Source organism: Callithrix jacchus, chromosome 14 (genome assembly GCF_049354715.1).
Source record: "Callithrix jacchus isolate 240 chromosome 14, calJac240_pri, whole genome shotgun sequence".
Lineage (NCBI taxonomy): Eukaryota > Metazoa > Chordata > Mammalia > Primates > Cebidae > Callithrix > Callithrix jacchus.
The window spans coordinates 17,127,733-17,271,911 of NC_133515.1; the positions used below are offsets into that span (position 1 = coordinate 17,127,733).

The window sequence follows — 144,179 nt, forward strand, 5'->3', positions numbered from 1 at the left end:
CTCTATCAGGTTTTGGTATCTGGATGGTGTTGGCCTCATAAAATGAGATGGAGAGGATTCCCTCTTTTTGTATTATTTTGAATTGTTTCAGAAGGAATGATACCAGCTTCTCTTTGTAACTCTGGTAGAGTTCAGCTGTGAACCTGTCTGGACCTGAACTTTTTTTTGGTTGGTAGGCTATTAATTGATGCCTCAATTTCAGACCTTGTTATTGGTCTATTCAGGGATTTGACTTCTTCCTGGTTTAGTCTTGGGAGGATGTAAGTGTCCAGGAATTTATCAATTTCTTCTAGATTTTCTGTTTTATTTGGGTAGAGGTGTTTATAGTATTTCTTTCTTTTTTTTTTTTTTGAGACAGAGTTTTGCTCTTGTTACCCAGGCTGGAGTGCAATGGCGCAATCTCGGCTCACTGCAACCTCCGCCTCCTGGGTTTAGGCAATTCTCCTGCCTCAGCCTCCTGAGTAGCTGGGATTACAGGCACGCACCACCGTGCCCAGCTAATTTTTTGTATTTTTAGTCGAGACGGGGTTTCACCATGTTGACCAGGATGGTCTCGATCTCTTGACCTCGTGATTCACCCGCCTCGGCCTCCCAAAGTGCTGGGATTACAGGCGTGAGCCTCTGCGCCCGGCCTATAGTATTTCTTAATCATAATTTGTACTTCTATGGAATCAGTGGTGATATCACCTTTATCATTTTTTATTACATCTATTTTTTTCTTCTCTCATTTCTTCTTTATTATTCTGGCTAGCAGTCAAGCTGTTTTTTTGATCTTTTCAAAAAACCAGCTCTTGGATTATATTGATATTTTTGAAGAGATTTTTGTATCTCTATCTCCTTCAGTTCTGCTCTGATCTTAGGTTATTTCTTGTCTTCTGCTAGTTTTTGAATTTTTTTGTTCTTGCTTCTCTAGTTCTTTCAATTGTGTCATTAGGGTGTCAATTTTATATCTTCCCTGCTTTCTCTGTTGGGCATTTAGTGCTATAAAATTCTTCCTACACTCTGTTTTAAATGTGTCCCAGAGATTCTGGTACATTGTGCCTTCATTCTTATTGGTTTCAAAGAACATCTTTATTTCTGCCTTCATTTCATTACTTATCCAGTAGGCATTTAAAACCAGGTTGTTCAGTTTCAATGTAGTTGTGCAGTTTTGAGTGAGTTTCTTAATCCTGAGTTCTAATTTGATTTCACTATGGTCTGAGAGACTGCTTGTTATGATTTCCATTCTTTTGCATTTGCTGAGGAGTGTTTTACCTGCACTTATGTGATCAGTTTTAAAACTAAGTGTGATATGGTGCTGAGAAGACTATATATTCTGTTGATTTGGTGTGGAGGGTTCTGTAGATGTTTATTAGGTCCGCTTGATCCAGAACTGAGTTCGAGTCTTGTATATTCACGTTTATTTTCTGTCTCATTGATCTAATATTGACAGTGGGTGTTAACGTCTCCCATATTATCGTTTGGGAGTTTAAGTCTCTTTATAGGTCTCTAAGAACTTGCTTTATGAATCTGGGTGTTCCTGCATTGGTTGCATATATATTTAGGATAGTTAGCTCTTCTTGTTGCATTGATCCCTTTATCATTATGTAATGCCCTTCTTTGTCTCTTTTGATCTTAGATGATTTAAAATCTGTTTTATAAGAGATTAGAATTGCAACCCCTGCTTTTTTATTGCTTTCCATTTGCTTGGTAAGTCTTCCTCCATCCCTTTGTTTTGAGCCTATGTGTGTCTTTGCACATGAGATGGGTCTCCTGAATACAAAACACTGATGTGCCTTGACTCTTTATCCAATTTGCCAGTCTGTGTCTTTCAATTGGGGCATTTAGCCCATTTACATTTAAGGTTAATATTGATTAACCTTGTGATAATATTAACATTATGGTAATCTGAATTTGATTCTGCCATTATGATGCTAGCTGGTTATTTTGCTCATTAGTTGATGTAGTTTCTTCCTAGTCTTGATGCTTTACACTTTGGTATGTTTTTGCAGTGGTTGGTATTGGTTGTTCCTTTCCATGTTTAATGCTTCCTTCAGGAGCTCTTGTAGGGCAGGCCTGGTAAAATCTCTCAGCATTTGCTTGTCCCTAAAGGATTTTATTTCTCCTTCACTTATGAAGCTTAGTTTGGCTGGATATGAAATTCTGGGCTGAAAATTCCTTTCTTTAAGTATGTTGACTATTGGCCCCCACTCTCTTCTGGCTTGTTGGGTTTCTACCAAGAGATCCACTGTGAGTCTGATGGGCTTCCCTTTATGGGTAACCCGACGTTTCTTTCTGGCCGTCCTTAGCATTTTTTTTTCTTCATTTTAACCCTGGTGAATCTGACAATTTTGTGTCTTAGGGTTGCTCTTCTTGAGGAGTATCTTTGTAGTGTTTTCTGTATTTTCTGAATTTGAATGTTGTCCTGCTAGGTTGGGAAAGTGCTCCTGGATAATATCCTGAAGGGTGTTTTCCAACTTGGTTTCATTCTCCCTTTCACTTTCAGGTACACTGATGAAACATAGATTTGGACTTTTCACATAATCCCATATTTCTTGGAGGCTTTGTTCATTTCTTTTCATTCTTTTTTCTCTAATCTTGTCTTTTCACTTTATTTCATTGAGTTGGTCTTCAGTCTCTGATATCCTTTCTTCCAGTTGATTGATTTGGCTCTTGAAACTTGTATATGCTTCATGAAGTTCTCATGCTGTGTTTTTTCAGCTCCATCAGGTCATTTATGTTTTTCTCTACACTGATTATTCTAGTTAGCATTTTGTCTTATCTTTTTTCAAGGTTTTTAGCTTTCTTGCATTGGGTTAGAACATGCTCCTTTAGCTTGGAGAAGTTTATTATTAACCACTTTCTGAAACCGGCTTCTGTCAATTCATCAAACTCATTCTCCATTCAGTTTTGTTCCCTTGCTGGTGAGGAGCTGCGATCCTTAAAGAATCTGGTTTTTGGAGTTTTCAGGCTTTTTGCTTTGATTTCTTTGCATCTTCATGGATTTATTTTCCTTTGGTCTTTGAGGTCAGTGACCTTTGGATGGGGTCTCTGAATGGATGTCCTTTTTGTTGATGTTGAAACTATTTCTTTCTGTTTTTTTTTTTTAGTTTTCCTTCTGACAGTCAGGCCCCACTGCTGCAGGTCTACTGGAGTTTGCTGGAGGTCCACTCCAGACCCTCCTTCCCTGGGAATCACCAACAGAGACTGCAGAACAGCAAAGATTGCTGCCTGTTCCTTCCTCTGGTAGATTCATCCCAGAGGGGTACCCACCAGATGCCAGCCAGAGGTCTCCTTTATGAGGTGTCTGTTGGCCCCTACTGGGAGGTGTTTTATAGTCAGCATACATGAGGGTCAGGGAGCCACTTGAGAAGTTAGTTTGTCCTTTATCAGAGTTCAAACGCTGTGTTGGGAAATCAACTGCTTTCTTCAGAGCTGCCAGGCAGGGACATTTAGGTCTGCTGAAGCTGTACCCACTACCCCCCCTTTTCCCAGGTGTTCTGACCCAGGAAGGTGGGGGCTTTATTTATAAGTCCCTGATGGGCTACTGCCTTTTTTTAGAGATGCTCTGCCCCATGAAGACATCGAGTGAGACAGTGCTGCAGCTGCTGAGCTCAGTTAAGCTCCTCTCAGTTTGTATTTCCCAGCAGCTTTGCTTACACTGTCAGTTTAAAACTGCTTACTGGAGCCTCAGTAATGGAGAACACTCCTCCCGACACTGAGCTCAAATGACCCAGGTCAAGCTCAGACTGTTGTGCTGGCTGCAAGAATTTCAAGCCAGTGGATCTTAGCTTGATGGTCTCCATGGGGGTGGGACCCACTGAACCAGACCACTTGGCTCCCTGGCTTCATCCCCCTTTCCAGGGGGGTGAACAGTTCAGTCTCTTTGGCATTCCAGGCACCATGGGGGTATAAAAAAAGTGCTGCAGCTAGCTCAGTTTCTGCCCAAACTGCTGCCCAGTTTTGTGCTGGAAACCCAGGTCCTGGCTGTTGTGTAGGTATCAGAGGGAATCTCCTTGTCTGTGGGCTGTAAAGACCATGGAAAAAGCACAGTACCTGGACCAGAGTGCAGAAAACAGTCTCTAATGACTTCCATTGGCTAGGAGAGGGAGTTCCTTGGCCCTTTGCACTTCCTGGGTGAGGCAACATCCCACCCTGCTACAACTCACCCTCCTTGGGCTGCACCCACTGTCCAACCAGTCCCAGTGAGATGAACCAGGTACCTTAGTTGGAAATGTGGAAATCACCTGCCTTCTGTGTTGATGTTGCCTGGAACCAGGCACTGGAGCTCTTCCTATTTAGCTGTCTTGCCCAGTGACCCTATCCCACATTTTTTAATTTGGAGAGTTTTTCTCAAGAACAATAGGATGCAATCAAATTTAAGAAAATGCACTTTACAAAATGTATCAAAGACTTTATTAAATTTCAACTCTTTACTTGAAGGAATAATTACAAAAATCTTCTGAATTGGCTCCTGGGAAGTTGGTCAATGATTTCTTTGTTGTTGTTTTGTGTTCTTATATAAAGTAGCCAAGCTTGATTCCTATAAGCTGTAAATTTTAACAGAAAGTAGATTCATACATATTTATTAACATTCCTAAATTCTCAACATCACTTATTAATCCCTTAAAAACAATTCCTTCTTTATATGAAGATAATGGCAGCTGTAAAGACATACATTATAGTTTCATTAAGATGTTTGTATTTTGTCTCAAGTCTCTTCTGAAACGCCTTCATGAGTTAGGTGATAATGACAGCACTTAGACACACAGCACTGAGGCAGGAGACAAAGGAATCCCAAGAAAGAAGTAGTAAAAGGTATTTGGTTAGAATTTAAAATCAAGTGGAGGAATCAATGAGCCAGAAAACAGACAGGGAAGATTTCTTGTCCATCTTCAGCTAACAGCAGCAGCAGGAGTTGGAATTCACAAAGCAGATGACTGAGACGGGTCTGTCAGAGCACAGGAGTGACAGACCAAGGTAGGGTATAGCAGCCTCTCCTCCAGAAAGTGGATGCCAGCCACTATGGGGCACCATCTCCTTTGGAGGAGTGGACCCATCCAGCATTTAAGGAGGAGGCCCGATAGGTATAGTCAATTAACACGATAATGGGACTCCCTAAAATTTAAGTCCAAAGCATGGTGTGATTTTCTTTGCTGAGCTACCATATGTTGAAGTTCAGGAAAGAACTTCGCCCAGTTGATACAGCAATAGTATAGAAAACCTGCTGGATTATGAGACATTTTCAACGTTATTCAATAAGCAAGCACTTTTAATGCTTACCTGTGATGAGTTTGGAGCAATCTTTTTCCAAGTTGTTACACAGAAGGGAGGCAAGAAAGAAGCGTGAAGACCAATTAGAAAGATGCTTCAATATTTCTCAGAAAAGGGGATGATGGCTTAGACTAGTGGCAATGTTCAAAATCTCACAAACATAGAAGACTAGCAACATTTGTGATTGAATTATATGTGAGGGTATGTGTGAAAGAGAAGGGTCAAAGATGACTTTATTTTTCCTTTTCTGGGCAAATGGAGAAAAGATTATATTTATGAAGATAAGGGTCTATGGGAGGTTTTGGGGGGAAAGATTGGGAGCTCAGTTTTGGATATGTTAACTTTGAGATCTCTGTTAGATGTAGAGATCTACAAGCATTTGAATAAACAAGTCTAGAATCCAAAAGGTAAAGAATTTGTTCGGTAGTTGTAGGTATGTAGATATAATTTCAAGCTATGAGACTGGATTTGATCCTCTGAAAAAGTACTCAACTTAATATATGAAATGTCTATTAAGTAGATCTAGAAAAAAATGAAAGGACATATTAACTAAAATATCAGTATTCAAGGAACAACAAAGATAGAATTTATAACTGGGCTTCTGAGGGAGGTGGACAGATTTACAGGAGACTAGAGCTAGGGAACACCTAACCTGAAAGACACACAGTGATTGTCTAATTTATGCCTGTACCCTCAATGAGTGTCAGACTGCCTGAAACATAATTGCCCATTCAAAATCTGACAAATGATAAATGAATGGATGAATAAATAAAGGAAAGAAAGCTTGGCAGAAGGGAAGTCAGGCTTCTTGGAGCTAGGGCTGGGCTGCAGAAGGTACTATGTAGCAATTGGCTGTTCCTGGGTCTTCCTCACACTGGCTATTTGCTTGGTTATTTATGACTATTTTCTTGCCCGTGGAATGAAAATTAACCCTACTATCTACCTTTTATCTTACAATAGGAGTTCATGAATGCGTGCTCAGGAATCACTAGGCTGAGAAAGGGAAGGGTGAATAAACCAGACACCCCTTAGAGAAGCTCAGGGAAAGGCATTGTAGGGTCTACTTCCACAGTCACATTATTTTATCTTGCAGCAGAAGTTCTTGGCATAGAATATCAATGAGCTGAGGCACATTTCTAATTTGCTAGATCGACATAACCTCTAGGGAGAAAAGCAAAAAAGCATTCCTATTAACTTCAGTATTGGGATAATTCGAATCTCTCTTCTAAGACATCTTGTCCCTTTTTTAGTTAATTACTGTGGCAAACCTTATTTTCTCTTTAAATTAAACCCTGAGTTGCCTTTAATTCAACTAGGCTGCTATTAAAGTGTGGTTTTCATGGGAAGGAATTAGGAGTCTTTCTTTTGAGAAAAAACGTATCATGTTGACTGTTGTCTCTTTGCCACTGATCTTGAAGAGGATGGCCTGATGTCACTAACCCATGCCTGTGGAGTAACACACTCACAAACCTGGTCCTAACAGGAACATAAGGATGCCTTCCCTGCACAGTAATGAATGGCTGCTGTTGCTCTTGAAAACCACCACCTCTTCTCTTGTAGCATGAAGTGAGTGCTGTTTGGGAATCTCTTTTAATTTAGTTATCAGTCACAGTATTTGCCTGAGCAGTGTGGTTTCTGTGGTTGCTGCTCAGCAAAGAATAGGCAGACCTCACATTGTGGAGCATGCTCTGTGTGCTGCCTGCCTCCCAAGAACTTTATCCGGGTCCATTCATCAAATACCACAACCCAAAAAGTTGGGACCATGAGTATATCCTCATTGTAATAAAAAGGAGAGACCAAGGGAGCCTCAGCAATTCACCAGCTGACACACTGCTAATGGGGAGTGGCACTGGACAATAAACTTATCATCAATGCAGTTTGGTCCTCCCATGTGCTCTAATTGGACGGTTCATTTGTTCTGTCATCTCAACTGTACTGTAAGCTTCTAGAGGTCAGGGATATTTTTATGGTGCTCATTCCAGGGCTGTGGGAAACCCCAGTGCTAAGGCAAAGCCAGACAACTGACTGCTGACCCTGTCCTGTATACCAGGCTTTGGCCAGGCAACTCACCCTGTGTCCCATTCACAATGTAACATGTATGCACTCTTCTTTCTTAGGGAAATGCTGATGGTACTATAGTTCCTTTCTCTCTTCTAGAGAGAGCATTCCCTAAGAGTAGGAACCATTGCTTTCCATCTGCCAGCCCACCGTTTCTCCTGACTGACTGTGGGTGGTTAACAGAGCATGCCAGTCTTCAGGGTGCTGTATATATTGTGTTCTCTTCCTTCCCCTGCATCCATGCTATTAACTAGTGTGGGGTAAACAAGAGAGAGAGAGAGAGCAAGCAGTGGTGCCCATTGGTGTCTATTTGGGCATACTTACATCTCTCCTATGAGAGGCTCAAAGATCAGGGATCTTATGTTTCTCTTCCTTGAATGCCCCATCTGCTAGAATAGTACCTGGTACATAGTACATGCTATTTTTTTTCTGATGGTGGAGGGGTTTGAATGCATCACATGAAAATCCACATAAAATTTATTTTCCTTTTCTGGTATTTTCCTTTTCTGATATTTTCTTTGTCCATTGTGAGTGAGGAAAACTAGTATCCTATTGAAGAATTATTTTAGGAGTGTAGTTAGAGTGAAATGATAAAAAATGAATTCACAACTGATGTGGTCTTAATCAGGACACATTTCATAAACAACAGCAAAAAAAATCTTTATGGCAATTTTAATATGTTTTCTCCTATTGTTAAAAACTGTGGCGTGTCTTAATAGGCACGTGTAGATGCAGTAAGTGCTCATATGAATGCAAAGCTTGCTCTGGTAATTATATATTACTGAGCCACAGTGATTAGTGAAGTGCACAGAACACTAAGAACAATGCTGTTTCATAAGAGAGACTAAAGCTGCTGAACTTTCGCTATAGAACTTCTGATAAATGATGAATGATATGAATAGAATTGCACCAACAAACAAAGCTGAGATCTAGTTTGAGTCTTATTTTAAAACTCAATACACGACAATAAACACTCATTGTGTACCTTTTGTGTGCCAGGCACTGAAGATACAAAGTCAATGAAACATACAAAAGAGAATAAAACCCTCAGAATGCTTAGATCTTTGACTTCATGATCACTTTACAGGTTGGAGTTATGTAAAATAAAAGAGATAACTGTTTGAACACAGTTTCTTTGGAAAAGCCAGGGAAGTGGTATTGTCTTAGTCTGTTTTGGGCTGCTATTACAAAATATCACAACTGGGTAACTTACAAACAACAGAAATTTATTTCTCATGGTTTTGGAGGCTGGAAAGTCTAAAATCAAGGTGCCAGTAGAGTTGGTATCTGGCGAGGGCCCATTTCCTGGCTCATAGAAGGCATTTTCTGGCTGTGTCCTCACATTGTGGAGCGGGCAGGGGTCTTTCTTAGGCCTCTTTTATAAGGTTCTTAATCCTGTTCATCAGGGAAGAGCCCTCGTGATTTCACCACCTCCTAAAAGGTCATACTTCCTACCACCACACTGATAATTGGGAATTTGTGGGAGGGCACAAACATTCAGACCACAGCAGGTATTTATATGCAAGCAAAGAAATCAATTTCAATTTCTTTCTGATACTCGGCTTTGCAGAAGCTGGGAGATAATTCTGTAGGGGCAAGGATCTTTTCAAATGTTCTTTAGAAATATGGAGGAAAAATAAATGAACATTTATTGAGCATCTAGTATTGCACAGACAAATAGCTCACAAATGCTAGTGATAAAAAAATCACTAAAAGACTTGTAAACAGTACAGATTTCTGGGCTCCACAGCCAGAGGTTCTGACTCAGGGGGTCTAGGACTGTGGCCTAAGAACACGTATTAGAATATGAGTGGCCCAGGGGCTACATTATGAAAAAATAGATCTCGGTGGAGATGAGAAAGCTGAATCTGAAGCAAATGTCTGTAATTTCCTGAGTCTATGAAGCTTGGCTGAGAACAACAAAATGTGGCTTTTCATTATAAACTAGATAGATGTCTGGTCTCAGACTTCTGTTTCTGGCCATATGGGGAACTAGGTACCCTGGGGAATCTCACACTACAAACTACCTCTAAATTCTAGGTAAAATAGAACAAACCCCACCTACTAGTCTTTTATGTGAATGTTTAGGTCTTCTTAGTATTGTGTAATACTAATGCAGCTTCCAACCTGATTACTGCTCCCAAGGCATTCTTATTTTAAAATTTTAGAGATTCTGGAGCTAACTATATTAGGCCTTTTTGCCTCACTTGACTGATTTACTGACTGGCTTGGTTCTATCTCAGATGTCACCTCTCACTGTCTCCCACACTCTTTCGCGGACCTTACTTGAATCTTGTTCTGGTTTCAGGCAAAGAACAAACATAGATTGAGAGACTGGCTCCCAAGTATCTAGGTTCCCATGGCTTAGTTTTTTACTTTTTAAACTGTTTTCTCCCACATCCCTGCTACTCTTTTATGACTCTGTTTATTCCAAAACCCTAGTTTCCTCATCCCCTCAGCTACCAGATATCTGCTTTAGATGAAGATCAACTGTGAGAAATGACTACTGCCTTACCCCTGCCTGGCTCTACCATTGGATCTTACCACAGGAGCCTTTGCTGTAATGTTCCCACACCTCCTCATGAGTCACAGGTTCAATTCTATGTCTGCTCATTTACCTAAAATTCTCCCCACCTGGGTCCCCAGCAAGTCTTAAGTCATCCACTCAGGCATGATGAAATCATACCCATTTTACCATTTGAAGGTGTTTACCCTCTTAGAATTCAGACCAGTGGAATTTTCAAATGAATATGGGTCTCTTTAAGATAACAGTCACAAGCACATTTACTGAACATACAGAGAATTTACTGAATGCACATGGAGAGGTCCAGAATATGCCCCTTCAAAATATGCTACTTTGGCATGAGGGTTATTTTGAGCTAAAGGCAACTGAGAATAAATACACATAAGAAAGGTTATCTGCCCTCCTCCTTTCTGCCTAAAAGCAGAGTCCCCAGGGTACCTTAAATTTCCCTTTGTGCAGGTGGCCTAAAATACCCCACACTCCAGTCTCCATACCAGGATGAGAGCAACTCTTATCACCAGAGACAGAGAACTGGTGCTGAGATAAGTTTACATAAATGAACCTTACTAAAACAACTCTTATCTTCCATTAGTTTGCCCCATGTATTTCTTAGTTCTCTTCCCATAATTTATTATTGAAGCCCAAACCCTCCTTCTTTTTCTTAGTCACTTCTCCACAATTTCTTACCCTTTGTTAAAATGGCATCTTAGCCCCCAAGTTTAACATTCTTTGGGTTTTTACTTATTTTCTGTGAAGTCTCTCTGCACATAAAATATATTATAAATATCGTATGCTGTTTCTCTTATTAATCTTTTGTCAGTTAAATTACAGTCTAAAGGTTTGAACCTAAGAATGCAGAGAAAAAGCCTTTCCCTATTATATGTATTGTGTATCAGGCACTGTGCTCAATATGGGCTAGATTTTATTTTAGTAATTCCTCGCATAGCCATGTAAGGCATTTCTGCTATTATCCCCCATGGTTTTGAGACTCGAGAGTTTAACTGCTTTGCCTGAGCTCAACAATAAAGTAAACTGAAGAAAATATTTCCAACAGAGGAGCTTTGGGTAATGGAGCCCAAAGGGGCTATGTGGAGGAGACAGAGGCCATCCAACTATTGGTATAATTGTAATTAACTACATATCTATAAGTTCAATCTTGATTAGTGGCCTAGGGAATTGGGAAAACAGAAGGGGACAATCAGTGCATTATTTAGAGTAATGTTAGTTGGAATAATACATCAACCCCAAAATATACATGGGGTTAAAATTTAAGCCAAAACATACTTGGCTCAAAACAAGTATAAACTTGTTTCCTGCTCATATTGCAGTTCTTAAGTAGTTCAGGACATCTGGGGAGCTTGGCTCCATGCAGCTACTAAGGAAAAAACCTGGAGCCTCATCACACATGAGAAGTTTTTATAGACCAGCCCAGTAATTGTGCCTATCACTTTTTCAGTCATATTGCATTGGCTAGAACTCAGTCATGCTGCCCCATCTAATTGTAAAGAAGACTGGGAGACACTGTCTGAGTATACAAAAGGCAGAACAAAACATGAAGTCTGGTGTGATGCCAGCAATCTCTGTCCTAGTCCATCACTCTGCTCCCCAAATATCCATTCAATCCTTATGTCTGTAGAGAACACACCTTCTTCTCTCCCTAGAGGAGAAGACTTAAGACCTATCCAGATACCACATCAAGTTGAAAGTCCATGTTCTCCCAGTTATGTGCAGTTTACTCTATCAGGTCTGAAAGTAGCTTCGTATGGTTTGACAAACTAAAGGACAAGTATTCCTCTTCCTACCCTGCCAGGCATCCCCTCATTACACTCACTCCTAATGCTGAAGCAGGAATAAGATAATCACAACAAAAATATACCGGTTGAAAAGGAAACAGTTTTGCACATGCAGCAGTCATTGGCACATAGCAATGATAACATCCTTATAGGCAGGAATTGCAAGCCTCTGCTCTGGCATGGGGCAAAGTTCTTGATTCAATCTTGTTTCTCCTGTGTAGCCTAGAAGGAACTGCCCTGTCCATCGATTTTTGTGCTTCTGTCCTCTGGGAGGGCTTTCTTGTTCATTATTTTATGTGTTTATTGTAGAAGGGACTTTCAGAATATTAGAGAGGATATCCTCTTAGAGACCATGAACTTTCGCCACCCACTTTCTGCTTATGTGAGTTTGAGGAGCCAAGGTTGTAGTAAGACTCAAATCATCAAAGGTGTTTGTTTTTGTTTGTCCAACCTTCTTGGCAAGGCAATTCTTTGAAATCTCTGAAAGCTGCCTTCTTGTGATTCCATGCTGTTCTGTGTCAGGAACACAAGACTTTTCCTAGATGTAATTATCAAGTCTGAATTAATTTTCTTCCTGGACTCCATATGGCCTCAGTGTAATGGCAGCTGCTCTGAGGCCATTTGAACCACTGGTAAGGGTAGGGTAGGAAAAAGTCCCACCCTTGATCTGATACTTGCTACAGGACAAGTCACTTAACTGAGAAAACTTAATGGGTCATTATTGCTGGAAGCCTTTTTAGTCTTTTTCCTAAAAATGTGTGGTCTAGATATTTTCAGCTAGTTTTAACTCTGCCAGACCCTAAATTTGTGCACACTCTCTATTCTCTCTCTCCCTTCTCCTTTCTTTGGCTTGTAAACTGACCAGAAATTTCCAAATTCATCTCTTTCTTGCATCATGTTAAATGCAACAGCAAGCAGCATTTCAACTGGTTTCATTCTTTCCAAGTTGTGTTGAGTAACCATTTTACCAAAGTTTTTGTCTTGACCGAACAGGGAACTGTATTGCTGTAGAGCTCAGGCTGATGGAAGGTCTGCCATTTTCAAAGAGTGGCTTCCCAAGGTCACACAGCCTTTGTCACTTGGTTGCAGAGGGGGAAAAACTTGGACACGCAATGTGGCAAGTTTGTAGAGGCCAAAGGTGGTTATGGTATGCACCATCTCTACTCACATTCCATTGGCTAACTTCAGTCATGTGACTACTGACAGTTGCAAAGAAGGTTGGGAAATGAAGTATTTGTGTGTATCTTGGGTCAAGTCTCCTGGGAAACTACTCATGCCCAGTAACTTCCCACTCAGTCTTGTAAAACCTGAGGCTGACTGCTTTTTAGCCCCAGGAACACATCCTTCTATCACAAGATTCCCTCCATCCTTGCCCATTCCCCAATCTGAATATCTCATACTGACGTACTTGCTGGCCTTATACATGTGAAACTGTATGACAGCTCTGAGCTTTCACAACCCAGAGTACCCAAAGTTCCCATATAATCCCCTCCACCTAGCATGTTTCTTCCTCTAGGACGCAACACCTTGCAAATGAAGACGGAAACATGTGTAAAACATGTGTTTTAGCCTCAGAATAGAATTATTTTGTACTCCCAAAGGAAAGAACCTGGATTTTGGAGAGCGCTAACAATGCTGACCACAATTAGAAAAGAGAAGCTTGTTCTCCGCGCTTTTGGATAGGGCATAGAATATCAAAGAAGAGATTTTTGGTTTCCTATAGCCTTGGAGTTTCGTTTTTGTTATTTTTCTTTGTGAGGTGGGGAGTGGGAAGAGGAGGCTTTTCTCCATCAAGGCTGTTCACATATATCCAGGTATTCCTGTCTGCCATTGAAGTACTGCCTGCAATTAAAGGTTGGGGAATATAATACACTATCAGCTCACTCCTTTGGGAAAGTAATTACAAACTTGACATTTTGGCTCATGAAGTTTTTAATCTCAAATGCTGTCTTTTAGAAACTCCGGGGTCAGCTGTCTGTGTTACTATTCTGCTCAGTCCCCCTGGAGCAGTGGCAACATATTAACTCTTAACCTTCCCAGAGCTCCTTTCCACTGCCACTAGCCAGCAAAAAGATAAATCAAAATGTCAAGGCTTGATCCTGCATACACATCCCATTAGCACCTGCATCATTCTTGATAAGCATTTAATTGAGCACAATAAATGGTTTAGCACTGAATCATGGCAGATTGTACACTTGGGGTCTCCTGTAAGATATCTGGGGAGGGAAGGAACGTAGGCAAGGCATGGGTTGTGGTAACAAGCCTGAAAGATCTTCAGTCACTTCTCAGTAATGGGCTAGAATCCACTGCCAGACTCTCTCCTAAGGTGAAAACATCAAATCCAAATGGAGATTTGGGTGAATCATCTAGGCTTCTTTTGGTTGTAAGAATAAAGCTGCAGTAACAAAAAATTAAATTGTGGCCTTTCCTTTAAATGCAAAATGTCTTTAATCAACAAAAAAAAAGAGGTTAGAAAAATGCATGACTCATTTACCTAGGCACATTTACTCATGCTCCACTGGCATCAGTGAGTCCCATAACTAATGCCCAAGGTCAATGAGGTAGAAAGGGGGAGCCAATATTTTGCTAGCAGTTTATGAGAAGTTCCTCGATTCGTGTGTTCTAGCTACAGGCAAAATGACAATATATATTGGTCCCTGGTCACATTGCTATTAGCTTGTTGATGCTACAATTTGTAGTGATGATGTACATGGTAAAACCAGTGAATTTCTTGGGTATAAGCTCATCACCACACACATTCCTTGTAAAATGAGTTAACTGGTCAGAAGACTTGCCCTGTGGAATGGTATGACAGTGGGTGAGGCCTTCTAAAAGTCCAGTAGAGGCACCAGCAGAGGTATTGCAAGTAGGGAATGTGAATCCATATTCAGAGAAAGTAATAATTTCAGGGAAGATGCATCCTTTGCTCTGCCTTCACCTCCTGTGATGTGGGAGCAGGTGCAATATACCCAATAGGCTAGCCAGCTAACTGCTAAATGAGAGTGCTTGGTGTTACCTCCAGTCAGGGTCAGCACTCAGTAGTTGCTGTGGCCAGGTCAGCTGTGGTAAGGGAAGGCCCATATTGTTGAGCTCATACTTGACCGCAAAATCTCTCAGTATGATCACTTCACATACTGGTCTAGTGGGCCCGCTTTGGGGAGGTGGCAGAAAGAGTGACTGACATTCACTCATCAGGCTACCTTATTTTGCTGTTTGAAAAGAGCCACCTCTACTGTAGTTTTTTTTTAAATTGCATTTTAGGTTTTGGGGTACATGTGCAGAACATGCAAGATAGGTGCATAGGTACACACGTGGCAGTGTGATTTGCTGCCTTCCTCCCCTTCACCCACATCTGGCATTTCTCCCCATGCTATCCCTCCCCAGCTCCCCCACTGCTGTCCCTCCCCTATTCCCCCCAATCGACCCCAGTGTGTAGTGCTCCCCTCCCTGTGTCCGTATGTTCTCATTGTTCGTCATCCACCTATGAGTGAGAACATGTGGCATTTCATTTTCTGTTCTTGTGTCAGTTTGCTGAGAATGATGTTCTCCAGATTCATCCATGTCCCATTCCTCTACTGTAGTTGGGAAGAATTTCCAGGGGACCCATGTCCTCATGCTCTGTAACTTCAGAAAGATCCATCTAAGTACTCTTTCCCAGAGCAACTTGTTATTAATTTTTCACTCTTGTTCTTTTCAAGTCCCTAAACATCCTGTGATGCCATTAGCCATAGCCTCTCACTCAGTGTGGTTCCATACCTCTGGCCCCTCTCCTTGCAGCACAGTGAAGAAGCCTGGGAGGACCCCCTTCCTACTGCCCTTGAGGTCACTCCCCAGTGGTGCCATAGAGCTGCAGCTGTTAGCTTTCAAAAATGCCAGCAGAACCATATGAAAATGAAGTCAGGAGTTCTTTTTGTTTTTGTTGTTTTTCCTCAGTCCACTGGTCACTGGGAGCTTCCTATTGGGTCACCGGTGTGAGATGAAGAAAAGCTGTTGGTGCAAGAGGAGGAGGTGCACAGAAGGTGGAGCCACTTGTTCAAGCAACTTACTTGTGCCTTTAAGCCCAATTTCCCACATAGCAGTTCAAGTTGATGATGGACAGCACCTACCATGCTCAGCTTTGTGGTTCAGTGACTTAGAGCAGGTTTCCCCAATCCTTGGGCTGTGGGCTTGTACTGGTCCATGGCCTGTTAGGAACCAGACCTCACAGCAAGAGGCAAGTGGCAGGTGAGTGAACATTATTACCTGAGCTCTGCCTCCTGTCAGATCAGCAGCATCACACTGTGAACCATGCAAGCAAGGGATCTAGGTTGTGCACTCCATATGAGAATCCAATGCCTGATGATCTGAAGTGGAACAGTTTCATTCTGAAATCATCCTAACTCCCAACCTCTCTCTGTGGGAAAATTGTATTCAATAAAACCAGTCCCTGGTGCCAAAAATGTTGGGGACCACTGACTGAGAGAACAACCAACTCTTATTGTGCATCTTGAGTTACATAGATGCTACCATGGCCCAGAAGCATGTCAGGAGTTATTTCTTAAAAGGAGAGAAGGGAGGATGATCTTATTCCAAAATTTTAAGGGATTTTCCAATGTAATCTTCTATCAGGGCCTGCTAATACCCGCACCAGACCTGGTAGACATATGGCCCCTATGTAAGGCATCTTGCCTTGAAGGCTGGATTAACTACAGAGCCTTCTATAACCATGGCACCCATTCAGATCTGGCAGCCTGATGGATAACTTTGGAAGCAGTTTGAAACAGTACGGCCAAATAGAGATTTGACCAGCAATCTTATTTCAGAATCTATTTCTATACATATTCCCCAGGTTACACTCAATGTAAACCAATAAAATTTTACAATTATTTTGATGCGTATTGCATTAGTCTATTCTCACACTGTTATAAAGAACTGTATGAGACTGAGCAGTTTATAAAACAGAGAGGTTTAATTGACTCACGTTTCCATACGATACATAGGAAGCATGGCTGGGGAAGCCTCAGTAAACTTACAATCATGACAGCAGGTCAAAGGGGAAGCAAGCACGTTTTCACATGGCAGCAGGAGAGAGAGAGAGAGAGTGAAGCAAGGAGTGCTACACACTTTTAAACAACCAGTTCTAATGAGAATTCACTCACTATCATGAGAGCAGCAAGGGGGAAATCCACCCCCATGACCCAATCACCTCCCACCTGGTTCCTCCCCCAACATTTGGAATTGCAATTGGACATGAGATTTGGGTGGGGACACAGAGCCAAACCATATCACATATAGAATCTCTTGAGATCACTTTTTTATATCTCTCCCTCTATGGTCTACAGTAAATCCATAGCTGTTATTAGATTCTAAATACAGATGTGAAAGTGTTGAGAGTTGGTGAGGTGGGTCTGAGGGAGAACTGTCAACTTCTGCAAGGTAACTACTTCAGATGAGGTTATTATACAGTCTTCAAGTAAGAGGAGGCTCACCTACTCTGCTCGGGGAGAAAGGGCTATTCTGGCAGGTGAGGCTTGCTGGGATATGGGGGGATTCAAGGTCCTCAGAATCATAGGAATAGGATCATACTGATTGCATTCTAATCTCAGGGACATTCTTTCCAGATCAACACTTTAACTTTACGTAAGACACCGGGCAACACTGCAATTTCAATTTGTATTATAATTCAACCACTCTCAGGATTCAGTTTTACCTTGCTTAGTTTCCCTGAGTCCTGGTTGTTTGGCTTTGAGAAATAAAGGGTTTCTTGAGGACAGCCATAGAACCTCTCTATGCATGCCTTAAGATGAGAATTTAAAGCGACAAGCATGTCACTGCCTTTTCCCCAAATCTTCAGTCCAGTGAGAAATGAACATTAAGCCCCATATTAAACCTTGGACTCTTCATTTGCATCAGAACATTCCCTGTAGCAGCTGCTCACTTTCCCATAGTTGGCCTTCTATAGGTACTTGGTTCCAGGCAACTAACTGCGTTTGAGAATTTCAATGGCTTTGCCACCACATGTTGTGTGTGGTAAACATCTTATTTTCTACTGGCAATAAGATAGTTCTCCTCTACCTTCATATCTGGTCAGATCAGAGGAATCCTCTGGTAAGAAAACTGTATCCTTCAACATTCAGTTAGGGAACAGAAGCCACACTATGCACTCAAGGTTGAGAGGTTTTAATCTAAGTAAATAGTGGCTTGCACAAACAGCTGGAAGAACTATGTGAGTGACGGTTGGGGAAGCTGCTACCAGCGATCTCAAGCCGGCACACCTGAGGGAAGTTCTTAAGTGCACCCCAGGAAGGCCCCATAATTCTCCAGAACTTCTGGCAAGCTCCTGCCATTATTCTTGTCGAAGTAATGAAGTGGGCTGGGGTGGGGGGTGGTCTCCCGAGCTTGCTAGAAAGCCACTGTGAATCACGCATCTGCTCACAACCTGCCCCCATTTGCCTCTAGAAACTTATGGCCCTTCACACTCTTTTATCTTTGAAATCTCCTCTGAGTGCCTCTGATTTACAGTCTTACCATATGGAGCAAGGATTCTGGGGAGATGGGTTGCACAGCTTCTTTTCTGCCATGTAAAGGAAACCCCAGTGTGCTGCATTGGCAACAATGAGTCAACTGCTGGCTGTCCTGTGGGAGAACATCTCTCTTCTTTCCTATGGGTGGGGAATCTTGCTCCCAATTTGGATAAAGTTATGGGAAAATGGAGGTACAATGACTTGGGCAAGGAGCAATTGACTTGCTGCTGAAGAAGTGAGGGCTCACACTCAAGTGTGGTGAACAGGTCCACAGCCACAAATCATCCCTTCTGAATGCATGCCCCTTTTCCAGGGTCATTTTGCCACCTTCTCCCTTTTACCCTCTTAGGACTCTGCCTCAAGGTCTGCTGGAAGTGGAGCCTGGGTGGCTCCATGGAGCAGAAAGGAAGGAACCCAGGTGATGGCCAATACTACTTACTGAATATATGCATGTGACCATCTTGAACCATCCAGCCAGCTGCCTTTCCAGCTGAACGAAGCCCTTGGAGCATTCCAGGAGAAGTGAGCAGAGGAGCTGCCCAGCAAAACCTCAGAAGCATGAGGAATTACACATCACTTTTGTTTTGAGCCACTACGGTCTGTTGTGCAGCAAAATAACCAACACACCAAAGAAAAGCTCCAATACAGGGCGAAGCTGGAAAGAAGAGAACACAGACAGTAGCTATGCTGTTTACAACACTCCATTTGCTAGCTTCATTTTGTTTAGTGAGAGTACAGATTCTGACAAGAATGACCCCATCCTTGAGGCCATGAATCAGAGAGCAGGCACAGATCCTCTATATGGAGAAAAAAAAAAAAAACCCATGGGAGCAAGAAAAAATGTTGAAAAACATATTTACCTATATTTCTCATTTCATGAAAAAGGAGTCCTGCAGAGTTTTGTTTAGAGAGCCTTGAAAATAAATCATCACCACAAAGACTTGGTTTTATATCACTTTTAAAATTTAAGCAGATGAAATTTCCCTGAAAAAGCAACCATCTGCAATGTCTAGCATTCATCAGTGTTCTCCTCTATTAATTATTGAGATATACTGGACTGGGGAGATCAAAATATAATAATACCACCAACAATTCATATTCACTAGGTGTCAGACTGTGTTAAATAATTTACATGCAGTGTCTAAATTAATAATTGCAACAATTCAGTGAGTAGGTACTGTCATTATCTCTATTTTACACATGAGGTAACTAAACTCAGAGAAAATAGGTAATATCCACAAGGTCACATAGCTAGTCTGGGATGCAGGGACTGACCCATGCCTTTCTAATCAATAATGTGATCCCAGGTGCTTGCCACAAGGCCTTAGATCTAGATGCAATTCTTGTCACTGGGTGCTGTGCAGCCTAGGTTTCTGTGGACATTTGGGGCTCTGACCGTCGTCACACTTGGATTAAAACAATGAATAAACAAAAATCAGGATATGGATTTTCTTCTCTGATCACTCATCCCATTTATCAAAGCCCAGGCTCTTTTCACTAGACCCCAAGTCATCCCTAATATTTTCTAAACTTGCTTTTTAAAAGTTGTGATTATATTCACTGTCCTTTAAAGAATGCATGTGATAGAAGGTATTAGGACAAGATGGAAACCACCATTTTAACCACTGCCCAGAGGTAATAACTATTGTTATAATTATTTTGGCATCTTTAAAGATTTTTATTTTTTGTTTGTTTTGAGATGAAGTCTAGCTCTGTTGGTCAGGCTGGAGTGTAGTGGTGTGACCTCAGCTCACTGCAACCTCTGCCTCCTGGGCTCAAGCAGTTCTCCTGCCTCGGCATCCTGAGTAGCTGGGACTACAGGTGCCTGCCACCACACCCGGCTAATGTTTGTTTTATTAGTAGAGACGGGTTTCACCATGTTGACCAGGCTGGTCTCAAACTCCGGACCTCAGGTGATTTGCCTGCCTCAGCCTCCCAAAGTGCTGGAGTTACAGACATAAGCTACTACACCCAGCCATCTTTAAAGATTTTTTAAGTCATAGAAGTAAGTATATAGGTATGACTCATATACATACATCTGTGTATAAATTTATAAGAAATATGTATGTGTGTCTATATGAATGAGATTACAACATAGATACAGTTTTCTGTCTTACTTGTTTCCCTTAACACTACATCATATTAGTTCCTGCATCATGCACTTTTGTTTGTAGACATGGCTTTCATGGCCACATGGAACTCTCAAGGCTTTGTTGCAGTCATTCTATGATGTTTTCACTGAGTTAGGACATAAAAGAGCTAGCGTCTAAGATACTCTTCTTGGAAATCCCAATCACGGTGGATGTCCCCATGTTTTTGACACAGGGAAGCCCTCATCTTTATACCTGCATTGACTTTGTTCCTTACACAGAAAAGTGGGATGACCGTATTACAGACTTTGAGCAAAAGGACCTGGGCTCATATTCTGCCCTGCCACGGTGATCTTGATGAAGTAAGAGAGCCTCCTAGAGCCTCTGTTTCCTTGTATATCAAATGGGGGTGATGATATCTATCCTCCAAGAATGTTGTGAGAATTAATGAGGTAATGTTGGTACAGCATCTGCTACATAGTGGGTGTTCAGTATCAACCATGGGTGTTATTTTCTACTTTCCAGGCTTATTTTCCTTGAGAAAGGGAGACAGAGGCTAATTTTTAAATATCCTTTATTTGTCTCATACTGTCCATTAAATATGGCTGTTTAGTATGTCTGGTGGCTAATAGGGCTTTGGGGCAGGCTCCTTTTAACAATCAATAACACAGTAGCAGCATAAAAAAGGGAGTAAGGGCTATGGAGCCAGCTACCCAGATTGGCTCTGCCACTTACCAGCTCTGCAACCTAGGTTATTTCTCTTTGTCTCAGTTTTCTCATTTGTCAAATGCAAAATCAATGCTCTTTATCAAAAATATTAAATACCTTCTTTTATGTGGTGTGATATGGCAGGACATTGGACAGAATAAAGTGCTAAATAAATGTTAGCTCTTACTATTCAACATCATCTTCCAAAGAACATAATACACACAAGGTCACATAGGTAGCATGTGTTTGATTTCAGGCCAGAGCACAGTGGGCAGAAGTCCTGTGTACCATCCCAGGCTAAGCCTGAAAGTGTCCATGAGGTCCTGTAGCTATCTCTCCATCCAGTAGCCCATGTGGAGGCTTCCATGGGGGGGCTCTGCAGCTATCAGGCAGGGGGAAGAAGCTAAAGGTGTAGAAACCTGTATCCGCTTTCCCCATGTGGAAGGATGTTGGCCAAACACCCTATTGAACTATCATGGATGCAAAACCCAAATCTTATATTTGGGAGACATTAAAGCAACAACTTGCTTTATTAATATAGCAATAATTTCCTAATTTGCAAGGGTAAGCTATAATTGCTTATTTTTTTCTCAATGTAAAGTATACCATCCATATTTTTCTATTAAGCCATTGGCCTCTAGTGTTGTCTGCTAATAATGCCAGCAAATGACAAAACTATTAAGTCACAAATGAAGATTAATTATAAACTCGAGGCATAAATTATCATTCTTAGCTCAGAAATTTGCTTTGTTGATCTTCAGGCATACTTACAGTTATAATTACAGAATGTATCAGTAGCTTAGAAGAAAGTCCTGGAAACAGTCATGGAGTGCTCTTTAAAAGTAATGGATTGCCATTGCTTCGGGTGGTACAGAGGACAATTTGAGATAGAAAAATCATAGAAACTGGCTGAGCGTGGTGGCTCATGCCTCTAATCCCAGTACCTTGGGAGGCTGAGGCAGGTTGGTCACTTGAGGTCAGGAGTTCGAGACCAACCTGACCAACATGATGAAACCCTGTTTCTACTAAAAATACAAAATTAGCTGTGCATGTTGGCCCACACCTGTAATCCCAGCTACTTGGCAGGCTGAGGCAGGAGAATTGCTTGAACCTAGGAGGCAGAGGTTGTAATGAGCCAAGACCGCACCACTGCACTCCAGCCTGGGTGACAGAGTGAGACTCCATCTAAAAAAAAAAATGCCCTGCTTTGTCTCTTTTGATCTTTGTTAGTTTAACATCTGTTTTGTCAGAGACTAGGATTGCAACCCCCTGCTTTTTTTTGTTCTCCATTTTCTTGGTAACTCTTCCTTTATCCCTTTATTTTGAGTCTATGTGTGTCTTTGCATGTGAGATGGATCTCTTGAATACAGCACACCAATGGGTCTTGACCTTTTATCTGATTTGCCAGTCTGTGTGTTTTGATTGGAGCATTTAGCCCATTTACATTTAAGATTAATATTGTTATGTGTGAATTTGATGCTGCCATTTTGATACTAGCTGGTTGTTTTGCCTGTTAGTTGATGCAACAGAGATATAGACCAATGAAATAGAACAGAGGCCTCAGAAGAAATGCCACAAATCTTTGACAAATCTGACAAAAACAAGCAATTGGGAAAGGATTCCCCATTTAATAAATTCTCAGTGTTAGGAAAACTGGCTAGCTATGTGCAGAAAGCAGAAACTGGACTCCTTCCTTAAATCTTATACAAAAATTAACACCAGATGGATTAAAGATTTAAACATAAGACCTAACACCATAAAAACCCTAGAAGAAAACCTAGGCAATACCGTTCAGGACATGGGCATAGGCAAGGACTTCATGACAAAAGCACCCAAAGCATTGGCAACAAAAGCCAAAATAGACAAGTGGGACCTAATCAAACTCCACAGCTTCTGCACGGCAAAAGAAACAGTCATTATAGTGAATCAGCAACCAACAGAATGGGAAAAAATTTTTGCACTGACAAAGGGCTAACATCCAGAATCTACAAAGAACTAAAACAAATTTACAAGCAAAACACAAAGAACCCCATCAAAAAGTGGACAAAAGATATGAAGAGACACTTTTCAAAAGAAGACACTTGCGGTGGCTCACGCCCGTAATCCCAGCACTTTGGGAGGCTGAGGCGGGTGGATCACAAGGTCAGGAGATCGAGACCATCCTGGTCAACTTGGTGAAACCCCATCTCTACTAAAAATACAAAAAATTAGCTGGGCATGGTGGTGCTTGCCTGTAATCCCAGCTACTCAGGAGGTTGAGGCAGGAGAATTGCCTGAACCCAGGAGGTGGAGTTTGCAGTGAGCTGAGATTACACCATTGCACTCCAGCCTGGGTAACAAGAATGGAACTCCATTTCAAAAAAAAAAAAAGAAGACATTTATGTGGCCAACAAATATATGAAAAAATGCTCATCATCACTGATTAGTAGAGATATGCAAGTCAAAACCACATTCAGATACCATCTCATGCCAGTGAGAATGGTGATCATTAAAAAATCTGGAGACAACAGATGCTGGAGAGGATGTGGAGAAATAGGAAAACTTTTATACTGTTGGTGGGAGTGTAAATTAGTTCAACCATTGTGGAAGACGGTGTGGCAATTCCTTAAGGATCTAGAAAAAGAAATACCATTTGATGCAGCAATCCCATTACTGGGTATCTACCCAAAGGATCATAAATCATTCTATTATAAAGACACATGTGCACGTATGTTCACTGTTACACTGTTTACAGTAGCAAAGACCTGGAACCAACCCAAATGCTCATCAATGATAGACTGAATAAAGAAAATGTGGCATATATACATCATGGAATACTATGTAGACATAAAAAAGGATGAGCTCATGTCCTTAGTAGGGACATGGATGAATCTGGAAACCATCATTTTCAGCAAACTGACACCAAAACAGAACACCAAACACCGCATGCTCTCACTCATAGGTGGGTGCTGAACAATGAAAACACGTGGGGACCACTCCAGCTCTCCCACTCCTTCCAACTGCCGCCGGGCCTTCTCAGCTACCAAGTCGCTTTCTCACTCCTTCGATCGCTCATCCTCCCGGATGCATCGCCCGGACGACCCCGCGGCGCGCAGCCAGTCCTCGGGCCGCAGCGACTCCATGGACCCCTCAGGTGCCCACCCTTCGGTGCGCCAGACGCCGTCTCGGCAGCCGCTGCTGCCTCACCGGTCCCGCGGAGGCGGAGGGGGATCCGGCGGAGGTGCCCGCGCTTCGCCTGCCACGCAGCCGCCACTGCTGCTGCAGCCTTCGGCCACCGGTCCCGACGCGACAGTGGGCGGGCCAGCTCCGACCCCGCTGCTGCCCCGCTCAGCCACAGCCTCGGTCAAGATGGAGCCGGAGAACAAGTACCTGCCTGAACTCATGACGGAGGACTCACTCGACCCGTCCTTCACTCACGCCAGCAGCTGCTGACTGCAGAAATTGACAAGATTCAGAAAGGAGACTCAAGAAAGGATGATGAGGAGAATTACTTGGATTTATTTTCTCACAAGAACATGAAACTGAAAGAACGAGTGCTGATACCTGTCAAGCAGTATCCCAAGTTCAATTTTGTGGGGAAGATTCTTGGACCGCAAGGGAATACAATCAAAAGACTGCAGGAAGAGACTGGTGCAAAGATCTCTGTGCTGGGAAAGGGCTCAATGAGAGACAAAGTTAAGGAGGAAGAGCTGCGCAAAGGTGGAGACCTCAAATATGCCCACTTGAATATGGATCTGCATGTCTTCATTGAAGTCTTTGGACCCCCATGTGAGGCTTACGCTCTTATGGCCCATGCCATGGAGGAAGTCAAGAAATTTCTGGTACCAGATATGATGGATGATATCTGCCAGGAGCGATTTTTAGAGCCGTCCTACTTGAATGGAGTACCTGAACCCTCTCCTGGACGTGGGATGCCAGTGAGAGGCCGGGGAGCTGCACCTCCTCCACCACCTATTCCCAGGGGCCGTGGTGTTGGACCACCTTATGGGGCTTTGGTACGTGGTACACCAGTGAGGGGAGCCATTACCAGAGGTACCACTGTGACTCGAGGCGTGCCACCCCCACCTACTGTGAGGGGTGCTCCAGCACCAAGAGCATGGACAGCGGGCATCCAGAGGATACCTTTGCCTCCACCTCCTGCACCAGAAACATATGAAGAATATGCATATGATGATACATATGCAGAACAAAGTTACAAAGGCTATGAAGGCTCTTACAGCCAGAGTCAAGGGGACTCAGAATATTATGACTATGGACATGGGGAGGTTCAAGATTCTCATGAAGCTTATGGCCAGGACGACTGGAATGGGACCAGGCCATCACTGAAGGCCCTTCCAGGTAGGCCCATGAAGGGAGCATACAGAGAGCACCCATATGGACATTATTAAAAACAAACGTGAGGGTAAAATATCAATTATGAGCAAAGTTGTTACTGATTTCTTGTATTTCCCAGGATTCCTGTTGCTTTACCCACAACAGACAAGTAATTGTCTAAGTGTTTTTCTTTGTGATCCCCTTCTTCTCCCCACCTTATTCCATTCTTAACTCTGCATTCTGGCTACGGTATGTAGTATTTTTAAATGAGTTAAAATAGATTTAGGAATATTGAATTATTTTTCTATTTTCTTTGTTGTTTAAATATAAACAGAAGTGTACCTTTTATAATAAAAACAAGAAGTTGAGTAAAAAAGCACACACAAAATCTGTTAGTTTCAAAAGTGACATTGCTTGCTTAAAGGTTCTGAAGTAAAGGCTTGTTAACTTTCTCTTAGTTTTGATTTGAGGCATCCCGTAAAGTTGTAGTTGCAGAATCCCGAACTAGGCTACATTTCAAAATTCAGGGCTGTTTAAGATTTAAAATCACAAACGGTAATGGCAGTAGGCATTACCATGTAAAAGTGAACTCAGACGTCTCTAAAAAAATGTTTCCTTTATAAAAGCACATGGCGGTTGAATCTTAAGGTTAAATTTTAATATGAAAGATCCTCATGAATTAAATAGTTGATGCAATTTTTAATGTTAATTGATATAAAACAACAACAACAAAATTAGGCTTGTAAAACTGACTTTTTCATTATGTGGGTTTTGAAATCTAGCCCCAGACATACTGTGTTGAGAGATACTTAGGGGTGGGAGTAGGTTTTGAAGAGGTTGACGGTGGTGGGAAGGTAGGCCTCCTGAATTGAGTTCCATGCAGAGCTTTTTAGCCATGAAGAATCTTTCAGTCACAGTACTAATAATTAAAATTTCAGTATTTAAAAAGACTAAGTATTTTGTCCATTTGAGATTCTGCACTCCATGAAAAACTCACTTGGACGCTGGGGCCAAAAGCTGATGATTTTCTTAAGTTGACGGTTGTCAATATTGAACTGTTCCCAAGATAGTCAGTCAAGTATGTCTCAACACTAGCATGATATAAAAAGGGACACTGAAGCTGAATGAAAAAGGAATCAAAATCCACTTTGTACATAAGTTAAAGTCCATTTTTGTTCTCAGAAGATTAAATGCTACATGTGTAAGTCTGCCTAAATAGGTAGCTTAAACTTATGTCAAAATGTCTGCAGTAGTTTGTCAATAAAGTTTAGTCCTTTTTTAATACCAAAAAAAAAAAAAAGAAAACACGTGGACACAAGGAGGAGAACATAACACACTGGGGTCTGTAGGGGGGTGAGGACTAGGGAAGGGGTAGCGGGGATGGGGAGATTGGGGAGGGATAACAATGGGAGAAATACCTAAGGTAGGTGATGGGGGGCGGATGGAGGCAGTAAACCACCGTGGCATGTGTATATCTATGTAGCAACCCTGCAAGATCTGCACATTTACCCCAGAACTTAAAGTATAATTTAAAAAATAGGAAAAAATCATAGAAATTAATGACTCATTCAAAAAGTGATTCAGACTAGAACTACTGTAAGTATAAATATTTTAAGAATAATTTAACTGATCAGTTTCACACATGTTGTACTTTCCTTTATATCTCCTGGTGATATGTAATGAAAAACCTATACCTCAATAAGTCTAAAAAGCTTTTTCAACAAATATAGAAGTTTGAAGTTACTATTGTTTACTGGAAATATAATGTGAGCACAGACAATTTTAAATCTTCTGGTAAGCATGTTCAAATATATTAAAAGCAAGGTCAAATTATTCTTAGTAACATGCTTTTATTTGAGAACTATATTGAAAATATCAGTTCAACATGTAATCAGTATAACAAAGTTATTGAGGTATTTTACATTCACCTTTCATATTAAGTCTTGGAAGTCCAGCCTGTATTTTCTGCTTCACCCGTTAATTCAGGACTGGCCACATTTCAACTATGCCAAATTCACATGCGGCTCATGGCTACTGGCTTCACAGTGCACACCTAAGTGGGACAGGAGACTCATGTTCTGGTTTGATTACATTTTTCTTTGTACTGGGGCACAAAAGAATGGTGCATTTTATACTTAGTGATGTCTTAGATTAGATTAAATAGGGTAATTTTTACCTTGCATTGAAAACGGGATTCGAGGTAAGAAATAAATTTATTTAAGGAAAAATATTTCTCACCATACCTACTATGTAGTTTTTAGGAAAGAGTCTTCTGAGAATGCAATTGCTTGCACAATATTTCTAAAAATGAGTTCTGTGAGTCACCGTCACGGCTGGCTCTTCCTCAAGTAGAGGAAGTAGGGCTCATGTGGGTGGCCGAGGCCCCTGGCTGTGTTTTCTAGCACCCTCGTGGGCTCTCAAACCCTTTTTAGCCTATTCATGCCAACATTGTTTTAAAAAGTAAAGGATATGTTGCTGTTTCTATGCCCCCCACCCCCAACTTTTTTCCATCCTTGGGATAATAAGCCAGCAATGACAAGAGTCATTGATTTTCCAAAGCCATTGATTTTTTCTTTTGCTTTGACTTTTCTGATCAGTTTCTCAGGGGTGCCTCATTCTTAAGTACAGCTTGTTTCTCCAGCATGATACAATTGAGCTAGGAGGTGGCTGGGCACAGAGCTTGTGGAATGTCAATCTTTCCTGCCTCCTTTCTCTACGCCACATCAGCGGCACTCTTTATATTGATTGGACTGTGACAATCAGAGAGGCTGCCTTCTTATAACAAAATAAAAATTGTACTTGACTGACACATGCAGTTCAGAAAGATTCCAGGGCTCTAGGGATTTAGAGGACTGGAAAATCCTCTGGAAAAGTCCAGTGTTAGTCTCTGTAAATTTCAAAGCATAGTTTCTCACAATATTCAAAGTGCAATGATCCTCTGTAGAAATTTTGAGTATTAGGGCAGCATCCTAGGGTGAGACTGCTGTTAGAAGACTAGCACAATACTCCCGGCCAAAGGCTTTGAAGCCATTCAAAGATTAGATTGCATGCCTCGCTCTGTCATTTCTTGGCTGTGTGTCATAGGGTGAGACCTAACCTCTCTGACTTCAACTTTCCTGGGCTTGTGAAGATTACATGCACATTATCTACCACAAGACCAGCCTAAAGAGTTTTCCACAGATTGTATTCATGATCAGGGGTCAGCAAAATGTTTCTGTAAAGGGCAAGGTAGGCATGGTGGCTACAAGGTCTCTGTTGCAACTATTCAGCTCTGCCCTTGTAGAGTGAAAGCAACTATACAGACATGTGAATGAATAAGCATGGCTGTGTTCCAATAAAACTTTATTTAAAAAAGTAGGCTGTGGGCCAGTTCCTGCTCTAGTCAATGAGGAGCTTGCAGAGATCTAATGCAGGAGAGCCTTCTCCCTACCACATTGTGTGCACCAGGGGCTCTTGAACACAGCACATCAGTGCATTCAGTGGGGTTGACTGGGTATGCCTTTGGTTGCAAGGTAGTTCTGTTTCTGAGCTGATGATTTTGCAAATGGCATCTGGGACCCCTGGACTCACTTTTCACGTCCTCTCACTTTAGCCTTCTTTCCCTAACCTGCTGTTAACTTGACCTCCTTCCCCTAGCTCCAGCTCTCTCTCTTTGAGTGTAACTTGTCTTATACAATTCCTTTCTCTTCCTCTGAATCCTCCCAGCAGCATCTAGTGCTAACGGACACCAAGTCTCCTGTGTGTGCCCCTCAGAGTTACTGGGGTTTGCGCATGCCTGGCTGCTTCAGGAGCATGGAACAGTATCCTTCCAGTGATCTACCCCAGTCCTTCCCAATCAGGGCTGGCACAGGCATGTCTAAGTTTTAATTACCTGGAAGAAAGCAGTCATCCTGTGGGGAAAGAAATACGACAACAGCACAAAGGTGATGGGAGTCCTCTCTGATTCAGCACTGCTGTTTGAGGTGATAGACGACTCTGAATTTCTTACCTGCTCATGTTGTCCTCACATCAAAAACCCCAAAGACTTCCTTGATTTGAGGATTTCCTCACATTCTAAACAGAAAGCACAAATGACCGACAATTTCTTTCTAGGAGACTAATTAACTGATTTTCCCTTCGCGTCACAAGTATGAAAATACCAAGGCTAATTTGACATTGTGGTGGGTTGTAGGTGACTCAGCTGTCTTTAGGTTTTCCTCTAATAACTTATTTATGTTTTCCAAGACATAATGCCCTGCCAAGCTGAGGAAGAGTCTCCCAAAGCCACGCATTCATCAAAACGCTGGGTTATTAAATCAACATCAAGATTTGTTACCCTAAATATGCCTTTTCCACTTGATTTCACCACTTTCATTCTCCTGCCTGTGGAAGTTAATCCCAGGAAGAACCCCCCCGCCCCCCACCTCTGGTTTCAGGCCCAGGCTGCGTCCATATTCAAGGCTGAAGGCCTGCTGCTGTTCCTTCTGTTGCCACTCAGTCTTATAATTAGATTTCGGCTTTGCCATTTGTTTTCCTAGGGATGAATTGTTATTTTATCACTTGCTAATTTGTATGTGTAACTTCTATGAATTAAAACAAGAAACTTCTAGACAAATGAAAACATGTTTTATTTACAAGAAAAAAGTCTGTACATTGTGTATACATAAAAATATACAAAACCAAAATAGAAAATATCAAAGTGTTAAAATGTGTACAAACACTTTTAAAATGTGACTCCTGGAAAACTTCAAGCCTTAATTAGTTTGAAGAGTACACATTTCATTTTAAAAATTATCATACAAAAGAATTTCCATAAGTATTAAAAAAGTTTACTGGTTTCCACCGGAAGAATTGCCTAAGTATTTCCTCTAGAGTAAAACAGGATTTGTTATAAATGTTAGATTTTAACACCACCAATGCAATTTCTTTTTTTGAAATCTACCTAACAAGAAGATTATTTTCCATAGAACCAGTAAATGTTTCTTCCAATCTTTGAAAGCCATGAGCTATAGACAAGCTTCCATTCAAAGTTCAGTGTGAAATCAGGCTTCTGACTAGGATACAATATTAAGGTAGTGTTCTACCTTCATAGTGCCTTTTAAATAATTCTATCAGACCATTTTAACATAGCCAAGATGTGCAGAGTATGAGTGTGTGGGAAGGGGTTGGTGGAGGACTGAATTTTTTTTTTAACAGAAGGACATTTAACATTTGCTTCCTTCTCTTAAAAAGTGGATGTATAATTAAAATAAAATTTATTTTAAAGGTTTCAGTCAAAAATATTGATGAAAAGAGCAATATAAAACCAACCATGTGTGTAGATATGTATATACACAATTATATAACTATATCTACATGTATAATTTTTATACTAAGAACTGGATCAATGTCTTTAATTCTTCAAATTCAATTAGCTCAAGCTTGAACAGGTATATGTTGGATTTTTTTTTAACCAAAAGGTTTCATTCATCTAATAGAACAAGAACTTACATTTTATTTCCCTGAACTGACAGAGAAATAGCTTTCATTTATCAAGTGTGTAAATAATGCCCAAGTGACAGGAACATGTATAATAATCTCACAATGAGAATATCCAGAGTATAAAAGACAAGTTGAAACTCAGGCACATTTTTACCTAGCAATTAATTTCTAGATGGAGCTGCCTTGATCAGTCATCTGATCTTAACCACTGGGTAAGAGTTCTAAACTATCAGAAAGTCAGAAATCGAAACAGACAATACAATAGAACATACTTAAAGGCTACCTGGCCTACAGATTCACTCATGTCTTTCTGATAAGTCCCCTGGTCCCACCTCACTCCCTTTCTCTGTCTTTTACCACGGCTAAGCAGAAATTCAACCAGGTAACTGACCACATGTACTGCATGTTGATCTATTAAAAAAAAACTGGAGAGAGAACTTGAATTGTGGCATTCATACGTATGAAATTCTTATGTCAAACACTGGCGCTCATCTAAGGTTGATCCCAATTAATGCACCCAAAAGGGACCTACCTAATTAATTCAGGAGATGTGTTACTGCTCAGAAGAGTCAGTCAGCAGCATAAGTTCGGTCTGTCCCAGAAGAATGAACTGGCTCATACACGTGTAAGAGAATGACCCAGCTACTTTGATTTCCTGATTTTGAAAATGCTGACAATTATTTTAGCATTTCTTTCTGGTGCAGATGCTAAGGCTACAATGACTGAGGACTACTGGAGAGTCCAGGATGGATTAAGTGTCTGGCTGAAAGACCAAGAGGACCAGACACAGGAAGTACTGTTTCTCAAAGCTCTGCCTTCAGGCAGACAAGGAAAGACCTGGTAATTCAAAATGTAAAAGTCCCTCCCTAGCCCATTTTAATGCACAAGGCTGATGCGTGTACATGCAACTTTTAATTGACCATCTCTTGGTCCTGAGCACAAGTTCTCTGTAAGAGCAGCTCTATGAGGACATAGTGGGAAAGGTCAGCTCCCTGGACTAGCATTGGTATTCCATGAGAACACCAGGTATGTTAAAGGTTACCCTCTTCCCTGGTGTGACCAGCTGGAAAAATAAGTTAGGGAGAATCTAGATGTGGTTGAATTGCCATTGTTGGTCAAAATTAGTTTCTTTGTGATAACAACAACAACAACAACAACAACAACCAACAACAGGTGAAATTATCTTGAAATACAAAAGAATGTATGTTGGTCCTGAGAGTGAAAAAAGGAATCCTTAACAGCTTCAGCTTACACCAAGAGGATTTTTTATCAGCTTGCCTTCACAAAAGAGGATGGAGGATGTTGGAAGAGACAGAACCTGGGAGAAATTCATTGAGGTGCCACTTACTGTTAACTACTCCACAGAAGAACTGTGTGCTTATTGGAATTCAGTCAATGTGGCATGTATGGATTTAGTCAATGTCTGGCAAAATACTGCCACTTAGGACCCATTTGGCTTATATTAGAAGTAGTCATCACATTAACTATCACGGCCTAACTTTTTTTTAGGAGCTAAACAACTTAAACTTTTCTAGAAGAATGCCCAGTCAATAGTATATTAATATGTGTATTGCATTTTTGACTGTTGAACAGACCCTGATTCCTAAGAGTCTTTAAGGCCACAATAAATGCAAAAATTATAATTAAATTTCCTTTACTGTTCAGTCTTCTTGTAACCTCAATGAAACTGAAAGTACTATTTTAAAAGCACAATGATTATAACAAAATGCTATTTAAAAATCCTTAAAGTGTGGGGTTCTGAGGCTTTTGAACTGCAATATTTACACCAACCCCAATAAATTCTCCTCTAACCAAGTTCTCATGTCAGCCAAGGGGCATTATGCTGGATAATAAGGATGCTTACAAGCAAAACCACTTGCAAAACTGTACAAGGAACTTCAATGGCCAGGGGCATTTTAATGGCAGGGAAGACTTAGAAAGATCCAAGGATTGTAGGAGGAATAGTCATCCATCAGAGCCACCTCACTCATATTCCAGAGTCGCTGAACTTATTACACGCATGTAAACATAAGGACAAGACCAAGTTCTGTCAAGAAATTAGAAAGGAACATGGCTCAGCTATGTCTACTTAGACATAAGGTAATATATAAGACAAGATTATCTATCCCTTCTCATAGACTTAATAACAAAGCTCTAAAAGTGGGCTTTTATTGAATATTGTTGTGATTAAAACTTTCCAATTTCTCCTTCACTATTATAATAAGCTATAGGAGATGTCTTGTTATCCAGCTCCAGATGTGCTGAATAGGCTAACCAAGCATAAGCCGTCAGTCTCTGTAAGCCATTCTTGCTCAAGAAAGTAGTCCTGAGAACAGTCTAGAAGAAACCAATCCCGAAACAAAGAAAACTTTTCCACTAAACTCTCCTGACATTCATACACTTTGCAAGGGAGAACGCATTTAATTGAGCTGCTGTTGTCATTGCAACAAATCTTAATGCTATCACAGAGATATGTTTTGGTTATACATTGAAATAATAGCATGTTTAATTAAGGTATTACAAAATGACTCTGCTTCACTATATTCATAGCAAAAAAAATTTCAATGTATAAGTAAGTGACAGTTGAAATTAAAAAAAAATCAACCCTGAATATAGCTAATATATTGTGATGAAAATTTCCCTCTAGCTGCCTTTCCCTCTGAAGCATCTACATATTTTCCTTCTTAATGAGCAATGCTTTCACATAAATTATTTAATTATATGGCTTTGTCATGCTGCTATTTGTGAAAGCAAGGAGTGGATTCCTAAATATCTGTAGGAAGATTTAGTGAAGATTCAGCGATCATCACTGTTGAGTTCCTGCAGGCTGATAAAAGCCTGCACAAACCCATATAATAAAGACAGGTGTGCATCCCTAGAAGAACAGAGCAATGGCTCCGAAATCCTTCCTTCTAGTTTGGAAGGAGCAAGGTGTCCTCTGTCTTCCCCAGCAGGGCTATGCCAATTGTCAGGTATGTCACTTACTATGCAAAAGCTGTGGGGTAGATCTGCAGGTGAGAGGTGCAAGACAGAAAAGCCAGAGCTGGGGAGTGTCCAGGGGCACCTGCGGCCTGTGATTCTGTGTTACTTGCCAGTGATGTGCCTCCTGGAGGGTGTGATACTAATGCTCCTGGTTGAGTTATGAAATAATGCAGGGAAACAAAGGGTCTCCTCCGTGGTGCTATTTGGAATTTGGCTTTTCCTTGGTCCTTTCAAGATTGATTTTTTCTGGTTTTAGAATCTGTTTTGATGCACAGAAAGCAAAGCATTCAGTGGGCAATGAGAAGCAGAGATGAAGAATGCAATGGTTGGAAACACAAGCCTTTGCCAGGATGAGCTGGGAATTTTTGCCATTAAACACATCTGAGTGATCATTTCAACATTTGTCATAAAACCTAGGATATTTAATGATGGATGCATGTATGAGTGATGTACTTGATGCTGTAAATGCTGCACCTCAACTTGAATGTTTCTAAACATAAATCACTTTATATGGTCAGGAGCATCATCAAAACCTATCACTGAAACCAACCCTGATGAGTGGTACTCACTGCAGAAGAAAAAGTTGTTAACAGTTTTGGAGGTATCATACCCATGGCCATACATGTGTTTTCTTCCCAGCTATCCTTTGTTTTGCATCTTTTTTGAGCCTTATTTTTTTTTTAAATTCCATTTCTGTATTCAAAGCGGTAATAAATACTCAATGGCTTAGAAAGAGAAGAATTCTCATGAACAGCACTAAATTACAGTTTAAAGACTCAAAACTACATTGCCTAATATCTATCTTCAAGTATTCTTCTGTGACTTTGAGTACAACAGTAGTACCTTATTGCACATTGATTCCCAAGTAACCCTTTTTAAGAGTGTGGAATGACTGGACTGGGTGCAGGGCAGTGCACGGCCTGGAAGCCCGGCAGAACCACCTTGCCCTTGCGATGCAAATCCCCCTGCGTGCCTGTGTTCAGGCGCTGCACCAGGAGCTTCTCATAGAGCAGCGGGTGGTACGCCCCAAGGGTGCAGGCTGCGTCGTAGTACAACTCGTGGTAGTGGCACAGCTCCGTCTGCCGCACGGATGGGATGTATTCATACACATGCACCTCTCTGCACATGGACATCATGATGAGGATTCCTGACATGAAAACAAAAAGTTAGAATCTAATGAACAACTCCACATGAGAGAGATGATTTTTTGGGTGTGGTGGTGATGGGGTATGACTGTGGCAAGAGACACTTACTTTGCACTCACGTTTTTGTTATTGTTACATCTGCAATGTTATAACTCCTATTAAGAGGTGTGTATACAGTTCAGGGAGTATGGGGGAATATTAAAATGTAATACTATATATGTATATATATATTCATTCATTCAGTTTATCACTGTGGACCCAGTAAGGAGAGATGAAAAGAAGTCAATGAACTTAAGGAAATCACACTCTAGTGAAGGACAAATTTGCAACCCCCAAATCAGAGTCTCCTGTATCACATTCTATACACATGTCTCATCTAGTTTGCGATGGTGGGACTGCTATGTTCCAAAGAAGCCAATGCTATAAAAACTGGATTATAAAATAGTTGCTTGAATATCAGTTGAGTACAAAACAGTTGTTTGAAAAGTTGTAACATTAAACTGTACAATGGATCAGCTATTACAAAATATTGTAGTTGTCTAAATGGAAAAAAATGGAGTTAGACGGACACAGAGTTTAGATTCATATTAACAAAATTATTTTTCTCACTGCATTATCAGTGTTAAAGTTTTAATTTTTTAATGTTTCAAATAAACAGCTATAACAGCTAATCATGGTGTAAATTTTATTCTTGATCTAGGTTAATGGCTTTCTTTCTTTTCTTAACACCACCAGTGCCACTATTAACTTGAAAGTTAAAAAAGAATGCTTATCTCTTTTCTGAAAGGGATATCCCTTGTTATGAAAAATATAAAGGAACACAGTTATTCCTGTTATAGCCAACATTTATCTGAAGATGAGAGTAATATTCCCTAGTTAATTAACCATGTGTGCAACACAAAAATCCCATCCCAGTGGAGTCCTGCATAAGGAACACTGGGAGAGAAGAGAGAAGGGGCTTAATTTTGCCAAGGGGATCCAGAAAGGCTGCCCAGAGGAGAAGCCTGAAGCTCAAGGGGCTGCCTGGTGGACAAGAGGTAGAAGGAAACAGGAGAAGGGATACTGCTCCAGGGACAGCAAGGATAGCCTGTGTAGATGTCAGAGTCATAATACAGTGTCATAGTTGAGAGTAAAACACATTCCCAACAAAGAGAAGCCAATTATGCAGTTCAAATTCTATGAAGTAAAGTTGCTCTCAAGAGCAATGGTTAGAACCTCAAGTTACTGAGCCAATTCCTCTTGTTTTTCTCCCAGTTCCTTTCTATCAGTTTCCTTACTTCGTTTTAAGACAGAGTGGCTACCTGTCTGCTGCCCCTCCCTTAGGTCAGCCTACAGCATTGTGATGCTCACTTGGGGTGTGGGCAGCAGTGCAGAAACATACAATGCAGGTGATCAAAAATCTACCTTCTGATTAGTAATGACTGCTCTCAAACATTTTTTCTCCCCTGTATAAAATCGTATACAAGGAATTCACATGGTGAATGAGAAAGCTATCTGCCCATGGAGAATTAAATTCTTTTATTTCTAGTCACTTGCCTGCATGGTGAAATCATGTTTCTACTAAAAATACAAAAAATTAGCTGGGGTGGCATGTGCCTGTAATCCTAGCTACCTGGGAAGCTGAGGCAGGAGAATCACTTGAACCTGGAAGGCAGAGGTTGAAGTCAGCTGAGATTGCGCCACTGCACTCCAGCCTGGGCGACAGAGTAAGATTGTCTCAAAACAAAACAAAACAAAACAAAAACCCCACAAACCTAAACAAACAAGACATGCTCTGGTGTGAATGTTCTCTGAGGGCTGAAGTTTTCCCAGAGCCTGTGTCTGAGGACAGCTTCAAGTTTTGTAAGTAGGGGCTACAGACCAAGTTGCTGCACATTGCCCAGCCCTGGGGGCTCCCCTTCACCTGAGCATGACATCTGCTCTGCCAGCTCTGCACAAGGAGCCATGTTGAAGGGGGTGGACTTCATCATGGGCATTATTAATCAATATATTTATTACAACACTTTCCCTGCACATGACAGGGGCATGGCTTCAAGGGTGTCTTTTGTACAAAGTCATTGTATGACCTAGCAGTGGAAGTGTACCCAGAAACCACAGGTCTTTGCTACTGGACACTTCATATAAGCTAATAATACAATGGTATCCATAAGGACTGGAGTCAACTGTGTTGGAGCTGTGACTTTTGCAACTCTGGTTCTTAAACTGGATGGTTTTCAAAAGCCAATCTTATACTTAAGGGAGTATGTCAGCCAAGCAGTTGGTCCTCCCCATAAAGCAGTAGTCCTCAAAGTTCAGCATGAAAAATAATGACACAGGCAGCTTGGTCAAATGCAGGTTCCTGGGACTTGTATTCATTTCCAGAAATTCAGGATCCATTGGTTTGTGTTGGGGTCCAGGAATCTGAATTTTTAACAGGCATTCTGTTTAGGTGACAGGACATTTAGAAACAAATTCCCACCTACCACAGACCGAAACTTTCGTAAAATACCATAATGAGCAATTACGAGAAAAATGATCACCTGTTTGGATGCCATGCCTATGTGAAATTGCTATCAGGTGTCTAAATACTTCCAATTTCTACATTAATCTAGTTGTAGACCAGTAACACATGTTCCTGGACCAGTGCTGGTCTACTCTCCAGGCTTTAAGGACCAGATTGTTCTAACACACACATTCTTTGAGAACTGCTGAGGAATTCCTAAGTTGTCTCATAGGTAGCAAGACATTCTGTATGTTGACAGCTAATCTAGATTTAAACTGCTACCAAATCCAAGTAACCCTAGGGAGTTTCCCTACACATCCTTGCTATCCTCTTGCACTCAAAGAGATATCAAATGTGTGAATCTGATTGTTTCTCTAGAGAGAAATTTTACCCCTGCTGCTAGTTAACTGTTATATCTTAAATGATGTTATCTGCTAAAGATACAATATAGATTTTGTCATAAGACTATGCAAATAGTTATGCTTTCAATATATGTAAATAGGTACACTTTTAGTATTTTCTTATATAAGTACTCTATATTTAAACATAACTTTTCAGCTTCAGAAGCAGAGGAATTTGTCAGTTAGCTCATGGCAGTCCAAATTGAAAGCCAATAGATGCTAAGAGAGTGGGTGTTTGTCCTGAGTTTTCTGTACAGTTCTTCCTGATCTTTGCCTATCTGATAGAGATTCAGCGACAATGATTTCTCCATCTTGTTTTGCAGTCTCATGAAGTTGTAGCTTTCTGAAACTATGAACCATGGCTTGAAGCATCATAAAATTTAAGTAACAGTAGAATCTACCCTAGTGTTTAAGAGGCAGCCAGCTGCAGCCACTAATATTCGCATTGGTATGGAGGCATCTTCAAGAAAAAAGGAAAAATTAATTTAAAACTCACTGTGGAGCAGGGTGTGCAGTCGCTCATGCTTGTAATCCCAGTACTTTGGGAGGCCAAAGCAGGTGGATCACTTGAACCCAGGAGTTTGAGACCAGCCTGGATAACATGGTGAAACCCCATTTCTACAAAAAAAATGCAAAAATACCAGCCAGGCATGGTGGCCTGGTCCCAGCTACTCAAGGCAGTGGTGGAAGGATCACCTCAGCCCAGAGGTTGAGGCTACAGTGAGCCATGACTGTGCCACTGCACTGCAGTCTAGCCTGAGTGACAGAGTAATATTCTTTCTCAAAAAACAAACAAACAAAAAAACAAAACTAATTGTGTAATGTGAAAGGTAGAAAAGGAGATTTATGGTGCCAAAGATGTAGAATATTCTTTAATATTTTAACTTTTTTTTCAGACAGCGTGATCAATTCATTTAGCATATGCATACTTTGCCTTTTAACTTTCTTTAAGGCTGTTTCTATACATAAATTTGAGTTTAGATTCAGACTCTGCCGTATGATAAATAGTGATACTTATTATTAAATTTGATTCCATCTACACATCAATTTTCCTAAGAGTTAACAATAGTACTTAGCACTACACAAACACCTGAAGAATACATTTCTTCATACTTTGCGAAAAGTAGGATACATAAGTAGATGTCCATATTTGGACATATACAATAATAGCTCTTACATAGTTCAGAGTATGTGCGTTAGAGAATGGGGTATGTGGGGAGTAGATACTGCAGGCAGGCGGGACTGGAACAGGTTTAGGGAAGAATAGAGTCTTTAAGTGCTGTTGGAGGCCTCCTCAATTAAATTCAACATCTATTAAGCTGACCATGGTGCTAATCATCAGAGATTTAGAGCTTTTCTTTAAAATCATAACAAAATTGAACAAAACTAAAGATTTCACCTTTAAATTTAAAAACAGGTAGAAAGCCCATGACCATTCTTAGGATGACTTGAAGCGAGTATTCTAAACGTAATACTGAGAAAAATGTTTATGTGCTACCACCAGATCTCTTCTGCAATGCCCTGGTGCTGAGCCTTGTTATTCACAAATGACTATCAACAGCACACAGCTCTCAAATGAACTCTGAGTCCCTACCCATCCCTAGGTTCAATGATTCAATAGGAAGCCCCAGGATCTAGCCCCAGGATGTAGCACTCATGATGATGACTTATACAGAATGATACAAAACAAAATCAGCACAAGGAAAAGGCACACAGGGTAACAAGTCCAGGGGAAACCTGGTGTGAGCTTCAAGAATCCTCTCCTAGGGAGTGGCATAGAGATTAAATTTCCCCCAGCAACGAGTTGGGACAACTGCTATGAACCGAATGTGTCTCCATCCCCCACTCATAGGTTGAGATCCTTCCTAATGCTGAATGTGATGGTATTAGGAAGTGAGGCCTTGGGAAGGGATTAGGTCACGTGAGTAGAGTCCTCTTGAATAGGATTAGCGCCTTTGTAAGAAAGGCTGCTGTGGAGATAATCTGTCTCTCTGCAACAAACCACATGTGGAAGCAGCAAGAAGGCTCCGTCTCTGAACCAGGAAGAGAATCCACACCTGGAGCCAAACTAACTAGTGCCTGATCTCTAACTTCTTGCCTCCAGAACCATGGGAGAGAAATTTCTGTTTAAGACATCCAGTCTACAATATTTGTTACAGCAGTCAGAAATAATGGAGACAACAAGACAAATGAAATGATGCCAACAAGGGAAGCTTTTTAGAGACTCAGTACTCAGTGTTTTTATTTGAAACTGGTCATGTCAGCAGTCTCTGCCTGGCATGCACTAAAATTCCAGACTCTCAGAAGGAAAGCAAGTGTTTAGCATAAACCAAATTTCTTGCATAAACAGTACACACACAGTGAAACACTCTTATCAGTTAGAGGGGTGGGAACCTTCCCAAAAAATCCAAATTCCCAGACATCAGGCAAGGGCCAGTCTTATAAGCAGGCGTTCCTGGGGATAAGCAGTCAAGCTAGCCGTGTTGTCTTTTCTGCCCCGATACCATATACACACAAATTCAAAGTACTGCATTACTTTATAATCATTTCCCCATGCCAGACTGATGTGGGGAATTCACATCTGGTTATGCTAAAAATGTTATTAATTCTTTTTTTATTTCCTCTCTTATATCTGGTCAGGTCTACCTAAAATGCAAGAAGAATACAAATTATCGAATAACATGCAATTCAGTAAGGGACAGCTTTTAAAAAGCATTTAAGAAACTTTTATGTTAAGTAATTTTGTTTGAGGACTATAAAAAATTAACTACTTTAATCACTAATAAAAGTGTTACTGCTTTCAACATGAACTTTCAACATGGACTTTTTGATAGGCAGATCAAAATTTGGACACTTTTAAATGTATTTTTCCAAGCCAATCAAATGGGCATGAAGCCAGCTGTTGAAAATCTTTAAACAGAATTAACGTTAAGTTTCTTGCATTGCCAGTTTTTAAAAATGAGTCCATATGAGGGATTCATTTGAAGAAAATAAGTATTAGTATTTTCTAGGCAATTGTGACTCAAGAGGCACTCATGTGCCAAATTGTATGCTTTTAAATGTCATATAATGCAAGATAATTATCAAACCAATTTGAAAGCATTTTCCTGGTCTTGATAAAATATCATGTTATATGATTCAGCATAATAAGCAGAATGGGCACTTATTTATTTGCTCCAAAACCTGAATAAAAGGCAAACTTTAACACACGTTCAGTTTATCACAAATTCTAGATGACTGAGGTTTTTTTAAAGTAAATCTTTACCTAGCATATAGATATATTTGATGTGTTATCAGAGTCTATCATAAACATTTAGCATTTAGCTTGACTGTGGCTATGCCAAAACTATCCTGCTTTTCACTTGGCAGAATATTTAAAATAACATTCCAAATCATTGAGAATAATACAATTTTCTCCTTGATGAAAGTAGCCTTTCATTAAATACAAAATGAGCTATGTATATAAAATGGAACATAATACAAGTAACAGGAAAACTACCAGTTGAAATCAATTCTAATAAACACTTGAACAAAACATACACATGAAGTAAATTAGCAGTTTCTAAGAGTCACCAATAGAGCACTGCAGAACACTTTTCTGAATGAGGGGTGAGGGTGAAAGGCTAAGTGTATTAAATATGCCAGGCTAATGGAATTCTAACAGCTGTTTTGTGGTTTCTCCTTAAATTAAATCATAAAATGAAAAATAATGAGAGCTACACTTGAGATTCTTAAAGAGATAAAAGTGACTTTTTAAGTGGCAGTTCTAAAAAATATTTGTAACTAAAAGATGGTTTGGAAATTTGAACCTGATGTAATTTAAGAAGACTCTACCACCCTAAACAAAATAGCATAATACAAGAATAATACTGGAAGGTCAATTTTTAGCTCATTTACACTGCATTATTTGTTGTTGTAACACACTCAGGATTCATTACTTACAGGAAAATACAAAAAGTTAATCCTAACCAACAAAAGTGTGACACATTTTACGCAATCCTAAATATAGATGTTAAGTAGTTTTTTAATTTCTGTTAACGTTCTGTGTTTGGGTGATATATTGAAAAATGAGATTCCAAAAGGCAATATAAAATGGAAAAGAAATAAGTTATGACATGTTTTTAAGCCTATTATTCTTGTGCATATATAAATTAGCCTGAAATTACAATGTTTGCACCTGTAAACTTCAGAAATATTGCTATAATATTATGAGTAGTGATTGCTTTTAAAAAAAGGCAGGGTGGGGGTGTTGGTGGCTTCTGCAATAAAAATAATTGGCAATTGTACATTATAAAGGAGTTCCATATCTGTGTGTATGTTGGGCAGAGCCCCTGGCTACAAGGCCTGTCTGCCTGTCAGCACTCAGGCTGGGAGCTGGGGTGGGTGAGGCTGGTGACTGCTGGTGTGCCTGGATGCCTTACTGTATGCAGGTGGCAAACCCATCCAGCTATGCTTGAGGACCCCAGGTGAGATCACTCACATATAAAAATATGTCATTAGGTGGGCAAAATAGAAGCTGCAGGACTCCAGGTAAATTATTCCTTATCTTCAGTCAGGCTACAGCACAGTCAAAATGACTTCACTGCACTGAATAACAAGATAAAATCTCCATATCCAACTACGGATGAAAGAGAGAAATGCTTCTCATGTGTGAACAAGTAGCTCCCAATGGGCTGAGTGTAAGGAAGCTAATGAGATGGAGAAGTTGTTCCAAAGAAATGAGTCTTTATGGATCATCTAAATTACCCTGATTCATGCTACATCTTTTTAGTTTTAAAAATACATGTGCAGTCCAATAATAGGTGCATGAATTCCTTTATTGCTTCTCTAGAGAAGGAGATGGTACATGTAATACAATCCAATATATCTACTGGTATACTTCCTCCTGTGAACACAGAGGACAAATATGGAGTCTAATTAGAAACTCAACTATGTAATTCTTAGGAAAGGAACATATCAGCTCTTATCAGTAATCACCAGAATGTCATACCCTTTGCACTGGCACTAATACTCCTGAGAATTTATCTTAAGGAAATAGTTTAAGGAAAAGTCTATATAGTCACACACTGCACATACTGTAGTACATATAAATACATAAATATAGTCATGTTAACATAATTGTTTGATAATATCAAGCACTCTGACACAACCAGAATACTCAAAAACTAAACAAAGACATACATTATGACATGTCTGTTTGATGTAATTATATGATCTCTATAACAGCAAAGAAAACAAAAGTCTATTTTCACCTTGATTATAGATCTTAATGAAAGAACAGTCCTTTTCTGTTTGGGAAAGAGTCTTATTTGACCTAGCATAAAATTTTAGATGACAATAACAGTAATCAGTAAATACTAGTTATTGTGCTTAGGCACATGATAATTCAAAGTTAAAGGTACTATCTGTATCTTCATTTATAGATGAAGGAACTGGGGTTTAGAGATGCTAAGTAACTTGTTCAAGGTCATATAGCTATTCAGTGATAGGGCCAAGATTTGATTCTGGTCTCTGTAGAATCTAAGGTCTTAGCCACAGTGCACACGTAAAGTGGCCACCAGGAAGGTGGCCACCCTTCTGCATATGAGACCAGTTAAACCAAAGGTGAGAGTCTGTAAGATGCCATAAATCACAGCCTCCCATTCACTCATTTGTTCGTTCATTCAGGGTACACTGTGTGCTGTGCTGTGCTGTGGTGCTTCACAGTGAGGTAGCCTTGTTCATTACAACAATGTTAAGATTTAGATGTGGTCAAGATTTGAAAGGATATACACTACAATAAGGTCAGGATGGCAGTACCAGAAAGTAGGGTGGAGTTACTTGGTGTTTTAAAAAATATATAAACATTTACTTATGTTGCTATTTTCTTTCTTTTTATAAGGGCTGCAAAGTTCTAGGAGATTATTTTTAAAAGTTGCCAAGAAAAACTAATGAAGCAAGGCAGAGTCACTCTCTTCTTTAAGGTTTAGTGAAAACTTTGGACACATACTTATGTGAGGATAAATAGTAACTCTAAACCTCCCAGCCTTACATATGTTACTAAAATGGGATTTCTTAAAAAGCTAGTCAGGCTTTTACTGAATTCCAAGGTAATGACCTTGATACCAAAAGTCAAAATGATTTGCCAAGTTACGTTTTAAATGTTTTGAAAAATAATGATCAATAATCGATATGCAACTTCAAGTCAGGTTTCCACGTTTCATTGCAGTAAATATTCAACTCTAATAGTGATGTTTCAGAATATTTTGTCAGGTGAAGTTGCCAGTAATAACAAAAATCTGATGTTAAAAACATACAAAACATGATTTTAAAATATTAATGTAGAAATTTGAGAGGGCTAACTTTAGTTTACATTATAAGTTTTAAAACTTTAATAAGGATATAGGTAGGCAGAGCAAGATGGCTGAATAGAAGCCTCCACCAATTGTCCTCCCAGCAGGAACACCAAAGTCAACAACTATCCACATGAAAAAGCATCTTGTAAGAATGAAAAATCAGGTGAGTGATCACAGTACCTGGTTTTAATTTCTTACCACTGAAAGGAGCACTGAAGAGGGCAGGAAAGACAGTCTTACCTTGCCAACACCATGCCTCCTCCATCTGTCAGCAGGGAGGAGAATCTGTGTACTTGGTGGGAGGGTAAGTGCAGTGACTATGTGACTATGCAGTGAAACTCAGTGCTGCCCTGTCACAGTAGAAAGCAACACGGGGCAGAACTCAGCCAGCACCTATGGAGGGAGCACTTAGATTAGCCCTAGCCAAAGGCAAATCATCCATCCCAGTGGTCAGAACCTGAGTTCTGGCAAGCCTCGCCACCAGGGGCTAAATAAATTTAGGACCCTGCTCCTGGGTCCTAAATAAACTTCAAAGGCAGTCTAGGCCACAGGACTTCCATTCCTGGGCATGTCCTAGTGTTGTGCTGGGCCCAGAGCAAGTGGACTTGGAGGCATGCAACCTAGTGAGACACAAGCTAGGGCAGCCCAGAGAGTGCTTGCACCACTCTTCCCCCAACTCCAGGCAGCACAGATTGTAGATCTGGAAGAGGCTCCTTCCTTCTTTGTGAGGAGAAGAGAGAAACAATTAAAGAGAACTTTGTCTTGCAACTTGGATACCAGCTCAGCCACAGTAGGATAGGGCATCAGGTAGAGTCCTGTGGGCCCCATTCCAGGCCCTAGCCCCTGGATGACATTTCTAGATACACCTGAGCCAGAAGGGAACCTACTTCATGGAGTTAAGGACTCAGTCCTGACAGGATCCATCATCTTCTGGCTATGGAGCTGTTGGGTCCTGAATAACCAGCAGTGGGAGTTAGGCAGTACTCACTGTGGGCCTTGGGTGAGACTCAAAGCCATGTTGGCTTGAGTGACATTCAACATTTTCCCAGTGGTGGTGGCTATATGGAGGGAGTCCTTGAGAAAAGGAGAAGGAAGAGTAAAGGGGACTTTGTTGCAGCAAAGGTACCAGCTTGGGCAAAGTGGGGTAGAGCATCAAGCAGGCTCTTGGGGTGCCAGAGCAGGCCATGGCTCTCACACGGCACTTAACCTGCCCTGGGCCAGATAGGAGCCCTCCTGCCTTGAAAAAAGAATCCCAGGTCTGGTAGCATTTATCACAAGCTGACTGAGGAGTCCTTAGGCCTTAAAGGTACATTGGTGGTAGCCAGGCAATACTCACTGTGAGTCTGGGCTGGTAGTGGCCATGAGAAATACTCCTCTGCTTGTGAAAAGGAGAGAGAAGAGTGGGGAGGACTTTGTCTTGTGGCTTGGGTGCCAGGTCAGCTGCACTAAATATAACATCAGGTAGAATCCTAAAGTTGATGGCATCTTAAGACCCAACTAGGGTCAGAGGGAACTCACTACTCTGAAGGGAAGGACATAAGCTGTCTGGCTTCATCATTTGCTGATTGTAGACCCCTGGGACACTGACTGAACACAGGCAGTAGCCAGGCAATGGTTACCATGGGCCTTAGGTGAGATCAGGTGCTATGCTGGCTTTAAATCTCACCCAATACAATCCCAGTGATGGTGGCCACAGAGGAGCTTTTGTCCCCATTCTAGACAGCTCAGCACAGGCAGAAAGACTCTGTTTGAGAGAAGGTGAGGGAAGAGAACAACTCTCTGATTGACAATCCAGAGAATTCGTCTGGATCTTATCCAAGACCACCAAAGTAATACCTCTACAAGTCTGCAAGAGCCACAGTGTTACTGGGCTTGGGGTGCCCCTTAATGCAGATACAGTTGAAGTGACCAAAAACTTAGATCATAGCACCCAAGAGCCTTCAGAAACCTGGAAATTCTTCTCAAAGAGGTTGGGTACAAACAAGCCCAGACTGTGAAGACTATTACAATCAGTTCCTAACACTTGAATGCCCAGACAGCAGAAAACATCCACAAGCCTCAAAGCCATCTAGGAAAATGACCCCATCAAACAAATTAAACAGGGCATCAGTGACCAATCCCAGAGAAAAAGAGATACGTAACCTTTTGGACAGAAGATTAAAAATAGTTGTTCTGAAGAAACTCAATGAAATTCAAGATAACAGAGGGAAGGAATTCAGAATCCTATCTCATAAATTTAACAAAGAGATTGAAATAATTAAACATAATCAGGCAGAAATTCCAGAGTTGAAAAATGCAATTGACATACCAAGAAATGCATCAGAACCTCTTAATAGCAGAATTATTCAAGCAGAAGGAAGAATTAGTGAGCTTGCAGGCAGGCTATACATAGTCAGAGGGGACAAAAGAAAAAAGAATAAGAAAGAATAAAATGCACCTGTGGGATCTAGAAAATAGCCTCAAAAGGACAAATCTAAGAGTAGTCTTAAAGAGGAGGTAGAACAAGAGATAGGGGCAGAAAGTTTATTCAAAGGGATAATAACTGAAAACTTCCCAAACCTAGAGAAATATGCCAATATTCAAGTACAAGGTTATAGACCACGAAGAATATTTAACTAGAAAAAGACTACCTCAATAAATTTAATAACCAAACTACCAAAGGTCAAAGATAAAGAAAGGATCCTAAAGGCAGCAAGAGAAAAGAAACAAATATTAATAACATACAATGGAGCTCCAATATGGTTGGCAGTAGACTTCCCAGTGAAAATCTTACAGGCCAGAAGAGAATGGCATGATATATTTAAAGTGGTGAAGGAAAAAAAAATACACTTTCATCCTAGAATAGTATATCCAGCAAAAATGTCCTTCAAACGTAAAGGAGAAATACTTTCCAAGACACCCAGAAACTGAGGAATTTCATCAAAACTAGACATATCCAACAAGAAATGCTAAAGGGAATTCTTCAATCTGAAAGAAAACAATGTTAATGAGCAATAAGAAATCATCTGAAGGTATAAAACTGACTGTAATAGTAAGTGCACAGAAAAACACAGAATATTCTAACACTTTGTTGTAGCCTATAAACTACTCATATCTTGAGTAGACATACTAAAAAATGAACTGATCAAAAATAATAACTATAACAACTTTTCAAGACACAGACATTAAAAGAGACACAAAGACAAACAATAAAAAATTAAAAAGTGGGAGGACAACATTAAAGTGTAGAATTTCTATTAGTTTTCTCTTTGTTTATGCAATCATTGTTAAGTTGCAGCAGTTTAAAATAATAGATTGTAAGATATTATTTGCCAATCGCATGGTAACCTCAAATTGAAAAACATACAACAGGTACACGAAAGTAAAAAGCAATGAATTAAAACATACCACCTTCACTAAAAGGAAGACAAGAAGGAAAATCACATTCACTAAAAGGAAGAAGGAAGTAAAGAAGGAAGAAAGGACTGCCAAAAAATCAGAAAACAACAAAATGGCAGGAGTAAGTCTTTACTTATCAATAATAACACTGAATGTAAATGGACTAAACTCTCCAATCAAAAAACATAGGATGGCTGAATGGATAACAAAATAAGATCCAATGATCAATTGCCTACAAGAGACACACTTCACCAATAAAGACACGCATAGACTGAAAATTAAGAGATAGAAAAAGATATTCCATGCTAACGGCCCCCCCCCACATAAAAAAAAAGCAGGAGTAGCTTCATTAGTATCAGGTAGCTTAGATTTCCAGTAAAAAACCTATAAAAAAAGACAAAGTAGGTCATTATATAATGATAAAGGGGTCAATTCAGTAAGAGGATATAGCAATTGTAAACATATACTGGACCCAACATTGGAGAACCCAGATGCATAATGCAAATATTACTAGAGCTAAAGAGAGAGATAAACCCCTAAACAATAAAAGCTAGAGACTTTGACACCCCACTTTCAGTATTGGACAGATTATACAATCAATTTTCATGCAGAAAATCGACAAAGAAATATTGGACTTAATCTGTATCACAGACCAAATGGGCCTATAATTATTTACAGAAAGTTTTATCCAATGGCTGGAGAATACACATTCTTTTCCTCAGCACCTGGATCATTCTCAAGGATAGACTCTGTGTTAGGCCACAAAACAATTCTTAAAAATTTGAAAAAATTAAAATTGTATCAAGTATCTTCTCTTACCACCATGGAAGAAAACTGAATTAACAAGAGTAATTTTGGAATTAAAAAGATGAATTTTGAAAACTACATAAACACATGAGAATAAAATGGTGTGCTTCTGAATGACCAGTGCTCCTGAATTTCAGTGAAGAAATTTAGAAGGAAATTTAAGTTTCTTGAAACAAATGATAATGAAAACACAACCTATGAGATAAAGCAAAAGTAGTACCAAGAGGAAAGTTTAGAGCTATAAGAATCTAAATAAAAAATTAGAACAACTTCAAATAAACAACCAAATGGTGTATCTTTAAAACTAGAAAAGCAGGAGCAAACCAAAACCAAAACTAGTAGAAGAAATAATAAAGATCAAGCAAAATAAATGAAATTGAAACAAAGAAAATGACACAAAGCTCAATGGAACACAAAGTTGGCTTTTTGAAAAGATAAACAAAATTGAAAAATCTTTAGCCAGACAAAGATAGAAAAAGAAGACCGAGATAAATAAAGTCAGAAATGAAAAAGGAGGCATAATACAACTGATGTAACAAAAATCCAAAGGATCATTAGAGGCTACTATGAGCAAATATATGCCAATAAATTGGAAAACATAGAAAGATGAATAAATTCCTAGACACATATGACCTGGCAAGATTGAGTTATGAAGAAATCCAAAACCTAAATAGACCAATAACAAGTAATGAGAACAAAACTGTAATGAGGTTTCCCAGCAAAGAAAAGCCTGGGATACAATGGCCTTACTGCTGAATTGTACCAAACATGTAAAGAAGAACTAACACTAGTCATACTCAAATCATTCTGAAAAATTAAGGAGGAGGGAATAATTTCAACTGCATTCTACAAGCCCAGTATCATCCTGATACCAAAACCAGACAAAAACACATGAAAAAAAGAAAACAGCAGGCCAATATCTTTGATAAATATTGATTTAAAAAACCTCAACAAAATACTGGTAAATTGAATTCAACAACATATTTTAAAAAACCATTCATCACAACCACGTGGGATTTATCCCTGGGATGTGAGGGTGGTTCAACATATGCAAATCAAATCAATGTGATACATCAACAAAATGAAGGACAGAAAACAAACGACCATTTCAATTTCTGCTGAAAAAGCATTTGATGAAATTCAACATCCCTTCATGATAAAAACCTTTAAAATACTGGGAATAAAAGGAGCATAATTCAAGAAAATAAAAGGCAGATATGATACTAGACTCATAGCTAGTATCATACTTAATGGGAAAAAATTGAAAACTTTTCTTCTACAATCTGGAACATGGCAAGGATGCCCACTTTCATCACTTATTCAACATAGTACTGAAAGTCCTAGCTGGAGCAATCAGGCAAGAGAAAGAAGTAAAGGGCATCCAAGTTGTAATGGAAGCAGTCAAATGATCCTTATTTGCAGATGACATGATCTTATATTTAAAAAACTCTAAAGACTCCACCAAAAACTATTAGAACTGATAAACATTCAGTAAAGTTGCAGCATACAAAATCAACATGCAAAAATCAGTAGCATTTCTGTATGCCAACAATGAACAATCTGAAATAGAAATCAAGAAAGTAATTCCATTTATGATAACTACAAATAAAATGCATAGGAATTAACCAATGAAGTGAAAGATCTCTATAATGAAAACTATAAAACATCCATGAAACAAGTTGAAGAGGCAACAAAAATATGGAAATATATTCCATTTTCACATATTAGAAGAATCTATATTGTTCAAATGTCCATACTACCCAAAGCAATCTAGAAATTCAATGCAAACCCTATCAAAATACCAATGACAGTTTTCACAGAAACAGAAAAACAGTCTTAAAATTTATATGTAATAACAAAATACCCATTCAATAGAATGACCCAGAGTACCCAAAACTATCTTGAGTGAAAAGAACAAAACTGGAAGAATCACATGACCTGACTTCAAATTGTACTAGGTTAGTACAAAAGTAATTGTGGTTTTTGCCATTTTTGCCATGCGGTTTTTCCATTAGTGAGAATCGTATTAATATTGAAGTAAGCATGTATTAAAAACATTACTTAACTAATTTAATATTAAAATGTATTTATAGTATGTCAATAATATAATTGTCCACATGTTTTATAATTCACTTACTATAAGGAAAAAAGAATAGTTGTTATCTTTGATAAATTATCTATGTAGGTGAATTGCAAACTTTTTGAAATCAGGTGTTTTACCAACAATAAAATTACTTTTGGTGAAGAAGCTCTTAGAGTTTGCTTTCTTCAATGCTAGGTCAATGTGTTCTTCAAATTCTGAAACTTATTGTTCTTTCTCTGTAAGGAAGCCCTGTTATTTTCAGATAAAACAGGAATAATTTATTTAGTTACAAACTAAGTATTTCTGGCCAAATCTGATTTCACTAGGAAATCTGATTTTCTTCTCCATAGGAAATGATAAAGCACAGCTCCTAAAGCACCAAAGAAAAAGCTCAGCCTTGCCTATGGGGTGCTGGATCAATGACAATTCTGATGTCACAGTATCTCTAGGCCTACTAACCAGGAAACATTCAGACTGGTGTACTGAACAGAAGTGGCTTCTATACTCCTTTTCCCTTTAATATTTATTGCTTCCCTTTTCCCAGCAGAAAACACACATGCACATGTACACACACACACACACACACACACACACGCTCAGAATTCCTAATTCAAGAAGGCAAGACCATGAGCCATCAAGGAGACTACTGGTACTGGGCTAGGGCTTGCTAATGAAAGTGCAAAAGGTATATGATGCTTTTTGAGAGTAAGGTGTTAGCTGAATGTCTTATTTCATTTGGGATGCTGTACCAAAAAGCAATAAACTGGGTGGCTTATAAATTACAATAATTTATTTTTCATAGATTTAGGGGCCTGAAAGTCCAAGAATAATGTGCAGCAGATTCAATGTCTGGTGAGGGTCCACTTACTGGTTCATTGATGGGCATCTTTCTGCTGTATCTTCACACAGTGGAAGAGGCAAATGAGCTATCTGGGGTCTCCTTCATAAGGGCACTAATCCTATCCTGAGGGCAGCTCCACCTTCATGACCCATCACCTCCCAATGATTCCACCTCCTAATGTCAATAATCTTCAGGGTTATAATTTCAACATACAAATTTTGCAGGGAGAAACATTCAAGTCCACCACACCAAATTTCACCTGCCCAAATGTTAGGGAGAGGAGGACTTCCTGAAATCAATGAGAGTTGGAACTTTGCTTGCTTTTTACAAACTTATATCCCACTAATCAGTATATCCAAGAATCCAGGTCCCAACTTGATAGGAACAAATAAAAATCCACTTTTAAGCAAAACATTTACTTTCCACATTGTTATGTATCTCATTGCATCTCATTTCAATATAAGTTTTAAGAACAAAAACTGAGTTGATTAAAGTGAGTAAATTTTATAGTTATGTCTTCCAAAGAAAAAAAAGAATAATTATATTTGTAGGTAAAACATCCAGTAATGCTGGAATATAGGATTTAATGTTACAGAATTTCAAAAGACAAAAATATATCACAATGTTATATTTTTAGTAATACATTATATTGTTTTAACTAAACACAAATAAAAATAATTATACCACTTGGGACTAAAGATTGCAATAAGTACATGATTAGTAGCTATTAAAGATTGTTGTGTCCTTCTATTGAGCCAAACGCCTATCACCTTGCTGGTACACCTATCAGTACAAAGCCTGTGGACTAGATTTCTAAAGTTCTTAAGATTCCAAAAAGCTTAAAGAATGGTTCTCAAAGCTTGCCCCAGGACCAACAGTGTCACTATCACTTGAGAACTTGTTAGAAATGCAAATTCTCACAACCTCCATCTACTCAAAACTCTGGGGGTGGACCCAGTAATTTGGTTTACAAAACTGTGATAGCCACTCTCCAAACTGACTCAGTAATGACTGTGCCTGCTATTATTCATGTCTTTGTGTAATTTCCTCTCATAACAATGGTGCTGACTTGTGTAACAAAGAGAATGTAGCAGATGTATTAACTTATGACATCGTAAAAACATTGTGCCTTCCTCCTTGCTCTTTCTCAGATCCCCTGTTTGCTGGAAGCCAGCCGCCATGTTGTGAGGATGCCCAAGCAGTGCTATGGAGAGAGGTTCATGTGGTAAGGAACTGAAACCTCCTACCCTCAGCTATGCAAGTGAGCCATCTTGGAAACACATTATCCAGCCTTAATCCAGACAGTTTGACTGTAACCATCAGACACTGTGAGCCAGAATCGTCCAACCAATCGGATGCCAGATTATGGACTCATGGAAACTGGTGAGAGAATAAGTGCTTATTGTTCTTTTTAATATCTAACTTTTGCTGTGCAGCAATGGTTTATTAACACACAAACCTTCTGTGTGATTCTGATACATGCTAAATTTTGAAAAACATTGAGCTAAAACATTCATTCACCAACTAATTATTTTTTTGTATCTGCTATATACCAGGCCTAACAGCAGAAATACAAGATAGGCAAAACAGACACTGACCATCCATTGAATCCTTTTCTTGTCCTTCACTGGACTAATCAAACTTTATAACGATTTTATTTACTTCTGTCCTGCAAGTTTTGGGTAGGCAGGACCCTTGTCTGGTTTCTTCACCCCCAGGTTTCTGTGGCCCAGTCCTGTGTCTGGCACACAGGAAGTGTGCAATTAATATTCACTTGATGACACTTCCCTTCCTTGTTCCCCACTTTTTGCCTATATGAAAAATTCAGGCCCCAGTAACAAGGCCTTGAATAGCACCAATAGCACTACACTCAAAGGGCTCAGTAACATCTCCCTGGGAATCTAACTGCCACTGGCTAATCTCCATACAAAGAAATGTTTTTTGTGTTGAACACAGTCAACTTTTAGTCTCTCTATTTCAAAGATGCAGATTCCTAAGCATGTATAAAGAAAATGTATGCAGTGGATGTGTTAGTCTGTTCTTGCACTGCTATAATAAAATATCTGAGACTGGGAGAATAATAATGAAAAGAGGTTTAGTTGGCTTACAGTTCTGTAAGCTGTTCAAGAAGCCTAGTGCTTGCATCTGCTTCTGAGGAGGCATCAGGAAGCTTTTATTCATGGTGGAAGGCAGAGTCAGAGATGGCACTTCACATGTTGAAAGCAGGAGCAAGACACAGAGTGGGTGGGAAGTAGTGCCACTCACTCTCAAATAACCAGATCTCTATTCCCAGTTACTTGGGAAGCTGAGGCAGGAGAATTGCTCGAACCTGGGCGATGGGGGTTGCAGTGAGCCAAGATTGTGTCACTGTACTCCAGCCTGGGTAACAGAGCAAGACTCCATCTCAGAAAAAAAAAAAACCATGCAAAAATCAAAAAACAAATAAAAACAGAAAATAACCAAATCTTACAACAACTCACTATCATGAAGGTGTTACAGCCTGGGTGACAGAGCTATACTTCATCTCAATAAAACAAAAAGAAAAAGAAATCAGAAAATAACCAAATCTCACAAGAACTGACTATCATGCACATAGCACCAAGCCCTGAAGGATCTGCCCCCATGATTCAAACACCTCCTCCCCAGACCCAGGTGAACTGGGGATTACAATTCAACATGAGATCCAGGCGGGGACATATATCCAAACTACATCAGAGGGTTTCAAAATATAAGTAATTGCAAGGGAGACTGTAAAGATGAACACATCAGTAAAGGTTTCAGCCAAGAATACTAGAAAATTAAAGTATTATGAGATCAACCATGTGTTCAGTTTATATATATATATATATATATATATATATATATATATATACATACACACACATACACATATCTAATGAGCAAATCAGTAAAGGAAGTGGTGCACACTGTTTCACCTCCAGTGCAGGCCTTTGTGAATCAGAACAACAGGAGGCCAGCAACACTGCCAGGGTGATCTTTTGTGATGGTGCCCATCCTGCTGACCTGTGTACCCAGGGCTGAAGATGGGACTGTGCAAACTGAAATGTTCTAATCCCTTCTAACAGCTATTCGATGGGTTATTTTGTTCAGGAGCTGACGTTAGAGGTTAGAGCACTTGGAAACAAGAAAGTGCTGAGACAATAAGTCAATACCTTCTCGACATGACCTCAGAGCATGAAGGGGGCATTTGGAGAACACTTTCTGATAACAGAAAAAAAAAAACCAGTCATCATTGACTTTTAAAATTCTTATAGCAGACAGATTGAGATGTGGGTGACATCATTTGACTGCTATTTAAAGATGTCGGATAAATTATAAAACAGATTCTGGCTCTCAGCCTATTTATGATCAAGATCAAAGAAGAGGGGCAAAGACTACTGCAGCCTCATGGGTAATCAGAAGGTGCTGGAGTTTTGCTGAGCAGAACTCACCTAAGCTGTCTCCACTGCCCATCCTTAGTGAGGGTTCTCACATGCTTCACCGTGACAAGGCACAAGGGCCACAGATAAATTTAACACCAGATCATGTCTTCTGTTGCCTCTTCTATCTTTGGCCATCCCCAACCCTTACCCACAGAGCACAGCCTGCCCAGTTGGAACTGAGGGATTTCTTATCAACTTGCTATTTTTCATTCTTTTCTGACTAGCAAAACATGACAGTGCTGTCCTACAGAACTTTCTGGGACAATGGAAATGTTCTCCTTCTGCACTGTCCAGTATGGTAGCCAACAGGACTCAGAATTTGGGGGTTAGTGAGATTGAGATGCAAAAGGTTTCCTCTTATTTAGTTTTAAGTAATTGAAATGTAAGTGGCCATATTGGTCAGTACAGTGCTAGAAAATAATAATGATTGCAAACTGGCCTGCCACCTCATCCTTGGAAAGGTTGTATTAGTATTTCCATTTCTCTTCTGTGGATATTGAGGGTCAGAGGATTAAGTAACTTGCCCAAGTTCAGAAAGCCAGCAAGTGGCAGAGGGGAATTCAAACTCAACCCACCGTGTGCAACCTCAACCTCTTGCAATGACATCAAACTGCAGCCTATTGTTCTGCATGTCAAAGAAGCCTTAAAGATAATCTTCATTTTCTGAAACTTTAAATTTTCAGTAAATTGTTTTAAAAAGAAGCTGGCTTTATATGGCATAATTTATTTTAACAAAAACACATAGGAAAGTGCTTTTTTCAGTTATGACTATCTAACTTGAAGTTTTTAAACCACATGTTGATAATAAGTGTATCTGACAGGCCCCTCTAACTGTGCTTTAAAACTTTTGCTCTAATCAAATATTAGCCACATGAATTCATGAGAGGGTGACGATATGAAAAAGATGTTATTAAACTTCTGTCACATCCTATTATGCTGTCTAGGCATTATTCTATCCTGTTTACCCTTTGCTGACAAACTAGATTATACTTTCTTTCCTAATCAACAAGATCCTATGAAACCACATGAGAGATAAAGAACTTAGGATTTCAAATGAGTGATTTAAAAACAGAGTGTCAAAGGCATGAGTTTAAAAGGGAGGAAAAAGCTGAGCTTCAGGAAAATAACATGTAGTCATATTGTAAATTTTTTCTTAAGTTATATGTAAAATGTTTCACATTATTATCATACCAAAAACCCACTCTAAAATCTGCAAGCTTCAATCCAGGATAGCTGTGTGTCCTGAATCCATAACCAAACCAGTGTTACCTCCACAAATCATTCCTTTATTCATGGGGAAGAACTGCACTGTCCAAGAAAGGAAAAAGGGTTGTAAATACATTGAAATTGGGGTAGAGAACATTATAGTTCTTTAAAGACAAAACCAATACCCTGTGGTTCTTGTACAGATTTTCATATTGCCAAAAGGATCTAGGATATTCCTTAATATTACCCTACTCAGGCAATATCAAAGAAAAATGGGGTGATAAGCTAAAACATAAAGAAATGGGTAAAACTCAAAATCTCTGAGGATCAAAGCTTGACTGGAAAAAAATGTAAGCCCAGTATGATGCCCTCCCATTGTATAAAACCCAACTGTAGATGAAAGATGCTGTACTCTTTGTCTAAAAGAGCTAAATCAGATACTGGAACTGGTCTCATCAAAGCCCATACCCACTCATAATCTTACAACACAACACATTACCCTGTGGTCACAGATACAGCACCACAGCAAAGCATGACATAAGCTATGTGAACAGGCATGAGTAGTAGATTCAAAATGCTGCAGATTCCTGGACACGCCTACCTTACCTGCCTCAAAAGGCAGGTCTATGTTTTCTCCCCTAGAATCAAGTGAGCCCTGCAATGACCCTGGCCAATAGAATTGCACACATGATGCTGTACAGGTCTCTAGGTGTTGGCCTTAAGAAACCAGCAGTGGCAGAGAAAAATGCAAATTCTTGAAATTCAAATTCTTGATTTCCTGTGTTTTCAAACATTGTCCCTGGGATCCATCAGTTGCCATTTAACAAGTCCAATTACTTTGAGACCACCATGCTAGAGAGACTGTGTGCAGGCACATGGTCTAGAGAGGCTGTATGCAGGCATGAGCTGGGCCTCCTGCCATCCCTGCAAAGGGACTGAATGGATGTGGGAGTGAAGTCATCCCACAAAGCAGCTGAATATACCAGATGACCCATGGATGCCACATGGAACAGAAAGAACTATCCCGCCAGGCCTGTCCTGACCCATAATATCACGAGAAAAATAAAACAGTTCTTGCTTTTACACCTCAAAAATTTGGAGTAGTCTGTTCCACGAGTGTTTCTTTTTTCCTTAGTTAACCTACCCTCCCTCCAAAACCACCTGTTAATGGCTCTTACCATTCAGGTGGAGCATGCCTAATCTGAATAACCAAAAGCTGAAATGCTCCAAAATCCAAAACTTTCTGTGTGCCCACATGGCACTCAAAGGAAAGGCTCATTGAAGCATTTTGGATTTTTAGGTTAGAGATGCTCAACCGGTTAAATATCTGCAAATATTCTGAAATCTGAAAAAAGTCCAAAATCAGAAACACTTCTGGTTCTAAGCATTTCAGATAAGGTATTCTCAACCTGTATAACATGACTATATTTTTTCGATATCAGATCTCACCCTGCCTGCTCTCCCAATCATTCCAATTTTTAATATAACACCTACCAATGAAACCAGAAGATGGTGGATTTGGTTGAATCTTCTCTTTAGTGTTCTCCTGGATAATGTCCCAGAGCTGCCATATAAATTTAGGATGAAGAATGTAAAATGGCTGATTTGGGTTTCTCTGACGATGCTGAATATATGGAGTGAACAGGTTGTAATCTGGTTTCTTGTACCACTAAGGAAAAAAAAAATCATGCAGTCAAGTAGAAAGAACTACACTGTGAAAGGAGACAGGGCATGGCTGGTTGATTGGAGGCAGAGGGGCCAGGCTGGGGCTAGAGGATGGGAAAGATCACGGTTCATGACATCTACAGATACTTCTCCACTGGGATGAGGGGATGAGGACAAAGAAAGACCAGAGTGCTAGCTGCAGCAGAGATAATACTTTGTGCTTTAGTATATATTTATCAGGAAAATGGACTGGATCATGGATCAGCAGACTTTTTCTGCAAAGGGCCAGATATTCAACACCTTGGGCTTTCCAGGCCACAGAGTCAGTTACCTCTACTCAACTGCATCATCATAGCATGGAAGCAGCCATGGAAAATAAATACTGAATAGGTGTGCTGTGTTCTAATAAAACACTATTTATGCAGACAGGTGGTGGCTAGATTTGACTCATGGGTGTAGTTTGTTGACCCCTGGGGACTGGATCTGTGTATTTCAAAAATAAGTTTTCCAAATTTCATCTATAGTGACAGAAATTTTACCGTTACTGCCTGGGCCTGAGTTGGGGCTGGGAAGATTGACTAGGATGGATTGACAAAGGAACTCTCTAGGGTGAGGGAAATATTCCAGTTTTTCATTGTGATGGTAGATACATGAATATATAAATTTGTTATCATTCATCAAAATGTACGCTTGTATTTATTTACACAATGTATGCTATTGTATGAAAAGTCGATAAGGATGTTTTTTGAAAAAAGTTTTCAGAAGCGTCTCCGCTGTAACCATGACATAGATTTGGGGAGGGTGGGTGGGGAGAGGCTTAGCTTGTAGAACTCACTTTAAACAGACATCACGGTGTATAGTGGGTATATATTAAGATCCCAGGTAACATTCCACTAATGAAATGGCACTGTTGTTTCAAAAGCTTTGAGAATGACTGGACAGGATAATCTTACATAAACTAAGCCCCCAAGCCATGTGGCACTGGCAAGGGAGCAAGAGGAATGTGGGGCCAGAGGGGGAATCACTCCTTTACCTTCCCTCCTCTTGGGGCCTCACAAGGCAGCAAAGACCCCACAGAAAGGGGCAGCAAAGGCCCCAGAGAAAGGTGCCCTGGGCTGGGCTGCTTCCAACAGAGGAAGAAACAAGGTCCAATAGCTAGAAACTCTGTCTGTTCACAGACAGCAAGAAAGCTGCCAGAACTTAAAACCAGGGAACATTAGGCTGGGTAGTTGAAAAGTTCAAACACCCATCTGATGCTTGATTCTCAGTGGAGGGCACATATAAGAATCAACTGCAGACCCTCTCAAAAAATACACATTGAGGCTATATACAGCCTACATTTCTGGAGATGGGGCTCTGACAGACAGATTTTGAAAAATACTCTCCGGATGATTCTGACTTGCATGCTTGGCCAAGAATCATAAGTAATCATGTGAGGTAAATGTCCAGCCTCAGTCTCAAGGTCCACAGTGACCAAAATGCTCCTGCTCTAGGACCTGCTTCAATCTTGGGAAGTTACCTCTTGGAGGAGCAAAGATCTTTCTCCGACACTCGTCTTAAGAAGGTTACATCCTCTCTGGTCTTGACTAACCAAGTCAAAGACACTCATTTACAGACCTGACAGCATCTCTTACTAGGTTAAACACCATCCATCTTTTCTAGCCCTCACTGAAAACAAGCATGCTGGCTTTTCATGAAGGGTGTCGTCAAAAGCAGCTGGCTGCTTGTTTAGATAAGCAATGATTTACCAGAATGTCCCAAATATAACCTGTTTGTGTTTTTATGGCTAGTAATAAACTTGTTTCAGCCCTATTGCATAAAATTAAACAGATTAAGAAGTAGAAGTCAAAGAGGAACACACTTAAAAAAAGCCGAAATCAGGCCCCCTTTAAATAAAACTGAGCTGCGGATTCACAAAGTTGAGATTTTCTTGCCAATCTCTTTCAATTTATTTCAAAAGGTCCTCCTTTTACTTGAAAGGTAATGTAGCCTATCACAATGAAACAATTCTGAATTTAATCGGTCAACCCTTTAGTGTAACTAGGAATTTCTGAATATTTAGATATTCTGCATTCCTCCCTGCCGCCCAGCCCCTCTGCCCACCAATTCTGCACAAAAGCACTTTGGCATTAGATGATTAATGCTCACAAGTGTGCTCCTGTAACTGGATATCCACATGGTGTTCACAAACACGCATTAAATTGGTATTGATGGGTACTTTCATTGTCTGTCAAAGCTTAATCCTTGCCTTGCTCTTACCATTAATTAGTCAAAGCCATTGTCTGACCATTGGGGTGGGCACATTCAGGAAAACACTTACCAGGTTAAGATTTGCAGAATATGGGGCAGGGTCCCAGGCCACCAAAATGACGTCTTTATAGAGGGAACTGTCAATGAAGTGATGGCTGGGGTTGGTCAGAATCTGCAAACACACGGAAAAAAGACTATTTCAAAGCCGAGTTTGTTTTTTTTTTTTAATTGCTTTTTAAAAAGAGGTGAAACTTTACAAGAGCTAGGGTGAGAAAGAGGTGGCCCAGACTTTGTATTTTCTTCTTGGGGAGGGAGAGAGGTAGGCCTTGCATGCAGAAGCACTTAAAGAATATTTGGGGAAATTACTTTAAAAAAAAACAAGCCCATTCAAAAGTGGGGGAAGGATATAAACACTTTACAAAAGAAGACGTACGTTAGCCAACAAACATATGAAAAAATGCTCATCATCACTGGTCATTAGAGAAATGCAAATCAAAACTATATTGAGATACCATCTCACGCCAGTAAGAATGGCGATCATTAAAAAATCTGGAGACAGATGCTGGAGAGGATGTGGAGCAATAGGAACACTTTTACACTGTTGGTGGGAGTGTAAATTAGTTCAACCATTGTGGAAGACAGTGTGGCGATTCCTCAAGGACCTAGAAATAGAAATTCCGTTTGACCCAGCAATCCCATTACTGGGTATGTAACCAAAGGATTATAAATCCTTCTACTATAAGGACACATGCACACAAATGTTCATTGCAGCACTGTTTACAATAGCAAAGACCTGGAACCAACCCAAATGCCCATTGATGATAGACTGGACAGGGAAAATGTGGCACATATACACCATGGAATACTATGCAGCCATCAAAACGATAAGCTCGTGTCCTTTGTAGGGACATGTATGAACCTGGAAACCATCATTCTCAGCAAACTGACACAAGAACAGAAAATCAAACACTGCATGTTCTCACTCATAGGCTGGTGTTGAACAATGAGAACACATAAACACAGGGAGGGGAGCGTCACACACTGGGGTCTGTCGGGTGGAAAGACTGGAGGGACAGTGGGGGGTGGGGAGTTGGAGATAGATAGCATGGGGAGAAGTGCCAGATATAGCTGAAGGGGAGGAAGGCAGCAAATGATGCTGCCATGTGTGTACCTATGCAACAATCTTGCATGTTCTTTACATGTACCCCAAAACCTAAAATGCAATTAAACACACACACACACACACCCCCCCCCACACAGTTCTTACATTTTCACCAGCAATGTATTCATGTTTAGTGGTATCGAATCCACGTCCTGAAGGATGCAACTCCCTAGCTAATTCAAGCCCCACAACGTCTTCTACAATTGCCTTCAGATGTAATTTGGAGACAGAGTTACAGGTGTGGATGAAGTGAATTCTGAAGGAGCCTCCAGGGTGCCAGCCGCAGCCTTCCTTCTGTGGACCTACCTAGTTCTGAATGAGTTCTTCAATCTCAGCTGCCAATCATCTTTTTAAAATTATTGTTTTGGGAAAAAAATGTATTATTTTTCCTCAGTTTTCAGACACTTTTTTTTTTACCATTATTATGATATACTTCTTTTCCTTCACATGTTAAAGTTTCTGAAGTTAGAATGTATGTTACAGATGATATATATTCTAATTTGGTGGCATTTATCTCCTTCTTTGTGAAAAGTTGTTATTAAATGAATAGCAGATTTTACAGTCAAATGACATCTCTGAATTAAGGAAATATGGTAATTGCTTCTTACCTTGTGGCAGGCTGCCTGGTGCAGTGAACTGTGCAGAAAGCTAATCTTTTGTTCTGTAAGCAACTCAACATAAATTACTCATCATCTAACTTTTTCTACATATTTTGAAACTCTAGAAATCATTGTATTTGTTCTGAGAAGGTTTTGCTATAAATTTGCAAGGCATTCTTATTAAGAATGTGAAGAAACAATATTTTTTATTTCCAATTAAATAATTCCTTTTCATTTAAAAAAAATTTCCAAATAACAGAGTAAAGTTGCAAAGATGTCCTACGGATCCTCAGCTTTTATACTTTTGCTTTTCTCCCCTTTATCCTCTGCTTTCCTTATTGCTATTTCTTCTAAGTTTAACTTTTCTCAGTTCACAAAATGTAACACACTAAGTCTATGATTATAAATATATATATTTGTATTTCTACTCATTTTTCCTTTTAATCTTATTTACTCATTTCCCCCATTCATGTCATGTCTAAATTCCTATTTCTCTGCAGTTTTCCTCATTAATTCGTATTAATTGTAAGAGTGACAGAAACAAACAAGTACTATGATCATAATTAACCAGGTAACTTCTCTTCACTCATCCAGTTAAACTCATCCTCTTCACTCAGCAAGTTAAACATAAAAAACATCCATAAAACACTTCATCTGTCTTACCTGGGAATTAATGATACGCATGGTGGTTTTATTCCCAACATCTTTCTCATAACCACGTGTAGGAGCAGAGTTAAATCTCAATACTGCATCATGAGAATCTAAGGGCACATAAGCAAAAGCTTACTTTTGTTATCTGTAGAATCACATAATCTAGGAAAAAATGTTAAAGCAAATTTTTCAATACCTGAAGCTAATTACATACCATCAATAAAGTTAAGATATCCCTACATGATTTTCACAGAATTTACCCTTCATTGAGAATGAGATCTTGGCTAGAGGAAACATCAATATGGATATATATAGATATAAAATCTATTCCATTGTGGGCGATGCCGTATCATCTAAGTGATATTTAGATACTTGCTACCTTTTTCAACATTCTTTACAAGTGACATGCTTTCTGTGGCCATTCGCCCAAAGCTTCCAAGACTTTGGGAGATTCCTGAGGGATACTCTAGTGGAGCAGGTAAAGACACACTGCTTTTTGGTGCTGGTGTATGCTTAAAAAGAAAGCCAGCCCTTAAGCAGAGATTCTGCATTTAATGTCAATGAAAGAAAGAAAATCAGTCCTGACTTCCATGCAGCCTTATGTACTGCTGTCAATACCAGGAAGACCTGTGGGAGAGCAACCTTAGAGCATTCTGCATTAGCAGCAATAGCCTGGTAGACTGCTCTCGCCCCTGAGGATGGGTGAGATGGAGAGACTGCCAGCGCCACCAGCTGCCAGGGCTCTTATGTTCTGTAACCACACACTGTGCTTCACGAAACCTGAACTATTAATGCAACATAAATCTACATCTCACTTCATTCAACTTGACATCCATACTTGCCCAAGTTCTCTGAATGCTGGGCTGAGAGGTCTTGGATGGAAACAAGGACCCCTATCCTAGAGGCCCACAAGGAGGTGAAGAGTGGGAGGTATAGGAAAGTGGGTTCAGCTGATTCAGCATTGGGAATAAGAGATATGTTTCCTTTGCATAAGGCAGTCTATAAACATACATGTGTCTTGAAATTCCCAGAAACCAGCCTGAAGCCAGAGTCAGTGAGCCAGAAAGCAATTTTCTAAGGGCCATCTTTAGCTTCAAGTATCTCATGCAGATTCCAAGCTTGGCCTGGAGCAAGGACACTGCCTATCTGTGAGAGAGGTGAAAAGAGTTATTTCTGACATGCCCAACAGGAGCTGCATTTATGGTACCTGAGCCCCTCACAAGTGCCTGAGGCAGCTGCCTTCTTCCCTGAGTCCCTGTTACGTGCTCCTTTGGAGTCTTCTTCTTGCTCCCCAAGCAGAAGAAACTCACCATGCATGCCCCCATTAAAACACAGTTATATAAGGTGCCTTCACTGACAAGCCCTGAGCTTAAAAGAATTCAAAGTCCAGTTTTAGCACCAAAATCAATACACTTTTGGAACAGATGAATGCATAAAGTGTAGATGGCTATGTCATCAAAACCTCACCATGTTTTTTTAGGGGAAATTTTGTAGGAGTTGGCAAATTATGACCTTCTGGCCAAATCTGGCCTGCCAGTTGTTTTAGTAAATTAGGTTGCACCATAACATAGACACACTCTGTACACACTGTCTATAACTGCAGAGTTGAGCTGTTGAGACAGAGACATGGTTCACAAAGTCTAAAAGTCTACTACTAAGCTCTTTAAAAAAGTTTGCCAATCTCTACATTCCAGGGGATCTATTCTTTGTATAAATAATGCCAAAATACATGAATGCCTCTAAGCTAAAACCAGGTTTTTACTTCACAATTTAAGGATTTATTCAGACTTTATTGAGGTAATGGATTTATTATTTATATTTGTTGAAAAATGTTTTGTCATAAAAACTCAAATAATATTTGAGGTAGAAAAATTAGATTACCCCAAACAGTAGACTCTTGAAATTTATTGATAATGCAAAGACTTTTTGGACATATGAAATATATCTACTGATATTTATCATAATAGAAAGTAAAACAGGGAATTTTTAAATGACTATTAATTTATTTTAAAATAACTTTATTTCAATTTAAAAAAACCCTATATTTTCAAAAGCAAAAAGAGTTCTACAAAAACTGGCCCTGTTTTAAGTGTTTGCAAGTCTCTTAAAGGTCTGGTTTTTTAGAAAGTTGGTTTCTCATATTTGCTTTAGAATTCAACTTGTTGCAGTATGCTGTTTTATTTGAAGTAAATAAAAGCTCAGACACATTGTTGAGTAGAGAGAGCTATTTTAAGAATCTTTCCAAAGAGCTGTGAATATTCTTCTACAAGGGCAATTTCTTAGGGGTTGGTTATAATTTGGAATCTGAAAACTATCAATGAAATTGTTGTTCTCTGTTACATTAAAACTTGTCATCTATTTTTCTCTTAAAATAGATCTTTCACTCACGGGTAATTGTATAATATTGTACAATGATCGTCTGAAAACTATCAGCTCAGTAAGTTACGAAAATCTTCCAAATTGTGAAACATATTGTTATAAAGAATTGAAACACCACATTGGTTAGTATCATCATGGAGTTCACCATTTTGAAAGTCTGGATAACTTCCAAGTTCATCGTTCAAAGCTTAAATTTTATCATTGACAACAAATACTATCAGTTATTTTCCTAAAAGTGACAGGCTCCCTTGATTCCTTTTTGAGAGCATATCTGCCAAATATCCAAGTCTGAATAATTAACATTTCTTTTCAAGTTAAAATTATATTGCATGCAAAAGGTGGCTAGTTCAGCTCACAATGCAATTACACAAGGGCTTTTCCTTTGTGAACTGCTACACATATGTGTTTTATCCTATTTCTCCATGTGTCCCAACAAATTTGAAAACCATGTGTATTCAAAGATTGAGCTTTGGGTTCTGCTGCCCTGACTTGTGCTAAGAAGCCCCAGTTTAACGCATCATTTTGTGTGTGTGGGTTTTTTTTTTTTTTTTTTTTTTTTGCAGAAAGAAAATAAAAGGAGTGAAGGAGAGAAAGAAAGAGGAAGAAAAAGAGGGAGAGAGAATGGGAATTTAGCTTTATTCTAAATATGGGCATTAATAATGGCCAATCAATATTTTGTGCATTTAAGGTGAAGAATGTATATTTGTGTATTTAAATGGAGAGCTCTATAAATATTTATTGAGTTTACTTGTTCCGGATCTGAGTTCAAGTCCTGGATATCCTTATTAATTTTCTGTCTCGTTGAGTCTAAATCTCTTTATGAGTCTTATGTATCTGGGTGTTAGGATTGTTAGTTCTTATTGTTGCATTGATCCTTTTACCATTATATCTTTGTTGCTTGGAAATCTATTTTATCAGATGCGAGAATTGCAACTCCTGCTTTTTATTTATTTATTTATTTTTGCTCTCCATTTGGTTGGTAAATTTTTCTCCATCCCTTTGAGTCTTTGTGTATCGTTGGATATAAAATGGGTCTGGATGTAGCATACCATTAGGTTTTGGGGGTATGTTTTGATTGGGGGATTTAGTTGACTTAAATTTAGGGTTACTGCCATTTGATGTTAACTGGCTATTTTATCCATTCGTTGATGTAAATTCTTCTTTATGTTGATGCTCTTTACTTTTTGGTATATTTTTAGAAAGGCTAATACTGGTTGTTCCTTTCTATGTATAATGCTTCTTTCAGAAGCTCTTGTAAAGCCGGCCTGGTGGTAATAAAATCTCTGAGTGCTTGCTTGTTCATAAAAGATTTTATTTTTCCTTCAATTGTGAAGCTTAGTTTGGCAGGATATGAAATTCTGGGCTGAAAGTTCTGTTCTTTAAGGATGTTGAATATTGGCCCCCACTCTCTTCTGGCTTGTAGGGTTTCTGCTGAGAGATCTGCTGTGAGTCTAATAGGCTTCCCTTTGTGGGTAACCTGACCTTTCTCTCTGGCTGCCCTTAGTATTTTCTCCTTTGTTTCAGCCCTGGTGAATCTAACGATTATGTGCCTTGGGGTTGCTCTTCTTGAGGAATATCTTTGTGGTGTTCTCTGTATTACCTGGGGTTGAATATTGTCCTGCTTTGCTAGATTCAGAAAGTTTTCCTGAATAATATCCTGAAGAGTATTTTTCAGCTTGGATTCATTCTCTTCGTCATATTCAGGTACACCTATCAAACGTGTACATAGTCCCATATTTCTTGGAGACCTCGCTCATTCCTTTTTATCCTTTTTTCTCTATTCTTGTCTTCTCATTTTATTTCATTAAGTAGGTCTTCGACCTCTGATATCCTTTCTTCTGCTTGATCAATTTGGCTATTCAAACTTGTGCATATTTTGCTAAGTTTTTGTGTTGTGTTTTTCAACTCCATTAGTTCATTTATATTTCTCTCTATATTGTCTATTCTTGTTAGCATTTTATCAAACCTTTTTTCAAAGTTCTTAGTTTCTTTACATTGGGTTAGAACAAGTTCTTTTAACTCCCAGAAGTTTCTTATCATCTAGCTTCTGAAGCCTACTTCTGTTAAGTCCTTTTCCATCAGGGCTTGTTCCATTCCTGATGAGGAATTGTAATCCTCTGTAGAGGGAGAGGGGTTCTGATTTTGGGTATTCTCAGCCTTTTTAGGCTGGTTTCTTCCCTTTGTTATAAATTTATCCATCTGTCGTCTTTACAATTACAGCCTTTCTCATTGGGTTTCTGAGTGGACACCCAGCTTATTGATTCCCAGCACTGGAATCCGAGCAACACACTGCGCTGGCCAAAACAGCAGGGGTAAGACTGATGGTGCTCTTCTGCCCGGGAATCTCCTCCCGTTTACTCTGCACGAAGAGCTGCTGCGACGAGGCGCCAGCAAAACCGCTGTGCCGGCCACAAGAGTCGCACTGGTGACCCGTGGGGCCCCTCCACTGGGAATCTTCTGGTCCGTGAATGATGAAAGTTCGTCTGAAAGTGTGGCATCCTCTCGTTTTCTGTGCTTTTACTGGGAGCTACAATCCCGAACTGTTAGTGATCAGCCATCTTGGATCTCTACCGCATCATTGTGTTTGTACCACCAGTGCAAATGTCAACAACCAAAAAAAAAGAACTCTGAATATACTTACAAAAAGAGTTTTTTCTCATGGTCCCCTGAAAGGGTCTTGGAAAGTCTAAGGGTAAGCTTAGATCTCACTATTCCAACTGCCAAACTAGGGCAATCCTCTGGTTGCAGACAGTGAGAGGAGACTCCAGACAGCAAGGTGACTGCAGGTGCTTGGAGGGAGTCAGCCCCAAGCCAGAGAGGAAGTGTGATGCCAGCACTCCTCAACCCCAGTTCTTTCCAAACCACACTGCCCACCCCTCAGACATAGCCTAGCCAAGGGCCCCAAGAGGTGGATGCATTTCTATTAGTTGACTAATAAATCCGAATTAATTGTATCACCCTTGAAAATATCCCAGCATTTAAATGCCCATTGTTTTATTGTGGATCTGTGTTCTAAGTCATCCAAGGACTTCAAGAGGCACAGGGCACAGAAAGGTACTGCAGTGTAATTCCTTTGGAGATAGTATTAGTCGACAAAATTAAAAGACCACCTGTGTGGAGAGGACAAGGAGGGAGAGTCATATAGGCTTGTCCTAGGCCCAGTGCAAGCTCCCTGTGAGCAGCCTCTATGAGCAGCATGGGGTTGGGATGAAGGGGAGGGTGCATGGAGACTGTCTGTCACACAGATATATTTTGTAAATGTACACCTGGCTGTGCATGCCTCAATAACACACTGTGAGAATAGAAGCTGTCCATTCATATTTAGAAAAAAAGGAATAGGTCAGACAGCAAACAAGGGGAAGAAAGTCAAGTTTTATTTCTGGAGGAGGCATTTCCAGGCCAGAACCATGCTGTGTTGACCTTGAGAATGGAGCCAGACAAGTGCATCCATTGGAGGAAAGTTAAAGCCCTTCAAGGAGCTGCTGGGCCAGCAAGCCCTCCAGCACCCAGTCACTGCCCTGCTCCAGGCCCCATTCCCCATATCCTCCTCCTCTCCTATGCTGATGAGAAAACTGAAACAGCAGGAGAGCAAGCGTCCAGTCACTAAACAATGGCCAGCCTGGGATTGGACAAAGCGGTACTTTCCCACCAACCTGGGAGCCCTGTTTTTCCCCAGGACCCGTAACCCTTACTTACCTCTTGACTTACTTCCCTCCTACTCTGAAGTCCAGGCCCTGGAGTGATCTCTTTCTTTCTTTCTTTCTTTCCTTCTTTCCTTCTTTCCTTCTTTCCTTCTTTCCTTCCTTCCTTCCTTCCTTCCTTCCTTCCTTCCTTCCTTCCTTTTTCTTTCTTTCTCTTTCTTTCTTTCTTTCTTTCTTTCTTTCTTTCTTTCTTTCTTTCTTTCTTTCTTTCTTTCCTTCCTTCCTTCCTTCCTTTCTCTCTCTCTCTCTTTCTTTCTTTCTTTCTTTCTTTCTTTCTTTCTTTCTTTCTTTCTTTCTTTCTTTCTTTCTTTCCCTCCCTCCCTCCCTCCCTCCCTTCCCTCCCTCCCTCCCTCCCTTCCCTCCCTCCTTTCTCCCTTCCTTCCCTCATCTCCTTCCTTCCTTCCTTCCTTCCTTCCTTCCTTCCTTCCTTCCTTCCTTCCTTCCTTCCTTCCCTCTTTCTCTGTCTTTTGCAGAGTTTTCCTCTTGTTGCCTAGGCTGGAGTGCAATGGCATGATCTTGGCTCACTGCAACCTGTGCCTCCTGGGTTCAAGTGATTCTCCTGCCTCAGCCTCCTGAGTAGCTGGAATTATAGGTGTGTGCCACCACACCCGGCTAATTTTTGTATTTTTAGCAAAGACGGGATTTCACCATGTTGGCTAGGCTGGTCTCGAATTTCTAAATTCAGGTGATCCACCTGCCTCGGCCTCCCAAAGTGCTGGAATTACAGGCATGAGCCACCACACCTGGCCAGAGTGATCTCTTTACAGTGAAAATGTACACCTGGCTGTGCATGCCTCAATAACACACTGTGAGAATAGAAGCTGTCCATTCATATTTAGAAATGCCTGTGCATCAGGGACACAAGGATGAGAGCTAGTGTTTCTGGAAACCCAGACTAGGATTTGAATCCAGACTCTGCCCATGTGACTGGAGGTACCTTCATTTCCTTATCTGTAAAATGGGAACAAATTTATCTATTGTGTAGGGTTGTAAGGTTTTCAACAATTAGCACATAAAGAGCATTTTGGGTTGAGCCTGGTGGCTCACACCTGCAATCCAGGACTTTGGGAGGGTGAGATAGGCATATCATGAGGTTAGGAGTTCGAGACCAGCCTGGTCAACATGGTGAAACCCCATCTCTACTAAAAATAAGAAAATTAGCCGGGCATGGCGGTGTGTGCCTGTAATCCCATTTACTTGGGAGGCTGAGGCAGGAGAATTGCTTGAACCTGGGAAGTGGCAGTTGCAGTGAGCCAAGATTGTGCCACTGCACTCCAGCCTGGGTAACAATGAGAGACTCCGTCTAAAAAAAAAAGGAAGAAAAAGAGCATTTTGAACAGGGCCTTGACTGGGCTATATGTGGTACCTATGATTACAATTATTAAGTGAAGCCTAATTTTCATAGAGTGGTTTGCAGGCCATCTACGAAGATGATTTGCCTTCCAAGTCAGCTTCTCTCTCTTCTCTCCCTGCGAGCCTGTGTACTCCTTATAGCTCTCACCACATGCACACCATGCTGTTTCTCACTTCCATATGATGCTGGGCCTTCAGTTTGGTTTCATCTCCCTGGAGCAGTTTTTACCAACCTATTCTCTCTGCCCAGCCACCAGCCCTCAGGGAGGTTAGGATTCCATGGCCATTTCTGTTCTGTCAGCCTACATAGCTCTCTGTCCTTCTCTGATCCACAACACTGGAGTTATCTGTTTACCACATGGTAAACAGATGGTTGGGTTCTTGGGGCTGTGACCTATCCATTTTTGTGTCTAACTTAGGATCTGGCAGAGAGTTGGTGATCAATAAAGAACTAATGCTTATTGAATGAGTATAGGGACTGCTTTCTTCTTTCCTGCTTTTTTTTTTAAAGGTAACAGAACATGTCAAGTCTCAAGCTCTTTCCACCAGTGTATGCATCCCACTCCCTACTCCCTCCCTCCATGTCCCATTTCCCGAGCCCACGTCAGAATTCTAGTTTCAAGTACACAGAACTTGGTTTCCCGCATGAAGTCTATTACTGGTGGTTCAGAGCAGACCTTTCTTCTCTGTAATGTGTTTTCACAGGAATGCTAGTAGCACTGCATTGAAGCTAATTAATATTGCTTATATGCATGCGTGAAAACAGATCATCTCATGATTCTAGGAAAGAATGATCCAGGTTTCCAAAACAAATAGTTTGTTTTTCAATAACATATTCATAGTGGAAGTGTTTACAACTGTTATACTTTTCTAACCCAAACAATTCCACTGCGTGACTCAGTTCCAACAGAAGATTAGGGGGATGGGGGCTGCACTGCCAGTGGAGCAAACACCAGGGGGAGCTAAAGGGCAGCCACTAAGCAAACGTGAGACTGACTGGGTCTCCCTTGGACATCAGTGTGGAGAGGGGTCCTCCTGGCAGAGCAGAGGTAGGGGTGATAAGCACTGAACATCTGAGATACTTTCTAGCTTTGCCATCAATTTTTCATAAGATTGTGATCTTTGGTAAGTCTTTTGATCTTCACTTAGCCAATTCACAAATAGATACTTAGGGGCCAACATGAATTTAGCTACAGCATACCCCAATATTTTAAGCTGCCTGAAGGAATGCGCTGCCAGAGATTGTTTTTATTCTGCAAGCCATTCATAACTATGTGGGTTTGTTTGCATGCATTCGGGTGAATAGGAAGGAGTGAGGTCAGCACCTGGCATGTACACTGCTGATGCTGAGATACCAACTGACACAAATGAAACTTTTTGTTTGTACAAATTGAGTCATGCTATGCTTACATGTTCTTAAGAGATATACAATCTGTTCCAAAGGACCCTAGACAAAACAATAAAGAGAATTTTAAAGAAATTTCCAGGCATGTTCTTCAGTTGTGATTCTACAGTTCTAATCATACTCATATAAGTGCATGCAAAATCAATTAGATTTGGATACTAGAAATTAATAAAGATATAACTGGCATTTCAAGTATTTCAGAAACATGGACTTCTCAGTGTCTTTCACATTCTCATCGAAATTCTAAATAGAGTGTACAAGATTCTGGTCAGGAATATTTATGCAGAAATAAAAAAGGACTGTTCACTGCCATGCAAGAGAAATTCAGATCTTCACCTCTGATGCAGAGGTGTTTAAAACAAAACCCAACTGGAAGCAAGTTACTGCCTGCTTCAAGCATAATACTTAAATTCCTTCTCCACATTATTAATATTGGCCCTCAGAAATGAGAAAGAACTGTGGTGTTATTTCACCCTGGGGACCTCTAAACCAGTGCCTCTTCTTAATAAATTGCAGGCTGCTCTGCTCTGGCTTTGGCTACAAGCTTATGTGACACATGGACTGTGTTATTATGAGCCTGCTGTAATGTCAGCACGGGGACACAGGGACCTCAGACCTTGAGTCCAGACTTACTATCTTGTTTTTTTTTTTTTTTTTTTTTTTTTTTTTAACGTAAAACAGTGTTCTCATTCAGCTTCATGACCAAGGACTTCTGCTGAGATGAGGTCTGGGCTTTTGAGCCTGCCTACAGTGGCTTCACCCTATTTCAAGGCAACTCTGGAACATGGGCCACTCTTCAAGGACACAGACTAACTAATGGATCCACTTAAAATAAAGACAACAAGATTACTCATTTGCAAAGAGGGAGCAACACTCCCTGAATGTCACTTTCAGACAGTTATGACTTAACACTGCCTATTGTGAGAGTGTCCAGGACATGATTCTTTTATATCTGAACTTGAGGCTGAGGCTGTATTTGATTCACATTTGTTTTACTGCTCCTAGTACAGAATCAAGCACATAATGGGGGGCTAAACACACATTTGTCAAATGAATGAACCCAAAGGGCCAAGCCACTTGCTGACTGGTGTAGCAATGGAATTAGCCTGAGTGTAGGGGGAGTCTCAGGAGTGCAGGGATCTGAAACTGCTGAGGGAGAGCCCAGCTACAGCAACACAAGAGCCAGGGTATCTCTGGCAAGACAGGGTGACAGGCTGGGTGAGGTGGGGAAATGGGGGAAATGAATGCTATCCAGTGAGGAAGGGGAATTCTGTGGAGAGCCAATGCTGGCCCATCTGGTGCAGAAACTACCCCGTTCTGCAAGAGAGAAATGTGTTTGAACCCTGCCACACCCCCATCAACCAAAAAAGATCAGAACTGGTATTTTACTTGATAACCAGGAAGAAATAGCGATGGCTAATGTTGTGTGCCATCTTGGCTAGGCTATGGTGCCCAGTTGCTTGGTCAAACATTAGATGTTGCCAGGAAGGTGTTTTTAAGATGTGACTAACATTTAAATCAGTAGACGTTGAGAAAAGCAGGCGACCCTCAAAATGCAGGTGTACTTCCTCCAGCTAGGTGAATGCCTTAAGAACAAAGACTGAAGTTTCCCAAGAAGAAAAAATTCTACCTCAAGACAGCAACATGGAAATCCTTCCTGAGTTTCCCATCTGCTGGCCTGCCTTACCTATTGCAGACTTGTCAGCCTCCACGATCCTGAGAGTCAAGTCCTTAAAATAAATCTTTGTGTCTTTGTATAGACACATATTCTCCTGGTGTGAGTCTCTGAAGAAACCTGACTGATACAGGAGCTGGGAAACAGATGTGCTCCAGGGCTCTTGACAGGGCTGTGAAGACAGAGCCTTGCAGGGAGGGAGGAAGCCCAGTTGTTGCACATTATTCACCACCTTGGAGAAAGTCCCCTCTAGGTGCACTGGCAGTGCCCCAAAGTTTGGATTTGCACCAGAAGGTGGGAGGCCAGAACTTATTCTCCCATTGGAAAGATGTTCCCAACAGCAGCTGGGCTCTTCTCAGAGTCCACGGTAACCAACATTATCTTCGTGCATCCTGCTCTTGGGAGCTGACGCCCTGATTGGGCAGCTCCTGCTTTCCTGCCTCCTCCTCTTGTTCCCCTCCCATATTCCCACTGCAAGATGGGTTCACCAGGCTGTCGGGGGCCAGCCTGGGTGCCTGTCTATTCAGACTGTGGCTTCCGTGGGATACAAAGTCTGAACAGTGAGAGGGACGCTGGGGGTCCAGGGCGGCGCTTTTCTTTCACTGCCTACTGGCATCAGCTATGAGGAGGACCCTTCCTGCTCCCCAGCATTCCCCAAATCCCTGTTCTAAGAGTCCCCCAAAGATTACCTCTGTTGTGACCCCAGACAGACTTATTCTGTGCCAGCAAGGGGAAGTCACCCGAAGAATCTCCAGCTAACATTAGAAAGACCCGGACCAGAGACCCCAACTTGCCCTGCCAATGAGATCCAGAGGGGCGCCAGAAAGAACCAGCCCCCAGGGACCCACTGGCTCAAGACAGGGAGACCTGGTCCCCCAGCTGAGACTTACCTATTTCCTCACCCAAGGAGGAGTTGAGGATTGCGCCTGCAGACATGACGACAGCGCAGCTGCGCAGGCCGCGTGGGTGCAGCTGGCTCAGGGGCACAGCGGGCACCAGGCGCCGCCAGCCCAGCGCGGAGAAGGGCGCCTCGGTGCCGTCCAGCGTTCGCACGCGCACGCGGCTCCGCAGCTGGCACAGCAGCTGTGCCCTGCTCAGCCCGGCCTCCCTCTTCCCACGGAAGCGCACCCCGTGCTTGTTGGCGGTCAAATAATCCTTCATCGCCTTCTGCAGGCGCGGGTTCAGCATTTTGGAGGAGACATTCCCCTTCCAAAGGCGGTACAGGAAGGCCCTGGACATGGAGGAGTACAGCCTGTCGCCGTCGTCGCCCTCCTCCAAGTGGCTCCTTCTCTGCCTCCGGTGCCTCTTCTTCACCCGCCTCCTCTGGACCCTTGCAGCTGGCAAAGCTCCCTCTCGCGGGCGAGGCTCCCCCGGGGAAGGGAATCCCAATGTCCCCTGAGTGTGGCTGTGCCACCCTGGCTGACCAGCAGCAAAAAAGTAGTCGTCGTCCTCCGGATAGAAAGCACTTTGAGATTTTCTTCCCACCTGGGATGAAAAAAACTCTTCATGTTCAAACACATCTTGGGACTGGGCCCATTTCTGCGGGTCTCCAGGCTCTGCATGAAAGGGGCCAGCTGGGTGGGCGCGGGGCAGCGGCGGGCGTGGGTCCAGGCCCCCAGGTGGGGAGGGCTCATGCGCAGCGCCCATGATGGCCCGCTGCTTCCCCTGCACTGGCAGGAGCCTTCTGGTCTCCAGGAAGGAGAGGGAGCTGGGCACAGGCTCAGCGGGGTTGCTGTCGGTGAAGTAGATGAAAATCAGCAAAAAGAGGAGCCCCCAAGCGAATATTCCAAAAAGCATTCGTTGTCTCCATTGCTTCAAGTGTGGTTTCATGGCAGGTTTCTAGGATCAGCACCTTGTGTCCTAAAGCAGATGGGTGGCAGAATGAACCTGAAAAACAGCCAGATGCCACAGTTAGCCCATTTGGGACATCTGCTCAGATGCTGCTGAGGACATTCTATCTTGAGCAGTGTTTCTGTAGAGGTGGGCTGGGTTGTAGAAGGGGCACTAGAAACCAGAATCATCCAGGAGTTTTAGCTAAATCGAGGTGTGATATCTGTCCCCCCCCCCACCTCCCATCAACCTTTGCAAGAGGAGGGATCTCACTATCTCAGATGAGTCTTCGGAGAGAGAAGAGGGATGAGTGTATATTTGCAAAATCCTCCCCATGTAACTCAGGGACATGTGTGCCTTCCCACCTACTGTGGGAAGTAGGGCCCCTGCCCACAAGTTCTTTCTACTTCTGAGATTACCAAATTCCAACTTGGTAGCTGGGTGTGGTGGTGTGCACCTGTAGTCCCAGCTACTCCGGAGGCTGAGGCTGAAGAATCACTTGAAACTGGAAGGCAGAGGTTCCAGTGAGCTGAGATCACACCACTGCACTCCAGCCTGGTGACAGAGCCTCCATCTCAAAAAAAAAAAAAATCCAATTTGGCAAATCTGAGCCAGAGAGTTAAGCATAGTTTGCCTTCTCTTATTTACTTATCAGACCACCAAAAGCTCGGAGCTCACAGATTTTACAGTAGCGCTGCTGTTCACTTCTAAGGAGTGATGACCATATCTGATTCTTCCTGTCCTAACCAGCCTGGGAGGCTGCCTAGAACATACTGGAAGTCCACCGAGGGCACTGAATAAAGCAATACTTCAGTAACTGTGTCTGAGGGTGAATGTTATTTCAGGGTACCTGTTGTCTTCAACAATGTCCCCCAAAATGCCCTCCTACTTCACCCTTACTGTGAGCTTTTGGTGAGATAAGTGGGAAGTACTTTAAAACTCTAAATAGGAGGAGAGATGAGGAGCAAGCTTGCTGATTCTAGATGAGGCTCAGAGAAAGGGTAACAAAAGGGGACAGAGATGAAAAGGTACAATGAAAGACAGAATGAACCTCTCCTCTGTACAGTATTGCAACTAATATGTATTCCTATGTGGGTAGCACAGCACTTGATACTAAAGGAAAAGATAAAACATTAATAAGAAATGCTCCTAACTTCAGGAATTTAAGCAAAGTCCTGGAAAGGCAAAATAACCTAAGGTATGTTTGTGGAATAATAATTAAGCTTGCTGGAACTTCAAGCTGAGCACAAAGCCAAGCACAGGTAGATATTCAATGAATATTGGTTGAGTAAATAATGTGAGCTTGTGTTTGTGTGTGTGATTTGCAGGAGGCTTTGTGTGTCTGTAGATATGCATGGGTGTGTGGGTGGGTGTGCTGGAAGAAGCAGCAAGACCATTTGGGGAAAACATAATTGGAAATCAATCCTCTTCCAGCTCTGGAGGGTCTTCAGTGCCCACTGGATGTCTGGGGACATGCTGTAAAAGAAATAGGGAGTGAGTGAAGTTCTGAGAGCAAGGGAGTGATGCAGTGGTTCCATGGGTATTCAGGAGATTCCTTGGTGGCAGGTAAGGCAGGGAAGAGTACAGGGAGGCAACACAGACTACAAGGAGGTCATTAGTAGAAATTAGATACTTAGGAAGTAGGGTGATTCTGAGAGGAGGAGCTGTCAGGGAAAATCTATGACCCACATGCTCCTTCTCCGGGACAGACTGACCAATGCCAAAATGCAAAGGCATATAGGGGCATGGCTGCAATGCAATGGTTGTGTTTTCACTCAAAAAGATAGGAACTGAAATCAAAATGAATGTTCCTACCTCAGTGCAGTCACCCTGGAAAGTCATACAATGTCGCTGGTGAGAAAGGACATACCAAAGTAAAAAAACCTATATTCCTTTTGTGGCTCTATGGCTGATTAAAGGTGGACACAGATCTTTTGACCTTCTGCCAAGAGAGAGGCAGGTTCTGTCTCCCCCTATTAAATAAGGACAGGCTCGATGACTGCCCGGACTGGAAGAATATGGTGGTAGTAATATTGTGCCAGTTACCAGGCCCAGGTCTGGCATTTTCCACTTCCTGCCTCTCAGAACACTCACTCTGGGGGAAGCCAGGCACCAGTGAAAATATGTGCCTAAGCTTAGCCCAGAAGGCACAGAGGAAGTCCAAGCCAGGAAAGTCCACATGGAATGACGGATGCCAAGTCAACCCCAAGCTGTTCCGGCCGTCCCAGCCATCCCAGCCCAGGCACCAAATATGAAGAGCAAAGAAGTCATCCTGGGTGTCCAGCCTGCTGCACTTTCCGATGACTCCATCTACAGTTGACATCTGACTGCAACCCCACTGAAGACCCGACTGGAGGGCCGGCCTAGCCCAGTCAGTTCATGGAACGGTGAGTGATGATGATAGTTTGTTGTTCTAAACCATTAAGTTATTTTTTATTTGTTTTGGTTTGAGATATGTATAGATGTATATAAATGCACTTATATACATATATATGTATTTGTTTTAAATTTTAGATTCAGGGATACATGTGCAGGTTTTGTTACAGGGGCATAGTACATGATGCTGAGTAAACTAAATTTTAAGGTGATTTGTTACATCAGAAGATCATTGGAATGAATTCTAATGGAAATGCTAAATAACTTCCAAAAATCCTCAGTAACATATACAACTATTATGTACCCATAATAATTAAAAAGAAAAATTAAGCAAAGAAAAAGGAGTTCCAAAAATGCTTCCAACAATTGCAACATTTTCAGATAAGACTCTAATATCCTAGAGGGATCCTACAAACAAGCAACGTTCACTTACATGTATAAATTGTGGCTTTTAAACAGTGTTTGCTTTATTTTGTATTCACATAAGAGCAAGGCTATAGATTTTTTGTACAGTAATACATCAAACATACATAGACAGAATATACTTTAACCAAAGCAGAACCACTGATGCCAAGAAGCAAATGCAGAAGAATTAATACCTACAGTTAACATACTATATATGCAGGTCTATGTTTAGCACTTGTCCTGGATTATTTTATTTGGTGTTTCCAGCATTGAATTAGATAGGAAATACTGTCATCTCAATTTTTTTGATGAGAAAACTGAGTCCCAGAGCAATTAAGTAACCTGCCCAGAACCCCAGAGCTAGCAAGCAGCAGATACTACATGCAAATCCATCTGCTTCATCCTATGGCTCACACTTTTCACCCCAAGTTCTGATTCCATCTGGTCACACCAACCAAGCTTGTATTTTCTAAATTTATGCTCCTGAAACTATCTGTAGTGAAGGAAAAGTTTTCCCCCAAATTGTCACTGTGTGATATTTTCATATTTCCATTTCTGAATGTCTTGGCATTGTCCAATTGCTAGAAAAGTCTCTAAATGCCTGCTCTCAAGTTCTGCAAACATCAGGAACTAGCAATGTACAGTTGTGGATGTGCATCACCTGGGCTAACACTTTGAGTAGCACCTTCCACATGATCTGTCTAACCTGTCCACTCAGGGACAGTGCTTCCAGCTGTAATTTCCAACGTGTAGGTCTAGAATGTGTTTCTGATACTTCAAGACTTCCATTAGAAATTGCAAAATTATCCTTAATAACAGTTATTCTGTTGCATCCCACTGGGTGCACTGTGATGTAATTCTGACGCTTGGTACTGGGAGTTAGTGCAGGCCCCATGAGTTAAGGGCTCAGGTCTCCTCCAGGAGACTGCCCTCATTTCCCATGCCAGCTGTGTGTGCGGTCCCAAAGCCACTCACACTTCCATCTGTCCAACTACCAATCCCCAAACTCTAGGACACCATTCAGGTTTGATTATTTGCTAAAGCTAACATGACTAACGGAAGTCAGGAAAGTACTGTATTTATGGTTATGGTTTTATTGTAAAGGATGCACATAGGGTGAGATCTGAGGGGAATGCAGTTTCATGGGCTTTCCCTGTGGAATCTGGGTGTATTACCCTCCCAGCACATCAGTGTGTTTATGAACCAGAAGCTCCACTGAACCCCAGAATCTAGAGTATCTAGAGTTGCTATTAGGGTTCCATTAGCTAGTTGTGATTGATTAAATCACTGGCCATGTGAGTGAACTTAATCTCCAGGGCCCCTCTTCTCCCTATTCCTGTCATCTCAATTTTTTTGAGATGGCCCAAGTTCAAACCCTGCAATTTCATCGAGTTGATCTTTCTGGTGATCAGAGCCCAAGCTGAAGCTATCTGGGGGCACAAAGTGAGTCCCCTTGTTAGCATAATGTAAACAGTCCTATCACTAAGGAAATTCCAAAAGTCTTAGAAGCTCCATGCTGGGAGCACCAAGGGTGCAGCAGCTGATTTAAAAGGCAGTCTTTTTGTTTCTCATTGGTAATCATCATTTCCTGGTTTCCCTGCAGTGAGCAACAGCTCTGGTGGGTAACGAAAAAATGAGAAACTCAGATTTCTGATTTCAGCATTTGCTCCAGGAAATATTTTTAAAAAACAGAGGCAAAGGTGAGATGTGTACACAGTGGTGGGAAGTGCAACAGCAAAAACAAATCTTTGAGCTGTTGGGAAGAGCTCAAAACTTCTGGCCTAGAGGGCTTGGGGCTGAGAGCCAGTGCCCCCGACAGCAGAGAAGCTAATGTTACCTTGGTTTGAGTGGTAAAGAAGCCATAGGAACTCAAGCTGAGAAAGTGAACTTGTGAAATTTCATGGCAGGATTCAAATTATCAGATGTAAAATTAAATAATTCAAATTTAAAATAATTCAAGTTTAAAGCTACTGGAACTTGAAATTATCTTGAACCTTGAGAGAAATGTGGCTATGCAGTCTGTGTCATGTGGTGGATAGCTGCAACTTTTGCCTTTTTGTTCCTGCAAATAATTAGAAAGACCAAGCAGTGCCAGAGATAAGACCCTCTCAGACCATTGCACCTCCTCATGGAATAATAAAGTATTCTTCTTCAAAATAGAACAATCTGTAACCAATCAAACAGCTGTGGCATATATACATGGTCTTGTATGGAAAATGCTGTGATCCTTCTGGAACTTCTCTGTCTCTGCCTACATAATTGAAACTTTAACTTCTCCGTTTTGGAAACACTGATCCCATTCATTTGCAGCGGGTGCTTTCCCAGGTGGCCAGCCTCAAGTTTTGCACTCAAATAAACTCTGTACTTAATCATATTTTCTGAACCTCATTATTTAAGGTTGACACAGATGTAAACTGAAAATAAATTCCTACATCCTTCAACTGACCCAACAGACCCCCACTTGGCCAGATGGACCCCAGAGAAACCTGAGAAACTTAATTTCCAGCCGTGACTGGAAGGGAAGTCAGACATGTCTCCATATAACCCCCTCTCCCTTTGGAGTTTAGACACAACTGACCAGGACTTATATTAAAATAGAGATAATAAACTGTCCAAACTGACTCTTTGTGGCAATTAGATACCAAATTCCAATGTGACCCTGGTATAGCATCAAATGACAGCTAGCAGACCCTGAAGGAAATCAAAATCTTTTACCCCAAAATATATTTCTTTGACATATTTTGAGATGGCCATGTAAAGCCGTCTTTTGTGGGGAAAATTTGCATTGATAGAGCCTCCTTTACTGCAGCCTACCTTTCCCTTTCTAGGCCTTTCCTGGACCTAGGAGAGATTAAACGTGAGTGAACACCAAAAGAGACATTTACCATCTATCCTCTCTGAAGGATACGATCTATGAGGCTTCATTTCTTTTTTTTTTTTTTTTTAATTTTTTATTGGATTTTCGGTTTGGGGGTACATGAGCAGAGCATGCAAGACAGTTGCGTAGGAACACACATGGCAGTGTGCTTTTCTTTCCTTCTCTTTTTCACCCACATTTGGCATTTCTCCCCAGGCTATCCCTCCCCACCTCCCCCTCCCACTGGCCCTCCCCTTTTCCCCTCAATAGACCCCAGTGTTTAGTACTCCCCTTTCTGTGTCCATGTGTTCTCATTTTTCATCACCCGCCTATGAGTGAGAATATGCGGTGTTTCATTTTCTGTTCTTGTGTCAGTTTGCTGAGGATATGGATGAATCTGGAGAGGCTTCATTTCTATAGCAAGAACCTTGGCTTCCACAACCCCTCTTAACTCAATCATTTATTTCTACTGACTTCATGTCTTGAGACAAAGCTTAACTCTTTCAACCAACCAACTGCCAATCAGGAAATCTTTGAATGTACCTAAGACCTATAAGCCCCCATTTTGAGATATCCCACCACTTTAGCTGAACCAATGCACACCTTTCATGTATTGATTAATGATTTTTTCTACAATTCCTGTCACCCTAAAGTGTGTAAAACCAACCTGTGACCCAATCGCCTCAGGCACACGTTCTCAGGACTTCCTGAGACTGTTTGCTGGGCCATGGTCACTCACACTGGCTCAGGTTTTAATATTTTACTATTAAAAAATAGTTTTTCTTTGGATCAACACAGACATAGCCTCCATTATATGAAAACGCCTAGTTTCTAACTGGAAGATGGGAAGCCTTGTTTGTCATGGGGAGATGACATACAGGAAACAGAGGGAGAAGAATGAGAGGATGTTAGAGGACATAAAGAGAAGAAGCACCTATCAGGACAGAGGGGGCAGCGTCAGTGCCAGGACCCTGCGGCAGAGTTTCCTCTCTCTGCCTGCTGTGCTGAGAAGTAGAAAGAGGCAGGATTTGTGAAGCTCTCTGAGAATCTTGAAAGGAGTATTCCAGTGCAAAGAATGAAGACTCTTCATTAGGTGGAACCTAAGTGGCTCCTAATGCACAGGAGTAAAAGGAAGGAATGGATTTGCTACACTGCCTGAATTTGTGATTAGACCTCAACTTTTAATAATCCAAAAGCCTCTGCTGCAGCCTCTGGAGCTGTAAACCTTCTGCTGCCAACTAAGGGAACACTCTCCAAGATGATTAAGTCTAAAGGCAATGTCAAACCCTCTGCCAGCAGAATGTTACGAAAATCACGATCTGCATCATGGGTCTCAGTCATCAGCATATCTATAACAAATCCAGGTTAGAGAGAGGCGGGGGCATCTTCAATGTTACAGCCCTGGATCATTCTTTCCCTTGAAATGACTATAAGCCTAATAGGAAGGCTTGGCTTAGCAATAGAAAATGCATCTTTTCCTCCAATATAGCATATCTGAAATATTATAATTATACAGCTTAAAGGAAGACATCAGTAATACTCACTGTCATATCCCATCATTAGCTGGTGTGATATAAATGACATCGGGGGACATAAGAGGCCCATCGGGCAAATCATCTGTCCCCAGGCACCACTGGGAAAGTGCTCCTTAATTACACCTTCACATGTGCTTTGTCTAGGATGGTTTAAGTGACTGGGGCTGTCACGTTCTTGCCAGTTTTCCCCTAGGAAGAGCACTGGCAAGATTATACTCATACTGGATTGGGTGTGACTTTCTTTTTCTTTCCACTGCAGTTGTAACCTGGCAATGCAAACGTTTGAACTCCCAGTGGATGTTCTCTGCCTATTTGGACTACTTTTCTCCATTTCCATTCTTTCTCCCCGTTCTCAGCCCTTTCTGGCCAAGCCTCTAGGGAACTTCTATTTTTAGAGGCAGAATCAAAAGTGCCCCACTGCTAGAAATCATGGTGATTGTTCCACTTGCTAGAAAGGTCAGTGCCCATATCTTAGATACTAATTCCCAAACAAAGACACGAGTCACATTTCCTATGGATATTGAAACTAGCACGAAAGAGTGTTTAAATTCTCCTTCAAATTGTTCTGTGAGAAATCACATTTTCCAAAAGGCACAATTTATCACGAGTTGTCAGATGAAACTATGAAATGTAAACACTGCTGCAAAGGAACATTACAATGCACCTTAAGGTTAATGCAGCCAACTTCTTATTTTGTTCAAAGGCAAAGAGAAGTTAACTCTAGGTCTTGCCACTTTATGTCCCTCTCAAGCCCTGTGGTTGACAAGCTTTATTGTCCATTTTCTTGACTTGAGAGAGGTTTTAGTTTGGTATTTTTGTTTTTTTTTTTTCTTTATACACTTTGATTGATGTGTCTGCTACGAATCGCCAGCTGGCTAGGTTTTGTGTGGGTCTGAGACACACTCACGTCCTTTTTTGTGTGGAAGAGTTGTCTGCACTAATGCTAAGTCTAAGTATTTATTTTAATGTTGAGATCATAAAGAAGATTTAGTGTGTGAGCTGTAGTGAGACACTCATGTATCTTAATGGCCTTCAGGAATCATTTTCTTTCGAGACTCATTTTTTCTAAAATTAGCTCTTGTCACATACCCAAGAAAACATCCAGTCTGCAGCAAAGAGGAAGATACCTCCCTCAAATTCCTCCCTGGAATTCTTTGATCTCTTAACACCCTCGTTGGCACTTTTTACAAATGGGCCCTTTTCTTTTCTTTCTTTGCTTTTGGTAAATGTGAGAAAGTCTCCAGACTGCTAAAGGCAGAACAGCAAGGATGCACTCCCTAATTCATTCTCCCTCTAGCCTCTGCCCATAAGAACAGAAAGAAAAAGGTCATCAGGTCAGTGGAGCCTGTGGTATGGGGAGGACATCCCCCTCTCTAAGGAATAGAGTCCCGCAGGATTGCAAAAATCCTTGTGCCTCAGAAGGGCAGCCCCCTTGCAGGCAGTGCCCCCTCCTTGTGATGGCGCTGTTTGACACCAGAATGCATGGAGCAGTCCCACTTGCTAGGAAGGCCACTCCTAGGACTCGTAGACCCGGTGGCCTCTCTTGGCTGAAGCGTAAGTTTAAAACACTGGTGCCCAGGTTTCTGGTTAATGTAAATTCATGTGTTTGAGTGGCCCACGATGGGGATGCCTGTAAGGTCCGTGAAAACAGGGTGCGGGGTGGGGGAACCACATCTTATTCAGTCTTGTATTCCCATCAGCCAACGTGCCTCTTCTACGTGCTTCTCAGCTTGGTGGAGGTGTCTGGCTGGATGCGGGCAAAACCATGGTTAGGCTGTGGTAGGGTTAGGTCTGAGTCATTAACAGCAGTCATAGCAGGAGTCAGAGGTCTGGTGGGTGCATGAGCAGCAAAGGTATCCCAGGCTGCCACTGGCCAAATGCCTGTGCTGTGCTGGGCATTGTATCTAGCACCTCACACACCTGTCTCATTTCAATTCCTCGTCTCAGTTTAATCTTGACAACAAATTCCTTAGTAAACGTTATTTGTCTCATTAGGACTGTGAAAGCTCCATTGGCCCCTTTCTGGTTTACTGTCCCAAAGGCCCTATCTGTTTTTCACTAGAACATGAAGCCAGAAAAAAGTTGCTAGGGTCAATTCAGGCACCAGCCTTAAACTTTTAACGAGATTTATTTTTCCTTTTGGCTAGAAAGTACTGTGCCTAATTTCATTCCAGCTCCCTACATTTAGCAGAACAAGTGATCCCCTGCCATACCTAGCTTTGTTAGCTGGGGTAACTGATGTTCCCAGTTAGGCTTTATACATACTTTCGCGTGCCCTGCATTCGCCAGAGATAGCTTAGTGCCAGGACACCTGCCAAGCGGATTTTGCCTAGGCAGAGTGGGCTACCGATTACTAACACTTCCATAGAGACTGCAGGCATTAGGCCTGCGGTTGCAGGGGTTTGCTACCTCAGTAGGAAGGCAAAACGGTTCTGTCTGAGTTGTTGCTTGAGCCCAGAACTGCTGAATAAATGACAACAATATAGATAAAAGTAATCCTGAAAGTCTTCAAAGAGGAGGAGGTCCAGAGCTGGACATCGAAGGATGCATGGGTATGGAGGGGAATCAGTGATTTCAAGCCAGTGGAACACCTGGGCCCAATATTATCAGTAAATAAATATTTCTGAAATCATTGAATGTCTGAAATTAAGAAAGTTAGTGGTGGAAATGTACTGTAATGGGATTGCCTGACCGGGGGCTAGTGGTTGGTTCAGGAGGGGAAGGGTGCCTCTTGTACCATGGGGGCTATTGGTTGGTTCAGGAGGGGAAGGGTGCCTCTTGTACCGTGCTTCTCAGCTTGGTGGTCGTGTCTGGCTGGCTCCAGCAAAACCATGGTTAGGCTGTTGCAGGGTTAGGTCTGAGCCCATTTGCGGCAGAAGTCAGGGGGCTGGCAGATGCCAGGAATGAGAATGTGTATGCTGGGCAGACTCATGGTGAGCTGGGGCTGGACGAGAGTGAGCTGCTCATAGAAGATGATATTATTATCTTTCTGGGTCTAGTCATTCCAGCAGTACAGGGTTTTTGTTCAAGAGACAGGGCAGATGGGAACTAGTTTAACAGGCACAGACTCACATATGTGAGCCACTCTGGGCAGCTCCCAGTTGAGGAACGGGGAGGTAGAAATGATTCCAGACGTCTATCAGTGATTGTGCAGAGACACAACACAAGCTGCCTGCTAGCTAGGGTCTGCTGGCTTCCGGAAACAGCGTTCATCTGCTTTGGACTCAGTGGGCTGTTTGTTTTACAATAATTAGCATTCAAATATTTATGCTTCATACCAGAAAGGTGCCAAGGCTCGTGATTGGAGCCGTAAATTCACCTTAGTCCTGATGGCTAATACTAAGAAGATGGAAGATGTATACCTGCCATTGAGACTTGAAAGGTTAGGTGAATTTCTAAAATGTTAAGTGGGTTTTAGAGCAAAAGCATAGGTGGCCAGCAGGTGGCTTTTACAAGGAGGCTTCTGTACCAGCAGAGGTCACATATCTTAGGAAAAGCAATGTAGCCCAAGAGGGGTACAGGGCATCACTAGGCTGGCAGTGAATGGGGCAAGGGCACCATGCAAGTGGCCAGTCAGGGCCACCACTCCCAGCCTAGTCAACCAATACATTCAAGTTTCATGCCACGAGGAACAGTCAATATTTATATTTAATAATATGCCACAGGAATCTTGGTCAATTTTTTGTTTCATAAAATAAGTACAAATGAAAAGATGATCCTGGTATATACAAAAATCACCCTGGCAGATGCAGAGGTACTGGTGAAAGTCAAAGAGAGGCAAACATTTTTCTGGGCATGTACAGATGGAAGCTATTTGCTTTACAAGGCTATGTAGAGGCTGTGGTAGAGCAGCAGGGACACCTCTTAAGTTTGATTTTTGAGGATGAAATTTTAAGACCTTATTCAAAGAAAATGTCAAGCTGCTAATGACCTAACACCTTCCTTTTCATGATGGGATACATTATCCATAGAAGTCACAGGAAAAGCCATCCATGAGGTGGTGATTTTAATAGAAGACTTGGGTTGAGAGAAATCCTTTAATTTTGGTATGAAAACACATATATGGCTGGGTGCGGTGGCTCATGCCTGTAATCCCAGCACTTTGGGAGGCTGAGGTGGGCAGATCACCTACAGTCAGGAGTTTGAGAACAGCCTGATCAACATGATGAAACCCTATCTTCACTAAAAATACAAAAATTAGCCAGGCATGGTGATGTGTGCCTGCTACTCGGGAGGCTGAGGCAGGAAAATTGCTTAAACTTGAGAGGGAAAGGTTGCAGTGAGCCGAGATTGCGCCTGTACACTCCAGCCTGGGTGGCAGAGCAAGACTCCATCTCAAAAACAAAACAAAACAAAACAAACCCACAGACATATACACACATGTTTTGCAGTCAAATGTAAAATTCGTGTGAATATTTAATGCAAAATATGAGCTTTCAAAGACATTTCTTAGCATGGGGCTTTCAGCTCTGCCCTCTGCTCCTCTTGAGCTGAGTGCTCTCTGTCCGTAGAGTGGCCTCTCTGGGCAGGCATGAGCAGCACGGCCTTAGGAGATTGCTAGAGTGACACTCAAGAACAAGGCCGTGCAGCTGACAAGAATAACATAGACACAGGTCAGGTGTTTTCTCTCCAGTCTACTTGTCCAGTGTTCACTTTTCAATGCCAGTAAACAAGATGCCAGATTAGGAATAATTTCTAAATATTACAAAATATTTTTTTGACGTTTCTATCTATGAGGGCTAGCTTGCTAACATATCTTCGTCTTATGAACAAGTTCCAGTCATGGCCAGCCAGTAAGTCACTGTTCCCACGTGAACAGCAGCATAAAAACTTTTTTGTATATGTGTGCATGTGTACACATGGGCACAGAATTGGTCATGCATTACACACTCACCTACTTTACTCATTTTACTGTTTTACTTGCTTTATTCATGTTTTTTACTCACTTTACTGATTCTGCAGACATTTGAGCACCTGCTCTGTATTGGAGTCTAGGTAAAAATGCTGAGCGAATCAAATATAACTTCTCCTACATCGGCTGATAGTAATGTGGGAAAGAGAAATTATACAAATTCTTCAGGACACTGTGCAGTTTTACCTGATTTTTTTCCATTCCCTGTTACCCCATGATCTTCCTCCATTCACAGTGCTGAATCCAAGACTCCCAGCCCTAAAGGATAATTGTGGCAAAGGAACCAGAGGGGAATTATGTCAATTCTTGGCTTTTAAGTTGAAAAGTTGTGTTTCAAGGAGTGAAAAAGGGAAGTCGAAACATGGAAAGAATACTTGCTAAGCCAGTTTTCTTTTGGCCAAGGGAAGATAAAAATTATCTCTGTGCTGCTAGAAAATGAGAGTGGAAGTTGAAATAGATGACTTAGATACTGTCAAGTGTCTCCAAGGAGGAGTCTCATATCCTGCCAACACCAAACCCTCTTGGGCTAGCACTAGGAAGAAGAGGACACTGGAGCCCTAGGTAAGTTAGGGGGTTGAATGTAGAAGCGATCTTGACCCACTCTACACCTTTGAATCTTAGATGTGAGGATCTTGCAGGAATTCCCCAACCCACTGGAAATGGAAGCATTGTGATGAATGTCTGAGCCAGAGTTTTCTGTGCTGAAATGGCAAGGGAGGACAGCCAGATGGCCCCCAAGGAAGGAAGAATCAGCAGACCTAAAGGAGACGTGAAGGCATGGGAGTCGGGGGCAGGCAGCAGAGGGCAGCACATGTTGTTATGCTTCACAAAGCAGGAGACCAGGCTGGCTGCCAGTGCTGGGTCAGTACCACATATGTGTAAGTAGATGCTAACTAAGGACTAGACGATCTCCCTGATGTCATTACAGGAATTAGAGGGAGAAAAAAAAAGAACTTATGTTTACAATGTCAACTTATTTAATCACCTAAAAGGGTTGGCAGTAAAATTTCCCCATACTCAGTGGAATAGGATCTCAAAGTATAGCCTAAGTTGGACTTAGATAAAGTTATAACTGTGCTGTGTTCTCTATATACTGATGTCCTCCAAGTTGATATCTATACCCTTAGTTTCCCCTGCACTGCAGATACACAAAATCAACAAACTATGTGATATCACAATTTAAATATGTTGAGAATATCAAACTTAATGTCCAAACGAATATTTTTTATTCTTTTTTCCTCTCTTAGTCTTAGCCATCCAGTAAATAGCATGGCCAGTCACCCAGTTGCCCAGGTCTAAAACTTTCATGGTGTTCTTGATTCCTTTTTCCATTTACAACCATATCCAATCCCAACCACCAAGGAGAGTCCTCCTCAGGGACATTTGACAGTATCTAAGTGTCAACCCTGACAACCCTAACTCCAAAATACATCTAGGCTCTGACAATGTGTTGCCTTTTTCACTGTCCCCATGTGGACCTAGTCACTTCTCACCTGAACTATGTAAGAACTTTTGAACTGATCTCCCTGCTTCCCCCATCTCTCTTGTAGATGCTCCATGCAGCAGGTGGAGTGACACTTTTCAAATGGAATGTTAACATGGCCAATTCCTGTGTTCAACCTCCCATTATTCTTCCTTATACCTACTTAAAAAAAAAAAGACCCCTTGCAATGGCCTATAAGGCTGTGTCCCTGCTTGTCTCTCTGCTCTCATCTCTTACTCATGCCTTAGCCTCCTTGCTCTCCCTCCCCAGCCCCTTGCTGCCCCTGAGTCAGCTCACACAGCTCCTGGGCATTTGCTTGGGCCCTTCCCTCTTCCTGGGACAAGCCTGCTCTAGAACCAGCTTGGCTTCCTCCTAGTTTTGTTGAAGTCTTAGCTCAAATGCTACCTATTTAGTAAGGGGTCCCTTCCAGCCTGTTTGCATCCCTTTCTCTCTACCTCTTTTGGTCAGCTTTGTTTGGATTTTTGGTACTGATGCCACTGGATATGCTTACTTGTTTACTGCCTTTCTTCTGTCATGAGCCCTAAGCTCCCACAGAGAGATCTGTCTTTCTCGTTGATCATGCATCCTCAGAGCCTGAAACAGTACCAGACACATAGTAAATACTCAGTTAGTCCAGGAAGGAGGTCAAGGAGGAAATGATTAAGGTGCTGTGGTGAGACAAAAGACTTAGGGCATAATTTCAATGGGAACCTAGGAAGTTCTTTTAGAGGCAGCAAAATTTAAGCTGGGAACAAATGGCTAGAGAGGAGTTAGGTACTTGGGGACTCGGTGCATCTAAAATGAAGGAAACAAGAGCTGCAAAGGGTAGGGCAGCTGAGAGCTGTACAGCATGACTGCAACACGGGCGGGCACATGGCTTGTATAACAGGTCCTCTCTATAAAGAGCAACCACTTGTTACTGACTCTATAAATACATTGTGATATGGAAAGAGGCTTCTATGAAATAGACTAGCAACAACTTTTGAAATATAATTTTAATGTTATCACCTCTAATTACATGAATAAGGTGCAATGGGTAAAGGCTTTCCCTCACAAATGGTTTTGGCTAAAACTCAACCATAAACAATTGGGATATGGGAATTTAGAAGTACGTTTGAAAGTTTATTTTGTGTTGTATGGAACTAGAAAAAGAGAAAAGTGGAAACAATAACATAGCTATATCCTCCCTGCTTCGACTGACTGCACAAAACTTTTGCTGGCTTCAGCAGTTTTACAGTCTAACACACTTAGAAGCCCCAATGCCAATGGCTGGAAACCTGAATCTGCTCTTCAAATGTCAGTGGTAGAAACTAAAAGAAGAGTAGACCAGTCAGACTCTAACTGTGGCTAAATCATCAGACTATGAACACAAAACTAACCAGAATGACACAGGATAATAGCACAGCAAAGAGGAAGAAAAACACCATCTAAAACTTGTGTGTCTCTGAGATGACACTATGATTTATAAAGCCAGAGGAATTCTGCTTTAATATACATATTAAACAAGTAATCTGTTTATCTTCTCAACTCAGCCCATCCCAGCCCCTTTTCCTTACTGCACTAACCTGTCTCTGATGTATGGAAATTCTTTCTTTTTTCTTTTCTTTATTCTTATTTTATTTTATTTTATTTTTTGAGACAGGGTCTCACTCTGTCGCTCATGCTTGAGTGCTGTGGCTGTGATCTCTGCTCACTGCAACCTCCATCCCCAGATTCAAGCGATTTTCTCACCTCAGCCTCCCGAGTAGCTGGGACTCCAGGTGCATGCCACCATGCCTGGCTAGTTTTTGTATTTTTTGATGGAGATGGGGTTTCACCACGTTGGCCAGTCTGGTCTCGAACTCCTGACCTCAAGTGATCTGCCCTTCTTGGCTTCCTAAAATGCTGGGATTACATGCATGAGACACAACCCCTGACCTCATTTATTCTTATTTCATGCTGTTATGTAAATATACAAACAGAATTACAATGAGGGTATCTGCATCTAATTTCCATGCTGATTAAATGACAGTTCTGTATCAGAAAAGAAAGCACTAATCCAACACTTATTCACTCAACAAACATTCCTTGCAAGCCACACAGTGAGACATGAAATTATGAGTGATCATTCTGTATATGATATGCAGCTTAAATAAAATGCTAATGCCGCTGCACCAGAGTCGTGAGGCAGTACCAATCTTTATGTTGCCTCTAACTCCAGTGTGCTTTTGCTCATTTTATTTCTGCTCTTGGCAAGATTTAAATAAAGGCTTTTTTTTTCCTTTGCTCTACAAATGTTTTCAGCAGCTATATTGCACTGACTTAACACAGCATTAACTACAGTACAAATACATACTCCCTAGATTGCTTTCTGAGAAAGGAAAATGTTTATGAACTCTATCAAACACTGAATTCATCAGTCTAAAATTTATTTAAAGTGTCAGATGACTTTGATAAAAATCTATACCTAGAATTCATTTCTGAACAGTGTAAGCTTATTACTTTGATTTCAAAGAAAAAAAATACCCTAAAAAATATTCTAGTTCTCTCAGAATGTAAAGTTCAAGTTAAGCCATGTATGGCTACTGTGGATTTACACTGAATTATGTGCTTTAAAAAAAAAAAAAGACCATTTCTGGCTTGGTTGCCTGACTCGTTGGAGTAAAATTTTTAGTCCCAATTCTTCAATAAAGCAAAATATCAGTCTAAGTGAAAACAAGTGAGGAGCATGGGCTGAGAACAGTGTACTTTGATTATGCTTTATTTTATGACCCAGGCACCAAACTGAGGCAGGGCATAGAAAAAAACATTTCTAGACAGAGATAGGGCAACTCAGCCAAGAAAATGACTACATGCTAGAAAAACAAATCATTGAGGTATTTAAAATCTAATTAATTTGATAAAATATGTTTGTGTTTTCCCAACCCAAAATAAATGAATACAATAATAGAATCATGAGTGCATCGCTTATAATGTATATGTCTTTTTCTGGTGTTATTGTCTTAGAAAAGCCAAAGAGCATAGTATTACTGGGAATACTTTTCTCCCTTGGAAGTTTGCTATCATGTGTGTTACAGCTGGGACAGGCCTTACAAGCACGCCAAATTTCTTTCTACAGATGAGGAGCCTGTGGTCTGGAGAAATGAAGCGAGTTACCTGTGGTTATAAAGTTAGCTGGAGGCAGACACAGAATGAGAGGACAGGTTGCCTGGCTCACGTTTGGCCTCTTGTTCTCCATCATTAAGTAAAAGAAAGGGACTGAAATACTTACAACCTAGAGAAATCTATTCTACTCACAATATGCTCCTTGTCATCCAATGATACAGAACAGATCGGATCACAGATTTTTGTTTCTTGAATGTTTTGGAGTTCTGTAGCTAAACAAGAAGCTGCAGAAATTGGGAATGAGGAACCTCAAAGACAAAACTTCTACACTGTAATGTAGAATCATTCAAATGGAGTTCAAAATATTTTGGGGAGCACAGGTGACCACCTCTCTAATGCACAATGTTTCTGAGGCTGGTTCCAGAGCAGATCACCATGAGGTGGCATCCGCAGAACACATGGGCAGTAGCCACTATGGGGCACTGTGCTACCAAGGAAATACACCTGCAAAATACTGAGAAACCCGGGTCCTCCATTTGCTAAAGGCAGGACCTGGCACTACTTAATTAACCTCTCCCATCCCCAGTTCTCCCAACTGTAAAATAAGAAGAGTAATTAACTGCTCTGAACATCTCACAGGGTAATTGTGGGGATCGATAGAGACTGGGTATAAAAGATGATGTGGAGCTAGGAAGAGATATTATTATCATTATATGTGTGTTCTTTCCTCTTACTTGGAAAGACAGCACAGAAGCTACAAAACAATACTATTTCTAGAAGTATGGTGCTGGGTGCTGCCTCAGAACCTCTACGGAGATGTGTTTAAAATGCAACTTCCTGGGTTCTATCCCAGACTCACTAAAACAAAATCTGAGAAACATGGCCCATGATCCTGTCATGTCAACACTTTCCTTTGGATTGCATGCCCCTAGAAGCGCTAGACTAGAAGCGATACAGGAGTAAAAGCCAGAGGAGGCTGAGAAAATGGGCAACCACATTCCACAGAAACAATGTTCAACCCACTGGTTGGAATCTCCAAACTACCCACAGATGTCTGTCTGACCTCAATCCTGTAATTCTTGTTATCTCTACCAAAGCCAGTCTCTCTCCCTGCAGCACTTCAAGCCCTGGAGACTACAGGCACTGCCAGACACACACCTGCAAGCCTATGCAAAGGCTGTCTTCCTAAGCATCCTGCTCTGATGGCCCTTGGTCTTCTCCCATTTTCCTGCAGCCCTTCATAGGTATATTCCTCCCTGGGCAGAACCTTTACATGACCAGTGATTAGCACATTATTTTACTTTCAGTATGTTATGTACAAATACATGAATGAAAGGCAGAATATGGAATTTATCATACTCACAAAAATCTTACTATAGCATTTAACACTATTCTTTTTGCAAAATGTATTCACATTACCATTTGAGAAGGCAAAGACAAGAAGCATTTGAATAACAAATACCTGGATTCAAATACATTTCCAAAATAAGTTTTTGCATTTACTAGCTATATCAACATGGGCAAGTTATTAAATCACACATCAGTTTCTTCAACTGGAAGATAGATGTAACATCATACAACCTAGCCCGCCTTCAGGAAGATTTTAATTGGGCTCCATAGGAAAGGCAATTAATGTATTGCCAGGCACAGATGCTCAAAGAATGTTATTCTCTTCTTGTCTTTTTCCCTTTGCACACTTTCTAATGGGTTCTCTAATAGTCTGCAATAGCCACAGCTTGTAACAAATCTTCCAAAAGGAACTCCGACAGTAAATTTGATTCCTACTTGGTAGTGTACTATTAAATGTTTTACAATCGTCTCTCAGGGAGGGGGAGTAGAGTAAGAACCCTGATTGTTGGTGTTTGCCCATTCTATGGTGCAAATACTTCCACTACTGCCAATTTCAAACCACCAATGGGATGTTACTGAGCAGAACTGTGATGCAATGTGCAAGAGCTTGTTTTGTCTGAGTATTTCTACTGCTCAGATACAATAAAAGTAAATAACTTCAAGAGCACAGAGGATAGCAAAATGAAATAAAATAATCAGAAAATGATGAGTGTTGAGTATTTGCCACTCTCAATTTTTAAAGTGGCTTATAAAATTCCTGAAAAGGTACAAGCCAACTCTAGCACACCACTCTGTCTTCCTCCATCAGGAAAACTCTGCCCATAGAAGAATATTAATTCCAGACACTTCAGCCTACCTAGAGAGCTTTATTTATGCAGGACCCTTTAAACAGATGCAGAAAGCACATGCTTAGAGTTTCTACAGGGGTGAAACATGGCTACATAGCCGTATGTGTCTATGTAATACAGACATGCTATACATGTACATCAGTACTGCTAGGGAAAAGCCTTGTCTGGAGAGAAAGAAAGCTGTACTGTGTTTAACACGTGGAAACACCCAGGTAACAGGTAACAGTAATAGGTAATAAGCAACAGTGAACTTTGTTACACCTCTTCTTTCCATCTCAACCTTATTATGTACATTTATTTATGTGGCTTAACTTTTACCTTAGGTCAGTCTTCGCTATAAGACACTAAGCCATGATGTAACAATTTTTAGGACCCACATCAAACATGTGTGACACTCTCACTTTAGACAAAAGAAAACAGAGATACAGAGAAGAAAAACAAGTTGCCCACAGGTAAACCAATGTAGGACTGGAATTCAGGCCTTATACTTTTATAGAATGGCTTAGCTCTTCAAAGCCTTTAGGCTACTACATTTTATTTACTTATTCATTTGTACACTGACTGTTTTCAAAAGAAAATAAAATATATTTTGACTTACTAAATTTTATTTGCAGCCTGCTCAGTTCTAAAAGTGACATTTAATGACCCTGACTTGCATTTGCATTAGGCTGTCTTTACCACAATACAGCCATCACATTTGAAAATGTGCTCAGTAGTAGAAGTGGTAGGGATTAACTTTTATTAAAGGCTTACAAGATACCAAGGGTATTAGTACATAAATTATAAAGATGGCTTCATTTAAACAGAAGAACAACTGATGCATTAGGTAATATTATGGCCTCAATTTTATGATGAAGAAACGAAGGCTCCTTGAGGTTAAGAATCCATAAGAAGTCTCTAGGGCTGGCTTCCTGGGCACGTGACCTGTGCAGTCATGTGGGACCCCACACTCAGAAGAGCCACATTTGTTTTAATGCTCCCTGCCACTTGCCTGAAATTTTCAGTAACTTTTTGACTGCGTGTGCTCTACCTGCAATTGGATGGGAGAGAGTGGAACAATGAAGCAGATGTGGGTAATGTGTGCGTCACATCCTGCTCACCGTTACTTGCTGCCAACTTGCAGACAACATTCATGATGCCTCATGAGCACAGGACTCTGGTGAGGCCACAACGCATGGGAGTTCAGCAGGACTCAAAATGAGTGCAAGGTGATTATGGTACCTCTATGACAAGTGGAGGATCCCACAGCTCTCAGAGGCCATGCTTTCTGTTAGAACCAGAACTAGCTTCAAACACAAAAACAAGGCTATTGTACTTTAAGAAACACAACCGACCAAGGCACTTATGCCCTTTCTTATTTCATTGTATTGGCCAACCACTTGTGCTCCAAATGGTGACACAGAAGGAAAGCCCTTCCTGACTCCTAAGGAAGCTGAAGGCAGGATGTGTTGGCAAAACATGCATGTATCAAGAAGTCACATAAAAACAACAGGGTTAGTTTTTGGAAGTGTTTCCTCTGTTCTGGTCATAAAGAGATACAAAGGCATGTGACAGCTATGGGAGGCCGAGGTGGTCGAATAATGAGGTAAGGAATTTGAGACCAGCCTGGCCAACATGGTGAAACCCCGTCTCTACTAAAAATACAAAAAATTAGCTAGGAATAGTGGCAGGCGCCTATAATCCCAGCTGCTCGGGAGGCTGAGGCAGAAGGATCGCTTGAACCTGGGAGATGGAGGTTGCAGTGAGCTGAGATTGTGCCACTGTACTCCATCCTGGGTGACAGAGTGAGACTCCATCTCAACAACAAAAAAGAAAACAAATAGTGTAATTTCAGTGATTATGCCAAATGCTCTTAAATTTGCATTTAAAATTGGCATTGCACAAGTTAAGACTAAACAGAAAAAATCATACCAATAATTAAATTTTTAATTTTTCTTTACTTAGAACATTAAAAACATTGTGACAATTCCAGAGAGAAGGAAGAGAAGGGAAAGGAGGGCAGGGAAGCAGTGGGAAGGGAAGGACAAAATATTTTGTTTTAGCACCTTGCGGGGTACTTCTTTCCCGTTTTTTTGAATAAATGGCTCCACATTATAATTTCATGCATCCCACAGTCAGCCCTGGTTGTCACACAACTTGGAAGCATCAGAGTCAGTATCTGAATCCAAACTGACTCTAAAGCTCCTTTGCTTTGACCCCATTTTATTCAGCCATTTATTTTAAGTAACAGGGCTCTTCAGCTTCAGAAAATGTTTGTCATGATTCCACTACTGGCAATCTGAACATATGACAATTGTTTATCCCTCTTCCCTTTTCTTCATTTCCCCCTCCTTTCTCTGAATCATTTAAGCTGTGGTTTTTCCATTCATTGAACAAGTATTCACTCTGTGCCAGGGACGTCTAACTCTGTTACCGGGGGTGTGTCAGCAAAGCCTATGATTTTAGAGACAACAAAGGAGAAGTCATTTCTAAGAACCTCAAAAATCCCAAATGATGAGGTTTATGCAACTTCAAAGCCTTTCTGTCCTTTTTTTTTTTTTTTTTTCCCTAATACTTGATTACCTCTCTAACCAGAGGCTGTACTTCATGCAGGTCTAATCTTTCAGAGCACAGTGTGGTTAGGAAGCCCCCCCGCCTGCCAAAATGAGCACTGGCTGCTAAGTAGGCATTCAGTTTCAAAGAGGGTTTGTTCCACTGAACACCAAATGTGGACTAGAAGCAGCAGATTAAAATTCTGTTCACTTGTGTCCCACAGAGGACTCAAAGTCAGGGGATTTCTATCCCAGACCTTTCTGTTCTTTCTTCCCCAACTGCTCCTCCTGCACCTCCTGCCCCATAAAAACCACTGTCTGGGTTATAAGTTAAATCATTTTAAGTCACCTCAAAGAATAAGGTATGATACAAGAAGGTAAGGCAAGAGAGAAACTAACAAACAAAACCCTATGCTACTTATGCTGCTTAAGCAAAAGCCAAAGGAAAAAAAAAGTGCTAGACATGCAGCCAATTCTATTTCCTTTAATTCTTCTATTGTGTCCTAATAATAGTAGCCACAAACACTACCTTTGAGTCCAGCACAGGTGTGCTGGCTGGCAATTTAAAATACTGTTTGTCAAAAGGAACCAGATGATTTACTCTCTCTTTACAGGAGAAGGAACTTTTCATCGTTTGTTAAAGCAAACCGAAGGAAAAGAAAGGAGGAAAGAAAAAGGTAACTCACACAAATCTCAGCAAGGTGCAGGACCTGGAATCTGAGACTAAGTCTGTGGACTCCGAAGCCCCTGTCTCTCCTCACAGGCTTCCCTGTACAGGTTACAAAGTGCATTCATGCACCATGCATCTCCATGCCATATGGATTTCAGATTAAATGTCCAATTCTGACCTCAGTTTTACTGAAAATAAACTCTTCATAGGTCGTAAATTTTTAGAACTGGCCATAATAAACTAAATATCTGTGTACAAGTCCCAAAGCGAAGATCACTGCACTGGAATCCTCTAGCAGTGCTTCAAACATGCTTGCTGCTAACACTTAGAACTGCTGTATCAGACAGAGATGGGAGATGAGAAAGAATCAGATTGGGAGACTGAAAACTGAAGAATGCCAAGGAGAGAATCCAATACAACAAAACTGTCATCAATCTAGCATTTGTGTAGAGTTCGGGGGTTTCAGAGACAACATCATAGGTCAACTTGTTTTTTTTCTTAGGAAGGAAATTCTAACCTCAGAATGTGCTTTTCTAAATGTGTAAAATTTTGCTCCCACATATGTGAATTGTGGTTAGAGAGCACGAATCAGGCAGTACAAAAAAAAAAAAAAACCCACTTATTAAATTAAATGCATTATTTATTGAGGGAGTGTCATTACATTCTGCTGTAAACTGGTGGTAAGATCCAAAGTGGACTGGTGATGGGTCATTGCTAGGTTGTAACAAACCCACATCTATGGTGAACAGAGTTTCTTTTATTTAACAAATATCTATGGAAGGAATTTGCTAACCACTGGGGATATAAAGGCAAATGAGATGAGCTCTCATATCTTAAGAACTGGTGGCAGGGGAGAAGAGGTGTGCTTTGGAGGGGGTTTTGGGAGTGGTGAACAGAATATCCCATAAGTACAAGACAGGTACTCAAGGAGAGGAAGTCCTGGAAGGGAGCTTCAGACCCCCTAGAATTCTCCATTTGGAGGGGAAGGGCACCCTTCAATCAGGTGCAACCAATGCGGAAAGGGGTGTAGGCCTCTGGCAGCTTTTCTTGTACACAGAGCTTGTCTCCTTCCATTGACATGTTCGGACAAAGACCAGACTAGGGCTACTGTGTTAATTTTCTGCAGCATGCTATAACACATCTTGTTTCATCCTTTCATCTTCTCCCTCAGGAACTTCAAAATATCGATCGCCCTTTAAACTCAGGGATAACTGCTCCCATCCTAGGAAGCCTGGGATTTGGAAATGGGGGCAGAGGGGCTCCTGCTCCCACCCAGAGAGGGAGGGGATGGGCTGTTTACAAAGTGCAGACACCCCCTCCCACTGTTGCTTTGGCTCTCTGGGCAGAAGTGGGGCCTTCAAAGCTGTCAGTCAGACCTTTGAGAACATGAAAGAACCCTGGGGAGGGAAGAAAGGGTTTGTTTGTTTTTAAGCTCTTCTCATTAACTTGACTGATAGGGAGGCTCACACACAGCAGTGCTGGGCATCCAAGTCTGAAGTTTAAGCCCAGACAGCTCCAAGGAGACCCCCGCTGGCTATTCTCCCTGCACCAGCCCAGGTGGCTGGGCCTCCAACTGTCCCTCTGTACCTCACCCCTTTTGGACACCAAGCAGGACTGAACGGAGGGTCCTGCCCATAAGGCACCTGACCTTTGAGTCAGAGAGAGAGCCAGTCCTTTATTTAATTGTGGAGACTATGATGAGGCTAGTCATTGTGTTGTGCCACTTTCCACTTCACCTGGTGTGATGGACCAACAGAACTAACAAAGGTGATGTGCCTGGGGTCTGCCTGCAAGATGGCCAGTGAGAGGAGGGTGGGAAAGCCAGCTCTGCACAGGCAGTCACTTGGGGGGTGGGGGGCACTATACTCAGCCAATTTTTGTACAGGAATCCTCTGATCCCTGCAGAATGAGATTTTCCCCACCCTTCACTGGCCAGAGAGAAGAGTCCCGGCATTGTGCGAAGCTCCCAGCCTGATGCTAGTCTTCTGTTTCCTGGACACCAAGAGACAGCCTTTCTTTCCAAAAATGAATAAAGATGGGGATTTTGATATATAAACTGAATGTTTAATAGTAATTCACTAAAAGGGCAAAAAATGTGAAAACTTCCACATAGCCCAGATAGTCATGAAATGTAAACAAGTAAACCCAGGCCATTTCTTGTTAAAGCCTTCGTATTTATTACCAGTTTTCTAGGAAGCCACAAAATTGTGTTTACTTTCACTGCCTGAGAGTACACGTTCTCAAGGAATTAAATCAGTTGAAAAAACAATCTAACAAACAAGCAAAACACCAAACTCATTACTGAAGGTATGCCTAGGCCAAGTTTATCACTTCTTGTAGAAGATTGAAATCCTTTCAAATCCAGTGCCAATATCCAATGATTATGGGTTTCCTGAAGAGCCCAACATTCTTCAGGTTGACAGGTTGGTTTGGGCACAGGATGAAGCCTTCCTAGACATTAGCATTCCGGAATACAGTCATAGACCTTTCTAACCACATCCAGTCATCAAAAACCTTCTCCAGGACAACAATATAATTAAAAAGTGCAGAGAAACCGACCAGCAATGTAAACCCTATTAAGATGGCATAGCACAGCTCATAAGGAAAATGAAAAGGGCTTGGGGGTGTGCAGGGATTTAAGGTCATTAAGCAAAGAGAAAGAATTTTAACAGATTTTAAAATTTAATATAGTCATGCCTTGCTAATGACAGAGATATTCTGAGAGATGCATCCTTTGGCAATTTCATCATTGTATGAAGTCACAGCATGTACTCACACAAACCTAGATGGTACAGCTTACTGTATACCTAGGCTGTGTGGTATGGCCTATTGCTTTGCTCCTAGGTTACAAACGTGTACAGTGCATCACGGTACTGCATACTAGGCAATTGTGACACAATGATATTTATATGTCTAAACATATCTAAACAGAGGAAAAATACACTAAAAATATGGTATAAAAAATTTTAAAATGGTACACCTGTATGTGGCATCTACCATAAGTGGAACTTCCATGTCTAGAAGTTGCTCTGGGTGACTCAGTGAGTGGTGAGTACATATGAAGGTCTTAGGACATTACTATATGCTACCGTGGACTTTATAAACACTGTACACTTAGGCAAAGTATAAGTTTACACTAAATTTACAAAAAAAGTTTTTCTTCCTTTGACAATAAATTAATCTAGCTTAAGATTAGCAACTTAGCTTAGAACTTTTAAACTTTATAAACTTTTTATTTTCTTAGAACTTTTGACGGTTTTGTAACACTTAGCTTAAAACACATATTGTACAGCTATACAAAATACCTTTTCTTTCTGTGTATTCTATAAGCATTTTTCCATGCTTAAAATTTTTTATTTTATTTTTCACTTTTTAAGCTTTTTTGTTGTTGAAAACTAAGACACAAACCCACAAATTAGCCTAGGCCTACAAAGGGTCAGGGTCATCCATATCACTGTCTTCCACCTCCAATCTTGCCCCACTGGAAGGTCTTGAGGGGCAATAACATGCATGGAGCTGTCATCACCTACGATAGCAACACCTTCTTCTGGAATTCTCCTGAAAGATCTGCCTGAGGCTGTTTTACAGGTAACTTTTCTTTTTTTATTAATTAAAAGGAGTAAACTGTAAAAGAATGACAAAAGTATAGTATAGTATATACATAAACAAGTAACACGTTTATTTTTGTTGCTTTATCATTGTTTATTATCATTATCAAGTATTATGCGCTGTACATAATTGTATGTGATAGACTTTTATGACTGGCATATAGTAGGTTTATTTATACCAGCATCATCACTAACATACAGTGCAGTAATGCATTGCAGTACAACATTACAACAGTTACAAGTCCCAAGAGATTGGAATTTTGCAGCTCCATTAGAATCTCAGGAGATCCCTGTGTTATATGTGGTCTGTCATCGACTGAAGCTGTATGTGGCACATGACTATTTATTATCTGAAATAACAGCAATACTGAAGTGCTCTAGAAACCAATTCACGTTCCTAATAGAAGACCAAGTTTTCTTCTTCTTCTGGTGCATGAGTCCAGAGTCAGACCTGAGTTTGTGCTTATGTTGTGGAAATCAGGAACAGCCCCGGGCAGTGGTGGAAACTGCCAAGCTGACACAGTCGGAATGACAACCACTAATAATCAGCATCCATGAAGTCACTGAAGACCATTTAAGTTGCTTATGAAGGTGATTTAAAATGATTTCCACGGATGTGAGGACATCCACACTTAGGCTCTTCTTTCTTCACTTGTATGAGGAGTCCCTTCTGTAAATGGAGACATGACATCATTTATTCAAATGCTCCACATATGTCCTTTTGTTTGTTTGTTTTTTGTTTTGTTTTTGAGATGGAGTTTTGCTCTCATCGCCTGGAGTTTGCTTTTGTTGCCCAGGCTGGAGTGCTGTGGCATGATCTTGGCTCACTGTAACTTCCACCTCCTGGGTTCAAGCGATTCTCCCGCCTCAGCCTCCTGAGTAGCTGGGATTATAGGTGCCTACCACCACACCTGGCTAATGTTTTGTATTTTTAGTAGAGATGGGGTTCCTTTTGTTTTTAACTTCATGTGCTTTCATTACATCCTGTGAAGTTCTACTTAACATTGAAGATCATTTAACATTCCTAACTTCAATCCCTGAATATTTTTTATTTTGATTCTAGTACAGGTTCAGAGTAAGGAAAATAGTAATTAACTGACATGAACCAGACATGCCCCTGATTTTAACTTCACCTATGAGAAGCTGCAAAATTTCAAAAAACAGAATAAAACAAAACAAAATGCTCACTCAGAAGGCTGTAAGTCTGAAAAGAAATTGAGAAAATACACAAAGACCCACATAAACTCTAATGACCCCAAATGCTCACTGACACTTCATCTCTCTCCACAGATGTCCCCAGCCCTGTGGCCGTCTCCTGCAGGGAGTGATGGCAGTATGAGGTCGTGGCCATGCATCTGATACACACAGGCAGGGGACAGCGCAGCACCTTCCCTGGGCTTTAAGCTAAAGGTGTGTGTTAGTTTCTCCATCTGGAACGGGGTTGGGCTGAACCCAAGATCAAGGCCCTGCATTTATAATTCTTCATGGACAGCTGATACTGTATAATCCCTCTGGTGTAGAAGTACCTTTTTCCCAATTTTAATAGTTATTCATAGATAATTCTTGGGCAGGCAGCATAATAACAAAACACTGCTGAGCCCATTCATTCTGGTACAGCCTTATTATCACACCAGGTGCTGAAAATGTATGTAGTTCTAATTGTAGGATTTGTACAACATTTATGAATCCAAGACAAAGTGCTTTTTATAAATCCTCAATGGACAGATCCAACCCAATATATTTACTAATTATTTACTGATTACACGTGTCCCTTAGTTCTGAATGCTTTGCTAAAGGAAGAAACAAAGATGCCGAACCCTATTTTTAAGCATTTCCAAGAGAAATGTGAATTTCAGGTTTTCTCTGTGAAAGCCATGAGTGGCACAAAAATTATTAGGTTGAATGGCTTAGCAGTGATTTCCTAACATTGCTGGTAAATGTGTTTCTCCAGTGATTAGTGGCAACTCTAAAGTATAACACAGTGTATGTGCAGAATAGCCCACCTGGGCCCACCTGGGCCAAGGAATGCATAGTCTATCCCTTGTCCTTAGGGAATGTTCTGTTTATAAATGGATCACTAGAATTTGGGGAGCCCTATTCATAAAGATTCTACCTGAAGAAAGAGGGGAAAAATCCCACCCATTCTCCTTTGTTTTTAGAAATCACACTTAGAGAGTAGACAGCCATCTTTTCAATCTAACAGGACTCCTAGATCCATCCATTTGACATAGATTCATGAAGCTTCCAGGGCTCAGTACCACACAACATGCTTAACAGCTGGGACAAAGAGTTCTGGAGGCTGCCTGCAAGGAACTTACCATTTCGCAGGGGTGGGAAGGGAGCAAAGTCAATTATAACAGAGTAGCAAGTGTAACAGCAGAGGCTTGATGCTGTGGTGCAGGTAGGAACCATTAAGTCACGTTAGGTGTGTGTGTCAGGGAAGGCTTGCTGGTAAATGAATGGGAGTTGGTGTAAGTTAGGGGTTGGGAAGTGGGCAGTGGGAGAGAGAAAGAATCAAGTCCCTAATAATCTGGTCAAGGAGAGATCCTGAAGGTAGCTGTGGCTGATAGGGGAGTAGAAAAGTAGAGACCATGAGCTTAGACCCAAGCCAGAAGCACATGATGTTCTAAAAATGGCAGACAGTGTCCTATATGCAATGGAGGAAGACTGGGACATCTAAGGAGGAGAGAATGGCACAGGATTGAGCTTGAGGTTTAGAAGGAGGACTGTTGGCCAAAGCAGCAAAGGGATGGGTGTGCAGGAGGAGGTCAAGAGTGGATGGAGACATCTGTAAAGTAGATTCTAATATAAAATGCTCTGTTAGCTCTGAGCAGTGCATGGCTTCCACTCAAGTTTTTCCTTAAAGAGTATGATAAACACTGGATACTGAAGCCCAAGAAACACTTCACCCTCTAGAAACTGTAAATTTCGCTGTTTCCATAAGGGCAGAGATTCTGGACAAGCACATGAAGCATAATCACATATTTTCAAGCCACTTAAATGGCACATGCCCAAGGGCACGTTGCAGACAAGCCAGCATCTGCAGCAGCAGGTAGCAGAGACAGCTTCCTCTTCAGGAAGCAGACACCAAATCATTAGAACCTTAATGCAGTGTCAGCTTTGGCTGCCAAATATGCAGCTCCACATCAAATGGAACCATTTGCATCTGGCTCTGGATTTAAGCCAACTTCTTTGGCTTTAAGAAAATTCTGAATTTATACAATATAATATGAGAACACCTGATCTTCATTAGGCAATCTGCCTGTTCTCCTTTTTTACTTTTGAAATCATTTCTATTTCTTATTCTCTTCCATTCTACTAAATTTTAAGATATCATTTAACTTTTTCTCTTTTCTTTTTTAAATGGGGTCTCACTCTGTTGTTCATCCAGCCTGGAGTGCAGGGTGCGATCTCCACTCACTGCTACCTCCGCCTCCCAGGCTGAAGCGATCCCCCAATCTCAGCCTCCAGAGTAGCTGGGACCATATGCAAGTGCCGCCACCACTCCCAGCTAATTTTTTGTATTTTTGGTGGAGAGTAGATTTCCCTATATTGCCCAGCCTATTCCTGAACTTCTGAGCTCAGGCGATCCAGTCATCTTGTCCTCCCAAAGTGCTAGGATTATAGGCGTGAGCCATCGCGTCCAGCCCATTCTACTTTTTCTTTATATTCCTTTGAACTTTAGTTTTTGGTATCATGGACACATCTCTCAAAGCTGGTCAGCACACTCCAAGTATGGACCGGCAACTGATGGGGTATGGGACAGTCCTGGGCTGGGTTTTTATATTTACGTTTATTATTTCCAAACTGCAATGTAGAATTCCTCTATAAGAACAAAAATTACAAGGAATCTATATGACTTTAATCTTCCATGTCCTGATGAACTTTCCCTGATGAGCTAGTTGCTTTAAAACATCTCCTAAGAGATCTCATTATATTATGTAGAAAAGCTTCTAGAACTGTTCATTTAATAAGCTTCCATATTATAATTGGGATAGATGTATATCATCTAGAAGTAACAGAGATTCCTTGGGCTGAGGGTCCAACTCAACGTCCACTTGCAATATTAAATTATTCCAAATTCACAATTCAGAGGCTACAAGTTAAATGTCAAATAAAATTGAATTCAGTTAGTAAATTTCTTCTTTTAAAGAGATGAGGTCTCATTCTGCCCCCAGGCTGAAGCACACTGGAGCGATCATAGCTCACTGCAGTCTTGAACTCCTCTAGGCTCAAGAGATCCTCCCACCTCAACCTCCTGAAAGCTGAGAATGAAAGTGCAAAATGCCTAAACACAAATTTCATTTTTAAAGTGTGTTTTTTCCATATAAAGGTTATATGTCCAGCATTGTTTTTAATAAGCTGGAACATATTAAATACATCTTCAAGATTTAGAGTAAAATATACTGGCTTTACTACATTTTAAAATTTACTTTTGGTCTTCCAGCTGTAGTCAACTGAAGAAAGACCTGTAGCACTGAACAAATGGCAAAACTAAGCTTTTATATTATAACAACCCTGGGGTTGTTAATAACAAAATGAACTTCAGACAGCATGAAAGTTTCAATAATGAACAAATATTGAACTTTTGTATTGTAATAGCACAACTAATACTTTATTCCTGGTTAACTTTACCATAATTATTTTTTTAAAAAAGATAAACTGTTTAAGAGTTATTTTGTTTAAACTTTTAAGTATAAGCTGGTGAGCAGGTGACACAAAACTAATCTACTCTGCTATAAATCAGAATAGGGAGTACTCATTGGGGGACAGTAACCAGAAGAGGGCACCAGGAGGCTTCCGTGGTGCTGGTAAGAATTACTTTTTGATGTGCTGGTTACAAAGGTATATTTGGTTTATGAAAATTCATCAAACACATGCTTTGTGCACAGCTGGCACTGGCAAAAGATTTAATAATTAATTTTTCACTTAGCTACTTTCTGATTAAGGTATACAGCTGAAGAAAACAGGACAGGGAGAGTAACTGTGCAGAAGCCAGAGTAAACCTGCACCATGGAGGGAGCAGGCGCCACAGCTTCCTCCGTATGCATGTGGATACAAGAAGCACATTGGTAAGAAAGACATGCCTAAATGAGGAAGAGAAACGTTCAGGACTCCAAAGAATCTATTTAGAGAGAAAAAAGTGGTCGGTGGGGGAAAGTAAAGATGACATGTTTCTTTGTATCCTTTCCTCCACCAAAATTCCATTTGACATCATCCAGAAATGTTCATTTGACATTTCTGGTTTGAAGACTATGAGGGGAATGCATCCCATGGGCCAGTGGTTACTGACTACAATACCACCTTTGGAAAGTTTAGGAAATCCTCTTATGGCCTCTGAGATTTTCAAGCTGGGGATATAGCCAAGTTGGCTTCTTGTAAGCCTTAGATCCCAGAAGATGGTTTGGGGGCAATATTCCACTTCAATCTTTTGTACTTGAAGTCAATGAAATCTGACATGTGAGATTACATGGAGCTGAAAATGTCACATGAAAGCAAATCTGGATAAAAATATTGCATATCTATGTATATGCACATGAGGATGGAAGGCCTATGAGAGCTCCAGGTCTTTTGTTGTATGCAATAACTTCATTCACCCAAGCACCTGAACATATCAGCACCTGTGAACTTCTTTTTGTAAAATTTACTAGCTAAATCCCATTCTACCACCACAGACAACAGGACCTGTGACTTAGTCTCTATTTCTCCTCTCCTCCACCTTAGAGAAGGTCAGTACTAAATGAAGAAAATTTTATTTTGTAGTACCTAGTTGAACATGCCAAGGGGCTTAACCGCATCTGTACAAAAATATTTGGTTGGCACCTACAGAAAATAAACAAGGGGAGTGCTCAAATACCTTACTGCATTCATTAATCCTTATTTTCTACCCACCATACACATATATATGTGTAAAACAAATAAACAAAACCATGCATGACTACCTTCCTACAGTACTGTTCCCTACAACCTCTCCACACACGCAAAACTTGAATGTTATTTGAAGGAGAAGCAAACCAATCAATGTGGGTATGCCTTTCAGTTCAGCGAGGGGCAGTTCTAAGGAACAGTCTTGTAACTAAGGTCCTGCTGTCTGGGTTGAGCAGGGACCTGAAGGGCTGCACCCTAGTGCCTGGCTGAAGGTTGTGCCCACCACCCTGAACATTCAGTGGCTATTGTTTAGGTGCTCAATACATGCAGTAATTCCCAAACCAAATCTGTATGCCAATCACAGTTAACCCCCTGCAACCACAGATTCCACATCCACAGATGACACCCACCATCACTCAAAAATATTTGGAAAAATAAATAAGAATAAAAATAGTACCAATAAACATACAGTGCAGGCTGGCATAGTGAGTGGCTCATGCCTATAGTCCCAGCACTTTGTGGGGATGAGGTGGGAGGATTGCTAGAGACCAGAAGTTCAAGACCAGCCTGGGCAACAGAGTGAAACCCTATGTCTACAAAAACATTTTTAAAAGTAGCCAGGCATGGTGGTGCACACCTGTAATCCAAGTTACTCAGGAGGCTGAGGTAGGAGGATTGCTTGAGCCAAGAAGTTGAGGCTGCAGTGAGCGTGACTGCACCATGATGGCATCCAGCCTAGGCAACAGAGTGAGATCCTGATTGTAAAAGACAAAAACCAGGCTGAGCGTGGAGGCATGTGCCTGTAATCCCAGCACTTTGGGAGGCCGAGGTGGGAGGATTGCTTGAGTCTAGGAATTCAAGACCAGCCTGGAGAGAATAGTAAGACTTCTGTCTCTCAAATAACAATTAAAAAACAAAGCCAGCATAACTGTTTCGATAGCATTTACATTGTATTAGGTACTATAAATAATCTACAAACAATTGATTTAAAATATACAGGAGAATCTGCCTAGGTTAGACAAAAATACCATGCCATTTTATATCAGGGACTTAAGCATCTGTGGATTAGGGTATCCAGAGAGAATACTGGACCCAATCACCTGAGGATACTGAGGGATAACTATGTTTCTACATTATAAACTCACCTCTCATTTTCAACACAGCATGGTAAGAATAAGAGTCATCTAATTTGGGCAACTGAAAAACAGGGATCGACATGGACATTTGTAATAAGGTGAGCTTGTTTAATTTTACTGGGGCTTCCATATTATATTTGGGATAGATATACACCATCTAGAAACAACAGAGGTTCCTTAGGCCAGGAGTCCTTCCATTACCCCTTAAGAGGCACATTGTGTAATACAGTCTAACACTTGCCTTTTACCCACTTCTGGTTCTACATCTAATACTGTGCTTAACTGTCATGAGATAATATTAGAAAAATGCCAAATGGAAAAATTAACCCTGTCTTTTCTGTGTATGTATCCAATAGTGATATGTGGGGTATTACAAGGGTATGATGAGAATACAGCACGATGTTCTTTAATTCTGTGGTGCAAAGTGTAGAGAGGCGCAAGTAACAAATGTTTAGCTTTAACTTATGGACACAATCGCATTATCTTAAAGCCATACCTTTCAGACATTTTCCTACTACTTACTATCAAGTCAACTTTGGAAACTCTCTCACCTCAAATAGTTAATGAAATAATAATGGCACCCCATGAATGTTATTCTAACACACCAAGTATTGAGTCAGGACAATTACTTAATTAGTTCAACTCTCCCAACTACTAATTTTGAACATCAGGCAGAAGAATGTTTTTTAACTACACTGTCAGTCAGAGGGGGTAAGCTGCCCTTTACACAACAGAAATTATAGGCCAATATAAACATTATATAAATATCTATATACATATTGACATTTTTAAAAAGGAAATCATATTGCATTTGTCTATTTCCCATTTATTCATAAATTAGTTAAAATTTGCCTTAAAAACTAGAGCATATATATATATATATTTTTTTAAATAACTCTTAGGTTTGTGGTCTTAATTATTTTGCCTAATGTCTATAGTGATTAGAAGATGATATAATGCAGGGCAATTCCAAATAGTCATCTGCTCTCCAGAAAACAGACTGAATCACCTATAGTATTTGGTGAACTTCAGGATGACCTAAAACATCTCAAGTGGCTCAGCCTCTCATTACAGAGAACAGCTAACCAATATGTAGGATTCCGGTCATCAGCCTTGTGCCAGGGTCCCCAAAGGACTTGCCTGAGAAGCCAATCTCAAAAGTTATTCTCAACAGTCAAATATATTCTGTACATCACCAAAGGGACCCAGGGACCCAGGGACCCTGAGCACGTCTGCTGTGGTCACAAAACATTTAGAAACATGCACACTCACATATATGTATACATAAAAGTAAAAGTATGTTTTCCATATGTATCCTATTTATAATAAACTAAGATAAAGTTTAAACCCTAAACATTTTGGTTGGCTTCTCACAAGCCACATGTAATCTGGAACATAAAATTTTCTCAGAGATAAATCAGATAGGAAAAAGAATGTTCTTTCAGTCAGAAGGGCTGGCTCTTGTCCTAATTTTGTTAGGCAACAGCCATGAATCCCAACAAATAATGCTCAAGTATTCTAATTCAAGTTCCCACTCCTGATTACTGATGTAACAATACATAATGCAGGAATTGATTCCTCTGGTGCTTACTTGCCAGTGTGTGAGTGTGTCTGCATGTGTATGTGTGCACATGTGTTCTTTTTAAAGAGAGTCCTCTTTTTCATTTGAAATTTTATTTATTTCTTTATTTTTTGAGATAGGGTCTCACTTGTCACCCAGGCTGGAATGCAGTGGTGTGATGATGGCTCACTGCAGCCTCAAACTCCAGCGCTCAGGCGATTCTCCCAACTCAGCCTCCTGAGTAGCTGAGACTACAGGTGCTTCCCCTACATCCAGCTAATTTTTTCAAAAAAATTTTGTAGATATGGGGGTCTTGCTATGTCACCCAGGCTAATCTTAAACTCCTGGGCTCAACCAATTGCCTGCGTCATCCTCCCAAAGTGTTGGGATTAAGGCACTGCATCAGGCCCTACAAGATTTCTAATGGGGTATACTTTCCCTAATTTTAAAATATAATTTACATAGCAAGATCCCTTTTCTAACAGTAAAAACAAATTCATTCATTTAATCCTACATGTACAGTTCCATTTTGTAACTGGGTTAGTTCTATCATTTAGAAAACAAACCCTATATTAACTGTACTTTTTTCCACCCATTTGTGGTCAGTCATACAATTACGGGTTTTTAGCACATAATATTATACTTACATTTCAGAAAAGTCATCACTATACTTTCAAAGAAGCTACTTTTACATTTTAATTGTAAATAATGAAAGCTATTGGGTTATCTAAGAGACTTACCCTTTCCCATATTTAATTTACAGGTAAGTCATTTTAGAAACCACAATTACCAACAAGCAAGAACCTCTACTTGAAAAATTTGTGTAATTTGAACATGGAAAACCAATTATTTTAAATTTAATAAAGCATTTTTCTCTCAGGCTCAAACAGTAGAAGCAGCCCAGAGTAGAACTTAATGTGTAAATTACAAACTTCTGAAAACAAAGGCTACAATGAAGATATTGCAGGATTTTTCTTATTCTCTAATGCTTTAGCCAATGTATTTCTAAAAGTCCTAGGAGACTACTTTCTGAGCTTGCTCTCTTCACCAACCAAGTAACTCAAAACAGGTGAATCATTTTCTTGAATCTTAGCCTAAATTTTTCCTTGGAAATTTCACTTGATATGACATGCTTCATATCAGCCCAAATTTTATTCTAATATTGACTGCCTGGATATTCCACATTTCATGGCCCATTTTTAAGTTGCAGCTTAAACCTTTTTCTGCTTCCAGGTTCTGATGAACACATGCTTTCTGTATACATGAGCTCCGTGAAATCCTCTTCCATCATGTACAATCTTCCCCATCCAGCAGGCTCAGCCTGGTTTGAGAACATGAAAGCTTAGAGTCATAGTTGGTCTCTGGCTCCACACAATGGCAGGAGTTGTCATTCTTGTTTTCTTCTGTTGAGTGGACCTCAGTCTAACAGCATGGGTTTGGGACACCCATAAACAGGTCAAATCCCAGCTCTGCCAAGGCGCTTTACCTTTCTGAGGTTCAGTCTTCTTGCCTATAAAATGGGCATAATGATGACAATCTGTGCAAAGCAAATGGTAGGATGTGGTACATCATAAGTGCCAATTAGCTACTATTAATATTCTTGAATTGCGATTGTCTCCTGGAGCTGCAGAGCAGTTAGCTGTTAAGTATGCCAGAACTTACAATGATCAGTTTTGTGGACTCTCACACCAGAAGACATGTAGGAAAGGATTTAATCTAAGCCTTCCCTTTTCAGCCCTGGAAACAGAGCTCTGATAAAGCTGTCTTTCTCCAGTGCTGGTTGCTTCAAGAACACCGACCAATAGCTTTCCCTGGCTCTCCAGGCAAGTCCAGCGCAAAACTGCAAATCCAACCTTCACATCCCTCTAGCTTTGTAAAGCCACTGCATGCCTTCAATTTGGACTTCTTCCCTAGACAAGACCACAGAGGGCAGCAGAAGCCAGGAGGGAACAGAACATTTTTGTCCAGACGTAAGTTCCCTACAGTGGGCAGCATGCCTCTGATGTCCTTTCCATGCACAGAACAATTCCCCCAAAAAACCAGTAGGTGCTTGGTACTGTGGGATAATCAGGAACCTGCAGGTGGCCAAGTGAAGAAAATAGTTCCGCAACTGCTGGAACCCTGCTTTCACCAGGGCTAGGACCAATGCTGGGGCTGGACTAGAAGACCAACTCCTACAAAGCCTCAGGACTACCCAAGTCATACCTCATCCCCTTTAAATGTATTTCAGCTGTGGACTAGGTAGATTCCAAGTATTTTGAATGGCAAATGTTCCCTCATCAATTCAATGGGAGGGGTGGGAGGTGACTTGGATCAAGCAAGGGTAAATTTCAAATTTTGGAAGAGGCATAATAAATCCGTGTTTCTCTAACACTGATGTCTTTTCACTGTGTACTTAATAACATTTGTAAACAAATTTGTCAAAAGTTGGAAGGAGAGCTTTCAGAAAAATCGCAGCTATATTAAACTGAAAGTGTGGTAACTGACATAGTGGCTGGTCATCTATTGCCCATTCAGTCCTTGGCATTGATATCCACAATTGGTGTAAGAACACTGAAAAATTCTGTGCAAATGTGCACCTGTGTTTCCCTTCCACTTTCCAAAATTAGTATCTAATTACATGCAATTATTACTTTTATAGTCATTTGGGAATTTCATGCCATATAGGTTTTTTTTGGGGGGATGGGCTTTCAGTTTTCAATGCTTAAGAAAATCAAAACTTAACATACACCTGCCAGGAGGGTACTATCTGATTCCCTTAGACATTTATGCATGTTAAATTAAGTACTTAATTTAATTTAAGCAATTAAAATTTAGGATGATACTACAGAAAATCTAGGAGAGATAAAAATTCAATCGATCAGGAATAACACAATATGCTTAAAGAGCAAATGCATTAACAAAGACTGTTCTTATTATCATTCATAAGATATTTTTATTCAAAGTATCACCAATGAGGTAGCAAATCTGCAAATTAATTAAGAGCTTCCCAGAGGACAAATATCTCCAAGTTTTTGGAAAGGAATTTATCACGTATTCACCTAAGCAGGAGCTGTAGAAGCCTAGAAATGAGTTTGTCATTTCAGAAAAGATCTAAGCACTTGAGAAATGCTTGGATAAATTCTAAACCTGGAGGATAAAATTTCAGTCAGTATCAGAATGAGCAATAGACCAGAGCCTCACACACTTAAACTGTCTCAGAAAGAGGAGAAATTCCAGTAGTGGTGGGGGGACCTTCCAGTAACAAGCACATGCCGGAATATTTTCAGCAGTCCCTTCACTATTTAACCAGTCTTTGCTGGATTAGCCACAACTCCCTAGACTCAACTTACATCTTCATCCCACAGAGTAAACCCTTTTCCTCTTAATTATCCTCATCAGAAACTCAACACAGATGATTGCCTTCTTCTGCATAATAAATCATTCACATATTTTCAAATGTTAAATGATCTCAACCTTGAATCCTCTAGTCTAAATATCCTCAATTTTTTATCATGTGTCCTAGATCATGTGCACCAACCACATAGCAAACTCAACAAATGTTGCTCCTTTCTCTGACCTCACTCTTTCCAGGAGTATCCATCCACAGCCTCTCTAAACCCTGGAGCTCAGTACTCCACATAGAGCAGAGACTCCTATCACAATCTCTGCAAGAGATTTGGCTCAAAACTCCTGAAGCTTTCACAGTACCAAACAAAAAGGTAAGATGCTACAATTTATACCTACTGCAATAAGAATTGGATTGAGAATTCCAACAAGTCTGAGTGCCTTGTTAACATTGCTGAGGCACTTCACCTAATTATTTTAGGGTTTCATCAGTTTTGAGTACAATAGCCATTCACCTTTGCCAATAGTTTCTTCTAATGCATTATTAAAAGAGGCCTCAAGTGCCACAAAAATTCTGGTTGTGAGTTCCAGAAAAATAATGGGGGAAGGCGAGCGGTAAAAATAGGCTCAAGGCCACACATCATTTTTCCTTTTAAAAGAAATTCTAACTCTAAATTTGCAGCAACAGGATTATACACACACACATATATATATGTACACACATATGCTCATATGTGTGTGTATTTACATTCATATATGATATGTATATACACATATACATGATATATATCATATGTACAGAGCACTTCACTTTATTGGAATTCTTCCTTAGTCATAAATTATATTTCAAATTGGCAAAAAATGTTGATCAGAATTTCAAAAAATTGAAGCATCAAAGTAACCAGCGTGGGGTTTTTCAAGTGTGCTAAAAATTCTCTACAAAATGTGCCGCAACCCACCCACCAAAGATCCCCTCACCCAAGCAGTCAGCGGCGACAAGGGTCAGCATGCCCCTTCATGGTCAGAACGGCAGTGGCTCAAAAGACAATGATTTCAACCAAATATGGTTTGCCTCTCGCCAAATTTTCCACATGTCCAATAAAAGTAAGTTCACAAAAATCCAGCCAAGAGTTACTTTCCCCCGTAAAGTGCTTCTCAGATTATAAAACAGCTTTGAAAGTTCAGCCTGACAAAACAAATATGGTACTAGGAGGAGAGACCTGGAAGGCAATTACAAAAAGTCTCATTTAAATTCCTGGAAAGCACAGCTTCTCCAAACACAGCTATTCAGCTCTTTGGAAGGCAGCGCTTTCGGGAGCCACGAGTTTAACTTCACGCTGTCCCCCAACACAGCACTGGCAAATCCGAAATGAGATGGACGTCACACTTCCTACTCAAAAGAATGCATCAAATACCCACTCTGCAACACCGCGGAAAGTAAACCGAACAGCGGAGTTTAACGCCGGCCAACTGCATAAGAATTAAGACTCCGGTATTTAGGATTCTAAAGATCCTTACTACCTCAAACATTATACCCACAGAGAACCAGAAATCAATAGAACACACTTTAACCTTTAAGAGGTGCAGTTTTGTACGGGAATTGGCTGAAGAAAGACAAAAATCTTCACTCCAAGAGCCAAAATAAAAGAGCACCATTACTAAGCCGTAGGGGCACAACTGTGTCCTCCGGTTCGCTTCTCCAGAATTTCCTGCTTCTTCCCAAACCACCTTCAACATTCCCCACACGAGTCTGGCCACTTATCGAGGAGTGTAACTCCGGCAGAGCAGCGCGCAGGCTGCAGCGCCACGGAGGAAGGCATCACCCACCCTTACCCTCTGCCCTCCCTTACCAATCTTCTCTCCACAGCCGCGCCTCGAAGCGCACGACACCGCGGGCTCGGCGCTCCCTCTGGCCGCGCGGCACTGAACTCAGAGGCGTGCGTGTCACATTTTATTCCCCCGGAGCCTCTCGGGTGCGCGCGCCACGCGCTCCCACACTCACACTGAAGCCCGCTAGAGCTGGGACCCGGGGCCCGGGAGCTCCCGACGCACGCGGCGGAACTTGGGGGCTGCAGAAGGCGAGTGAGCGGCTGGAGTCGTCCTGCCGCGGGCTCAAGTCCTCCTCTTGCCACCCTGGGGGTCTTGGAACTGGCCCGCGTTCGCGTCCCGGGCGGCCTGCGGGATCACTTCCTCTGGGCCAGCGCAGCTCCGCGCTGGCAGCAGCTGCTAGCGCGGGCGGCGGGGCGCAGCGGGTGGCTCGGCCTCAAAGGCGTCAGGGGGCTGCGCTCAGCCCCGAATCGCGCACCTCATTGTTTTGGGCAGCGCTGCTGCGGCTCCCGCGTTTGGAGGGACCGCGGCCTCGAGCCCCAGGGCTAGGCGGCGGCTCTCGGCCCCCGCGCCGCGGCTGCGCCGCGCCCCGCCCCCGAGCTCTGCTCTCCCCCACCGCTTGCCCCAGAGCCCCCTCCCTCTCCGCCATCCCTATTCCCCCTCCCGGCTCCAGGCTCACCTAGCGGGCGGGAGCTGGCCACTGAGAAGTTGAGCTGCCCCCTCCTCGCGCCCCCAGCCCAGCGGCTCGGCCCGCCGGCGAGCGCAGGCGGGGCGCTCCCAGGCTGCGCGCCGATCCCTGCTTCTCGCGGAGAGTGATTGCAGACTTGGGCTGCGTGGGGCGGTGCGGGGCAGCGCTGCTGCCTAAAAAGGCGTGTTTCTCCCCAGCCGCCGCCTCCATCCAGCCCTAGTTCTTCCGAGGGTTACCAGCACAGTACCCGCCTGGCACCTTGCTTGGCATCCCAGGGGCACTCGGGTCCCGGGCGGCGGCGGGGATGCTGGAATGCGCACAGACTGTGGGCGGCGGGGAGGGAGTCGGGGCGCCTGGCCCGGCGGAAGTGAGTCTTTGTGTACCCGCTCCGACACCGCCCTTCGACACTGCCGAAGGCCAAGCTACCTGCGAGCTCGGCAGCCTGCTGGGTGGGGCGAAGGGGAACGCAGCATCCTTCCCGGCTCGCTCGCTCCCTTTGTTCCTCTCGCTCCGCCAGGCTCCACGCTGCCGCCTGGCCCTTGCTCCCGGAGCTACTCTAAGGATCTGGGATGGGCTTGGGAGCGGGCTACCTTCCATTTGCGGGACACCTTCCATTTGGGAAGGGTAACTCGCCAAGTCCGGAGACTGTGCTCCCTGGAGACCCCCACCTGCCTGCTCCTCTCCACTGCCGGTCCCCAGCCCCAAGAGGGACGGAAAGTTCTTGGGGTAGAGGCCGGCGGGACACGAGGTGAAGCGGCCTCGGGAGCTAGTGGGCGGCTGCGGGCCTGGCAGCTGGCAGCTGGGGCCTGCAGGCGGGGCCGCGGGGAGGCGCAGATCCAGTATCTATCTGGTCGCGTGCGGAATGTCCACTTTCACCGTGGCCCTTGCGTTTTCTCTAGGCGGCGGCAGCTGGTCGCGCCGGTCTTTGTTTGCTGGTAAATACTCCTCTGAACTTCAACGTGGCTCTCCGCGCGCGCTCGTGGCATTGGGTGCTCCACCCCGCTGGTTCTCTCGCGAACCCAAAGAGCTGTTCAGGTGTAGGGGAATCCTAGGTAGATAGGTAATATTTCTAAGGTTGGGCCCATCTCAGTGGGACTGGTTAGTCACCCCTTATCCCACCCACACCCTCAGTCGCTACAGGGATACACGTTTTGGAGACAGAAATCTTCGATTAAATGTATTACTTAAAAACCCACAAGTACGTTAATTTAAGTAATTTAGGCTTTTTTTTGGAGGGGGAAGCAATTAACTAGCTACCCAATTCATTCAGCAATCAGTGCCAACCTTGAGCCTGAAACTGAGCTAGACAGTGGGCGCCCCAAGAATTTACAGAAATGTAAAACAACGTGGGAATTAAACTAAAACCGAATGGGTGTAATGCACTGTGCTCAAACAAAAGAGTGGGGCTTACTCGGTGTTTCCCCAATTGTATTAATTGTGTTTGACACTTGGAATTCTGCGGAACTTCCTGAATGGACAATGTGTTACACAGATTTTTTAAAAAAGTATATTTTATAAATGTGAAATACATACAATGTGGTTAAAAGAGAAACAATAAATCCTGCAGGAAGACTCACCCTCTTAATAGTAGAGGGGCACAGAGTGGGTTGTAAAGTCTGTGGGCTTCTGTTTCTCGTCTGTATAATGGATTAATAATACCTACCTTCGGTGGGGCACGGTGACTCACGCCTGTAATCCCACTACTCTGGGAGTCTGAGGCGAGTGGATCGCGAGATCAGGAGTTCCAGACCAGCCTGGCCATCGTAGTGAAACTCTTTCTCTACTAAAAATACAAAAATTAGCAGGGTGTGGTGGTGCGCACCTGTAGTCCCAGCTACTGGGGGGCTGAGGCAGGAGGTTGCAGTGAGCCCAGACTGGGCCACTGCACTCCAGCCTGGGTACAAAAAGAGACTCGGTCTCAAAAAAAAAAAAAAAAAAAAAAAAAAGTGCCTAACCTTCAAGGTTTGTTGTAAGAAGTAGAGATCATGTGTTAAAAGTTTCTCCCTCAGTTCCTGAAATGTGATACCTAATAAATTATAGTAATTAATAAATGACAATAGCCATTATTAAAACACTTCACTGTGAAACAGAAAAAAGTATACACTTTTTATGGTGTATATGTATTTTATATACTTACTGTCCTCTTTGCATAAATACTGCCAAAGTTGATGTCTTAAAAAATTTTTAATGAGTTAAATAAAAGTGCCCAAATAACAGTCAACTTTATAGAAGTAGTAAAACTACCATCTTAAGGCAAATATGTAAATTATTGTTGTAAAACTTTAAGTGGATTGAGTTCATGACTTATGATTGAGGTAATAAATAACAGTCACTAAACTGACTTAAATCTATTGCTTCCCAACGAAACCACAAAGCCAGTTTATATTCAAAAAGCTATATGCTGATGATTGCTTCTGTCAAAGTGTAATAGTAAATAAAATATTGTGGCACCCTTTAGTTTAATTGCTCAGAGACACTGGGGCAGATTATTTAATTATTTTATTGATCTATAGATTTGTGAGGAATTCCCGAGGCCTCTGGCACTATACTGTTATTTTCCTTAAAAAATCATGAATATGGGTAAACAACGAAATGAAGGCAGAAATAAAGAAGTTCTTCGAAACCAATGAGAACGAAGACACAACGTGCCAGAACCTCTGGGACACATTTAAAGCAGTCTCTAGAGGAAAGTATATAGCAATAAGTGCCCATATGAGGAGAATGGAGAGATCCAAAATTGACACCCTATCGTCAAAATTGAAAGAGCTAGAGGACCAAGACCAAAAAAACTCAAAACCCAGCAGAAGACAAGAAATAACTAAGATCAGAGCTTAACTGAAGGAGACTGAGACACGAAAAACCCTTCAAAAAATCAATAAATCCAAGAGCTGGTTTTTTGAAAAGATCAACAAAATAGACAGACCACCAGCCAGATTGATTAAAAATAAAAGAGAGAACAACCAAATAGATGCAATAAAAAATGATAAAGGGGAAATCACCACAGACTCCACAGAAATTCAAACCATCATCAGAGAATATTACAAACAACTCTATGCGCATAAGCTAGTAAACCTGGAAGAAATGGACAAATTCCTGGATTCCTGTGTCCTCCCAAGCCTAAACCAGGAGGAAGCTGAAACTATGAATAGACCAATAACAAGGTCTGAAGTTGAGGCAGCAATTAAGAGCCTACCACACAAAAAAAGCCCAGCTCCAGACGGGTTCACAGCCGAATTCTACCAGACACACAAGGAAGAGCTGGCACCATTTCTTCTAAAACTATTTCAAACAATCCAAAAAGAGGGAATCCTTCCCAAATCATTTTATGAGACCAACGTCATTCTGATACCAAAACCCGGCAGAGACCCAATAAGAAAAGAAAACTTCAGGCCAATATCCATGATGAACATAGATGCAAAAATCTTCAATAAAATATTGGCAAGCCGATTGCAAGAGCAAATCAAAAAACTTATTCATCATGATCAAGTAGGATTCATCCCAGGGATGCAAGGCTGGTTCAACATACGCAAGTCTATCAGTGTAATTCACCACATAAACAGAACCAAAAACAAAAACCACATGATTATCTCAATTGACGCAGAGAAGGCATTTACCAAATTCAACAGCCCTTTATGCTAAAAACCCTCAATAAACTCGGTATCGATGGAACGTATCTCAAAGTAATAAAAGCTATTTATGACAAACCAACAGCCAATATCATACTGAATGGGCAAAAACTGGAAGCATTCCCTTTGAAATCTGGCACTAGACAAGGATGCCCTCTTTCACCACTCCTATTCAATATAGTACTGGAAGTTCTAGCCAGAGCAATCAGGCAAGAAAAAGAAATAAAGGGTATTCAAATAGGAAAGGTGGAAGCCAAATTGTCTCTATTTGCAGACGACATGATAGTATACCTAGAAGACCCCATCGCCTCAGCCCAAAAACTCCTGAAACTGATAAGCAACTTAAGCAAAGTCTCAGGATATAAAATCAATGTGCAAAAATCACAAGCATTCGTCTACACCAATAACAGACTTAAAGAAAGCCAAATCAAGAGCGAACTGCCATTCGCAATTGCTACAAAAAGAATAAAATACCTTGGAATACAACTCACAAGAAATGTAAGAGACCTCTTCAAGGAGAACTACAAACCACTGCTCAACGAAATCAGAGAGGACACAAACAGATGGAGAAACATTCCATGTTCATGGTTAGGAAGAATTAATATCGTGAAAATGGCTATACTGCCCAAAGTAATTTACAGAATCAACGCTATCCCCATCAAGCTACCATTGACTTTCTTCACAGAACTGGAAAAAACCACCATGAACTTCATATGGAACCAAAAGAGAGCCCGCATAGCCAAGTCAATTCTAAGCAAAAGGAACACAGCGGGGGGCATCACACTGCCGGATTTCAAACTATACTACAAGGCTACAGTAATCAAAACAGCATGGTACTGGTACCAAAACAGAGATAGAGACCAATGGAACAAAACAGAGGCACCGGAGGCAACACAACATATCTACAACTATACAATCTTTGATAAACCTGAAAAAAACAAGCAATGGGGCAAGGTGTTGGGAAAACTGGCTAGCCATGTGCAGAAAGCAGAAACTGGACCCCTTCCTGACACCTTACACTAAAATTAACTCCAGATGGATTAAAGACTTAAACATAAGACCTGGCACCATAAAAACCCTAGAAGAAAATCTAGGCAAAACTATCCAGGACATAGGAGTAGGCAAGGACTTCATGACCAAAACACCAAAAGCATTGGCAACAAAAGCCAAAATAGACAAATGGGACCTAATGAAACTCCACAGCTTCTGCACGGCAAAAGAAACAGTCACTAGAGTGGATCGGCAACCAACAGAATGGGAAAAAATTTTTGCAGTTTACCCATCTGACAAAGGGCTGATATCCAGAATTTACAAAGAACTCAAACAGATTTACAGGAAAAAAACAAACAAGCCCATTCAAAAGTGGGCAAAGAATATGAACAGATACTTTACGAAAGAAGACATATATGAGGCCAACAATCATATGAAAAAATGCTCATCGTCACTGATCATCAGAGAGATGCAAATCAAAACCACATTGAGATACCATCTCACGCCAGTTAGAATGGTGATCATTAAAAAATCTGGAGACAACAGATGCTGGAGAGGATGTGGAGAAAAAGGAACACTTTTACACTGTTGGTGGGAGTGTAAATTAGTTCAACCATTGTGGAAGACGGTGTGGCGATTCCTGAAGGCCTTAGAAATAGAAATTCCATTTGACCCAGCAATCCCATTACTGGGTGTATATCCAAAAGACTATAAATCGTTCTACTATAAGGACACATGTTCACGAATGTTCATTGCAGCACTGTTTACAATAGCAAAGACCTGGAATCAACCCAAATGCCCATTGATAATAGACTGGATTGGAAAAATGTGGCACATACACACCATGGAATATTATGCAGCAATCAGAAATGATGAGTTTGTGTCGTTTGTAGGGACATGGATGAATCTGGAGAACATCATCCTCAGCAAACTGACACAAGAACAGAAAATGAAACACCGCATATTCTCACTCATAGGTGGGTGATGAAAAATGAGAACACATGGACACAGAAAGGGGAGTACTAAACACTGGGGTCTATTGGGGGGAAAAGGGGAGGGCCAGTGGGAGGGGGAGGAGGGGAGGGATAGCCTGGGGAGAAATGCCAAATGTGGGTGAAGGGGAGAAGAAAAGAAAGCACACTGCCATGTGTGTACCTACGCAACTGTCTTGCATGCTCTGCTCATGTACCCCAAAACCTATAATCCAATAAAAAATAAAAAAAAAATAGACTCTGAAAATTTAAAGAAGAAACCAGAGCCCTATTTATCACCATCCCCAAGGAAGAAAAATCATTTTGGTTTTGATGAAAAATTAATAGGGAGGAAGAAAATGAAGAAAGAAAAATTAAGTGCTGATCCATTATGTTTTTCCACTGATATACATGAGGAAGGTTATAAATTTTATTTCTTTGTTTCAAAAAAAAAAATCATGAATAACAACAAAACAGAATAAACTTACTCCTACAGATAGGCAGCATTCAGAAATCCACTTGAGGTTATCCATTTGCTCATAATGACATGAATTTTCTTTCTTCTTTTTTTAAAGGCAGGGTTCCTCAATTCTCCTTTTCTTACCCACTGTTAATGAGCCAGCTGTTTTCACAGGGACAATTCCTCCCCTTTTCAGGAACTTGAAGCACATCATGAACAGTCAGCCAAATCGGGAAGCTCAGTTACTCAGCTGAGAAGCATTCAGGTGGGGCAGGGAAGAAGAGTAAATATTTCCTAACTCCACCATTGCTGCATCTGGGCTATTTTGTTTCACTTAACTATTATTCATAGAAATATTTTCTTCTATCACTTATGCTACTCAAATTTTATAATAAACCTATAGATTATTTTACAGATGAGAAAAGTGTCACCAATAGAAATTTTTAGGACCATATTCTCAAAACATGATATCTTCATTTTCATATTTACCTGAGATTTTCCATCCATCGCACTGCAAAAAACACATTGACTTCTTCCCTTGCTTGGGAAGTTAGTACCCCAGAAAGGGAAATCATCTATATCTGGGCTCTTCCTATTTAATCAATGATACAAATTTTCACATAGCTGATCAGTATAAAACAACGAACTTCAGATTCTTGTTTTTTGGAACCCATTATCCACTGCTAAGACTGGAACATTTGTTTTCTAGCCAATCCATAGATTTTTTTTTAAAAAAAGTAATTCACTTTGTCTCTGGGAATGTTCTTAAGGAAATAGACCACCATTAGAAAAAAATGTTTCAGGTATTTGGATATGTGTAGGGGCCAAAATCCTTGGCCAGCAGGAGCTTCCTCTACCCTTCTGTCAGTATTTTCAGCTGGAGAGAAAAACATTATTTTTCGGCATTAGATATAGGAATGATGCCATTTTCAGTATCTCCAGTAGGAAAGATAACACTAAAATGCAGTTGGTTGCCTTTAGGCTTGCTGACACCTGCGCTATTCTGTGGGCTCCCATCCAGAAATAGAGGCTGGGCTCAGAGGCGGAGTCCTGGGACCACCACCTGATCTCAGCGGGCAATGAGCTCTACCAGACAGAACAGTAGAAAAACATGTCAGGGTGTGGGAGAAATTATCCTTTCCTAACTTCTCCTTGCAGCCCACTATCCAATATTAAAAAGACAGAACTGAAAGTTGGGACCTCTGGGTTTTATTTCTGACTTTGTCCCTTTAGTGCTGTTATTTGAGCTTTCTGAATCCAAAGAACCTCATCAGCAATGGACACAAAGTTCATCAGACAGCTGTACACAAGAATCTGAGCTCATATCCATGCTTAGACATTCACCAAACCACAGCACTTAACAGTTTATGTAAAGACTTTTCTATCCATTATCTCACTGGGTTTCTCCAAACTCTGAATGATGAAGTACAGGAATGAGGGGATTAAGGATACAGGTTTATAGGCCAGATTGAGGTAGCCCTGCCACTTCTTAATTCTATGATAATAATAATTACATCTAATCATGAATATTTTAAGGCCTGCATTCTAAATCCTTTGTAAGCATTAACTCATTTAATCCTTAGAACAAGATTTTATTTTATTTATTTTACATTTAACTTTTTATTTTGAAATACTTTCTGACTTACAGAAGAACTAGATAAATAATACCAGTTGTCTATATTTCCTAAATATCACCACTTAACTGTGTTTGCTTTATTATTCCTATTTATGTTTTCTCCTGAACTGTCAAAATGCAAGTTACATACAACATACCCCTCTAGCCCTAAATACTTCATTTTGTTGTTACCAAGAACAGCAACATTGTCTTCGGTAACTATAGAGTGCAGTTATCATAATTAATTAGGGAAATAGATAATAATACTATTATCTCATCTCAGAGTTTATTCAGATTTCAACAATTTTCCCACTAGTGTTCTTTAAGCAAAAAATAAATAAAAACAAACAAACCAAACCCCCCATATTCCATTCAGGATCCAATCCAGAATCACATGTTCTGTTCAGCCATTATATCCCTTTAGTCTTTTTAATCAGAAACAGTTCCTTTGTGTACTGGTGATATTAACATTTTGGCAGAATCTGAACTATTTGTTTTGTTTTGTTAAATGTTCCTCAATTTGGGCTCATCCGTTGTTTCCCCGATGACTAGAGTCAGATAAAAAATTTAGGTTATGCTTTTTATCTTTTACCTTTTTCTTTTTGGCCAGGAAGAGCAATGTTCTGTTTCCCCAGTGCATCATTTGCAAAGCTCATTACAGTTATTTGTTCCAATCCTGGGTGAGGTTAACTGGTTACTTGGTTAAGGTGGTACCTACCAGTTTTCCCCACTGTGAAGTTATTAGTCATTTCTCTCAAATTAAAAGATAATGTATGTGGACATACTTGAAGTCTGTCTCAAAGAGAGATGGAAAGTGAGAAACAGTCACTGCTAGTTTTAGTGAACCATTTATGGTTCCACGTGCAACGCTGGTGATTTTCTACTTGTGGTTGATGTTTTGCCATAAAGAAGAGTGTTTTCAGAGAACGATCCAAGATGGCTGATCGCTAACATCTCGGGATTGCAGCTCCCAGTGAAAGTGCAGAGAACGAGAGGACGCCACACTTTCAGACAAATTTTTGTCACTAATGGAGCAGAAGATTCCCAGTGGAGGAGCTGCACAGGTCGCCAGCATGACTCTTGTGGCCGGTGCAGCGGTTTTGCTGGCACCTCGGCGCAGCAGCTTTTGGTGCAGAGTAAATGGGACTGGTTCCCCTTCTGACCGACATTTGGAGCTCCGGGAAGGCAGAGTCACCTATTACAGACTCAAGAAGGAAGCCAGACTGGAGATTCCCAGGCAGAAAAGCACCATCAGTCTTAACGCAGCTGTTTTGGCCGGCACAGTGGGTTGCTCATATTTTGGCCCTGGGAATTAACAACTTGGACGTCCACTCAGAGACCTAATTTGAAAGTTGGTAATTACAAAGACGACAGGTGGATAAATTTACAATGATGGGAAGAAAGCAGCATAAAAAGGCTGAGAATACTCAAAATCAGAATGCCTCTCCCTCTGAAGAAGATCACAGTTCCTCATCAACAAGGGAACAAGGCTTGATGGAGAACGAGTGCATCCCATTAACAGAATCAGGCTTCAGAAGGTGGATAATAAGAAACTTCTGTGAGTTAAAAGAACATGTTGTAGCCCAATGTAAAGAAATTAAGAACTTTGAAAAAAGGTTTGACGAAATCCTAATGAGAATAGAAAACTTAGAGAGGAATATAAGTGAATTAATGGAACTGAAGAATACAATACAGGAACTCCGAGAAGTACACACAGGTTTAAACACTCAAATTGTTCAAGCAGAATAAAGGATATCAGAGGTCGAAGACCAACTTAATGAAATAAAACAAGAAGACAAGATTAGAGAAAAAAGGATAAAAAGGAATGAGCAAAGTCTCCAAGAAATGTGGGACTATGTGAAAAGACCAAATTTATGTTTGATAGGTGTACCTGAATGCGACGGAGAGAATGAATCCAAGCTGGAAAATATTCTTCAGGATATTATTCAGGAAAATTTTTCTAACCTAGCAAAGCAGGACAATATTCAACCCCAGGTAATACAGAGAACACCACAAAGATATTCCTCAAGAAGAGCAACCCCAAGGCACATAATCGTTAGATTCACCAGGGTTGAAACGAAGGAGAAAATACTAAGGGCAGCCAGAGAGAAAGGTCAGGTCACCCACAAAGGGAAGCCTATCAGACTTACAGCAGATCTCTCAGCAGAAACTCTACAAGCCAGAAGAGAGTGGGGGCCAATATTCAACATCCTTGAAGAACAGAACTTTCAGCCCAGAATTTCATATCCAGCCAAATTAAGCTTCACAACTGAAGGAAAAATAAAATCTTTTATGAACAAGCAAGTACTCAGAGATTTTATTACCACCAGGCCTGCTTTACAAGAGCTTCTGAAAGAAGCATTACACTTAGAAAGAAGCAACCAGTATTAGCCTTTCTAAAAATATACCAAAAAGTAAAGAGCATCAACATAAAGAAGAATTTACATCAACGAATGGATAAAACAGCCAGTTAACATCAAATGCAGTAACCCTAAATTTAAATCCACTAAATCCCCCAATCAAAAGATACAGCCAAAACCCAACGGTATGCTACAACCAGACCCATTTCACATGCAAGAATACACAAATACTCAAAACAAAGGGTTGGAGAAAGATTTACCAACCAAATGGAGAGCAAAAATAAATAAATAAATAAAAAGCAGGAGTTGCAATTCTCATATCTGATAAAATAGATTTTAAAGCAACAGAGATATAGTGGTAAAAGGATCAATGCAACAATAAGAGCTAACGATCCTAACACCCAGATACATAGAGACTTAGACTCAATGAGACAGAAAATCAATAAGGACAACCAGGACTTGAACTCAGATCCGGAACAAGTAAACTTAATAAATATTTATAGAGCTCTCCACTTTAAATACACAAAATATACATTCTGGTCAATACCACATCACACCTACTTATAGGTTTAAATGAAATATTGATTGGCCATTATTAATACCCATTTTTTTTAGAATAAAGCGACATTTCTGTTCTCTCTCCCTTTTTCTTCCTCTTTCTTCCTCTCCTTCACTCCTTTTTTTTCTTTCCTTCTCTCTCAAAAAAAAAATAGAATAGTGTTTTCTGCTTCCCTTCTTATTGATTTCATAACAGGCTTTTGGTGCAAGGGTTTTTTGCTTTGTTTTGTTTTGAGACAGGGTCTTGCTCTGTCACACAGGCAGGAGTGCAGTGGCACCATCTCAGCTCACTGCAACCTCCTGCCTCCTGGGTTCAAGTGATTCTGCTGCCTTAGCCTCCCAAGTAGCTGGGACTTTAGGCATGCATGCACCCATGCCCAGCTAATTTAAATTTTTAGTAGAGACCGGGTTTTACCATGTTGGCTAGGCTGGTCTCGAAATACTGACCTCGAGTAATCCACCTGCCTCGACCTCTCAAAGTGCTGGGATTACATGCCTGAGCCACCATGCCCCACCATGTGCAAGTGCTTTCTGTGACCCTCCTTTAAAGAGGAGTTCAGTTCTAGGGTTTCTGGATATAGAAGTTAATAACAGAACAGGCGCCTGCTCCTATTGTCTTGTATATTTTCTAGGTAAGAGAGTAAGCCAAACATACCTGCCTAACCAATCACACAGGAGGCCCTATTTCTGGTTAGTCACTTCCAGCTCCTCCACACCAACAGCCTCCAATCAGGGCATGCCTGGAGCCTTCCCTCCCCTCTTCCTACTAAGAAGCATTCCCACTCCTCTGCCTGCCTTTGAGTCTCTGCCAACACAAGTGATGGTGGCCAACTCCCTTGCTATGGCAAGCTCTGAACAAACTCCCTTCGTTTGTTCTTATTTCAGTGTTCTTTGTTTATTTCCACACAGGGAGAAGGGAGACAAATCAGAAAGTTTCCAGAAGGACACCTAACTCCACTCTAAGACCTCGAGAGGCTTTGAAGATGGACTGAAGAGCAGTCAAGAATTTTCCATTTTAAAAATAGTGCTAAGAGAACAAAAAGCCCATATGTGATGTTTCTTTGATTACCTTTTGCCTCTCCCTAACAAGCTGGCAATATAATTAATTAAAACCCACCTCGACTGCTGGGTAATTTTCCCTTGATTAGCCCTGCAATTTGTTATACATCGCTCACAAAACCCTAATCACTCTAAGGTGAAACAGCCTGTTCTGACACACAATTACAGCAGAGTTGAAAACACCATTCCATTTCAGAAGTCTAAATCCTACAGCAATTTAAATGTTTTTCAGTCAATGATAGAAATGGTACAAAATAGCTTTAGTTATAGAAACTAATGGATAATAATGACGCTAATTTAAGAGACATCGGGCATGAATACAAAGTAGAAACTTTGGGCCAAATTTTTTCTTTCAAAAACCTTACACAGTTTTTTAAAAGTAGTACTAGATTGTCTGATATTTCTCTTGTTCAGCTCAAGTTATTCCCCTCAACATATTTCTGGGTCTGCAACACAGCTTAAAATCAGTACTAGCTTCCCAAGAGTATTTTTACATGATTAGGATTGATCATAAATTATATATTAAATAGCACAATTTAGATATCCATAGATTTCTTAATTCAAAAAATAAACAAAAGTGAAAAAATATGAGAGTAAACTGCATTACATTCCATGCAAGAAATAATTTTTAAATTTTTGAGTGACTTGCCTAGGGGAACTAATTATCTTGTGACATGTACAAATATTAGAGAGACAGAATCAATCTCTTCTACCCTTTTAGTTCAGCTTACCTTATGGTGGCAATATTGATGAGACATAAGGAATAATTGGTTCTGAAAAGGTTAGCACTCTTTAAAGCGTGCCTTCTTTTTTCTAGTTTACATGCTGACGTAGTGTGGATGTTGTCCTCTCTGAATCTCTTGTTGATATATAATCCTCAGAGGTAGAGGTAGGACCTGGTGGGAGGTTTTTGGGTCATGGGATAGTGAGTGAATTCTCAAGAGATCTGGTTATTTAGAAGTGTGCGGCACCTTTCCCCACTCTTTCTGGTCCTGCTCTGGCATGTGATGCACCCATCCCCGCTTAACCTTCTATCATGAGTAAAAGCTCCCTCAAGCTTCCCCAGAAGCTGAGCAGATGCTGACACCAGACTTCTATGCCCTGCAGAACCGTGAGCCAGCAAACCTCTTTTGTTTATATATTGCCCAGCCTCAGGTATTTATTTAAGCTATGCAAGGATGGTCTGACACACATGGGTGGTTGAGGATGCTTGGGATGCTCCTGTCTGAGTCATTGAGAGATGATAAGAGAGAAAACACATATATATTCATGATTTTACTATTGTTGAGAATGGTAATGTTCATGGAAGAATGTTCTAGATGGCACAGTCCAAAAATGTTAGCGTGGACTGGCCACATGCAGGCAGGTTCTTGGGGCCACAGGTTTCTACTTGTGTCCAGGGAATCTGGGTGGGGGTGGATGCTCAAGGTCCTCTCAAAAGGGCTGGTGGAGTAAGACATACTATTTTCGTAATAATATTAAGTGTTGTTTGCCTTTTTCACTCTCTGTCTCTCGTGAGGCACAGTGGACTTTTTTTGGAGGCTGTGGCATGTGATACTGCAGCAGAGTGACTGCACATGCAGCCATGATCTACCTGTTTTTTTACCCAGGCAAATCAAAACAGTTTGCAAAAGTGAGAAATGATGTGATTCATCTCACGAGATTTGAAAAAATACAGTGACTTTTCCACCAAAATATGTGCTTTCAATTAGCATGTGCATACTCCTTCCTTAAACTTGGTTTTGCGTTTGGAGGTTTCAGTTACTCGCAGAAACAGTCTACTGTCTGAAAATAATCAATGGAAAATTCCAGAAATAAACAATTTTCGAGTGTTAAATTGTGCACCATTCTAAGCAGTGTAATGAAACCTTTGCTGTATCACTCTGTCTTGCCCAGGATGTGAACCCTCCTTTGTCTAATGGGTCCATGCTTGTCTCTTCCATCCACCCCCAGATCACTCAGCTGTCTCAGCAATCAGATCCACTGTCTCAGTATTGCAGTATTTGTATGCAAGAAACCATTATTCTACTTTGTAATGGCCCCAAAGGACAAGAGTAGTGATCTTGGCAATTTGGATATGCCAAAGAGAAAGCTATAAATTTCCTCCTTTAAGCAAAAATGAAAGTTTCTGATTTACTAAGACAAACTTAGATGCTGAGGTTGCTAAGATCTACAGTAAGGATGAATCTTCTTTCCATGAAATTTCAATGAAGAAAAAACATTGTACTAGCTTTACTGTCACACCTCAAACTGCAGAAGTTATGGCCACAGTGAGTGCTAAGTGCTTAGTTTAGGTGAAAAGTCATTAAATTTTTGGGTGGAAGACATGAAGGGAAACATTTGCCTAACTGCCATCAGGTTCTGAACTCTCCTTGGTTCCAGACATTCACAGAAGGTCTTGAAACAGATCCCCCACTGTTTTGGTTATTTTAAAAATTTCCCAGTTTTAATTTTAAATACAATAAATATCAATAGATAAAGCTGATAAATCCCCCATAAATGAAAGTTCTTTGGGGATCGGACATGGGTTGCTCATGCCTGTAATCCCAGCACTTTGGGAGGCCAAGGTGGGTGGATCTCTTGAGGCCAAGAGTTTGAGACCAGTCTGGTAGTCATGGCAAAACCCTGTGGCTACTAAAATTACAAAAATTAGCCAGGCATGGTGGCTCTCACCTGTAATCCTAGCTACTCCGGAGTCTGAGGCAGGAGAATCACTTGAACTTGGGTGACAGAGGTTGCAGTGAGCCAAAATTGTGCCACTGCACTCCAGCCTGGGTGACAGAGTGAGACTCCATCTCACAAACAAACAAACAAAAATATATAAAAAAAAAAAAAAGTAAAAACATGGAAGTTCTTTGGGATCCTCAGTAGTTTTTATGAGTGGAAAGGCATCCTGAGACGAAAAAGTTTAAAAGCCAATGTACCGCAGGATTTTTCCAAGAAAATGTTTTTTTTAGCACATTTTTCCAAGAAAGTGTTCTAAAATGTGGCGAGGATGCTCAGCTCCTCCATAATAGCCTGAGCTCCACAGTTTCCTTTCTGCTTGAAAAGACCCTCAGTAATTGCCTTCCATAGCCTGTGAGGGCATCATGTAGTTGCTGTCTTGCAGGTCCCGCTTCAGGCTGGCACTCATTCCCGCACTCCTTGCACAGGGCCTTCCTGCCCAGCCCCTGCCTGTGCCTCCTTGCTTGGTGTCTGCCTTCTGCCTCCTCGATCTCATTTCTTCTCATCCTTCTGGTCTTAGTGAATGGGGAGGCAGGGTGTGCGATGGGGGTGTGGCTCGCTTCTTCAGTGCCCTGCTGCTCAAATCTCTAAGGGAGTATACAGACCAGTAGGCTGTGGGGCTCCAACCCCTTCACTCCATGGAAGTACTGGTCTAGGGATGAATGTTTACAGCGGAAACCCCAGTAGGTATGTGTTATAGGGTGCTCTTTTAGTTCTGCCATCTATAGGCGGCTTCTGTCAGTCAGCTCAATTAGACCCCTGCCTTATTATAAGGACAGAGGGCTTTCTGTATCCTGGGGTTCTTGCCTTGGTGTATCAGAAGCATCAGATCACATGTGGGCTTGGAGAAGGAGTGCAAGTAGCTGTCAGAAGATGGAGAAGCCAGAGGGAAATGGTTTTTCCTGGAGTCAGGCCGCTCATTGGTCTGGGCTCTCCTCAGACACTACCCGCCAAACTCCACAAGGTTCTGCCCGTGGATGGCCTGTTGCCTGCCGGTGCTTGGTGCATTCCTCTCCAGCCGGCCAGTATGCTCCTCAGCTGACGTGCTCCTCTCAACATCCAGCCACCTGTGGGTCTGCCTGCTAGAGTCGCAGGATTACTATAGGCACAGGATGGGGGCGTGGCAGGCCAGGGTGGTCTGGGGAATGCAGCATTTGGGCAGGAAAACAAAATGCCTGTCCTCACCTAGGTGCGTGGGCACAGGCAGGGTGGGGGCAGGTCGGGGGGGTTGGGGTGGAGGTGTAGTCATAGCCAGGACCACCCCGCTTTCCGTATCATCAGCTTAAATCTCACTTTCTCAGAGAAAACTTACTGATACCCCAGACCATGTTAAGTTCTTTTGAAATATAATGTCATGGCATACAGTTTTTTTTCTTGTTGTTGCATTTAACAAAACTGTAATTACATTGAGGAAATATTTATTGTCTTCTATATGCTAGGACGTATTTCAGATGCTGGAAAACAGCAGTGAAAATACCATTTTTTAAAATCCCAGATTTTATAGGGTGATGTTCTTTCGTGGAGTGAAGAGGAGACAGACGATAAGCATATTCATACATGAATTATATAGTTATATGGGTGATAATAGGAACCACAGAGAAAAATAAGATGGAAAGGCAGACAGACAATGCTGGGAGTGGGAGTTCTGCTGTTTTTTTTTTTTTTGTTTGTTTGTTTCTTTTTTTTGAGACAGAGTTTCACTCTTCTTACCTAGGCTGGAGTGCCATGGCGCGATCTTGGCTCACCGCAACCTCCACCTCCTGGGTTCAAGCAATTCTCCTGCCTCAGCCTCCTCAGTAGCTGGGACTACATGCGCCACCATGCCCAGCTAATTTTTGTGTTTTTAGTAGAGACGGGGTTTCACCATGTTGACCAGGATTGTCTCTATCTCTTGACCTCGTGATCCACCCACCTTGGCCTCCCAAAGTGCTGGGATTATAGACGTGAGCCACTGCGCCCAGCCTTTCTGCTGTTTTTAAAGGGCTGTTCAAGGAAATCCTTGCTGAAAAGGTGAATGAGAACACGCAATTGGAGAAAGCCCCAGCGTATCAGGAGAAGAAGGAATAGCAAGAAGCAATGATAATAGAGGTGAGCATTAATTAAATATTATAAGGCAGTAAATACTTTTAAAGTATAATTACATATATTCTTTGACTGCTTGAATCAACAATAGCGAGGATGTCATCCGCTGTGTTCTGTGTTCTGTAAATATTTGTTAGGTGAATGTGGAATGATCAGTGCTAGCTCTGCCTCTTCACCTGACATTCATCAGGTAGTTTCCATCTAAGTACACCGTCCTCTTGCTAGTAAAATCTGGCTGCCCTTGCTTTAGTTTCTTTCTCTCAACCTACCCTGCAAACGGAGGCTTCCCTCAGTGGGGGTGGGCTTGGCCTGCTCAGCATTCCTCATCAGGACAGCAGGATACCAATCCACGACAGAGATTATGTCTCTCTGTCTGGGGAACCTGCTGACCTCTTCAGAAGACCAGATCCAGGAGTGTGTCTGCCCACTGGGCACCTAGAACTCCTCAGGTTTGGACTGTGGTCAAACTCACTACCATGTCCACACTCACGCCAACCTCATTCTCCCCTAGCAAGCCCTGTCTCTTCATTTAATGGGCAGTGTTTGCAATCTAGAGGGAAGGTGGATAACGGTTACCCATGTATGCTCATCTTAGAAAAGTTGCCTGGGTAACTTTACCAATGGGCATAGGTTTGACTTAATAAGGCTTGACTTGAAAACGAGATCTGAAAATAGCCTGAAATGTATAGGCTTGGGCCCCTGAAACTCTAAAATTAGCAGCATTCCATGTCTTCAGCACAGAATATGGTTTGGCAATGACAGAAAATGAAACAGTGATGGATACCACCAGTGATGGATACCACCAGTGATGGTACAGATCAGCTGACACAGGAACTAAACTGAGTTTTAATTTATCCTCAGCACACAGGAATGCAAAGAATCTGAAAGGGAGGGAGGGATGTAGCTTATTTAATAGCATCATCTTCCACCTAGCTGCCCAGCTAAGAAGCCAGGCGTCAGAGGATATGTCCACATCACTTTATTTCTAGTAGCCAACTAAATCTTTGAATTCTGTATTCACATAATCTATTTAATATATTCTTTTATTTATTTATTTTGAGATAGAGTCTCACTCTGTCACCCAGGCTGGAGTGCAGTGGCATGATCTCAGCTCATTGTAAACTGCCCCCTGGTTCAAGCGGTTCTTCTGCCTCAGCCTCTCGAGTAGCTGGTATTATAGGCCCCCACCACCATGCCTGACAAAGTTTTGTATTTTTAGTACAGATGGGGTTTTGCCATGTTGGTTGGCTAGGCTGATCTGGAACTCCTGACCTCAGGTTATCCACTTGCCTTGTCCTCCCAAAGTCCTGGGATTATAGGCATGAGCCACCACACCAAGCCGATTTAATATATTCTTGAAAAGAATATTTTCCTAATGCTTTGCATCAGATTCTTATTCAACTTTCACCAAAATTATTGTATGGGTCAGTCTCCCTACTTATAATTTATTCTCAGTTCAGTCCATTCCTCATGATGCTTCTAAAACATAACAATAATACACACACACATGAGTTTATCTATCTCTATACATAGATATATCTAAATGTCATATAAGCATATCTATGTACAGATTTACCAGTCCATTCTCTCCTCTTTAAAACTTTCCTTGAATCTCTAAAACTAAACACTTTTAAAGTGGTATCCATCTGCTAGTCCAAAATTCATTTTCCAGCCACATTTTTGCCATTTCTCATAAATTTTCTATATTGGAAATATCTCTTAGGCAGAATACAATTAATTGATCCTTGACCACTGCAGGGTGCAGTGGTGCTGAAAACCCTAATTTCACTGTCTTTATACTTTCTTTGATTAGACCCACAGTTCCCAAATAGTGTGCTGAGGTGCCCAGGAAGTCACAGCAAATTTACGAAGATTCTTCAGGATAGTTTAAATTTCCAAGGGAAGCACAGAATATGCAATATTTCTGTAGGGTAATGTAACTTACCAGCCTCATCATTAAAACATGCAATATTTGTATTGATGATGTTATATCTTCTTGAAATTGTGTTCCAAGCAATTGCTATTATTAAATGTATGTGAAAAGCAAAGTGGAACCAGAAATGAAGGTGGTGGTTCTCAATCTGATTCCACATTTGGGAACTTTTGCAGCAATCAGCAAGCAAAAGTTACTTAAGCAATTTGGGGTACTTAACATATTTCACATATAACATATTCTTAAGCAATTTGGGGTATTTAAGAGTGAAGTTAAGGCATTTTTACTCCTCAATTTATATATATTGTTTTTCAAATAACTACAGGTAATTATCATTATTTGCGGTGGTTATGTTCCATAAAGTCACCTCAACCACTGAATTAGTGAATACTGGACCACTGTTCCTAGGGCAAATGCAGGAGTGGTTCTTGCGAGCTTCTGACAACAGTTTCATCAACCAACCAACACATAACCTTGCTGTACATGAGCTTCTGTTTAAAAACACCTTATATTTTATATATGGTGGATTTATTAATATAGAACTCTTGGCCAACAGCACAGTAATGTAACTCCTGCCTGAATGGTGTTAGAAGCATATCTAACACGTGTATGTACTCTGTAAGGCACATCACAGCGTTCCTGTGCTTAGGGACACTAGTAAACACTTCAGTACTATGTTTTGAGTTATTTGAACAGCAAATTCACTAACATAAAGCACAAAAAGTGAGAGAAATGAGGCACCAAACCACAGAAAGGGCACTCGCTTCAACAAGAAGACAGAACAACCCGTTGCCACCTCGGATGGGAACATTGTGGCTGAAGCGACTCAGAATGTTCACTGTCTTGCACATGTCCCTCAGTGACTTGAAAAATCACTGTGAGTCTTGGTCTTGGGGTTATAAACACATTGCAGCAAGTAGGCAAACAATGAGGATCCTTTGTAAGCTGCCAAAACACATACTTTTTAAGTTGTGCAAACTTACCTAATGAGTAAGTGGAACTACACTATTAGACATTTCTTTTGGCTTACACGCACTTAGAAGCATTTCTGAAATGCCAAAGGGCATGGTAAACTAAGTTTGAGAAACTTTCATTTAAACTTTTCTCCTCCCCGAATTATTTCTACCTCAGTTTTCTTTCTCAACCCAATGGAGCTGTCCCTTCTCTACACTGGCCACTTCCTCTTTTGGCTCCCATGTCATAACAGCTACCTCTGTGATGAGATTGGTAACTCTCTGAAATCCAAGAAAGAATTCCCTTCTTCGATCACCTTTATTTTTCTAGGACCATCAACCCGAACAAGTTAAATTTTGCAAGCTTGTTTTCTGGTTCACATCGCTATCCACTTTGCATTGCCTCAGTCTTGCCCATCTTATTTTCAGGATTCCTGAATTTGGAGGAAGGAAGGAAGGGTAGGATCTCATTTACGTTCAAAAGCTTTCATGTGCTTCAGTCCTCGCTGGGCACTGTCTGCTCTTCAAGCCATCAGTGCCTGTTTTGGGTCCTGGGGTTGGCACTGCAGTTTGAGGGTGCTGCTTGCTGTTGCCTCAGTACACCAAGGGTGCACCAAGCAGCATCCTCACCTATAGACTTCATCCTTCTTCCAAAACTACACCATTTTTATGGAAACGTGGTAGTGCCTTGGCCTCTCTCCTCCCTTGAAACAGGAAATGTGTCTGTACTGTATAAAAAAGCGTTCATCCAAAGACGTTACTAAGACAAAATGCAATTCACAGAATGGAAGACAGTTGCAACATTTACAAATGAAGAGGCACAGCAGCTCTATAGAAAATAAGCAAGATTGAACAGGTGCCTTACAAAAGAGGACGTGCAGATGACCCACAAACCTGAAATGATGTTCAACCTCTTTTGTAATCAGAGATATGAAAATTAAATATATAATTATTTTTCATAACAGAATGAATAAAATTTAATAAAAGACTGACAATACCAATAATTAAAAATATTGTTGCGGTATTATTTCTATCATCCCAATGTGCAAGCATTTCAAAGTCCTTCTACCACAAAACATAAATGCATTATAATATATCCATATGTGGAATATTATGCAGTAATAAAATAAGTAAACTATAGCTACATGCAACAACATGGATGAGTCTCACAAACATAATGCTGACTGAAATTGTTCAGACACAAAAGAATGCATGTTCTCTGAGCATTGCTGGATCACTTTACATTTCCACCAACAACGTGTGAGTGATCCATTTCCTCTGTATCCTCGCCAGCATTTGGCATTTTCCCCATTTTTAATTTTAGTTGCTCTGGTACCTGTGTCCAGATATTTCATCATGGTCTTAATTTGCATTTTTCTAATGGTTACTTATGTCGAACATCTGTTCATGTGCTCATTTGCCATTCATATATCTCTTCACGTTGTTAGCCAATTTTAATTGGATTATGCTTTTAATGTTAATTTCTGAGAGTTCTTTATACAGCATAGATTAGTCTTTTGTTACATATGTAGTTTGCAAATATTACTTTGTCTTTTCATTTTAACAGGGTCTTTTGCAGAGCCAAAGTTTCAAATATTGTTGTAGTCCACTGTGTCAATATTTTTCTTTTGTGAATTATGTTTTTAGTGTTAAATCTTAGAACTCTTCACCAAGAACTAGGTCCCAAAGATTTTCTCTGTTGGCTTCTAAAAAGTTTCACAGTTTTATGTTTACCATTTAAATCTACATTGAGGTAGGTTTGAGGCTTAGGTGTAGGTTCACATTTTGCCACTAGATATCCAATCACTCTAGCACCAATTGTTAGAAAGACTAGCCTTCCTCCATATAAATGCTTTAATACCTTTGTTATTAGCTGGTCATAATTGTGTGGAGCTAATTTTAGGTCTTTAATCTGAACCACTGATCTAAGTGTCGTTACTATCCCAATCGCACACAGTTTTGATTACTGTAGCTATCTAAGTTTTAAAATTGGGTTGAGTAATTCCTCCCACTTTATTTTCAGAATAGTTTTAGCTATTTTATCTAGTTTCTTTGCCTTTCCACATAAGTTTTAAAATAATGGTATTATATCTACAGAAATTATTCCTGGGATTTTTGACAGGAATTTTGTTAAACCCGTTTGTCGATTTGGAGGAAATTGACTTCTTGACTCTATTGAGTCTAATCTATAAATTTGGTATGCTTCTCCATTTGTTATCCACTTTGATTTCTTTCATCAGTATTCTGTAGTTTTCAGCATACAACTCCTGTGCAGGTTTTAGATTTATTTCTGAGAATTTCATTTTTAAAACATTAGTTTCCACATGTTCATTGCTGGTATATAAATATATAATGTATGCCTAGATGTCAACCTTGTATCCTGCAGACTTACTGGATTCACTTATTAGTTCTATGAGATTTTGTAGATTTTGGGGGGAACTTTCTACATGGACTATCATAAAATTTGTAAATATGGGCAGTATTATTTCTTCTTTATCTGTATATCTTTTATTTCCTTTGTCTTGTTGCTCTATCTAGAACTTCTAGTAGTATGTTGGATAGCAGTGTTAATAGTGAAAATCCTTGCCTTTTTCTGGTGTTAAAGGCAAATAATTTAATCTTTCACCAATATGTACGATTTTAGCTGTAGGTTTTCAGAAATGTTCTTTATGAAGTTGAGGAAGTTATTCTTTATTTACTGCTTTCCGACTAATTTTTTGTCATTAGTGAGTGTTAAATTTGACAGGGTATCAATTCTTTGTCAGTTGATATGATCACGTGATTTTGCTTCTTTAACCTGTTAATATGGTGGATTACATTGATTGCGTTTTGCATATCGAATCAGTCTTACATCTCTACAATAAACCCTAAGTGGTCATGACATAAAGACCTGCATTGTCTTTATAATATTGACAGGTCTATTTGCTAATATTATGTTAAGAATTGTCACATCGATATTGGTAAGGGATATTGGACTATGTTTTTTGTTTTGTTTTATATTTAGGTCTTTGATCTGAACCAAAAGAGAAGTAATTTCTTCTCTTTTATTTCTTTCAAAGGTGTTGTGTAGAATGGTGTTAATTCTTTTTAAAACATCTGTTAGAATTCTCCATTCCCCTTTGAGCCTGGAGATTTTAACACAATTAAAATTACAAATTCAATTCCTTTACAGTTGTAGGGCTATTCACATCAACTATTGCACACTGGGTGGGTTGTGGTAGTTTGTATTTTTTGAGAAATTGGTTCATTTCATCTCAAATTTTGAAATTATATGTGTAGACATCTCCATAGTACTGTATTTTTTAGTTCTAAACTTTTTTCTGGCTCTTCCTTATATCTTCAAATCTTTTCTGAGACTTTTCATATTAAAAATTTGTCTTAAGTCTTTTTATAATTGGCCAATGAAGCATTTTTATGAGGGCTTCTTTGAATCCTTGTCAGATATTTCTCACATTGATGCCATCTTGGTGTTGGTGTCTATTATCTTTTCTCATTTAGTTTGAGATCTTCCTGGTGTCTTGTCTGACAAGAGATTTTTTTATTGAAACCTGGTGTTTTGACTACTATAAGATTCAGGATCTTATTTAAATTCTGTGTGGTTCAGAAGGGCTCACCTGACACTATTCCACTGGGGAAAAGTGGATGTCAGTTGGTTACTTTCAAGGTAGTGGAAATGGCTCTGGTTCTTCGCGTGGCTCTGTTGATAGCTGGGGTCAGGGCTAGACTCCCTGGGGTTGCTGGGTAGGGAGAAAGTTTAGGTCCTCACCTAGGCTCCCACCCATACCACCTTGGTACCCTGGCATATCCTTTCTAGGTATATAAAAAATGATAGATCTGAAAGTATTACTCTGTCAACAATTAAATTGTAAGGCAAGAAGGAAAACGTGAATTTAGACCAGAAGACTATTCTGGTTGACCCTTTCTTGAAGGAATGAGGAACGCACTTCAACAGAGAAGCCTTTGGAAATGCAAAGCCAGAAGTCATTTAGGCAGAAGAGAGGTTCTCCCTATTGACAACTTTCCTAAACCTCTTAGTTTGGTTTCCCCAGAAGTAGACCTTGAGACAAGCATATGCTTCTTTGGAGGTGATCCCAGGAAACAGTAATAGGAAGGGAAAGGAAGGCAGGCAAGGAAGGCAGTCAAAAAGGAGTGCGCTGTGACGCAAATGACCAACCCGGGCATTGGAGCTCTATTTTGCTGGGGTGCTGTTGGTACCAGCATGGTACACACAGTTCAGAATATGGAGGAGCTGGTGTATGGACACATTGTTTTCTTTCAGTCTTTGTTCAAGGGCTTCTTGGGGATAAAGGGGATGTTCCCAAGTCTTGGTGCTGACTGACAGGACTCCAGCTGCCAGAGAATGTTCCCTGGCACAGAGATAAAATAATGGCATTTGGGCCAGGGGTGGTGGCTCACACCTGTAATCCAGCACTTTGGGAGGCCGAAGTGGGTGGATCACAAGGTCAAGAGTTCAAGACCAGCCTTGCCAAGATGGTGAAACCCCATCTCTATTAAAATACACAAAAATTAGCCGGGCATGGTGGCAGACACCTGTAATCCCAGCTACTCAGAAGACTGAAGCAGAGAATCGCTTGAAGGTTGCAATGAGCTGAGATTGCACCACTGTACTCCAGCCTGGGCAACAGAGTGAGACAACGAAGAAAGAAAGAAAGAAAGAAAGAGAGAGAGAGAGGGAGGGAGGGAGGGAGGGAGGGAGGAAAGAAAGGGAGAGAGAAAGGGAGGAAGAGGAGGAGGAAGGAAGGAAGGAAGAAAAGAAAGAAGGAAGGAAGGAAGAAAGGCAGGCAGGCAGTCAGGCAGGCAGGCAGGCATTCAGAAGCCAGCCTGGTGCACTACAGCAGCAAAGCCTGATGAAGGGTGGGCACAGCACCACAGCATGAGCAACGTTACCTAGAGGATAACTGTAACACTCCACCGCCACATTTTTGTAGTCAGCATAAAATACCTGGATTTTAAAAAATGCCTCTTTAATCTGCATCCTTTCTCTGTGATTTTTATTTCTCTGTAGGGTAGAAGCACTGTTTAGGGGGAATGCTTCAGCATCTCCACTGCCCTTTGTTAGAACTTTGCCTGTCTCAGTCTTCTTCAAGAGCATCCCCCATGCTCTCAAGAACCCCACACTTCATCTCTTTATATGGCAATGGACAAATCCATGCTATAATGATAGCAATTGAGTGTGTTATCACTGCAGGCAGAGTTGCATTCTGAGAGGAGAATGAGGATTTAACGGCAGTTCAGGCATCTGAGCCTTTGAGAGTGGCTGCCTGTTGTGGGGTGGGAGGGAGATGCCAGCTTCAATTTTTTCTGGCTTTGATAACAGACATAAGCAACTGCAAATGGGCCACCACCTACAGCTGTTCTGGAAGCAGCTGTTCTGGGAGCAGTGCACCCCTGGCTTAGACTTAAGAACAAGCAGTGCCTCTTTGAATATTTGATCAGGTAGGTGAGCAATACAGATGATTAAATTAATACTTAGGACCTGGTGTTCTAAAGTGAATGCCCAGGAGGCAGAGCTCTATCCTTCCTGAGCCGCTGAAGGCTGTGGGGAAAATCATTTGACACTTCAGTTCTTTATCTATCAAGAGACGGGAAAAAATATTGAACCACCACACTGGGGCATTGTAAGAATCAATTAAAATATAATTGTTAAATTTTTTCCAGAATCACATAGGATGATTTTCTTGCTGGGGACCCTATGATGCTTTGTAAGAGGGAGGTGCCATTTCTGCTCCTTGGTTGCTGCAAGCCTCAGAAACATGTAAACATACAAAGAAACCAATTTAAATATATGGAAGACACTGTATCCCCTATTTCATAAGGGATAAGAGCAATTTTACCCTTTCTGCATGTTTTATCTTAGTCTGAAATGTAAGATTATGGAACTGAACAATGAAAATCCTTTTAAATGACATAAGTGTATCTGTCAAAATACTCACATGGTTAGAAACATCTTACCCTATATAAGAAGTCTGAAATTTATTTAAAGATAAGGATTCTCTTTTAAATTCTCTTTATCTCCTACCTCTAGTGGCGGTAAAAAATGACATGGCTTTTGACTTAAGAAATAGGATTCAAAGACAATATGTGAAACCAAGCCAGGACTTTACCCAAATCTGGCTTAGCTTGAAACAAAATATTTTTGGATAAACACCAGACATTTTATTGAATTTTCTTTTAATGTTAGACCAAGAATTAAAACAAACAGGAAGTGGGTTTTAGGTATATACCTCCTAAAGCCAAAGTTTTGAATGATTCAGCAAACCATGTTTTTTGGTTTTTTTTTTTTAAATTTTTTATTGGATTATAGGTTTTGGGGTACATGAGCAGAGCATGCAAGACAGTTGCGTAGGTACACACATGGCAGTGTGCTTTGCTTTTCTTCTCCCCTTCACCCACATTTGGCATTTCTCCCCAGGCTATCCCTCCCCACCTTCCCCTCCCACTGGCCCTCCCCTTTTCCCCCCAATAGACCCCAGTGTTTAGTACTCCCCTTTCTGTGTCCATGTGTTCTCATTTTTCATCACCCACCTATGAGTGAGAATATGCGGTGTTTCATTTTCTGTTCTTGTGTCAGTTTGCTGAGGATGATGTTCTCCAGATTCATCCATGTCCCTACAAACGACACGAACTCATCATTTCTGATTGCTGCATAATATTCCATGGTGTATATGTGCCACATTTTTCCAATCCAGTCTATTATCAATGGGCATTTGGGTTGATTCCAGGTCTTTGCTATTGTAAACAGTGCTGCAATGAACATTCGTGTACATGTGTCCTTATAGTAGAACGATTTATAGTCTTTTGGATATATACCCAGTAATGGGATAACCATGTGTTTTTATATAGTATTTGCATTAGTTTTCCAGGGCTGCTGTCAAGAATTGCCATAAAATTGGTGGCTTAAAATAATAGAAATTTACTTCCTTCCAATTCTGGTGACCAGAGCCCCAAATCAAGGTTTTGTTAAGATCACCTCCTCTGAAGACCCTATCAGAGAGAATCCTTCCTTGCCCCTTTCAGCTTCTGGTGGCTCCAGGTATTCCCAGGTTTAGACTGTACCACTCCAATCTCTGCCTTCATCTTCACAAAGCATTCTCCTATATCTCTAGGCCTCTCTCTCTCTCTCTCTCTCTCTCTCTCTCTCTCTCCTCTGTGTGTCTCTTTTAAAGACACTGGTCATTGGATTTATGGCCCACCTGGATAATCTAAGGTGATTTTATCTTGCAATCCTCAATTCCATCTGCAAATACCCTTTGCCTAAACAATGTCATACTGATGGGTTCCAAAGGTTAGGACTCAAATGTATCTTTTTAGGGACCATCATTCAATCCACTTCAGCATTTTTTTAAAGATGTTCTTCACAGAATTAAAGCTGTAATAACATTACGACTATATTGGAAAAGTTAACATCTTTCATTCTCTATTTATATTTTTCTTTTCCAGCATTTCTGCTCTCTAAAAATCAACATTACTAATCCACTTAAAGGTTTGCAAATTTCTCTAAACGTTTTCAAATGCCTGCTGTTCTCTGCTAGTGCAAGAAGCTTCCTCCACATGGCAGGGGACAGGGCTTCAAGAATGGAAGTCACCTTCTCATTCAGTTATCTCTGCAACTGCAGAGATCAGAGGCCTCTGGTCATCCCCCACCTCTGGCCAGCTTCCGACAGACCCATCTGGAGCAAAGATCTTGATTGGCAAGACTAGGATTGTGTGACCATCTATCTCAGCCTGTGCAGGGGAGTGTAAAGTGTCAAAAGCAAGAGCTAACATGATGTCTTAAAACGGGTCTCTGTTAGGAGTTCTAAAGGCAAGGATTGAGTCAGAGGCGGAAGAAAGAGTGAAGACAAAGAATATTTTTCCAGCTGACCAAAAAAACAAACTTCCAAAATGGATCTATTTCTCTTTTCCAGTGTTGAGGCCCCTGTTTTCTTGGCATGGCTAGACAGCCTGATGCATATTCAGTTTTGTTTGTGTGACAGTAGCCACCCCAGGCCACCCTAGACTGCCCTGTTCAAATGGAATAACTGTAATGCCACACAACCCTTTCATGACTGAGTTGCCCAGAGCTCTTGTCTACACCAGAACAGCTAAAATTATGTCTTTATCAGCTTAACAGTAAATGTCAGAGTTCGCATGCTGCATTCTGGTTGCAAACCTCTGTGTCTTGAGACTTTTCCAAAGGAGGGCCAACACCTGATGAAATTTCTGGATTCATGCTTCTCATTCCCATTCAGGTTGGAAGCTGGTTGTTTTCCACAAATATCCTGGCACCCCCTACTCTTCCCTCCTCTCTCACTGTGTGGTCTCTGCATGCGGGAGCTCCCCTTCACCTTCCGCCATGAGTGGAAGCAGCCTGAAGCTCTCACCTAAAGCAGATGCTGGTGTCATGCTTCCTGTACAGTTTGTAGAACCATGAGTGAAATAAACCTCTTTTCCTTATAAATTACCCAGCGTCAGGTAATCCTTTATAGCAACACAGATACACTAAGATGGAAGTCTTTCTGATTCCACCAAATATAGCTAAGAGTTTGGGGTCACATTTTACAGACATGGCTGCTACAAGTCAACTCCTGATCTGAATGAAACGATGGACAGATAGTTTTTCATGGGGTGGGCAAGATACTTTAAAAAATGTCTGCTGGGCGCTGGTGGCTCATGCCTGTAATCCCAGCACTTTGGGAGGCTGAGGCCGGTGGATCAAGAGGTCAGGAGATCGAGACCATTCTAGCCAATATGGTAAAATCCCGTCTCTACTAAAAATACAAAAATTAGCCAGGTGTGGTGGCATGTGCCTATAGTCCCAGCTACTTAGGACGCTGAGGCAGAAGAATCGCTGGAACCCAGGAGGCAAAGATTGCAGTGAGCCGAGATCATGCTGCTGCTCTCCAGCCTGGGTGACAGAACAAGATTCCACTTCAAAAAATAAATAAGTAAAAAAGTCTTTTTTATCCCATCACTCTGTTAACTATGCTTATAGGAGTTCTTCTTTTGAAAGTATTATTTTAATACCTAGGGGAAAAATGGGATTGAAATATTTTTAAAAGTAGACAATTAAAAAAAAAAGGAACCAAAGAAGTAGATTATTATACCCTCTTCCTCCAAGATATTTGTAGAATGAATATGTTGTGATTGTTAATATCACATTTTATTGTAATTATGCATTTGCATCCCGTGTTCCTTCAGTTGCATGGTAAGCTTTGTGAGGGCATAATTGGGCCTTAATAATCTCTATGTCTTCAGTTTTGGGCACAGAGCAAACTGAACTGGGCTTATATGTGTTATTCCAGATCAGTGATGCTCAAACAGACATTTTGTAGAGATGGAAATATCCTATCCTCGCACTGACTGATATGGTAGACACTAATCATAGGCGCCTTCTGAGCATGTGAAAAGTGCCTAGTGTGACTAGGCAATCCAATGCTTAGTTTTTTTTAATATTTAATTTATATACATGTGAATTTAAATAGCCACATATAAATCAAGGAGGATGGAAAATATTAATACACAATAAAAAATAATTTATGTTTAAGGTTTGTGGCAGAGATGATGGGTTCCTAATTTAAAACCACTCACTCACTGTGGCATGTCTCTCTTGCTTCTTCCTTGCTAACCCCAATTTTGTTTTGGTATCAGGAGGCCTGTGGTTCTTGAAAGGCCGGGCTGTCCTCCAGCTTTAAGAGTGTAAATCTTAATTGATCTAATCCAAAGGTTCTTAACCTTGGCAGCATAATAGAAATACCCTGGGGACTTTTAAACCTACGGATGATCAGACTGCAACCCAGACCAAGAAAATCAGGATCTCTGGGGATGGGACCTGGGCATCAGTATTTTATAAAGTGCACCAGGAGCAATGGTTAATTTTACGTGTAAACTTGAAGGGTAATTTTGGATGATGTTAACATTTAAATCAGTGAATTCTGAGTAAGCAGACTGATATCCATAATATGAATGGACCTCATCCAATAATTGGAAAGCCTGAATAGAAGAAAAAGACTGACCTCCTTGAGCAAGAAGAAATTCTTCAGCAGACTGTGTCCAGAATTAATCTGTAGTATTGGCTTTTCTGGGCATCCAGCCTCCTGGCCCACATTGCAGATTTTGGACTCACAAGCCTGCATAATAACATGAGCCAATTCCTTGTAATAAACTTCTTTATATGTATGTGTGTGTGTGTGTATATGTGTGTTTATATCTATAGATACATGAATACGTGTGTGTGTAGTTATACATATATATACATAGAGAGAGAGAGAGAAAGAAAGAAAGAAAGTGAGGGAGAGAACTATAG

At 41.0% G+C, this 144,179-nt stretch overlaps 1 protein-coding gene and 1 pseudogene across 2 annotated transcripts; one reads left to right on the plus strand and one right to left on the minus strand.

Moving 5' to 3' along the window:
• Positions 1–16,555: 16,555 nt before the first annotated feature.
• Positions 16,556–114,672, minus strand: ST6GAL2 (ST6 beta-galactoside alpha-2,6-sialyltransferase 2). 2 transcript variants are annotated; one of them, XM_035271828.3, is made up of 6 exons: positions 114,534–114,672; positions 73,537–74,533; positions 62,146–62,243; positions 59,792–59,893; positions 57,301–57,475; positions 16,556–18,786 (listed from the first exon to the last, which is right to left on the minus strand). In XM_035271828.3, exons 2-6 carry the CDS (start codon positions 74,474–74,476, stop codon positions 18,698–18,700), a joined length of 1,404 nt encoding a protein of 467 aa, XP_035127719.2. In that variant the 5' UTR covers positions 74,477–74,533; positions 114,534–114,672; the 3' UTR covers positions 16,556–18,697. The 2 variants fall into 2 exon arrangements, with proteins under 2 accessions (XP_035127719.2, XP_008978474.3); XM_008980226.5 differs by lacking the exon at positions 16,556–18,786 and adding an exon at positions 29,830–34,832.
• LOC100409424 (KH domain-containing, RNA-binding, signal transduction-associated protein 1 pseudogene) lies at positions 23,993–25,449 on the plus strand (annotated as a pseudogene).
• Positions 114,673–144,179: the final 29,507 nt, after the last annotated feature.

Coding starts and splice junctions, on each gene's coding strand:
- ST6GAL2 (XM_008980226.5), bottom strand. CDS start 74,476: ATGAAACCACACTTGAAGCAATGGAGACAACGAATGCTTTTTGGAATA. Junction 62,244..73,536: donor CTCCTTGGGTGAGGAAATAG/GTAAGTCTCAGC, acceptor ATGTGCCCTTAG/ATTCTCATGATGCAGTATTG. Junction 57,476..59,791: donor ATTCTGCAAATCTTAACCTG/GTAAGTGTTTTC, acceptor TTTTTTCCTTAG/TGGTACAAGAAACCAGATTA.